At 38.8% G+C, this 144,179-nt stretch overlaps 3 protein-coding genes across 4 annotated transcripts; 2 read left to right on the plus strand and 1 right to left on the minus strand.

Annotated features, from left to right (window-relative positions):
• Window positions 1-5,006: 5,006 nt before the first annotated feature.
• LOC140231381 (E3 ubiquitin-protein ligase SMURF2-like) lies at window positions 5,007-75,538 on the minus strand. Its single transcript, XM_072311505.1, has 16 exons — window positions 75,411-75,538; window positions 62,087-62,125; window positions 45,465-45,573; window positions 31,066-31,199; window positions 29,669-29,849; window positions 14,626-14,709; window positions 13,750-14,093; window positions 12,958-13,204; window positions 12,053-12,203; window positions 11,204-11,422; window positions 10,271-10,449; window positions 9,198-9,335; window positions 8,179-8,299; window positions 6,926-7,127; window positions 5,831-5,915; window positions 5,007-5,150 (listed from the first exon to the last, which is right to left on the minus strand). Exons 1-16 carry the CDS (start codon window positions 75,460-75,462, stop codon window positions 5,051-5,053), a joined length of 2,385 nt encoding a protein of 794 aa, XP_072167606.1. The 5' UTR covers window positions 75,463-75,538; the 3' UTR covers window positions 5,007-5,050.
• An 8,280-nt stretch (window positions 75,539-83,818) lies between these two features.
• On the plus strand, window positions 83,819-113,695 carry LOC140231769 (sorting nexin-8-like). Of its 2 annotated transcripts, XM_072311921.1 has the most exons (13): window positions 83,819-83,840; window positions 84,026-84,150; window positions 97,395-97,527; window positions 97,929-98,122; window positions 99,061-99,178; window positions 100,632-100,753; window positions 102,570-102,650; window positions 104,322-104,442; window positions 104,943-105,115; window positions 105,852-105,920; window positions 109,016-109,168; window positions 110,792-110,941; window positions 112,728-113,695. In XM_072311921.1, the coding sequence occupies exons 1-13, from the start codon at window positions 83,819-83,821 to the stop codon at window positions 112,818-112,820; spliced, it is 1,554 nt and encodes a 517-aa protein (XP_072168022.1). In that variant the 3' UTR covers window positions 112,821-113,695. The 2 variants fall into 2 exon arrangements, with proteins under 2 accessions (XP_072168022.1, XP_072168023.1); XM_072311922.1 differs by lacking the exons at window positions 83,819-83,840; window positions 84,026-84,150 and adding an exon at window positions 94,574-94,681.
• A 22,264-nt stretch (window positions 113,696-135,959) lies between these two features.
• On the plus strand, window positions 135,960-140,825 carry LOC140232061 (uncharacterized). Its single transcript, XM_072312212.1, has 2 exons — window positions 135,960-136,374; window positions 139,727-140,825. The coding sequence occupies exons 1-2, from the start codon at window positions 135,960-135,962 to the stop codon at window positions 140,788-140,790; spliced, it is 1,479 nt and encodes a 492-aa protein (XP_072168313.1). The 3' UTR covers window positions 140,791-140,825.
• The last annotated feature ends 3,354 nt before the right edge of the window (window positions 140,826-144,179 follow it).

The raw sequence follows: 144,179 nt of genomic DNA on the forward strand, positions 1-144,179 counted from the left end.
TAATAGTCCTGTACATTAAAGGCACAATTCAGGACTGTCCATTTGTTCATGGTTTCCTTTTCTCATAGCAAGATAATTACTCTGCAGTATGAGAACAAGTAAATCTTCATGTTTGGAGCATACAGACATCATGGTTGCTGGGTCTTTAGTACAGCATGGTATTAAGAAAAATAATATATTAATCAATTAAATAAAAAACAGAACTGGTACAAGATAAAGGTTAGTGATAATGATTAGGTGTGCAAATCAATTATTCTTCAAATAGTACACATACAATAAATTTGTATGGAGATCTCTACATTAAACTCAGAAGAGATTTTAACATGTAAATCTTTTTTGAGTATTGAAACTGAAAGTGAGGCACATCTGATAATGCTGAAATCTGGTCTGAACTGAAATTTGACAATATAGGGATATAGCCAACTGCTTGAACACCCGCAAATCTCTTACCTGCACTGAGTTTTCATATCCAGAGATTGGAACTCATAGTTCATATGCCAAAGTTTACACATAAGCGGGTAAAATTTAAACATAATAGCTATAGCCCTGCTACTTGCTTTCCAGATGTGAATATATAAATATATGAGTAATGGGAAAAAAATTGTTTTCAATGTTTTTCAAACAAGTTCACTCACAACATGTTTGAATGCAGTATGTAAAGACTTCATTCTCTCCTATAGATCCATCACAAGTTACAGAGTATAGAAAAAAGAAGTCAACAGGTCTCTGAACATGAACATCATGTACACACAACATGTTTATACATCTTGCTCACTAAAAATAACAAATTTCAAGGAAACATATACTCACAACAGATATTGGTACATTGAAGTTAATACTGACAGAGCTGAAAAAATACTCTCAAAAACTAAACCCAAGTGGCAGTGAAGAGCACAAAATAATTTTTGTCCTTTTCGTTTTCATCCTTTTTTTTTTAGTTACAGAGTTCCACATAAAGGAACAAATTAATGTAAAGATTCTTTGTGATAATATTTATGTGTGATATCACTGTACAATACATTTTTAAAGATTTCAAATCTTACTCTACAAACACAGGTTAAATAAGAAACTACATCTGATTTCCCTCCATCCCAGCAATGTGGTTTCTCTAATTGTCAAACATACAATAATGTTCCTTTGGCAATATATTCAGATATGGGTGTGGGTGGGGTGAGATATGGGTGGGGTAGGGAGGAGAGGGTAGGGTTCTCTAGATATAAAAGATGGACTTCCAGAGAGAATGTGGGTCACATGCAAAACATCTGGTGTGTAATAGATTGTTTCTACAAGAACTGTAATTCAAATGCTGCGCCAAATAAGTGTATCACAAGTGAAACACTGAAAACAACAAAAAGCAAAAATCTGGCTACTTCTGAGAGGAAAAGTGCTGCACATGTACTTCACTGTACATAGATTTTTGTTTGATATTTTAACTTGTACAGTATCAAAAAACAACATTTCGAGGAGTGTGAAACAACAGTGCTAGTCAGTCACAACAGTGCTAATTCATATCAGACACTTCATCCTTTGTTGCATACACACACAGACACACAAACTCACAATAGGTACATTGTTGGAGTACCCTGTTGCTTTCTCCCATAGACTAACACTCCAAACAACGTCAATTTTAACCCCCACATTGCTGAATAAATAAAGTGAAATATAAGATGAATATCCCAATAACGAGCCTCTATCTTGTACATCCACCACTCAAACACCCATACACACACAGACAGTGTATGATGAAGCAAAAACTCTTTATAACTGCAAAACATCTGCACTTTATTGTGTGCAGCTGCAGTAAACAGTATTCCAGTTAGTCTCTAACCTCTTCAGCACACCTCAACATAGGCTTGATGGTCTGGAGAACAAAGGTACGTTAGATCACATGATCTGTCATGTGACCAGCTGCAGACTTACATTGTAGCTGTCCTAGACTGAGCAAGTATTTTGTTTGTTTGTGGAATTTTTAGGGCAATTAACCCATTGAAGACTAGTTCCGAGTATACTTGGGCACCTGTCTATGGGAAATGTGTGTTGCAGCAAAATCAGCCTGTCCTCAATGAACTTTGTGTTCCTTTGTTACAACAGGCTGACACAGGGAACCACGCTGCTATTTTTCTGCACCACTTCAGAGAGATTGCTCCAAACATCACAACTAATACACAAACTAAACTAAATCAAACATCCAGCAAACTTTTTCTGGTGACCTGTCTTCACAAAAGACTGAAAAATTTGCCAATTATTGATTTTATGAATATATCATTCTTATCAAGAAACATCAGGAACAATTACAAAGCACCACAATGACATGCTTCAAAAAAATCTAACAAACAAAAGTTACAAATGTCAAAATATTCTTAAACTATGGTAACATCAACATGAAAAAAAAAGAAAAAAAAGCCCGCTTTGAGGCTGGGTAGGGAGTTTTTGGTCAATTTCCCCTGGGCACTGCTCTGTTGCAGCTTAAGTTTTAGCACGGAGTTGAAATTCTAGTCCCTCTTCACTTGTCCTCCAAATTACACTCCAGCACTGAGTGACAATTTTCTGGGCTCCAATCTGATAGAGCGGGGCGGTCGAGTGATTTAGGCCCAAAATTTGAAGTCACTATCAAAGTCACGGGTCTCCCTGTGGTCACTGTCCAGTCACCACTAGGAGACTCGTTGGTCACCACGTGGCATTTTAAAATCATTCAGCCTCCCCTGGCACCGGCTTGATTGACCGCGACTTCTGTCTGGCCTCCAATGGTTATGTCAGGCGCTGTTCAGTACACTCCACGAGAGACAATTGCAAGACTTATGCACAAAATTCTCAAGTAGGCACCATTACTTTTTTTTTCCTTAGTTCGCAGTGAATGAAGAAGATGTGGAATCAATGGCATCTTTGACTTCTCTGATACAGAGCAAAAGTGTTGTATTGATGTCCAGGGGGCAGCCACATATATTAGCAGCTCACTCAATTTCTCCAAAAAGTCTGTGGGCAATGGTTCTCTCCCAGCAGTTCCTACGCAGGCTACAACTCCGTTGGATGCCGCCTTTCTTTGTGACCGTGGCATTTGACTTTGATTATCTAGACAAGAGGTAGTACAGATACTGAACTTGATTTTTTGAAATATATTGAATCATTATTCAGCCGAATTACCTCAACTAGTGTAGCTTGCGGTTTTCGGGACTACATGTCTGTGAATGGCTCAATTGTGACTTGCCACATTACGCTTGGTCTGCTATTCACTCATGATTGCAGTTGCTGTAAAAAGAGAAATTTTTCCAAGTGTGGAAATTTGGGGGCAATCAGAAACTAGCACGGAAATAAAAGCACGAAATACTTCTTGCTTGCCATATGTTCTAGTAATTAACGTCTTGATTCCACAGAATTAAAAACATGCAAAACTCACAAACCCTGCTGAGCGTGAAAAATTACTCATGCGGAAATATCTGCTTTTACAATAAAGGCGTGTATGATCAGACTTTAAACGAGGCCTGCAAGATGCCAAGGAGTAATGCCCATGACGTGTCTGTAGCCTTGGGTCAAGTGGTCACTCTGGAACTGTCAAACACATGATGACTGTGTATCTCACTGTCTTGAGACCCATCCTGATTACCACATGATCACTATACTCCTGACTGATGTACTCACTCCTAGCATCCACTGTCTAATGACATGTAAATCCCACAGGTTATATTTACAGACCAATCAAAGAACTCTTTGTCCTTTGATGACCTAATCTGAAAAGCAGTCCCTCGCTTGGGGCATCACCTCCAAATAAACTTATAAAAGAAATGCACCAAAATACATAGCTAATCTCATTCTATTTTTGCACTGGGTAAAACAATACCATATCAGCCAGAAGTTTGCTTTTAGTGTCGATGCTACACATGGTGTAGATAAGAGACTGGGTAGCTACATGCATCTCTTGTCTCTTTCAAGGCACACTGACCGACCCAGCATTAAAGTTGGCACTGCTGGATTATTTCAATGCTTACACAGATGGCATGATCTGAACGTCTGAATAAAGCCGATTTGTACAGAGAGCATGTCAAAAATAGTAGAAATACCAAAATCACATTGTCTGTTGATTCGGCAGTTGCTCCCAGCTGGTTCAGCATACAGCAAATCATGCATGATTACTGAACCTGTGCAAAAGATAGCACATGCACTATCTGCCCGCGATCTACTTTGATTGACAGTAAACTAGCTTTACATCGTCACTCATCACGCTATCCAACAGCTCCGTCTAGAATTCAGACTCTATGTGCCTTTAATGGCCACTGGGTAAAGCCATGGTCTCTGTGCACTGGGTAAAATCATGATCCTGTGCCGATTAACATTCATCCATGAACCTCACGAAAGAAAAAAAAAAACCAGAAAATAAATAGATTAAAGCAAATCAAAACTAAAATTCATACCAAATAATAACTCTCTCAGAAGAATATCTATTATCCAATCAGAAAAAAATCACTTCTCATAAAGTGAGCAGACCACTTGTCTGCTCATGAAATCTTTGTGTTTTTTCCTGAACAGTCATCCCTCAATTCCCACCAGATGCTGGTCAAAATAGGAAATATTGGATGCAAAAACATAACCCTTGCTTATTTCACCGTCTGAACACAACACGGTGGAGTCTTCTCCCCTTCACTCATGGAGGATCAATTCACACCAGAAAACTGCTCTCGACAGAGGAAGCACATCTGGTCTCAAAGAGAGAACAAGCTCTGGTAATCCACGTTAAGCAACACGTGTGAACTCTCCCTCTTTAAAACACGACTTAAACGGCGATCAAACCTGTCAGGAATACAAAATACAACCCACGACAGCATCAATGCAAAACAAAAAACACATGTCGTAAGAATTGTTCCGCTGTCTGATTAAGGAGCACTTCATTTTGTGTTGTTTGCCGTAGAGTTCAGTTTTTCACACGAGGTCGCACTTGCTTTCCTTGAGAACGCACCACTAGCGTGTTCTGTCCACACGTTTTCCCAGCACATGATGACATGCTATGAGGGCTCTCCCTTTAACGTTTCCCTTCGTGCCTGGATTTGAGGGCAAGCCATCACTCTCCGGTGAATCCACACGTCTCTTCCACCGCACACGTGAGCTTGTCCAGAAACTTGGAGTAGTTTTCATACGGTGGGATGTCCAAGCGATTGAAGCTGGGTAGGATACCAACAGGAAATTGGTCAGTAAAGCAAGCACTTGTGAAAATTGTGATAATATTAGGCATAGCATTGCTAAACTATCTTCAAATTCAGAATCAATCTGAATGAAGACACTGTTGGCATCAAGTTTTCAACATGCATTACTCAAGCTGGGTCTCTTTTCCTGTCGTATCACAAGTACAACCAATTCTATTACCTCACTAAAATTTGAATTCAACGCTGAGGCCACTCCATCTTTTATTAACAAAGTTTATATTTTATGGTCTTTTGTCATCAAACCCCCCAAAATGAAGTCAGGTCATTCCATTAAGGCAGTAAAAGGGCATCTAAAGTTTCATTACAGACGTGCCTCTTTACCCCATCTTGAAATTCTCATATCTATATTACCTTATGATCTGAGGCTACCATCTTCAACATGCAAAGTTAATAAGGGTAGTCTCACTGAGGCATGCTTACCACTGCATGAACCCGATTTCACAAAAATGTCAAAATAAACCAATAATTCCCAAAACTGAGGATCACCTAGGGATGAAAGAATTGAAAATGAGTCTGTGATATTCTCTTGTTCCCAAGGATACCAGACCTGTTCATCTTCTTTACTTCATCTGATGTGGGATTGTGCCCCTATTGGAATGTCCCCCCTTACTAGGTAGATGGTCAAACTGCAAACTTACCACGTGTGGGCCTTAGGGAGGAGGTCTGTGTTGGCGTCTATCAGGTGTATGGTGAAGAGTCTAGGACTCATGGCACCTGTTGAACCTGATAAAAAAGGGAAGAAATTGTCTGAGCGTCTGCCTAATACTGCATACATCCTATATTTCCTGAGGTTTTAATTTTCAGGAATTTCACAAGTTGGATACTATTTGCAAATTTACAAACATGCACAATTATTAACTCTGACCTTCACATGAATGTGATTTGCATGCCTCTTTCCATTGCTGCATTCCACAATCACAAATTTGACCACTCCTGAAATTGTCCGAAGTCCCCATTCACAAAAAATTAGACTCGCTAAATACGTGGCGTATACAGTATTCAATTGTGATGTAGAGTTCTTTACACACATTAAGAGAGCTAACTGTCCATACACAGATATCATAGAACACTGAAAGGGACATCAAAATATGCAAGATGGGTTGAGGTTAGAAGCGTTTGTATTGACTTCAACATCCTCTAGTTTCTGATTCTTTAGGAATCTAACAAAGAACAGATTTGTAAAAGTCATCCCTCAGAGCAACCAGAAATGTCTGTACTGTGGGAAATGTAGTTGTGAATAACCTTGTATTACTGTATACGCCGAATATTTCGCGAGGTTTTTATTTTCCCGAATTTCGCGAGTCAGGTGCTGTTCGCTAAATTAAAGACACGTGAAAATATTGACTCTGATCCCGAGGTAAATGTGACGTACGTGTGTACACTTCTCCCTTCAGTACACGACTCCACGATCGCGAATTCAACCACTAGCGAAATTGTCGGGAATTCTTGATTCACGTGATTCACGAAAATTTAGACTCGCGAAATATATGGCGTATACATTACTCCATGAACCTTTATTTCTCTGAATGTTTAAGAGGCATTTATCATGCCTGCAACTAATGCACATTGAAAACACTGGACTACTGATACTTCAATAACTTTTACAGCCTGTTGCAGACACCTCTCTAGACAATTAAAGTCTTAGATTTGTTTCTTGCTCTTTTAGACTGCAGTCATAAATATTAATTCTGAAAAAAGGGGGAAAGAAATATAAAATGGAGAAAGACATCTACCTTGTAGAGCCTTGAATCCCTCAAGAGGGACTTTGGATGTTCCTGTGACAAACTGGAGAAGCCGTGCCCTCTTTTCCTCATCAAAGGAATCCACTGCCTGCCAGAACCATTTGACAATGCTGGTATCAGGCGAGCAGTTCTTCAGTCTGGTGTTGGCCTTCCAGTCCTCAACATCAATCTTGCCAAGACCGTTGATGAGAAGCTGTGTGGCACAATGATAAAAAGGATTGAGCGATGAACGAGATATGAGAGAGAAATAAGGGAGAGAGTAGGGAGAGATGAGGGAGAGATGAGGTAGAGACGAGGGAGACATGAGAGATGGGAGAGATGAAGGACAGATGAGAGAGATGAAGGAGAGGAGGGAGAGAAGAAAGAGATATGAGAAGAGGTGAGAGAGATGAGTGAAAGATGAAGGAGCATGAAGAAGAGATGACGGAGAGATAAGGGAGAGATGAAGAGGAGATGAGGGAGAGATGAGGGAGAGATGAGGGAGAGATGAGGGAGGGATGTGGGAGAGATGTGGGAGAGATGAGGGAGAGATGAGGGAGAGATGAGGGAGAGATGAGGGAGAGATGAAGAGGAGATGGGGGAGAGATGAGGGAGAGATGAGGGAGAGATGAGGGAGAGATGAGGGAGAGATAAGGGAGAGATGAGGGAGAGATGAGGGAGAGATAAGGGAGAGATGAAGAGGAGATGGGGGAGAGATGAGGGAGAGATGAGGGAGAGATGAGGGAGAGATGAGGGAGAGATGAGGGAGAGATGAGGGAGAGATAAGGGAGAGATGAAGAGGAGATGGGGGAGAGATGAGGGAGAGATGAGGGAGAGATAAGGGAGAGATGAGGGAGAGATGAGGGAGAGATGAGGGAGAGATGAGGGAGAGATGAGGGAGAGATGAGGGAGAGATGAGGGAGAGATGAGGGAGAGATGAGGGAGAGATGAGGGAGAGATGTGGGAGAGATGAGGGAGAGAAGAAAGATATGAGAAGAGGTGAGAGAGAGAGAGAGAGATAGGAGAGAGATGAGGGAGAGATATGAGGGAGATGAAGGACAGATGAGGAGAGATGAGAGGAAGCGAAATCAGAGAAATACATGCATGGAGGGAACATTAGCTAATGCCATGATAATCGCACAAGTGCCAATTCTGTGTGGCATCTGCAATCTAAAAGACTTTCAGCCAATTTTGGGCAGAACTAGAGTGACAACAATTTGAAGATATTTAGCACATTATCTGCAAGACAGGCAAGAAAGGCTCACCTCTAGCTCCCTCTCATCAAAGGGCCTGAGCAGCCTGGGTGGGATGAGTTCATGGAAGCCCTTCTGCAGGGCCAGGAATTGGGGTTCAATCCCCCGCAGGAAACGCCACTGAACAAAGAGCCTGTGGGGAAGAAGAGAGAACATTGAATAACCCTTAATGCTATCACATTTATGATCAGACTTTCAACTGATGAGGACACTTATATCATATCAGATGGCAATGAATGGGATATCAGGAAATTTTGGCCCTAAAAAGTGCCATGAAAAAGTGACGCCATTAGGTTCAAGTCAAATATGACAAGATGGAGCCATGACTGCTTAGTTATAGGCACATGATGGGGAAGATGGATTAAAATGCCACAAATTTCATTACTTCTCTAAAATACAATGATCATAGGATTAGAAATATGTGACCATGTCTAGAGTGCTGGTGTACATTTGATGGGCAATGAATATGATGTTTTCTGTACATACAGCAATGCTAACACCAACACCAAACTTGAAATGAGAAATTTGATACTTCCTTTGGGATGGTATTCGCCACTTGGGGAAAAAAGATGTAAGTCACCAACAAACATAGCGGAGTTTGGTTCAGACGACATTCAATACTGGGCCCAACCACAGCTGATGGACATTCATCACTGTTTTGAGATCAACCTGCATACAGCACCCGACTTCAAGGGTGTATCGCTGGTGCTAGTGTTGAGATAGCACTAACACCAGCACTAGAACCAAGCTTGAAATCAAGTACGGTCTTTGTGGTCTTATTTTGCTCAGCTGGTGATATACTATAAAGCAAACATTTTCCCGACATGAAATCTTCGCAAATTGGAGCTGACAGCCTTTTCCATGGCATGAATTTTTTCTGCGAATTGCTAGTGGCATCCAATTCCTTATAATGTCGACAAAAACTTCGCATGCATTTTAATTTCACAAATCTTGGCTCTCGTGAAATTTGCAAAAATTAAAATGCATGTGAACATTTCTGGTTTTACAGTAAACACAGAGGGCAAACTCACTTGACGTATTTCCTCTTGTTCTCCTCTGTGACTGGGATGCTGATACCGTTGGGTTTGAGTTCATGTACCTGCATCTGTCCAAATGAGTTGTGTTCCACTGCAAAGGTGTTCTCTAGCACATCTGTGATGTCGTTCTCCCTGTATTAGTATGACAAAGCACACGAAATACACAATAGTATTGTGGAGTATGAGAAAACAGCATCTAGGCAGGCGAATTAGGATTGGCTAAAACTTGTAGACCTGTAAGGATGACAAACCTCTTCCATTGACAAATTTTGCATAACCACATATTTCAACTGAACTGAATGTGATCTTGCTCTTTCATTCTACAATAATTGAAATAAATGTAGATTCATGTTCCTCTATCACATTTTTGCAAAATCCATTTAACTCACAATATCAAGACTTTCTTTTTTCCTTCTCTGATGTCTTAGATGAAGTTTACTTTCAGCATTACTTTACCAATGCATGATCACAGCTGTGAACACAATGCACTGAGTTGGATACATTCACTACACTTGCTTCATTCTGCACACATATAATCATTCTGCTCCTAACACACTTTGAATTATTATTAACAGTTGTGCTGCATTGAATTGTTATCGATTGCCGGCCTCTGTATTTTTTTGAAGATCGCAACTGCTGATCTTAAATTTGAACAAATATGTTTGAAAAAAAAGGAAAGAAACCATTGGGACTGGTAGATCAGCAGTTGTATTTTTTAAAAATAACAAATGATGACAATTGATAATAACCTGTTACATCTCATCTCCCCCTCCCCCCCCCCCCCCCCCCCCTTGCATTAACCCATTGAGGACGGTTTGATTTTGCTACAACATGCACTTCCTATAGACACCTGAACGAGTATACTCGGGACTCATCCTCAACAGATTAATAATCTTATTCTGACATCAAAAGCTGCTTTAGCTAATAACCCTTAACACAGACTGCACACAAACGATATCCTCTGGATTCAAACCAAATAATGACCTCTCTAGCCCCTCTGTATGGGGCTTAAAGGCATATCAGACAGAATCAAGAAAGAATGTCGCCCTCTGTTGGCAGCTACTCACAGCATCCAGATAAGGCTGCGGTAGACCTCAGGGTCCACTGTCTCCATATCCTCTAGGCTGACCGGCTTGCCCAACAGCTGCTTGTAGAACGGCATGGTGAAGCCCCCGTCGATGTAGTGACCGTGGAAGATAGCCAGACCGATGACCCGTCCGACGAAGTGAAAGTAGGATAAGTGCTCCTGTGGGGGAGAGAGAGAGGAGAGAGGTGTTGAAAGAATGCAAACTGAAGACTTGTCACAGTCCTACCAAGCCAACTCATTCATTTCATACCCAACAAGGATTACATTTACATTATGGTATGGCGACATGAGTAGAAAAATTGCTAAATGAACTACTCAATGGACTGGATATGAAAGAAGAGGCTGCTATGTATCAATATTACACTGGTATGCACATCTGGAAGCAGCAAATTTTCCCTTGTCTCACTGATGAGTAAATGTAACATTAATCTAAAATCCATGCCCAAGTATAACAGTTAAAAGTAATGCTGCAAAGACTGTTCAAGAAGTCCATTAAGAACTGTAAAAGTGGAAATTTTTCATGTATTTGGTGCAACCAGAAACCAGCATGAAAAATAAAAGCACGCAAATATTTTTGCTTGCTATATGTTCCAGTAGTTTGTGTCTTGATTCCACGGAATTAAAAACACACGTCTAACCGGCTGAGAACGAAAAATTACTCACACAAAAATATCCAACTTTACAGTATCAGGATCTACAGAAGTGGAAGTGGGGCAAGTTCTCCTGTGGACATAGATTGCAAGAAAGTTGCTTGCCTGGAAACACACTGACCACAGGTCAACTAACGGATGACGTTTTCTGAGGATGAGTTCACATTCTCTGCGCAGGATGTTAAGTCAAGGGCATCAATTGTAATGTCAGGTCACCTTCACAAATAAAGAAAAGCTTGCTGCAGGTGGCCAATGATTCTTACCGGGTTGACGCCCGAGTCAGGGTTGATCTGAAGGGTGTAGATGTCATCCCTCGAGTACTGGAAGAGACCGTAGTAAGGGTTCAGCATCTCGTGGGAGAGGAGGTACAGCCACTCCCTGGTAATCCCCCCATAGTCCAGCCCCTCCTCTGACTTGAATTTGATGGCCAGTCTCTTTCTCAGGTCCTTGGGTTTTAGCTTCATGATCTGCCGGTAGGACTCCTGTTCAGCCCCATGGCAAAGAGAATCATGATAGGGCCATAGTATTAATAAAGGATCCACCGATATCAAACTTTTCACAGGAAACACACTATTATCATTAAATTATACCTTTCACAGGAAACTCACTATTATTATTCCAAAAGTCACAGGCGAGACGCAGTAAAGCAGGTTAACACAATCAAAACACGGAAACCAAAATATGTGTACGACAGTGTCCCTATAGGCAAGCTAACACTGCATGACTACTTGCAGAAACCAGTGGGAGGTTCTGAGCTAAAATTTGACCAGCACTCTTCAGATGCTCATACATACAGTATGTATGTTATCTTCAGAACAAAACTTTGTTTAACTTCAAAAGAAAAGGGCTACCGCCCTCACAGAGAAAATTTAGCAGAGTCATATCCCCAGGGCAAAAACACACTTCTGTCTTTTATAAATGGTATCATGGTTTCAATTAATCTGAATGTATACTGACAAATGGTTAGTTCGCATGACAAATCTGAAGCATCCAATGCACTCCAGCAATGGTCTGTATCAAATTATGGCTTGTGGTTAAACCAAATTTGAAACTTGTGGGCAAAAGTGATTGTCCTCAATCTTGCTTCTCTTGACCATCAATTCAATGCTCACCTCAAAGATGTTTTCCCTGGACACCTCTATCCTGCAGTGACCAGTCTGAGGCTGGACCGTGGCCAGTTCGGCATGCAGCAGCTTGATCTTCTGGACCAGGTCACGTTTGTACTTAGGGACTGGTGATGAGTCCATGCTATTGCCATTAACTCTGTGGGCCCCAAAAGAGAAATATGCATAATGATCATGTCATTCTGAAAGAAGCAAGTGCTGCATCTATCATTGGGGTGGACAGATAAAACCAAAGCAGTGACTGACTTTAAAACTGTATCACACTCTTGCTTTGAATTTAGCCATTCTTGGACTGAACTTCACATCTAGCCACAACAACTGCCATTGAATATTTGGGAGGGCTTTTCAGTAGAGAAAACAAACATAAGATAATAAGACTTATCAAACTTCCCACGTCCATTCAGACACTCAGTATCACGTGTCAGGCTCAATGGTTTGTACTCATTATTTTCTTGTAATATGATCGGGTTTATCACGACACAAATGATCTATTCTGTTCACACTACTTGAAGAATTTGACCTGAATCGAGAAGCTTTAAGAGGAACTCGAAACTGAATGGACGGAATCTCCCACTTAGATGAGAAAGTGGAATAAAAACATAATAATGGCTAAAAAAACTACTGGTAATTAAATAATATTTGTCTCTCACTTCCACATTACCATTTATACACAGCATAAATATATCAATTGGTTGTTATTATAGGTGACAAAGGAGATATATATAGCAACAAAAACATATAAAGTGGTACTTTAGCAGGATTGAGATATATATAGCAACAAAAACATATAAAGTGGTACTTTAGCAGGATTGAGAACTGTGAGGACTTTGAAAACCATGCTTCAAAGCTGAGATATCTTAGGTAAGGGAGCAGCACTGGGGTCTAGGACTTACTTTGAAATTGCCCTATTGATGATGTTGGCGTCTAGCCGTGGGTCAGTGAACTGCGTGGTCCTGTTGTTATGGTCCACAAAGTAGACGCGCCCCGTGGCTGTGTGGCGTATCTCCCAGCCAGCCGGCAGACCTCCAAGGTCGGCCTCATTGATGTGGAGGTCGCGGGGCATCCGAGGGTCGTGCCATGTGCTGACCCCTGTACTCGTGTCCAGGAAGTATACCTGGCCCTGTGCTGTGGTTCTTTGCTCTGAAAATATTAAAATATGAATGACAAATCCATCAAAAATATAAATAATAATATACTCATACGTCTACGCATTTGAAGATACATAACTGACTAAATGTACTGCCAATTGAATTGATCTCTGAAAATGTTATAATATGAATGACAACTCCATCAAAAATAATAATACACTCATACGTCTACGCATTTGAAAATACATAACTGACTTAATGTACTGTCAATTGAATTGATCTCTGAAAATGTTATAATATGGATGACAACTCCATCAAAAATATAAATACACTCATACGTCTACACATTTGAAGATACATAACTGACTTAATGTGCTGCCAAGTGAGGTTAATGTAAGATTGCACAGTATTAACATATAGCTCTATCCTGAGGCAAACTCCTTGATCAACTTTAATACGTTCAGAATAATGCACATTATTTGATCAGTTTTCATTTCACTTCTACTTCAATCCTTAAGGCAGTCCATGCTCCCAAACACATGTATAACACACTTTTATGGGGATGTAGGGAGAAATAAACAGTGCTGGTGGACCTACCGTAACCCTCAGGTAAGTCAATGACGCGGTGCAGGGTAGAGCGGTTCATATAGTTACGCATCCGAGAGGACTGCCGCCGGTAGTGCCTCTCTAAGGCCTGCAGCGCTTCTTCCCCGTACACGTCCCTCCGACTCGCTGCCCCGGACCGTCCCCTGGGACCTTCCTCACTACCACTGCTGTTACTAACCCCCTTTCCTCCCCCTCCCCCTTCACTGCTGGAGCTGGGTCGGCCCTGGTGGTGGTGATGGTGGTTGTGGTGGGATGCTGGGCGGTGGTGGTAGTGGTGACCGTTGGCGTGGGCCGACGTTCGTGACAACGGAGCTTGCGAGTACTCTGTGGCAGGTCTGATGAGTAAACAACAAAGTCCATAGTGATGAACACATTAACAGACTGCAGGTCTTCACCTAAATCTGTAGTTACAGCAAACCAATCTATAAAACTAGGAAACAAATTTTACAATTTCTTGAGAATTTTAGTTATCATATGCCACATCAGAGAATTTAATAAAAAAATCTAGATGTATGACACATAACACACCAATGAAAACTCCTGAGGTTTCATATAAACGAAAACTGACATATAAACATTCCATAATGAAAATGAAAACCAGATTTCCAGACAAGGGACTACATTAGGTACTACAATTGATAGGCAAATTAAAGACAGACACAAACCATAAGGACTAAAATACTCAGACCTGTCTACATGGGGCATGAAGAGAGCACATTACAGACGTGGAAGAAGACAACTAAATGTGAACTGCTTTGAAGAGATCAAGTTTAGAAGTCCTTCAAGATGTAAGTGGTCTCAACAGCCATGTCGTCTACAATGGGATGATATGCCTGTACTACTCGGAATCATTCATCTTCATCATACCTTGTTGGCCGATCCCACTGGGTGGTTCGTGTGAGGTGATTGACGTAGTAAACTCTCCCTGAGGTGGATGTTCGCTCTTCCCATCTGAATAATAGCACAGCAGGCAAAAGAAGGGGAACATTTTAAGCGATACACAGGAGCACTGAAATGATCAGGCATAAGAAACCGCAGTATATGCATAAGTCCACATAGGATAGAACACGACTTCAATAGAAAGTATAGCTAACTTACATAGACAATGAAGTACTTCAAACTGATTTTTATGTTAGTTTTGAAACCCTTCAGTCACAAGGCCCTGAATCTATGTTGCACATAAAGACACAAAAGCTCAAAAGTAGCATTTATATCATAAGAATAGAAGCAGTCATAAGAATAGAAGCATTCATAATTTATTTGTTTGTTTGTTTGTTTTTTTAACATAGAAGAGCCCTCACAATCACATCTTGTCTGAATGGACACTGATGACATTGATGAACACGTCTTGCCAGACTCTTTGTTCAATTTCCATCACTCCTCTTATCTCTATGGCTAGAATCATTTGTAAAATCATCAGATGATGTTCAGCTGCTCAGACTTCAGAACAAAACCAACATACTCATCAAAGTTGTTAAAAAGGAAGTGTTCTGAAACACAGTCTTTATCTACGGCTATTCACGAGGAAGACATGTACCTCCATATAGATATAGAATTAACATGTCATTCACTCAAACTTTCTGCCTTCTAAAGTTTGATGTTGTGCAAGTCAAATCAAACTCAGTGAATATCAGGATTAACCTCCCCTTTAAATTCAATGACCTCTTTGTTCATGCATGAACAGTTTACAGGAAATGCCATCTTGTGCCTAGAATGGTAACATTTTCCCACGGTGTTGCTGTCAACAATAAAGATGGCTGTACTACCACAGAAAACAAAAGCAATAAATCATGCTTCACAAATTGTGAAGATGGAGAGGCATGTTTGAAGACAATAGTGTTGTGAAAAATAAAAAAATTCAATGTTCTTTGAGACTATCAGTTGATTTCTGTAGCCTGCTCTTCCCTTTTCTAGGTAGGGGATATGGAGGGGGTGTATATTATACCATGTGGCAGTATTCTAAAATCACAATGCCGCTTTCATAATTGGCTCATCACATTAAACTTTTAACACAAGATTCACTTCCTCCTTTCAATGTGTCTGATAAATATCTTCCAGGTTTAAAACAGAAAGAAAACATAAAGTTGATTACAATGAATACAACTGCAGCTTCCCTGAAGGAACTACATGTATGTGAAATTTTCTCACGGTTCCACTTGATGTACATAAATACAGTATGACACATGCTTTAGAGTGAAACATACACACAGAAAAATATGTTCCATGTGTCTTCACAGTGAAATGACTGATGGTCCTTCTTAGGCAATACCCACATTAGAGGCATATTACCATTAAAAAAAAAAGCAATATTCACTTTCACTTTTTTTCTCTGTCATTCACAGACACTCCAAAGTAATCATTTCAAGGATTCTTTACACAAAGGTAACAGCGTACTGCATATGCCATCTATTTTGTGGGTATAATATTTGGCATTTAAGAACATGCGTGATAATTTTGTCAGAGGTTCTATTCATCATCAATTATATGAATAGAATGAGAAAGAAGTAAATGTATCATCGTTTCTTTCAGAGGAAAAATAGGATTTCCCATCCTGGAGATGATGGAGACACGGCATTTGCTCCTGTCTTATTTTCACCAACGACTAATAGGGTTAGGGTTGTGATATTGTGATCTTGTGATCATGTGGTGGTTGGTTTTAATCCATCTTTCACCTCTGTGAAACTGAATGTTTGATTCATACTTGTATCTATCCCTTTAACCAAATGATATTACTATTGGACATTCAGAAATGAATACATGGCTAGAAAACTTCAATGTTTAACTAAAGTACAGTGACCTCTAACTTTGAATCTATCACCACTATCATGCACAAGCAAAAATTGATTATCCTTCATTTTTTTTTTTTCATTATTTTTACCCTTCCAAACAAAATTCCATTACCACTGCACTGTGGCTATCCATCCTCACTTTCTTTCCAAGCATGACAGCAAATTTAACCATGAAAACAAATAATATATACAGCCAAGGGGGACAATTTTTGGTGTAAAATGCGGTAACATCTGACGACTGCCTAAGCCATGTAAGTTTTGCATATTGTGTGTCGACAAAGAGAGAAACCAATCAATAACTTCAGTAGTTTGCAGCAATTTGCCTAGAATGTCAGGCAAATTGTACCTTGATTTGATCGCTAAAACAAGTGTTTCCTGTCAAGCTAGCAAATGGAAAGAATGACGTTACAAATGAAGAGGGCGAGGGAGCCGAGTGGCACCATGAGACGGTCGGCAGTGACATCACCAGACGGTGGTGGTCACCGTGCCGTCATCTCGGTGCAACCACTTCAGGGAAGGCCGGCTCCATTTGGCACCAGCCGCTGTCTGATTATCCCTACTTCACACAGGCCAGGGTGAACACCCTTTCAGCTTGATCTCTAGCTAGCTAGCTAGCTAAGCCAGCTACACGGCACAGGGCTACCCACAGTCAGTTTTGCAGCCCACACGGTGGTGGCGCGGGCTCGCCGTAATCTCCCCACACTTGAACCGTGGGCGCCTCACGTCCCACCGGCGGTTAATGCCACTGTCCGTAGGTGTCTGCTACTTCGGCTGCAGGATTACTGCTGCTAATATGTCATAACATGTGTAGATGCCAACACAGGAGGAAGGCGACTTGTGCATCTACAACGCAGGAACCGGAATATTCTGGTTAGGGTTTGACAGAGAACTTGGGGGCCATGTGCTATAAGCACCTTACAGTATATAAGTGTATTTCATTCTATATCCTTTTTTTCTTCTTCTTCTTCTTCTTATGCCCACTGCAAAAATGTTAATAAACTGAATGCAAGAGGGTGTTAACTCATATTTGGAAGACATCTAGAACTCTCTCTTAAGTTTAAGATTGTGGTTCTGGAGAGATGCTGTTGCCACGATAGGCAAGGCAGAGGCAAATCAACAAAAAGAGAGCTGATAAATCATCCCAGATGGTATTGATAAAGGCAGGATGAATGAAGAGTGAAAAGGTTCTGAACTATTGTGGTAAAGTTACAGTAAAAGTGAATTGATTTACAAAGAAATAATTTGTATTGCATAAATAATGCAGTGTACATAGCAAAGGCCAAGTAGAATAAAAAAAAAAAAAACTAACATTAAAAATGAGCAATGACTTCTTGCTGCACTATACAATGTCAGTGTGGTGTGTCATGTCTCAGTGATTCTACTCATTCAGTGGTCTTTAATACATCCCTTGATAGTACGACGTATACACAGAACTGTGTCTCAGTACCATCTGGAGTTTTCTCACTACGCTACGACACTTCCCCGAATTTCGTCTGACGAGCACACACACACACACACACACACATACACACACACACACACACACACATACTCACACATACATGACATGAAGGTTTTCTTCCAGCGTTTTCTAGCCAGAGGCTAAGGCACCAATTCAATTTAGTGTGGCCTCAATTAGAGGCTACAGCTGTTGTTGACCTAGCAGAGCAGACAACATCTGAACATTACTGTAGCTGTCACTATTGTATGCAGGTTGATGCATACTGTGACTTCCACAACATCTCGACCTTCTTTTGACTCATTACTGAAAATAGTGACTGGTTTTAGTCCTCAGAGGGGCTACTAGCAGGGTCCAGAATTCGGACCTGCCATTGCTTATCATCAAACATTTTTGGTGAGCAAGTGTATTATTGGCCATATCATGAACTGATAAATATTGTTGGCCATCTAGCACTGGAGCTAGTTTTTCTTTAAGTTCATGCTGAGCATGGGGTGCCTACTGCAATGGAGAATGTGTGTTGTAGTCTTTCTAGGGTATCATTTCATAAGATCATATTGAGTAGTTCAGGTGAACACAGTCAGTACTTGGATAAGGATGAATGCCAAGAAGCAGACCACTCATTAATGTTTCAACAAGGGCAGAATATTCTGAGCTGTTCTTCCATCATAATAAACTTTGAATTCCTCTAAAAATGGTATGCTCTGTACTATTTCATAAGTGGTTTCTTGGTATCTCACAAAAAAGTTAAAAGCCCAATTCTCATCTCCATCTATACAATACAATCCCTTTGATGTTAAGAAAAAGCAAACATTAGAATGATGCTTCTAATATGATCAATAACATATTTTCTTATTCTATGCAATGCTGCAACCCAAATATTCGATCATTTGTATACTGCATGGAAATATGACTCGGGAGAGTAGCATGTAATAAAACTAGGCGATATAAGGTTGGGTGGGCACTGTGCAAATGAGGTGCAAAAACTCTCATTGACATGCTTTGTGCATAGTGGTGGGCTTGTTTGTGGTCCTCTGAAAAGGCTACCACTGATTCAAATTCTGGTTGACATGCGTTATTCTCAAAGTGCTCTGACTGACCTATAAAACAGATGACTTCTATTGTCTGAAATAAGTTTCAGCCGAAACCCGCATGGTTTAACATGATATATTTGCAGAAGTTATTCCCTTGACTTTGTTTAACCACTTCTTTCCTCCCTAATGTGAAGATCAAACCCTTTGCATGGACCATGATGTACAATGTATATTCCCTACCATGCCAGTCAACGTCTACCATGGTACTCCTGTATACAAAACTTAGATGGTCATTATTGCTTGATAAATTGGGAAGTCTACACAGCTTTCCCTAAAATGGGCAGTGATCTTACATGAAGAACTTCTTATGTAGTTTGAAGGAAAAATGTGCCACCAAGCCACTGTTGTGTACTTCAGAGTAGTTGGTATGAACTTTTGATGCATACTGGTATCTGCAGTATTGATCCATGCTACTCCTGTAAACATCTCTCTATACAGTCCTATATAATCGAGGGCTAAGAACCAGAAGGGCTTTATTGCAATATACAATAGACTGTATATATATCTTTTTTTCTTTCTTTTTTTTTTGGGGGGGGGGGGTGGAGGATATTGGTATCATATTACAAACCTTGATGTCCTCTACATTATGATATTAATTTTAAAAATATTCCTTTTCAGGAAAATGTTAAACATTATATCCACAAAGATGGTATTTCACCTTACATTTGGAACAATGCTTATAAATCTACCCACTTTTGATTAAAGAAACTTTTTACTTCGTGAAAATTGAATGTTTCGATACTCAAACCTTAGAACGCAATCTAGCGCCCTTCTGGTTCTCAGCTGATGATATCATCATACATCCTATGGCCTCTTGGGACTTGGCACTCATTTCACTGGACAAAGTAGGTCAGAGAGATCCACTTTTGGCAGATCTTTCATCAGTTTGAAAGCAGCGTCAACTCTCCTCATAACTGTGACTAATATTTAGACTCCGGGGGAGATTTGCTCACAGCCCATCTAAATTAAAGTTCTAATTGGCCAACCTGGATGACGGAGAAAGTTCGGGTGTGAACCACTGTAAAAGTTTACTAACTTCCAGTTAACATAAATGCTCTTCACCACAATATTCTCTAGATGGTTAAGTAATGGAAAAGTTAATGATCCCTTGGCAGTGTCATAGCTAGCAGTTAGTGCTAGCATAGTTAGTTTCAATAATCAAGACATTAAATCTCATGTATGACTGTTAGATTAAGATTTAATTTGGTTCCAGGAGGCACTGTAACCGTACAGACAGGCAACCACCCACTCATTATCCAGCAGTCTAGACAGCTATTACATCATCTACACATCTCCAATGACAGATATATGTGTTACTTTTGCATACTGTGTGTCAAACCTTATCTCTCTTAACTGATATGCATCAAAGTCCAGGTAATTGTCTCACCAGGAAAAAAAAATGTTAGGCTTTTTTCTTCATTTTCTTTTTCATCTTCTCTTTTGATGGAGTCAAAATTTGATCTGAATGGTACATGACCACTCAGACACCATACTGAATATGTTGAGGATACACATTGTTCATGTAGATATGTATTAAAACTATGAATATTTTGATTTTGTTAGAAAAAACAAAACAAATAAAGACATACACGATGAGCAATGAGTAAAACAGTAATGAGATGTCAGAAGCTTGTTCTGAAAGTAAACATCTGAAGCTTTCATGTAATTTCAATATATATATATGCAAGGTATACCTTTCTATGAACTGTAAATTTGGGTCTGAACAACCAAAGAGGTACCAGACGTTTTTCTTTCTTTCTGTGCAGCTTGCAAATATTCATACTACTCAATTGAAGCTATGTTAAAAAAATAACAACAACAAAGGCCTTTGCAAATGTGTTTTGATAGTGGGTATGTAAACATGTTTCCATCATGGGAAAGATTAGAACTGCAACTCATCAGCTGAGGAGCATCTCATCCTCTATGCAAGAGCATTTTGGATGAGATAAATATCGCAGCACTCAGCATTTATGTCCCGACTTTCTAAATGCCTAGTATTTGCAAGAGAATTGAGGTGTTGTATTCAGTCTTTAATAGTAAAATTTTTCACTAAAGAAGCATGAAAATGCACAGAGAATGATGTGTGTCAGCCCATGTTCGGGTAACAGAGATACAAATATGCGATTGCTGGATAACCGAGGTCACGCTGTACTTTCTCTCATAGCTCCTCGTCAGCATTGTGCTTGACAACATCTCAAAACACAATGACTGAAGCATATGGCAGGCTGGGACCCGAGGAGTGGGGTTGGAGACGAGCTTGTACGTTGGAAGGGGAAATATTACATCATTCGGCAGGGTGAGACTTTTGATTGAATTCTGAGAAAGAGTTCCGGCCGGACGGGATAAGGAGCTGTCTAGACAAGCTGACTTCTAGGCCACTGACTTAATCACTTAAGATGAACATGGGTGCATGGTAACTAAGATACATTATTTACTACTCCTGTGAATATGTTACCACATGGGGAGTATGGGAAGTACTGTCTTTGGTGGTACAGAAGGCAGGGGAACAAAGGTGACTGATGCTATTAAAATTATTTACTGCTTTGCGGTGGAGCCACATCAAGATCCTGATTACCATATACTGCCGCTTTATAATGAAACAAAAAAGGCATTTTCCTTTTCTTTATAAATGTGGAGAAGGCACTTACTATTAGTTGGTGACTTAAACAATAAGGAACTCCCCTCTGAAAAAGCTCTTACAGAGAAAACACTGAATTTGAGGAGTTGCTGGTTGGATTCATTATATTGTGTTCATCTTCCTACTAATGATCTAATAATGACCTTTAAAAAAAAACAAAAAAATTACATACGTATTGAAGCACAAAGCTTTTATACTAAGACAGAGCACATAAACTTGAAGCAAGAGACACTTCCTACTACACACAGAGACAGGAAACTCTTCGCAAATATGACTGAAACTAAAATCCCAGCAAATGAATCATTTGTGGATTCTGCCAGGCTCTCTGTCTCCACAAAGCTGGAGATCCTTCACTTATTTGGCAACAACAAGCAAACGATGGATTAAAAGTTATGAAGGAAGCTAATGACACTATGAAAGCAATATAACAACAGATGTAAACAGCAGGAAATATCATGACACTATGAAAACAATAAAAGCTGCACAAACTTTGCAATCGACCATCCCACAATTCAAGCAAATTACTTTCACAAAGACATAATACCTTCCTGGGTTTGAATATTTAAAGACAATTTTCAGTCTACATCGCAGTCACTAAAAACCAAGTGGTTAGTCAAGCTCAAGACCTGAATGTGTGGCTCCTTGTGGAATCCCACACAGACAAAACAAAATAAAGGTAAAAGTACAATACTGCCATATAACTAGCATGGATCGCTACAAGGTTGTAGATGAGAATTAATGATAATTAACAGGTTTATAATATCTTTACATGAGTGGAGCCAGAAAAGCTAGAACACAAATCTCATTGTGAACACTTTATCACGTGCTTCCGTGCTGCATGGATAGAGACAAATATACTCATGTCAAGCTAACATCGTAAATTTAAAAAACAGTGGAACTTCGCAATGAAAATGATAATGCCCTAATTAGAGATTAATAGTGCCACACAATAATTGTAGTGAAGTCAAATTAAGTAGTGAATGAACTCCTTAGTTATGATAGCACAGAAAAGGTCCTATTCTAGCCTCGACCAAAAACCAATACGATAGTGAGCTTATGAAATAAAACAAAACAAAACAAAAATACTCTCACAACATTTCCAACTACGATTTGAAATAAATTTTTACCAAACTACAGTTCATAAACCAGAGAGAAATCAAAGACATAGAGCTTAAAGATACAACTAGATAGATGAATACAGGAGATAAACTTTAGGAGGGGGTAACAATTAAGATACAAAAATCTTTACGATGTTTGATCTTAATCTCCTATTCTGCATTTGTAATAAGACCATGTTGTATAGGGCACTGTAACTTTAGCACCTTGGTAAAGTGGACATAGAGCATTACACATTACTTATTGTTACCATCAACACATAAACTTCAAATACGGATGGAATACGAATAGGGAAACAGACAAGGAGACAAATTGTACTAAGTTAGGGTGCTAGATCATCACACCCATTGGGCAAAACTAGAATATTTCTTAGAAATGACGAGGAAAGAGTGTTTTTATCATGTAACAGGCACAAAAATGAAAAATCCCTTAACATTGATATTAGACCCCGTTTACAGTGCGAGGCTCGGCCGCGGATCAGCCGCGGCCGAGCCCTCCTTCATTTCAGTGTAAACGCGCAAAAGGCCAAATGTGAGGCCAAAATTGGCCGCGCATTTGGCCACGCTCTGGAGGTGGTCTCGGCCGAGCCCGGCCTCTTCTGGGTGTAAACGCAAACTGGGCCAAATGTGCGGCCAATTTTAGTTTGGCTTCCAGACCCTCTGCCCGTACTATTTCGCTATTCACGATATTAACCCCCTCAACGTCGGAAACTAGTATAGTTTAAGGTGGTTTTGTCCTGCAAAGGATTTTTCCTTCGGCAAAGGCCTTTGCCCAAACGGCGACTTCGTCGCCACGGAATCCAGTTAGCAAAGGGTCTTGAAAACCAGGCTATACCAAATTGCGTTTGTTTACAAACAGAGCGCCACTACGACAAAATATTGAAAGGTTTGAATTAATAGCGCGGCCGAGCCCAGCAGTGTAAACGGACAAAATTGCAGGGCTTGGCCCCGCAATTGAGGCTGGGCTCGGTCGCAGCTCAGCCACGGCTTGGCCCAGCACCGCACTGTAAACGGGGTCTTTGATAACCAACTTAAATCTATCTTATATTTGCTGATTTCGCACTGTCTTAAACTTCTGTAGGTCCTTTCCCACTGTAGCCTGGATTATGGGGAATACCCTTCAGGGGGAAAAAAAAGAGAAAAAGTACATTCAACCCTTGAGACACTGTCTGACTTACAAGCACCCCCAGTAAAAGTGAATAACAATTTAGACTCTAATTGACCTTGACACATTGGCTGAGCAAATTCAGAGCATTACTAATGGACCTATTTTGTCACCGCAATCTAGGAAGTCAGCATTAAAGGTTGCACATCGTTCAGAGCATTCATCAGATTCAGACGCACAAGTCTTGCTATTAAAAAACATTTCACAAAAATGACACAATGCCGAAGTTGCCCTAGACATTCAGTGATTTCAATCTGGACAAGTGTACAATCTAGATGTAACTGTTCTTTAATATGCAAGGTAGAAGAAAATATATTTGGTATCAAATCTAGACACACTTTCTCCAACCACCCACTACACTGTATACCCACTGTGAGCCTCTCTATGAAATACAAACGTATGATCTTTGTGAATCAAGTCAGGCTGAAACAAGTAATAAAGGTAGTTGAAGGCTTGTCATACCCCTCTTTCACAGAGCTTTTTGCCCATTGGTTACTCGTTGAAAGCGAAGTCTTTTTGTGTGTGTGTTCAGGTCACTCTCAGGAGTGTATCATATCACAGTCCAATGAATATGATTTGTGTTGGTCGACTATAAGGTCAGTGCCAGATGCGTCGGGTATGATCCGACGAGGCAAGATTCTCTGATGAAGTAACTATATGCTCAGAGCTTAGTTCGCCATCGGACGCCATTACCAGTCGCAAGTCAAGTCAGTGTCAGACAAGCGCTGAGTCAGTCTGATGTATCAGATTTGTGTTATGCGGCTATCTGGCGTGTCCAGCTGACGTCCTATTACGGTCTGTTGAGTGTCCAATGAGTAACAGTCATCAGACAGGGTGACTTGGGTCCAGGTCCTACAACCTTTTTGGAAATGATATCACCCTTGGTGAGTCTCAGTACAAGTCTCAAGAGCTCATCAGCTAATATTTCATCAGAACCTACAGGAAAGCTGAAATTTTTGTATTTTGGGAATCAGGTGAGTTTCTGAAGGTCAGCGGAACAGGGGCATCAGGTATAAGAATGTATATAGCACTTTTCCATCTGCTTCACGCTAAAGCCAAGAATTTGTGCCACTGAAAAATTTTATTGTTCTAACATACAAGTACTTTTGGAAAAAAAAACAAACAAACATGTATTTGGAAGTTTCAAGCTGTACATGAGTTTTCTTAAAGCGACCAAACCAGTTGTACCATCTACACGTAATGCATGACTCTGATGTACATCATCACTTATGTTGTTGATCAAGTGCAGCGTGAATAAATTAAATATCTCACACTTGAACTTGAGGAGGCGGCGTGGTGTAATGGTTTCGACAGTCAAACCACAACCAGGGAGGTTGTGGGTTTGGAATCCAATCAAGGACTGTCATATTTGTCCTTCATCAAGACAATTAGCCCCCTCTACCCAGGAGTATAAATCGGCACCTGTTTGGAGAAGGGCAATTACTGGTAGATGATTTTTCCAGAGAGCCACGATAGGCAGTGAGGAACGAAACGTAACCCACAGATTGTGTCTTGCGGAGTATGAATGCTGTACTAAAAATTGTATAACTCAGGTAATCATCTACATCGTGCGCTTGGAAAACATCATAAATTGTTACGAAACTGTCAGTTATACAGAGCAGATATAAAGAAGCATGTTTACTCTTCAGTATCATCTGCATTATTTTGATGTTGGGTGTCAATACCAGCCTGTAATAACACCAATCCAAAGTGATACACTTTTGCGAAAGATTCATAACGCATTACCTCTTTAATATACTTGCTACTCAAAATAACATGCAAATAATCATAGTAACATTAATTAGCGTCATGATATCCCAGACTAATCTATCAGGTAACGTCGCCTCTGATAGCGAAGAGGCAGAAACCACACACATTTCTCTGGTTTAAGGCAGGATGCAAAGATGAGTAATAATTAACATGCTCTCTTGCATGCTATGCCAGAAAGTAAACCTCACCACACATGCTATTGCAATGCTACAGTTCAATGAAAGGCATGTGCATACTTTTTTTAATCACATCAAAAAATGTGTTTAATATCTACGTGTATAAGCCTATCTTTGTGAATGCATTTCACTCTATTAAATCTAAAGCCATCAACATTTGATAACACCTTTGAGAACCAAAGAAAGCCATTAAGTCTTAATACCAAATCATTTGGAAAATATGACAGTAAGGCAATTGTTCTTGGCCAAAACAAGCTATCATTGTGCCCAGTTTTGAGGCCAACATCCCTGGGTTACTTCCAACAATCACTAGTGACCCCAAAAAGGTCTGAAATATCCACAACTTCTCTACAGATGGATTTATACCTTGGTAGAACCTCACACCCTCACGTCTAAGAAATCTAATCCAATCAATGGCAGCAACAACTCGTGGAGGTGTTTGCTCATCACCCGACAAATTTTCTGCAGCTATATATGAATGACTGACACTCTGAAGGTCAATCAGGTCGCGCCTCGTCGTATCAGTGTCATGCTTCATTGAAGGGGAGCGATGATCTAACCGCTTGTACAAGCTACGATACAAAATTACCCTGGCAACAGGTGAAGAAACTTATTAACACCGGTGTTTTTCTTCTATATTGGTTCAAAGCTTGTAATCAATTTATCATCACGTCAATAACACTCTCAGTTAGGCAATTTTCCAAATGTTTTTTTTTTTTCCAGTTGGGCTAAAAAAAAAAGAAAATGTATGAACTTGGCTGATCACATACACCCTGCAAGTCCAGGCTCTTCTTATTTTGCTAAACCTCAAAGCAAATTTCTGATGGAACATTGAACTATCACAGGCCATAAGACACAGGGCTTTAGTCATGAAGTGTTGATAAAGAAAGCCGCAGTCATGTCACATCAAAGACTTGCAACACTTTGGAAAACAATATCTTAGAAGTCAGAAACATTACAGTACAAATATTTCTTGTAGTTCTGAGTACATAGCAATTTGTTGCTGTCAGAATTGTCAAATATTTATTCTTAGCTCTGTCATTTTTTTACTGTTGATTTCGGTTCACTTGTCACTCGCATTGTTGTTTTACTTGATTTAAGCTTTGCATGATCAATTTGAACAGAAACAAAAAGTATTCATCTTTCCTTTCTATGACAGAGAGAATTCATTTCAGATTATCATAAAACAGACATGAAAAAAACTCCTGATTTCTACTATAGATGTGCTGGTCTTGCATTTACTTTTAATGTCACAACATTCAAAAGCCTACATCTACACATGCAAAGATTGACTTTGAACGTTAAGCCTCGCAATGAATTTCATAAGAGAGAGGAAAAAAAAAGAAATATTTGAAATAGAAAATAACTCCATGGAGGTGTATACAAAGATCTATGTCAAACATCTTGACAGCACAGCTCGTATTTGGATACTTCTGCAATGCATGGCTTTTACATTGAGCTTGGCAAAAGCTAATGACTTATCCACTTGATGACCATTTGGTTCCCAATATCATGCATTCTCAGTAGAATCCAAGGCCATGTGCACCCAAGTGCACAGTCCGACACGTAAATTAAACATTCCTCGTCATCTCTGTACATACATGAGCAAACTCTCTCCATATGTACCCTTGATCAACAGTCCTATTTGACGGATACGGCGTCTCCGCCTGTCAAACACGTTTACCTGAAGACTCCATCATTGAATGCGAGGGAAAGGTGTGTTCCTGTAATCAGACAGTAAATTCCCGCTGTTCATTTTAAAGTGAACGAGGAGTGTTTAGTACGGGCTACACTGCAAAGCGTCTTCTCTGTTTTAATGACTTGTGCAAGATATTACCCATGTGATTTATGATGGTAGGGTGAGGGGATTGATGGTTGGGAGAGAGGTAGTGTGCTAAGATTATCTCCCATGCATTTCAAAGTGTAAACACATCATCTGCTCACATGATTGTTAATTATCCTGAGAATTCTCACGATTCAATGGCGTTTTTCCTCCTAATGAAGAGAGCAAGACATCATGAAACAGATTGTCCTAGGTAAACGCAATCTGAAATGATGATAACAACCGTCTGGACTGGCTTGTAAAAATTTCCAGGAAAGTCCAATGTCACTTGGATGTTATGTCAATAAATTTACAAACACACTTTCTCACAGAGTTTCTCATAAAGTGGCAAAGGTCTGGGGCTAAGTTGCAGTGTAACATGTTAGAAGGGGGAAAATTACTCCGAAAGAATGGGAGTTGCTTTTCTATGTAATATATGCCATGAAAACACAAATCACATAGAGCGCCGAACGTAAAATGTTCATGTATTATGATTTGATGGCTAACAATGCACTGTGTCACACAAACCCAAAAGCCAACAGCCACTTGCTATGAAATGGGACAAAAACTGGGTCTTGTGGTCTTGGTCACTAATATCAGGTCTGCTTGGGTTATTCTACTCCATATAGCACTACCAAATGTAGTGGTAGATACTTCATAAATGTTTTTAATCATCATGATGATCATTTTGAGGCTATTCATGCAGCAATGTGCTGTTGTGGCTAAGTGGTTAGAACACTGACTTTTAATCATAAGGTTCCTGGTTCAAGTCCCCAGCCTGCCGGTGGTTGTGCCCCTAGGCAAGCTCTATCCTCCACTGCCTGGGTCTTCTGAGGGGACTTGCAGCCATCAGGGCTGTGGTTACTTGCTTACAACCATTCAAGTGCTTCCTCAGTGGTCACATAAAACTAATCATTATTCAATATTTAAATAAAAATCAAAATCAAATGTTTTGGATCACAAGTCTGTCAATGCCGGCACACAAAGTGATGGCTCAATCCACGTCCATGCTCCCTCTTATGTCGATGAGGAAAGCGGCAGAGATTTCGGGAATCGAGGCAGAGGTTTTGGGCATTCTTTCACAATTTAACCCTTTAACCACCATGTAACTGCATATCACTCTCTGTGATGTGCAACTGGTCTAGAATATGCCCTACCTGCTCTCAAGAGCCAGTGTCAGCTAATACTTCAAGAGTCTTCTACTCACCATATAGCCATGCACATATCTGAGCACCAAAAGAGAGAGTACTGGTAGATACCTGACTCATTTAGGGACACTTCAGCCACGACTCCCTCATCAGCCATTGTTACAAGTGATGCATATATGCTAGTCTACAATGACTGTACTACTGTATGTCCCCAAAAAAATTACAACGTGAGCTCCGCAATGATATCTTTAGAAATAAAGAATCAATCTAAATACAAATTCAGGGTATGAAACTATAACTCATTGCCCACATCTCACAGAAAACCCCATTTGATTTGCTTCAGTGGTCAAAGAGAAATGAGGAATTTTGTAGAGGATGTCAGGAATCTCTTCCCTCCAAGTTTTGTCTATTGTATTCACACACAGAGCATCGAAGCGCTGAACTTGGAAGAATCAGACTCATGACATGCTTTACAACAATCCACATTTCTCTGTGACCGCTTTACCAAATTGAATGGGGTTTTCTGCAAAATAGAGCTAAGATGTCATATTTTAAGACCTTGAAGTAGCATTTAGACAGTTTAATCATATTGGGTGTTATCAATGCGAAAATCTGATTGTCATTTTTTGGGGGGACATACTGTACAGGCCCAGGTGTTTGAAATTGAACAGCTTCATTGGCCCAGGAAATCAAACAAGGACATGACACCCTCCAAAAAGTGTGAAGGTTCTTACCCGTCCGGTAACTCGTTGGGATCTGACGGGAGCATGGGAAGAGGGTTGATGTTGCGCGAGTCGACCACCGCCCCACTGGCGGAGGAGCCCACCCGGTCCCGCGACGTCAGGCTGATGACAATCTGGCCACGAATGTTGTCACCATCCTCTGGTTTGTGTTTGCATAGATCAAGTCTCTGGTCTGTGAATAAGAAAGATTACATATCAATAACACTCACTGTGTATGACCACAAGGCCGGTGACTCAAATTAACCTATACAGCAGCATTATATGCATCATCTTTGTTATCAAGTATTCTGATGATCACATATCCAAAAGCTAATAATTTTTGTCCTTCCCAATTTTGAAAGAGCCAATAAGTTAAAAGTTGGTTTTCTTTTTTTTTAAAAACCATTTCAGTTGCGCCTTCATATGCGCCTTCATATAGGTTTCATTCAAACTTCATTTCCAACAACTTTTGTTTGCCATTGCTATAGTGCACCATGCAATCAGATGAATAATAAATGGGATTTTAAACAGATTTTTTTTTTCTAGTACATTGAACAGATTATATATTCTTTCTGAATTACTAAGAAGGCACATTTTCTTGAAGAGACAGAAGCCAGCGCAAGTCTATGCTCAGTATGCTGTTTTACACAGCAGGTGACTCTGCTCCAGTCCTTTGTACAGGCTTTTCCTACACGATGTTGTTTGACACCAATGCAGAATTAATGACCCCCTCCTCTTTCACAGCCTACAACAATCATGACACAGTATATAGGCAGACAGGAAGCATGGAGACCCTTCACATCAAATATAGAAACTAAGTGACGTATGCATCCCTCTCATGACAAACTGGTTGCAGAATAAGTGCCAGCCCACTAGGTTTATCTGGTCAGACTTTTTCTTGGCACGCTTCAGGCATCACGCTAGCATCTCTTTGAGATAAACTTTTCTCTATGGATGGCATGCACAAGGGCTTCACCAATGAGCAGATGGAAAGAAATTGACCTGCTCTGGCTGTATTTCGGCACTCTTGCGAGAATAGAGTTAATAATAGTGATAATGCTCTTCTAATTCTGCATCACATGGCTAGAAAGGCTGCAAATTATTTCATAGTTAACCCATCTCTCCCTAGTCTAGATGACTTCAGCTTTAATCTAAAAGACAAGGGAAGGTAGCCATAATTTCTCGACAATGGTCGGAACTTTGCGCCCCTCCCAAAACATCCCCTCCCCTTCCTCGATCTTCAAGCCCTTTCAGAGCCCCCCCCCCCCCTTTTACCCCAAGCTCTAACCCACTCCCGATTGATTCCCCCCAGCGGGCTGGGTGAGCCGCAGCGGATGACGCCACGTATGCCATGCCAGTGGTTCCTGCCCCCGGATGGAGCAAGCAAGGCAGATGAGGGATTAACTTACATCCTGTGTCTTTGAGTCGCTGGATGGCGTGCGCCAGTATTTTGACGCAGCCCAGAAAGCCGGCACCCTGCTTCTTGTGGATCTTCCGGTGGTTCCACACGCTCAGCGTGATGCTGTCGTTCAGGCTGAGAAATCTGAAGCAGTGAAAACAAAGGATAAGAGAAACACATATCCGGAAACACTCATCTCTTGTCTACTTTGAATATATCAGCTCTCTTTGCAAATGATCCTCCTCCCTGTCACACCTATCAGAACATTGGATTAAATATGAAAATATCATTTGTAGAAACATTTACGTTTATTTATATATTGATTTGTTTGTTAGGAGTGCGTGTTGATATTGTGTAAGAGGAGAAAGAGAACTTGGATTTGATTCTTTGACACCTGCAGGCATCTTATCATTACTTGTGACATAATTCTTATCATAATTTGAGTAGTACTACATCATTCCATTCACTTTCACCTACAATAATTGAGCACTTTGACAACAAACCACTCATAAAATGATCTGGGAAAAAAAAAACAACAACAAGGAAGAAATGAAATAACAATCCATGGATTTGACAAATGTATGACCTGTTTATCAAAATGTATTGAGGTGAAATATTTACATGATCTACAGCCAAAAGAGTTCTTACAGTCCTAGTTTCATCTATGGGAAGTTACTATAGAGACAGATATTTTTGTGGCATGAAATTTGTGTGAATTGAAGCCAACGGCCTTTAGGGGAATGACATTTTTGTGCATTGTCACTGGCATTCAACGCATAGTGTAGACAAGAACTATGTGCATTTTAATTTGCGGATCTTGACTAGTCTGGTTTCTGCGATAGATAATACATCACGTTGCTTTATACGGTAGACCTATTGGCTGCAATTTCTTTACCCATTTGATAAATTCTGGATGTACATATTTCCTATCACACAGACCGATTTATTGGGCTAATGCACGCTAATGGCACATGGTTGACAAATTTGCCTCAGATTAAAAAATGACAGAGCCAGGTGGAGAGGCAGTGTAATAGAATTGTTGATGGACCACGCGGGTCAGGCATCGGTCACTTCACAATTGACCACATCCCATCCCTCCCGAGAGAAGACTCAACTCCTGACCGCCTCGCCTCACCTCTCCTCGCCTTGCACACAGACACCGAGAATCGAGAATTGATCGCCATCTCTCCTGCCGGCTAGCCAGCGGGGCACGCATGACGGTGAGGGTGTGAAATTGTTGGTGACACAGAGAGTGGTGGCAAGTTATGGAGGGCAAAGTGAGTTTTATGGGGCTAGCAAGTGGCGCTGCTAGATACATTACGGTGGCAGGCGGCTGGCCACAGAGATTGAAACAGAAATCTTTACAGCTTGCCAGAATGTCTAGTCTAGGGGGATAGCCTCGTACCAGACCTGTGTACCCCATACTCTTGGCATTGCCTATTCAGTTCAAAAGTTTAATATCAAATGCATAATTCTCTGCAGTCTCTATAGTATTTTTAACCTTGGTGGGCTCCACAAAGACTTCCCATGGGGCTGATTGTGGCCCCTTTTATGAGTTCTTAAATATACATTTCAGATTAGAGCAAACCTTTTAGAAAGCAGAGATCTATTGGTCAATAGCACAATCAGGGTATGCAATTGTGTAACAGGGCAAAAATGAAAAAACTTGGTGAAAATGCTTTTTTTGTTGTTTGTTGTAGCTGAGTGTTCAAATTTTCATTTCATGTAAAGAAAGAGTCAAAATTTTGCATTAAACTGCGCATAAATTAGCATTTAAATTAGGGGTGTCGAATTACATTGAAATGACTAATATATTGGAAAAATTCATTAAAAAAAAGGAGAATGCTTTTTTCATCTGATATTGCTGTTAGATATTCCTGATAAATATCCCTTTCATTCACCACCAGCACATAGCCATGACATATCACAAAATATGAATGAATTTCATATTTTCACTTCTCGAAATGGATGATCAATTTTGTAGGCATTATTTTGAATTCAAATAAAACCACTTTTACATATTTTATCATATTTCACTTTTGCCAAAGAGTGAAGAGGCGAAACTTTCAGGAATAGGTAACAGACATATAGTGGCCATTATTACAAATTTTTATGAAATTAGGGCTGGTACTTTGGAAGGTATTATATTTTTCATCTAAAAAATTATCTGTACAGTTTGACCTTGAATGTGCGCACAGTGTTTGGATCAATTCTCATATTTGTAAACACAGATAGAAGAATGAATGTGAGATTTATGATGACTTGAGTTGATATCCAAGCTGTGACACTCAAACAATGACATATTAAGCCAAAATACTATGTTTTTGCTTATGATATCTTTAGAAATTGAACAAGCATTGAAATATGAACACGGAACACTTATCATATGACCTTCATGCAGTATTACATGGGCGTGTATCGGTCTTATTTATGCTCAGCAATTTGTAAAAATATAAAAAAATAAGTTCCTATTGCTCAAATTTGCTAAAATTTTCACACAATAGATTTCTACATATGTACAATTCATGGTTAAAAAAACAAGGATATTCAATAAGGGGAAAAGATTCTTTAAAGTAGTCAAATCAGGATATACCTAACTGAAAGTACTGAAAAACGGCTGCACTTATTTTACTCAGCATTTGAAAATGGCTCAAAACTCAAAACTGGCTGAACATTTATTGGCAAACAGCACACCATATTGTAGTGTGTCTTCAGTACTTTCAGGAAAAGCGAAAAAATAAGCTGTTTCTCCATGTATAGCTGTACAGCATGGGTTAAAAGGTCACAATGTCACAAAAATAAGCCAGCATTACACTCCTACCAGGATGGGACTTCAGACCTTATAACTTTCTCCAGCTGAAAGAACCACTGTTTTTTATTGCATGCAAGCAATGCCAGGAAAAAATCCATTAATTTGATACCAAACACATAGGGGTAGACTTAAAATATGGACCTCAAATCTTGATTTTACGTAAGTTGTAAAACGCTTTTTTTGACGCATTACGTGGGTTTTGGGGGACTTTTTGGTAATTAATCTTTAATAATTAACAGTAAATGAGAAGAAATTAGCTATTGTCTTACCACATGTGATTACTGATGTCTTGGCATGCTGCATGTGAATTTTTAAGTCAGTTGGTGCATTCTTTTAGAAGTTACAATTTTTTAAAGTGAGAAAGTCATGATTGCATACCCTGATTGTGCTTATCACCTATTGTGAAAAGTTTAATTTCACTCAAAGTGAGAGCAGATGGGAAAACTATTCTTCCCCACATGCTTATTCATATCATACTATCATCCATCTTTTAATACAGCACACAAGACACACTGAAAGAAATAGTGTACAGTGTATATTTGTAGGTCTTTTAGATCCACCTTAAAAAATCTCTATCAAGTTTGCATACCGGTACGTAAAAAGAAGTGATGCCCTTTGTCAAAGCAATTCATTAATACCTGCAATTGAGCTCATAACTTCTCTACGGCACGGAGCATGGGTACAAAGGAGAGATTCTTCTTTCTTCTCCCTCTCTATGATACCTCCTTGGAGTAAACTACAAATCATAAACAATATACCGGTAGTCACACTGACAACCAAACACAAGATACACATGTAGTAATAGGTCGCTATGACATCACTGTAAAATATCTGTCCTGTCTGATACTTCCAATACCGATTCTTCCAATAAACATCAGCTCCGCTAGAAAGTGCATGTCTACCTTTAATCTTCAGTGAAAATCAGACAAATTCTAATCAACTTGATTCTTAAATTCTTATTTTGAAAAAAATTTGACAAACAATAACATTACATAATTTGATCACAGGACCATACATTGCAGTTTTGTAGGTGAAGATGATAAGAATAACTGTTAAGTCTATACACTGTCCAATGCATACACGATAACCTCTTTATTGCCCTCCTTAAATCTATTATATACCCTTATTTTCGCAGCATATAATATCCTTTATTTCCTCTTTGATTGGTTTAGTCATGTCTGAACCCAGTAATTTTTTTTTTTCTTTTTATCGGTCTCTTTTTATCTCCATCCCCACTCCCTCGATATAAGTTGTCTCTCCCACTTTCACACAAGATAATACAAGATGAAATATGACATTACTCTGGGCAATTTGTCCAGCTTTCCGCCGCCCGGGCACTTGGCCCAGACAGGCTAGCAAGAGTTTTCAGAGGCAGGGCACAGATTTTGCCACGCTTTCCTGTATTGATTTCTTAATGGCTCGACATGTCCTCTTACGCATCAATGCTAGCCACATAGGCATGCCCCCTGTCTAGACCATAGGCGAGGGCGCAAGCCCCTGGGTTAATTGGCCCTACAGACAGAGGGGACCCAGGACAAAACCACTCTTCCCTAGGTACCAGGACAGATTAGACCTCATCAAGGATAGCGGCCGAGCGGAGAAACCTAATTCTCACAAGATACTTTTTGAGAACATCATATGAAAACTTTTAGCAAAGTCCAGGACATTCATGTAATGAAAATGCACCTTTACTGCGTCACATTAAATGCTTTTTTTTACCTCAATCTTGAACCTCCATGGATGTGCAAGGTGTCTGTCTCTTACATTAGCTTCATACAGCTCTAAAGTCATCTTCCATGAGAATGTATGTGCCTATTCAACCCATGACACTATAAAGTGTACATGACTGACTCGCCAAAGGAGAGATTTTTACCCCTCCCTGAAATACTGCGGTCTCAGTATACATTGTAGCTGTATTGACTGTGCAGAGCACAGACTAGGAAGTAGGCCTCCATTCCTTACTCAATATACAACTTGCAGATTGAAGTTTCTAGGTTACAAATGATACAAGAGGGTACACTTGTACATTTAGGGCATACACAGTCTGCAATCATAGTCTATATGCCACACAATGGGACATACAATTGTAGTGTTTTTTCTTGGTCAAATGTTGGTAAGTTTCCGGTACTTCTTACATCTATGCTTGGAATGAACTGTACATACATGTATAACACTTGGAATGGACTGTATACAGATGTTGTACTTATGCTGCCATTTTTGTCATGGTTTTATTTTCATAAACTTTGCACATTTTTTATAATGAAATAAACAACTCACAAATATATTACCTACTGTAACACGAATGCACTCTATAGAGAGCACCAAAGTGTGATGTCATAGCTATTGAAACTGTTTCTAAACAGCTTTCCCTGGCTCAAGTGTTTAAATACTGACACCTGGTTTCACCCAAGCTAAAACAAGAGACTATTATATCATCACTTACGTGCTCTATTATTTCCAAGGAGGGAAATCACAAACTTTTCTCCTGACAAAATATAAACTTCTCATTCCATCAATGTGGTTCTCAAGCAAGAATTAAACCAACCATGATATTGTCAAAATTACAAGTCCCCTAATTTGGGAAATATCATTGTTGTGAGATGTATGGCTTATACACTGTACGGTATGCATTAGAGTGACAATGCTGAGCTTACATAGTAACAATTTGATATCACTCCGTGCATTCCTCCACCAGAATGAAGTGATTAAGCTTATGCTTCCCAAGACAGAATAATGTGCAGCAAAATTTGACAAAACAGCTTCAAATCATGCTGAAACATTCAAGAAATACTGGCATATAGAGAACAAAGAACTTCTTCACTGTCTGGCCAATGCATTAACCATACAAATAATGTGTACAGGAGACAAAAAAACAAAAAAAAAACAAAAAAAAAACAAATATACTGAGCTCTCTGCTAGTCTGTTGTATGTCTTACTACAAGGTTCAGTAATACATCAAAATTTATATTTCATCCATCCAATATTCCTTTTCTGACCTGCCTTCGATTTTACGCCTCCTTGTAATATATTCATCAATCATGGAAAATAATTATGCTGGACATAATGAAATCACAATACAAGTGTCATCCATGAATTATTACACTTGCTGAAAAGATATGGTCAATCTCAAAGCAAAACAAAACAAAACAAAAACAAGAAGCAATCTTGAAAGCTGTGCATCCATTGCCCCCCCCCCCCCCCACCACCACCTTATAAATTCACATATCTTTCCTCCTGCAATAGGCTATGATAACTGTTGGCATACAATTTGCAGCAACATTTTATGCTCCTGTTGCATTCCATGTGACTTCTTCTACCCCCTCTGTCTTCTCTCTTCCACTCATCTTACCCCTGGAGCCTCCACTCGCTGCCCCCTCCCTAATTAGTCTCACCCCAGACAGTATGCCCAGCCTCCTCATTTAGGCTTGGCTTAGTGGACAAGATTCCCCTTTTCCTGAATTGGTTCCTGAATGGCTCATCGCTGATAAACCCAATTTAGCATCTTTCTCATCTCTTTCTCTTCCTCTTTCTCTTCCTCTCTCTCCCTCTTTCTATCTAGAAATCAAAAAGAAAAAAAAAAAAAGCTAGAACTTTGAGCAGCTGGGCTGGAAAGTCGCGTTCACACGCAGCTCTTCCGAGACGTGCAACTAATTATGTCCCAACAAGATTGCGTCGACAATTAAAAAAACGGTCAGATTTGATTTTACGGCAGGCATCAAGACGTCTTTCATTTGGTCTGTCTGTCTGTATGTCTGTTTGTCTCCTCCATCTCTCTCTCTCTCTCTTTCTCTCATCTCCATTGTCACATCCTTAATGTGGAAGACCTGTGAAGACTGATAAATTCTGAATCTGTAAATGAACAGAACGACATCGGTCTGTTGTAGCACACCCCGCTTGCGCTGTCATTAATTACATTGCCAAGCTTCGCATCTGTGTGTGCGTGTGTGTGTGTTTGCATGCGTGTGTGCGTGCAGGATTGACTCCTGGGAAATCAATGGCTGGCGTAGTTTAAGGCATGCTCAACCCTCAAACAGATGGTCCTCCGAGCCGTAAAATCACCCACAGCAATCACAGAAATGCACGCGACCTGAATGTACATTTGTAAGAGATTAGCAATTACGGCATTTCCAATTACCTCCTGTTTGATTGCAAAAACTTTAAATCACCTGATGGCTGCCCATGGGGAAATTGCATGCAGGTTTCTTTCATGCATGGAATTTTCCCAGCTTAGACTATTTTCATCCATAACTGATCTCGCGAAGGAAAAAGCTGGTTAAAGACCTCTCCAACATCTTATGAAATGCTTCCATGAAACCAAATCGAGATAATCAAAATGGGAAAAAGCATACAACTATGCAAAGAATGACAATGATAAAAAATATAAACCAACATCTTACTGCACGATAGTAACCTTCAATACCATAAAACAAGAAATATTCCCGTGCATCTTAATCATGTGAATTTTGTGAGAGCCAAGATTCGTGAAATTATAATACACACTCAAGTCCTTGTCTATGGATTGAATGGCAGTGGGAATTTGCGAAAATTTCATGCCGATTAAATGTCTTGCTTTGCAGTATCACGCAGTGGTAGCAGTGACCAGTTACCGGTAGTTCACATGATTGAACGACTGTTGAATTGGCCAGGAGAACTACTGTACTCATGTACAATGAGCATTTCACATATCATTGCCCCACCTACTTGTATTTACTTTATACTGCTATTGTTCTTTTCGTATGAGGCAATCAGCAAGGTGACATCCAATACATTTAAAATATCAAACTTTGCCAACAAATTTGTAGGATTTCTTCAGTCAAACTTATCAAGCTCTGCCTGGAAGCACACTTGTTCAATTTCACTGTTGCACAGATTCAAGATTTCTCAGTTCACCTCTGCCACTGTTCTTGAGCTGTGTATTACATGACACTGCACTGCTCCCTTTGCATCTAAAGCCCTGTTTTAACAGACCTTACTGGGACGTCAGGACAATGTCCAGAGAACAAATTCCTCTAAAATCACAATAAAACCGAAGGAGAGAGTGAGGGGTACTGTTTTAACAGACGCACACCGAAAACCTTATTTTGGTAGATTTCTATGAAGAGGATGTCTCCACTGATGCGACTGCTACACCTACCGGTCAGCGCCACCTATTGTTCTACATTGTAGATTACGTACACAATCACTGATCTCAACTACAAAGAGATCAGTGGGTACAATCCATGCGCGTGATCGACGTGTGACATGTCAATCATTCCCTGTCTGCATTGTTGTGCCCGCTGGTTGAGAAAAGGACTGTTTCCGCAGTTGCATTTTAATAGAAGGGTTGTCAGGGTAATATCATGGTAATGTCAGGGTAATACTACAGTAGGCTAGAATATGACAAAAGTTAAGTTGTTCCTTGGCAATGTCTGAGCAACATCTTGCAGGGACCATTTTGATTATTAAATAGAGTGAAAAAAGATTACCCTGACGTTACCTGGATCTTGCCGTAGTAACTCTAGTTTGAAAGGCTCTGTTAAAGTGGGGCTTCACTTTGTGAATTTGGTACACTATAAATTTTCAGTTTCATTCTCCTTTAACAAGAGACTTACTTTTCACAGTATAGGATCTACAGTTTAAAGGGACATTCCAGATGATTTTCATAATTTCACATCATGTAGTACATAAATCGACAGCTCCGTGTATAAATTTGTGGAATTTATTGTGGTCCTTGAGCAGAGAAACCAATACTCTGAAAATCTTAAATAAATTACACTGAACAGTGTTGATGACATAGGAGCCTCACATACTTCAGAAATCCTCATTCTGCATTAATTTGCCCGCACATGTAACACCAGCTTCCAATATCAGATTTGATAAGATAAAATATGTCCATGGGCATGAACAAGGAAATAAATTTTATTAATTGATATTTGAAGTACCAGTAGATACAGTATATCAGATTTCCCTTGCATGCACATCAAAGGAAAAAGTCTGACTGCAAAAATAAAATACTATTACAGTAGTCTGCAACCACTTGTTCATCCTAGTATTAAAGAACAAAGACAAATTAACTCACTCTGAAAACACAGATGGTATGAGTAATGATATAGCACCTGCCAGCATACATTTCAGCAGATAGCATAATAGCTATTTAAAAGCAACACCAGAACTTTGCTCACCAGAAAAACTTCTTAATGTGATACACTTTTCCAGCCATCACCATCCAAAGACTTACCCGCCCCTAATTTCATTTATCTTCCAATATCAGCAACTTATAACTTCACACCCACTACCACAATACCGACTCAAATCATATTGCCCCATCATCGCTTTGTAGATGATACATTATATCTGAAGAATACATATAGGGCCTAACAGAGGGAAAGCTGTTCAAATGCAATCCATCTTTAAAACCCTCCTGAAAAGCGGGTCAACCATTTGATGCAAGCTGGTGCCAACGGTCCACTGATTAATCACACTCCGCTGCGTATTATGTGTGAACACACCCCCACTCCGTCTCGCAGCCCAGCCCTCTCTCCTCGTAAGGAAATCCAATAGGGAAATGCTGTTAGCCCACACTTCCTGTGCGGCCCGTTCAGACCCCGCGCTGACGTCTGGCCAGGAATCGTGTTCCGCAGCACCCCGCACATAAACATTCCGACCAGACGCTGAGATCTACATCTTCAAGCTTGACTAAAAAGGAGCCATGTCTGGAACTGACCCGTGGGATACCAGCTACTACACAAATTGTACACTAGTCACTCTCGTTTCTACCACAACCATTAGAGCTTCTACAATCTCTCCATGCTGCTAAATTTTTCTTTTCAAATACGTCATTCCGTTTGGCAGGCTAAAATGATGAATTATGATGAGAGTGATAATCGGGTTTTCTTTCTTAGTAAGAAAGGGCAAGTTTTGTCTCCCCTCCCTTTGCAGTCTAGAATGAAAGAAATAAAAGGGGTTCTATATGACCTGACAATATGCCGACTTCAAAACAAGTTTTATGACACAGACAATGGGGACAGCATGTCTTGAAATGTGAAACAAAATAGAGGTAAAATTCGAAGAAAATAAATTGGTAACAGATCTCCTTTATAGATGGTGTCAAATCTTGGTGCCTAAACTTTTGTATAACGGAAGCATGATGATGACATTAATCAAATGTATTTCTACGTTTGTTTGCTTGTTTTTTCACGTTCATTTCATTGCTCTGAGCCTCCACATAAGAACCAAAACCTACACTTCATATGAGAAGACATACATACCACAGGTCAGATGCAGAGATGCATCAAAACATGGGAAAAATGTTTTACACTTGTTACATTGCCACTTGTGTTGTCTTCTAACCAAGCTCATCCTGGACAAATGATGCCTTGACACTGGGAGAGAGTGTATGAAACAATGGCTGACAGTTTGAGACAACATGAGACAGAGAGAGACAATACAAAACAAGGCTTTCATACAGTGACAAAACCACAGGGGCTCTTTTTGCCATGCAGTCTTTGACACCAAAATGAAGGCAAAAGCCCAATGATACTCAACAACCAGGGATGTCATCTCCCTGCCACAACCAAAGGCATGCACCATCTGCAGAGGTTTATGGAATCATTTTGCTCAGTTTCAATACAAAGTTGCGGACTAAATTGCCATGGTGAGCAGTTTTGAGGCCCTCACGACTTTTATCTCATGCAACACAATCACCTCACTGACTTCTTGAGTGGGAATGTCAAATGCAGGAGATCACTTCCATGGGTGTCCATCTCCTGAAACTTTGAAAACCTCTAAACTATGACATGCAGGAACACAAACACACATAAAATGTCAAAGCACAGATACCAAAGAAGCATCATCTCTGTGAGCAAAAGTCCCTTATCATTTTATTCCACGCCACACAGAGCCATCGTGTATTTGTCGCGGGACACGAGTCCATCAGGCAAATTGCCCTCCCTCTCTCTCCCCCTGGTCGTCTCTCCCTTCAAGAGACTCTTGGCTGGAAGCATGGAGAAAAACAATCAATCATTTCACGGGGGCAGAGATAAGAAAAATGGAGGAAATGGATCTTCAATCAAAGATATGATCATCCCCTGCCCATGATATATATCAAGAAGAATGCTTTTCCAGCAGAGACAAAAGAGAGAATCATCCCTCCCATCCTTGCCCCCTTCCAAACACCCAGTCAATCAGTCTATGAGGGATTAGGAGTGTGGCAAGTCGTAAATAGCGCGCGGGCACTACTCCGCGGCGCAGTGTGTCTCCTGCGAGTCATCCACATCATGCGTTTTCACTCCGACGGGACCTCGTCTGGATTAGCACAATCCCAACCCGTTCAGCTCCCCACTGATGTTGTGATACAGCAAGTAGAGGATTTAGAACCCAACAAACTCACACTCTTTTCTTATATGCTTTGGGCCTCCTTTGCAGCTCCTTGTTTTTTCTAACATTAACAATTTGTACAAAGAGACACTTCTGACATAACACTCAGATTAACAGACATATTTTTATGTTGCCTTTTAATCCAAATAATGCCATGTCACCTCTAAGAATTCTCAGAGAAGAAAAGTCAACTCCTACGAAGTTGTTTTGAATGACAACAATGCAGTAACTTGAGCAAATTTTAAGAAAGAAATCACAGGAAATCAGAAAAATCAAAGAATATGGAGTTTAGTTGACGTTGATAGATCATCTTACAAATTATGGCATTCTTCAAGTTGCACAAAATGGACTTAAAGCAGAAAGAAAGCTTCAATTTAAACTTCACTCAAAAGAAAAACAGAAGCATTGCCTGTGACAAGAAAGTAAATTCATTTTTTTTTTTGTCTGAAGAAAATCTTTATTTTCAATTTCCCTCATTATTTTCATTTAGGTTTTAATTACAAAAGAGGGGAAACTTACATTACTGTTGAAAGAGCAACTTTTTAGTTATTATTGACTCACTGTCATTTAGACTTCCCACTACTATCCTCTTTTAATGCAACACTGCAGTATAAGCTTTGAACAGAATATGATATCCCGAGACCTTATTCCCATTATCAAAGTAAGAATGGTCACCCCTGATTCAATCTTTAAAAGAGGGCAATGTTCTTATGGTAGTCAAAAGATACCTGAGGGCAAGTTAATAGATTTTCAGCCTAGGTATCAAGGCAGTGTATCTTCTATTCCTCCTCATCATCTTTGCAGGTGCTCCAGCATTGGGCAGACCATATTGCGAACACAAGAATGCCACGAAATCAGTCTTCCACCACCATGGGTCTGCACACTTGTGCATCATTGCAGCCCCATTGACCTTGGTTACCAAGGCAACAGCATCACCTGAGACTACCTCATATGTTAACATTGGCATGGCATTACATGTACATGTATGTAAACATGGAAAGTTGCAGCATGAAAACGAACAGAGAATGCTGCTCTACCAGTCTTCTGAACTGTTTTCAAATCAATCCTTGGTGGTGGCAGTGTTGTTTGTCATTTTTTTTTCCACTAGGAATTGGGCCACAGCCATTCACAGAGTCATACTTAGATATCTTTGATTTCAAGAGGTCAGATTTGCACAGAGAGAAGAAAGGTTATCCGACAGCTGATTCTCTTCTGAAAGGAATGTTGTCAGAATACAAAAGTAGCCCTCAGCCGGGCAAATAATGGCCAATGCACCCAGCCATGGCACAGAACAATTGTTGTTGATACAATTTGTACATAGGGATGCATTTGAATAATTAAAACGTTTGCTGAAGGAATGCAAGGCCAGGGAAAGAATGATGTTGCGAGTGAACTACTGAGACTTTAACTGCATTTCACAAATACGGTCCAAGGTCCGCCCCTGTCTGCACAGCTCTGGACTGCACCAAAGCTGTTGTCACTGAGCGGAGTCACTACCCTAATCCAAATTACCCTGCTTTAGGCTACAAGGACCTGCTGACTTGTTCAGTCTCACAAGTCTGTTTGGCACCAGACAGCTAATTCCTGCTCATATCTTCAAGGGGTCAGTGGTATGAAGTCTGCTCAGTGCCAGGAAAGATTATCTCAAGCCATTCTTGTGTTGCTAAGTTTCCAGAGGGAAAATTGGGAAAATTAAGCTTCACTGACCCAACCACACTCACAGGAAACATGCTATGGCATATTCCAGTCATTTTAAATAACCTAAAATGGGACCTTCGAACATTTCATTTGTTCTTATCCATTTTTTTAAAGACTCAGGACACACAAGTGGATGATAGTGCTTATGACTATTAATGAGTTTTCAGATAGAAAGTCATTTTTTTTTTTCATTACTTTATATCAAGTACAAATTGCCACACAAAATAATCATGGCAACAAGGAAACTTTTCATGATGAAACCTACCAGGTCATTTGAGTCAAATTTATGCTCTGGAATTGCATCTGACAACAGTAAACTACATTTACTCTCATCGATCTCTTAACTTCATATCTTGCTTACTACCAAACTCCATTAAAAACTTGCTTGACAACACAAAAACAAGCAAAGAAACACAAATGCTTCACAAAAAATAAATGAAAAGACCTCAACATCTGGCCTGGAAACTCGAGTCATTAGGTCATGCACAAATGGTGTGTGCACGCAGTTACAGCTGCATTATGCTCACACAATGTACAGACATATTGTCAATATAAAGCAGCTGCAGTTTAGTCCTATCGCGACGCAATTAAAACAGAAACCAATAATTAATCAAATCATGTGGGGCTTACTAAAATGAGTAAAATGAGAGAATATCAACTTCAATTGTATATCCCCACTGGCTTGACTTCTGTTAAAATACTTTGGGTGGTACTTTTATGCTGATACCAAGCAAATGGAAGGCTAAGATACTAAAGGTATAGGGCCTAATGTTGAACAGCCAACATATCTGAATACCTTTTCAATGCAGACTGGGTGAACGAGGACCCACAAGTAATTGAATCTCTAAAAACCTCTCCTCTTTGTTCCATGACAAGTAAAATCACAGGGTTTCATGACAGTCTATCCCCCTGTTCAGACAAAAGCTAGTTTAAATCCAAACTCAACAAAGAAACGATGTAAAATGAATCATCGTACAGCCGACAGACTGTTCAGACGCTAATCTCGACCGTTCTGGAAAACGTCGCATAGATGTGCAGTTTCCCAATGCGCATGCTGTTATGGTAAAGACAGCGATAGGATCACCTAGTCCTTTCATGCACACTCCCATTCTGCCCCGCCACGTTATACCGTTCTATGGTCGCCATACGTTCAGACGCATAATGGACATGATGGAATGCTGATTCGTTATCGAGTTCTAGTTCGAAACGATGCTCTGTCGTTTCGCTTTATATTGTTTTGTTATACCTCGTTTCATTTAATAGTCAGCATTCAGATGTATACATTCATCATATAGCTATACCATTTTGGTATAGCTATACCGTTCTAGTATACATTTTTTTGCGTCTGAACACCCTGTAAGTCCATTGTTGCATAACCATCATATCACCTGCAGAAAAGAAAGACCCATAAAATTCTCTAGCTCTGAGTATCTAGCAACCAAAGGAGTAGAGGAAAAGTAGTGTACCCTTGGTACCTTCAGATACAGACTGGAAGTACAGTGTTAAACCACAGTTTCACCACTGACTTCGGACCGTCCACTTACAGATCGTAGTGCTGGTTCCACTTGGGGTCCAGGGTGCTCTTGCAGAAATCTGTGGAGTGACACTGTCCTGAGCCGTCCACCACCACTTTGGCGAAGGGGTCTGGCAATCCTGCAGTGAAGAAGAACAGAACAGAGATAGACAGAAAGAAAAAAATATATTATAGATGAGCACAGGGAATGTAGATCATACATTGATGTTACTGACCAGTAGGCCTATATTATAGGATGTTTTCGAAGAGCCCAACTTAGGACTGATTGGAGTGTCATATGGCACTTAAGGTCACTCATTATTTTGCAACAAATTTTTAAACTAGTATAAAAGGGAGTTTAAAAGAAATATTTAACTAAAGATAAAAAAAGAAAAAGAAAGATATATGGTGTTATAGGTGACAGATTTGATGGCATTTATAAACAAGGAAAAGTAGAAATTACGCGGTGCGTAATATATGTCCCCGCCGGAAGTAGCATTTTGTAGCAAAATGTGCAATATAGGTAAAAAATCAAGGTCAAAGGTCAAAGAAGTCAAAGGTCAAAATTCTGTGTAAAAGTTTTGAAGCCCTCACCTAGTGCCATCACATAAAGCAAACGGAATCAAAATCGGGTTAGAAATGGCGAAGGAGTAGCATTTTATAGCCAATGTACAATACAGGTCAAAAATCAAGGTCAAAGGTCAAAGAAGGCCAAGGTCAAAATTCTGTGTAAAGTTTTGAAGCCCTCACCTAGTGCCATCACATAAAGCAAACGGAATCAAAATCGGGTTAGAAACGGCGAAGGAGTAGCATTTTGTAGCCAATGTACAATACAGGTCAAAAATCAAGGTCAAAGGTCAAAGAAGGCAAAGGTCAAAATTCTGTGTAGAAGTTTTGAAGCCCTCACCTAGTGCCATCACATAAAGAAACGGAATCGAAATCGGGTTAGAAATGGCGAAGGAGTAGCATTTTGTAGCAAATTGTACAATATAGGTCAAAAATCAAGGTCAAAGGTCAAAGAAGGCAAAGGTCAAAATTCTGTGTAGGAGTTTTGAAGCCCTCACCTAGTGCCATCACATAAAGCAAACGGAATCGAAATCGGGTTAGAAATGGCGAAGGAGTAGCATGTTGTAGCAAAATGTACAATATAGGTCAAAAATCAAGGTCAAAGGTCAAACAAGGCAAAGGTCAAAATTCTGTGTAGAAGTTTTGAAGCCCTCACCTAGTGCCATCACATAAAGCAAACTGAATCGAAATCGGGTTAGAAATGGCGAAGGAGTAGCATTTTGTAGCAAAATGTACAATATAGGTCAAAAATCAAGGTCAAAGGTCAAAGAAGTCAAAGGTCAAAATTCTGTGTAGAAGTTTTGAAGCCCTCACCTAGTGCCATCATATAAAGCAAACGGAATCAAAATCGGGTTAGAAATGGCGAAGGAGTAGCATTTTGTAGCAAAATGTACAATATAGGTCAAAGGTCAAGGTCAAAGGTCACGACTGAAATTCTGTGTAGAAGTTTTAAAGCTCCCATGTAGTGCTATCATATAAAGCAAACAGAATCAAAATTGGCTCATAAATGACAGAGAAGTAGCAAATTGAAGATTTTGATCACACACGGACGCACACACGGACGCACGGACGGACACACGGACGGACGCACGGACGGACGGACGGACGGACGGACACACGGACACACACACGTACGGAGCCCGTTTCATAGTCCCCTGCTCGAACTCGTTTGGCGGGGACAATAATGTAATGCATACAGACATGATGTTTCTAAATGACGTATTACAGCTCTACACATCATAAACAAGTGTCCTTATTGCAAAATTTGGTTTGTTTCTCTATCTCTCTCTCTCCCACCTTTCCCACCACTTCTCTCTCTCTCTCTCTCTCTCTCTTGTAATTTCCTCTCCCAAACTGTAAAGAATGTGTAGTTACTGTAGATTATTAATGTCCTGATGGTGTTTGTTTATCATGCGCACTCGTTACTTGATGATGTAGATAACGAGTGTGAACGAAGCAGGTACTCGAAACCAGGGGAAGTTTGGCTCCACAGGTCTCAGTGTACCCAGTCTCACTCGTAGTGTGCCAGTGACCTCCATGTGTTGCCACACATATGTATCCCTGATACACAAACATCAGACTGTCTGGGTATTTGGGCTCATTAAAGTTACACTTCCAGCATTGCTATTTTGTTTGTGAAAATTAAGGTAAACTGTATCTTAATGCATTCTCCCGCAAATACTTTTGTTCTCAACTAGTAAAAAGTAATCCATTTCCCCGGAACACTTTTTCCAGAATGAGCAAGAATCTGCAGTACAAGAGTTTTAACACCAATTTTCAGATCACATTTGCATGATCTGGGGGTTATATAATATTCTTTACCCTTCTTTCACACTTAATTTCTCTTGGAAAATGTTCCTAGATTTCAACTTGTCCATAGTAACAGGTAAGATCACTGCATTCCACATCAATATCTGTTCAAAGCTACAGGAATGGGCTTATATCTTTCTTAATAACCTACAAAGAACTACTACAAAATAAGACCTTGTTTTGCTGCGAAGAGAGAGATACATATTTTTTGTATTTGAGACTCTTTATCATGGATCAAAAGAACTTATTCACCATTAACTGCTGCTCTCATCACGGCTTGGATTATGCTTTATAGATGATTACTTCATCATTGGCAACTGGTTAGAGAGATCTATTTGGCTACATCCGGGTGCCCCTTTAATATCATCAACCATCCAGGCGACCGGCTCCATTGAAAGAGAAAGACATGCATTCGGAAGTGTTTCCTTATTCTTGGAGCCAGCAAGCGTCCATATTTCTCTCATATCTCCCTCTTCATTTCCTTCCTACCCTACACCAGATATTTGATAGCCTGCAAACAAGACTTTTTATTTTTTGAGTATTGGCTTTCTGAGAGAATACTGCTCTCAAATTGTGTTCTTCAATCTTAAAATTTCAAAACTAGTTATGCAGGAATATGCAACAATGAAGTTGGTTTTTTTTTTTTCTATCACTGCAGCTTGAAATGACTACTTTTCCATCATCTGAAACAAATATTGAATCATCATGCTTAAACAACAATAGAATATGTTTTAAAGACACCTAACCCCCAGAGAGAGATAATGTGAATGGAAGAGATACAAGGAACAATCTCTAAATACTTGTGCTCTTACAAACCACAGACATGACATAACAAAGGGAAAGCTGTGGAATCCATGTGATATTAAAAGCAACATACTGATAGCTACCACCACTTTGAAAATCAATAAGGCAATTAACAAGTTGCCCTTCAGTATATGGAACAGCCTTCGTCGCATGGATGTGACCATCATGATGTGTATGTGTAAAAGCCATCGTGTCATTAAATATGGAATGTAAAACCTGTTCCCTTTTCTCTCAAGCAAAACATTTTCAGTTGATTGATGGCTTCAAGCATATTAATTAGGGTATTCATCACTAATTCTAAATGGAAAATGTTGGAATATCATTTAGATTGTTGACTACTAGTATCTTCCTTCCCATGCACCAATTCCTTTGCATTTCTGTCAATGCAATGTATTTATTAGAATATGGGACATCAAATAGATACCAAACAACATGAATTAGATACCAAACAAATAAAGCCAATTTATGTTTGAAAATTCTACTGTTCTATGGATGAACTACCCCGACTGTTTTGTAATCCCTCTTGAATGAAAAATGAAAATTAAATGAATATCGATAAATTGTATTCCATGTATGTTCATGCATGCACATAAACATATGTGCCTGCTGTATAATTGCATGTCACATCACAGCAAAATATTCATCTGATGTCAAATGAAACTGTTTTTATTGCTACCCTCCTCTTTTCATGAATTCACAATTTCCACATCTCATTACACATTCTGCATGGTGCAAAGGAAACACAATTTATTCAACACATCCTGTGAATGTACAATGTCAGTCTCACCCCAACAGCATCTGCTTTGTCTTCAATAAACACACACCAACACACACACACACACATTCACATACACCAAAAGAGCCTCACATACACCAAAAGGGGACAACAGAACAATTGCAGACGCAATACGCGTCAGTGTCTGAGAACTCGACAACGAACAATAAGAATCCTCGGCTGGAGCCGTTCGGTTTTGTGTGATTGGCTCTTGTTTGTCATGTTTCAAATAATGAAATATATAAGAAAAAAATTTTGATTCATTAGCTCCCTGTCATCCTCTGTGTTTATACCAGCGACGACCTCAAAACAAGAGCGGCTCCAGCGTCACATGACTCACAACTCGGCATGACTGCACACAGACAACACGCCAGCATAGCGGGGATTGCAGGCCGGCAGACGAGAGGAAATATGAAGAATTTCCCTGCTCTCTGAATCGTACAATTTGTATAAACGCTTGTGCCGACCCTTCAGATTCTACCATCAACCCGGAATTACTTTCATAATCAGCTGCATCTCCTCTACTGGCCAAGAAGTTGTCACCCATAAAGGTTCACGAATTTAATAAATCAGGAACAAAAAAAATTAAGATGGAACATTTGGCAAGGCTCTGTGTACAGTGATGTGTGTGTGTGTGTGTGTGTGTGTATTTGTGTCTGTGTTTGTGAGTGTATGTCTTGGGTATGGATTTTTATATTAGATCAAATATGATCTATACTTCTTCTTCTTTTTATTTGCTGTGCCACTTTCATTCTGTTTGTTACAATGAAAAATGAAATATATCACTCAATTGTTACTTTTGCTAATTTTTATTTCCAAGTGCAGAAATGTTACTGAATTATTTTTATGACACTGTACGGTAATACCAATTTGAATTGCTGTTTGGGGTATTATTTGAATGGAAGCTAATAAATATTACTGAAAAAATGTCCATATTTCTTAACAGAATAAACTAGAAATGTCGCTACAGCGACTGGTTATACCCCCGCCGAACAAAATTTCATAAGCTTTGGTGAAAACAGCATTTCATTTACTAAGCTTTGGTCAAAAAACTGAGGAAGTAGTTACATCCGCAAGATCTTTCCTTGATCTTCTGCCATTGATATGCCGTTACCATGGCAACATACTTTCGGGTACTGTCGAAAAATGCGTCTTGCACATCTACAACCAAAGGCACACATCTGTACCAAGTTTCATGGAAATTGGGCAAAAACTGAGGAAGTAGTTTGCAACACAAAATTTTCCATCATTTTGGCTCATAATATGTGAGCTGTTACCATGGCAACATACTTTTTGTCACTGTCAAGAAATGTGTCATGCTGACCTATATCCTAAGACAAAAATTCAATATGAATTCCATGAGAATTGGGAGAACACTGATGAAGCAGTTTTGCCATGAATCATTTTGCCCTATATTTTACCAATAACATGCCGTTACCATGGCAACGCACTTTTTGCCACTGCGGAAATATGTGTCTTGCACATTAACATATTCAGATGAACATCTGTACCTAATTTCATAAAAATTGATCAAAAACTGTGGGAGGAGTTCGCGACGCAAGATTTGTACCCATTTTTGCCCATAATATGCCGTTACCATGGCAACGTACTTTTGCGTACTGTCAAAAAATACGTCTTGCACATCTACAACCCAAGGCACACACATCTGTGCCAAGTTTTATGGGAATCGGTTGAAAACTGAGGAAGTAGTTCGCGACGCAAGATTTGCAACGGACCAACCGCCCGACCGACCGCCCGACCGCCCGACCGTCCGCTGATTCCTATATACCCCCTTCAAACTTCGTTTGGCGGGGGTATAATTAAAAACAATCACTTGCAAACTCCCTGGCAGTTTGTATATCACTTGCGAACTGAAAGTTGGCTGTCATGCACCTTACATATAGGCATCACTTCCGACTTCAAGCAAAAAGAACTTGATGCCCTGTGTCAATATTGTCTATGACATAATTTTGTGTAGTATGATCTCAGCTGACACTGTCCAATTACATACAAACTAATATACAATGATAATGAAATGGAAATTATGCAATGACTAATAAAGCAAAAAAAAAAGTCAAATAATCCGGTAAAAGATGATAAAAATGAGGGAGTAAATTTGCAAATGATGACAACAAAGAAAAAGATACAGAAATTTTACCACACATGCATAGGTATGTGTAAAAAGAAGGAATTACACAACAGTGTGAGACATCAAAACCAATCCTCTAATGACTGGTCATTGGCTTAAAAACAAACAAACAAACAAACACAGAATACCTCTAGGAACAATCCTTGGTCAGTACCAAACCTATCTAGCTACAAATATATTTAGCATGCATTATCAAGATGTCAAAGTTCATCATCACATAAACTTTATACTAAAATTAAGCTCACTTGTAACTGAGGGCATGTCTCTTCTAAAATGTGTATAAAATTGAAAATTTGTGACAAATACATGAAATATGTGTGGCACTTGAAATGAAACATTATCATTCACCCATCAATCAATGTTTGTTTGATGCAAAGACAGCTTTACATTATGATATTACTTTCGAAATTATATCAGTCTGAGAAAAAGGTCCAGAACACTGTAGCCTTCTTGATTTAAGAGCAAGGTCACACTGATTTCTAAAGTAGCCTCTGAATTTAAATGCATCATTTTTCTCATGATGGGAGCCCTGCTATGGCTTTCTGAGAGCAGCATGTGGTTTCACATTAACAAATCTTTGAAAACTCTGTTGAATGATTAATATGAATGATTAATATGGATTAACAGAATATGACAGAAAATAATTTGCAATGGATAATCTATCAGAAGGGAATTCCACTGCTCTGTAGCCTAGGCACAGCCACAGGTTTCAGAACGTTTGAAAAGGCCTTTTGCAACAGGTAACTAACCCTCCCCTCTAACATTGCCACACTCTATTGAAAAAGATTATCATAAAACACATAACCATGAGGTCGAGGTTAAGAGTTCAACAAAAACTGCACAAAGACCTTCATGTTCTAATTGAAGACTTGGTACACTAATCTTTCTCACCAGATATATTCCCACATGCACATATCCCAACAGGCAACTTCTAGAGCATATAGTCTTCAACAGGCTTTTGTGGTTGAAGCCATGTAACATTACACATCAAACCAACACACTGGTAAACCACTGTCTAACACCTCCCCAAGTGAACAACCAGTCAACACCAGTATGTGTCATCCGTGCCCCCGAAATTCTGCGTCTCTAAAAAAGAAACTCTGCAGGTTTACATCGGAGGTCTGGATATTTACATCCTGCACTGCAAACAGAAAAGATGCAAAGAAGTTTTGTTTATGCCCTCATGCTAATCTAGGCTGCTTTCTGTTGGATGTCTGCCATAGCAAAGTGGCGGCAGGGCATGACGACAGCTGTGCCGTTCTCTCTCTCTTCCCGTCTGACCGGGTCTTCCCCTTCAGCTCTCCCGCTCCAGCGTCTCCCTCTATTCCTGCTCTCAGAAGTCTGCAAGCCGCAAGATGTCTTAATTCAACCTTTTCTTTGCCAAATCAATCCGATAGATTAGAGCCAATAACCCTCTTCTAACCACCCCCTCCCCCTAGCACACACTTTCTCCCTTATCATTCCCCCAACTTTGTTGCTAAATTGGAGTCTCACCAAACAATGTCAGTCCCAATACAAAGATACTGTCTGGTTTTTCCTCACCGAAGAAAACAACAAAATGAATATTGTGGGTAGAGAGCGAGAGCAAGCGACAATCTGCCCTCATTGAAAGACCAGACCTGTCTGACAGGGGGAGGAAGGGTGGAGCCGACTCGCTCCAAGGAGATCCCTTTTGTGGCGGAGAGCGCAGAAGTCGGAGACATGGAAGGGATGATAAAGGGAACGGGAACAGTAGAGAAAGTTACAGAGGGAGAAACGAGTTGGTAAATAGCTTGGTGGGGCGATTGCAGTTGATTCCGTGAGTCAGGAAGAACTAATGAGAGTGGGAGACAGGTGGATAATCTGATTTTAGGGCAAATTCCGAAAAAACGGCTAATCATGGATGATATCTCCGTCTGATCTACAGAAATCACAAAGGCATAGATGTCTCTCTATCTCGCTGCAGTCTAAGACGGGGTGAGTGTGGAATATTGGCAATGTCAAATGGATTAGGCATTGCTCACTGAAGTACTTGTTGCGCACTCATCTCATATGTCCTCGTTCGAGAACCAGACAGGAGATGGCTAGAGACCCATTTAAAGACACTCAGTCGGGAGGGTACATGGACATATTTCAGCCGCGGGTGCCGCCACGTAAACTCGCTTCCGAAGTTACTATGAAGCGAAATTTGTGTGTGCGCAAGACATTCCTGCTGCAATGTATCGCGCTATAGTATCTCGATTCCTCGCTTGAGCGCTGAGCTCAGCTGAGATGTGTACGTACTGTACATGTGAATTGCGATCGCAATATCGCCGGCCGTAGTTATAGCGCCTGAGCGGCCTTTACTATATACATATACGCACCTTCTATAGTAGCCTCCTCTCATCATCACATCGTCGATCGTCGTCACTCGTCAACTACTTGTATACTCATCAGATCAGATCAGACTAGAGTACAGACCACAATCAGTTGACAATAGATACATGTGTGCAGGTAAATGTGAGGATGGCCATCATGGATGACACATTGTCATGGGTTGCGGACATGACCGCAGAGCTGTCTATTTTGAACATGGACGATTGGGTCGGAGACCATGACATTGTATCATGTACTTGCTCAGGCGTCGCGGCTGTGCCCGTGCAGGCCAACGGCCACAGTTGCACTGCACAGCGTACCTGTGGCTGTGGTAAAAGGGGGCCCTGCGATAGCGTCATACGTTTGCAGTCTTTTGAGTTGGATGGCTGTTTGATCTCCATTGTGAAGTTTCATTACTAAACCAAAGGCTAAGCCGAACTGAAGCAGTACTTGATTTTTATTGCAAACAGTACACGCACACCACACACATTGATATTGACATCCCGATGACTTTATATCGACTTTGCATGTTACGATCCGGCCGAACGTATCACAGCTGACATGGGATATGCAGCAGATCATTGCACAATGATCAAAACAACCTGCCATATGCATTGCAACTTGCTATATATATGAAGCTTAGAGTTTTAATATTTCTTCATTAAACCATATTCATACATCTAAATATCTAATAATGTAATATATAAATAATCTATAATATTGTTATAGGATATTTCCAGAAATTTTAAAATATTATTGCTTAGATTGCTGAAATTGGCACCACAGTGCAAATAAACAGAGACTGGAGCCTGGTACGTACGTACACACACAGCTCTCTCTGTTGTGTCATGACCAGAGCCCGTAGGAGAGATTTTCATGCGCATGGCTGTTATGCAGTTTTGTGCGTGCACCCATTCCGCCCCATTCGGTAGGTATTCGGGCGTCCATGTTGAAATTAGGGTGGACGGCTCGCACGGCTCTTGTAGTCTAGCTGGGTGTTCGCTGGTGCGTTGCGTAGCGTCATGTTCGGCACTCGGTACGTACGGGGGGGGGGGGGGGTACGGTAACGGGAGGAGCAGCGTGTCGTGCTTTTCTACTGAGCTGCAAATCGCTTGGGATAATTAAGTGTCTTTAAGAAACTGCATACAGCTCACTTTTCTGACTGAACATCCTGACAAGGGCTTGAACTTTCTAAAGAGCATGTACCCATTCATTTCACTTGTCTAAGAGTAAGTCTTAAGTTTTCCTTCACATGCAAACAAGCCGGAGTTTTGCACCCTGTACAGTTACTGTTCAATAGAGAGCTGGCTGATCAATTGACCTTTTTAAAATGTTCAATTCACCCTTGCTGATGTGGGCAATCTGCACTATAAGCGCAGAAAGAAAAGGGGCCTTATTGTGTAAATCATACCTCAGACGATCCATTGTGTGTTGTCTGCACATGTTAACTTAAAACAAAAACCAATCCACAAAATGATTTCTGATGATTTCTCTAAACTATCCTACCCTGAATCAATCTTTAAAAATTTGTATGCTTATTATAATCTGAAACACAAAGATAGTTCGTGACAGTCAATTACGAGTGGAACCCAAGTGAATTATATAAATGTTTACGAAATGTATCCTACGGAAAACATTGCTCAGGGACAAAGCCAGCACATCACTTGAGTTTCTAGAAGGTAAAGTGTTCTAGAAGTGACTGCCTTCATGTGAGTTGACTGCCTTCAATATGTGACACTGACCATGCTCTTTGATGCACTCACACATTGCACCTGCTTTAAATGACAAAATAATGCTAAAATGTGTTTTGCATAGCCCATTGTACCAATTGCCAGAGCCAGAATGAAAGTGAGAACACAGACATATTTTAGCAACCCACCGAACAAATGTACTAACATGTTGTATTCAAACTTCATTAAACAATACGTCTATGAAAGGGTAATATTTGGTAAATGTGTAAGAAATATTGAATGTGAGCACTGCATATTTATGTACATTGTCAGACTTTCTAAGGCTGCTAGGATTCATGTCCAGCAAGACCCATGCACATGCTTTGTAAATCTTTCTCACAAGTACGATGTTTCACACCAATTAATTGCTTGCCAAGGACCACAACTCATTGCTAGACTGATTGAAATACACATCCACCTGAGGCATTTCATAGTTTATTCCCATGCTGTTGAAATGAAGTGGGTTTTCCAAGAGCTTTATGAAGTTGTCAACTTTATATAAAGAGTTGAAATAACACCCTGCAAACCCACTTGCTTTCTCTGAGCAACCTGACCTTATTGTTGAAGTAGTTAATATACATTTTGTGTGTGTGTACATGTACATTATCTAACTGCCTCTCAACTGCATTGTCCCTTGCCTGCACTACATGCTGAAAGGCACTATGTACCATTTGAAGATGAAACAAAAACCCAGCATTAATGCTTCAAAATAATTCTAAAATGTGAGTTAAGAATAGAAACAACCAACGTAAACAAAAAAAAAAAGTTAATCACTATTAATATACAAAATGTGAACAATAAATTGATTCTAGAGTAAACCATCTACAGTTATGGTTTATTGAGAAAAAAAAAGTAATATCTCCTTATATTCTAGGCTTTATTGCAAAATCTCTACATGGCAGAATGATTTGTGATACAACTGACCTTCACCTGTACACCATGCATCAAACGTGATAACTCAAACATTTTTTTAGATCACTGCTCCCAATAGTAAACAATACCTTTAAGAGGGAAATTTGCTGTTATTTTGCTAAACTAAGAAAGTTTCACTTTTTCTTTTTTTGGTTGTTGTTGTTGTTGAAAAGTGTGTATGGGGGAGGAGAAGTTACAGTGATACATTTGAAAGGGATATTATGTCTTGCAGATGTAAATTTAATGACGCTGAGCCCAGTTTGACTTCTCAATGCCAAGCTGTGAAGCGGGTGAACCTTCATGAGAAGATTTCCATGTCGGTTGGAGTCCACTAGCCATCTATGGGATAGAGCCTACACATCAAGCTACTCACAATGAGAACAGTATACTGCAACTGCGGTTCCTTACAACAAAATACGGACACATCACAGATGCTCGTGTCATGACCTTGTCAAATGGTGTATAAACTGTTATTTTGCTAACTCGTAATCATCATCAGGATTAAAATTCAGCCAGAAATGAAAGACACTGTCATTCTGTGATCATGCTCTCAAGACTGATCCCCAAGTAAGCTTGCTAACAAGGTTTGTTCGCGTGCATGTATTTTTTTAAGCAGTATCATAGCAAAAATGACTACCTAGTTTATATTTTGCTAAGTTATGTTGCCACCAAACTTATGTACCCCAAACTCCATACATTTATTTGGCCGATGCAATGTGGTTGTACTGTATGTTTCTTGACAGCAGGCATTTGCAAAGAAAGGAACAAATGCTACAATGTACAAGTTTGTACCTCTGGTAGCATAAATTTTGAAAGATTGATGAGGTATTTTTATGAACGTGCTATACAAATTAAAAATCTTTAAAACATCACAGGTCATGTCTTTGCTCAAAATTAAAACATGCCAACTGTATGCGATAGCTGTGCTTCAAACTCATCCCGATGCACTGCATCATGTATTATATCTGTCACAAATTTGCATTACACATGTCACACACAGACAATCAAAGACCTTCATAAGTGACAGTGCAGATGTACATTTGTATTAAACAAATATAATCATGTGTTACATGTCCAGACATTTCTTCAGCTAGCCCAGTGGACGCCCTGCCAGAGCTGTTCTATGATTTCCTCATAAAATTCATGATTAATGGACCGGCCCCTGGCTGACATAGTAGTGCCTTCATCAGGAGATACAGCACATGTAAAATGAACTTGTCATCTCGACTGCTAAACCTGTTCATACTACCCTTCACTTTGCACAAAAACCAAGAAATTTCTTTGGTGCAGTTTTCTTGAAACAGAACATGTCCTGTGAAGAAAGTCACTTGAAAAACAGTTGCACTACATTGCAGCATACTGTAGGCTCACTGACAGTTTATTTAAAAACAAAAAACACACAAATAAGGACAATGTAAGTGTATTAATCCCCAATGAACAAAGTGTCAAATACATCAGACTTTGAAAAGATGATACATACTGATCATTCCATCATAAAATTCAGATCTGCTGCTTACAAAATAACAAAATAAGAGAATACTAGCCCTTGTGATTTAAATACAGAATCTCACTTCAAAGGATACTATTCCTCATTAGGCCTATGATAAAACACTGTGTCAATATAAATCCATTCAAAGAGAGTGTTACTGCAAGGACAGGTAATGTTTACAATACAAAGTCAGTTGATAATTAAAAGCTTACTCTTTTTGAATAGTCATGCACATTTCTTTCAATGTTCTAAATTTCAGATGGTGATCCTGAGGGGCTTAAAACATAATAGGGCAGTTTCCTATCGAGTGAATTGTGGCACTCTGCCAAAGAGAGTGCCTTATGTCCAAGTGAAAGCCCTTGTACAGTTAATTACAAAGGTTGGAGGGAATCAATGTAGGTCCTACCAGAAGTTTTATGTCAGATGTTCTCAATCATGTGAGAAAGTGAAACTAAAGCACAATCACATTCCCTTTCACAGTAAAAACAGGAGTGTATAAAGGTACAAACACATACCATGTATGCACAAATGTATGGGCATAATGTTATCACATTTCATTGTTAAAAAGCAAAAAATCGTATTGCTACATTGGTCAAAATCAACTGATATTAGCATTTTGCCTACTGTAGTTGATTTCTTTCTTCACATCATTGAGATTATAATGTTTCACAACAAATTTAGCCATGATATTTCAGATCATAAATGGGCAATCCTGTGAATAGCTACGAGGGACAGAAAAAACTCAAGAATGTTGCACTGGTGGTCGCTATGACGCTATAGTACCATTTGAAAAGATTCTATTTCTATGTGTCATAGCAGCGCCAAGTTGTGCATGCACATGCACAAGCACATGCACACGCACACACACAGGCACAGACACACACACACACACACACACAGTGTGGGTGAATGCATGAAGACACCCTTGGGGACATTTTGTTTTTTTAAATAGAGAATATTAAAAGTTTAAAATTCTGGGAGACCTTATCTGCTCTGGTGCAGACAGTTCAAGTTGCAGCCGGGAGACTGGCCGTGCCCAGAAGCCAGGCTGCCTGTCTTGGCTCAGCCACTCGTAATGATCAATCAACTTCCTGTCTACCCAGGGGCAGAAAGAGAGAGTTTTTCAGGCAATTGCAAAGAGCCCACTATCCAGTGTATGACTTCACAAAGCTGCTTTTAACACCCCGCCCCATCACACACACACACACACACACACACACACACACACACACACACACACATACATATTCAAACACACATACAGCTGCTTGTTTGCTTGTTATCTCACTTTTAATGGTCACAAGCAGGACAAGCATATGTGTAACATAACCCACAATTTTAAAGCAACACTACATTTACAAAGTGTAACCACAAGAAGAGATACATGCATTTTGTCACTTAATATGTTGTTTGCTTTTTTTTTTTTAAAAAAAGAAGTAGGCCTACAGAATAAGAGACAGAGGTCTCCAGTTACAATAAGCCTGAAATGCTGACAAACATTTAGCAGCAAAAACAATGAATATACTTGTGTTTGTGCATTCTTAATGTCACATCTTTTAGAAATCCAATTTACTTTTATTCATTATTATTATATGGAGTGCAAGCACCAGTTTATACCTGTTCAGTTGTTGCTATAGGTACATCATCATCATTTTCATCACGTTTATCACTGTTACTGTGTCTACCAGTTGCAACTTAATGTGACCAAAGTATTTATGCAAGGAATTCTGTACAAGAATGAATGTTTGGGAAAATGTTTTCATCTTTTCAGAGTGCTACTCAACTGGAAAGAAAATAGCCTCCTGTTCTACCCAATATCTCTGAACATAAAAGAAGACAATTACAAGAAGCTTCTGAATGTAGGCCTTACAGTACATGTCCCAGGTACATGCCATCTTTTATTTCGCCACACGCAGTGCTGCAGACTGTGGCTGGTTTCAAGCATGATGCTATGCAGGTTTTTGACGTGGAGGGTGTCATGTGACCTACATTCCCCTGCTCTAGCTTTCTTTTTCTCACTTTATTTTCCTTCTTCTTTTCAAGCAGTTGTTGATAGTTATCCAGGCTGCAGACTGAAAACAGGACATTTGTAAAGCGTCAGCCTGAGCCACGGGCCTCGTAAATCTCAGCCCTTGTGCCGCGCAGTGAAAGAGCCGACTGTAGCTCAGTCATGAACCCACTATGCACAGAGTTCCTCCCGCTGGGTTCCTATCCATCTAGGGGAGCATTACCCTCTCCTAGACCCTCTCTCAGTCCTGTAGGGCTCCTGCATCACTGCTTGGCAAGCTCTGGATCCTGATCAGAGGAGACATTATTACCTCCTTGAGGATCAGTTCAATGACAGGAAGGTCCAGGAAATCATGGGCAGTGATGCAATGGCCACTGCTTCCTCAAGCAAGTTTTAAGAATTGTTCCAGTTTCCACGTGGCTCTTCCAATTCAGAAAGCTACAATAATTTTTGCAACATCAAACAATAATATTACAAGATGATGCTGGCCTATTACACATCATACCAGATACTGTGGGTTAAGAATAATTTTTCCTTTTTTTCAGTCATACAAGTAAGGATGAGATGGTTTAGAAATACAGAGAAGTATGTATCTAATCAGAGTAATCATCCTTCTAGAGTCATTCAATCATACACATCATGGAAACACTATGGTGATGAGGACAAGGTATAACAGATTCCTAAAGAAGAGAGTCTGAGTTCAAAACTTGCAAATCATAAATTAAGATACCGTGTCTGTTTGCAGTCATAAAATCATTTCACATCATAGGTGCTGAAACACTATTCACTGGTAATCTACTGCTGTATCCCCCCACAACACAGCCCTGCCTATTCTTGTTACCAGGGAGCTTGCTGGCTCTGGAATTCAAGGGGAAAAACCCATGGGTCTCTTCCTGGAATCTCCATCTTACACTGCGCATCCAGAGCAAGCAATGACCCGGACCTCTCGACATCCTGTAAACCAGTACATACACTGTACTGTGCAAGTTTAGGAATAACGATTTCACTGGAAATACCATTCAACATGTTTATGTACCTTGGGAAGAACAATTAGCCAAGGTAACGAGTCAGACATCCAAACAATGTAGGTTCTGGATGTCTTGTCTACCATCGAGACTATTACTAGCTTGAATTTTTATGTACTTCCTTTAAAAAATAGGCAAATACAAATAATGACATAAACACAGGTCATACATTGTACATGTACAATAAGTCTTTCCTGAATGTACAGTGAAGGACCACCATTCACATTAAACTAATGAATGGGACCTTTGTGCTTTCTCAAAGGCAGAATAAAGGACAGAATACATTTCTTGAATGCACTGAAACATGAGACATCAAAGTCATGTTACAATATACAGTACCTCTTTCTATTAAAGACCCAACATATTTCATTCATGAGGGTTCCTGCCATTAATGAAGGTTGCGACCATGCACACTGCATGTTTTGACACATTTTGATCTTTCTCAGCATGAACGACTCTGCAAAGGACATTTTGGCCTACACTGTACATAGGCTGAGGTAAAGTTTATGCATCACAGCTAAAATGCATTATTCCATTATCACATTTTTGCCATAACAAGCATGAAGAAGAAACATTTGCACACAAGTTCAAGCAAAGGATAGGTAGAACACATACATACATGTACAGACTCTGAAGGGCCAAGGGTTCAGTTACCCATACCTCTGGGTTTGCCCAATATTTACTCTTCTTTCACAGGCTATTGTAGCTGCTAGCATTATTCCACCACCCAAGGAAATTATCTCTAGCAACGCAGGAGTCAGTTTACCCCAGACAGGTGCTATTTGCTCAGCAAAGAGCAGTGGTACATGATAGAAGAGTCAAACAAATATCCCGAATTTGGTGCACTTGTCAACCATCCTGAGCTTGTCTGGCATTACGAAGCCCATACAAACACACCTACCACTCCATCTGTATAGCACTACACATACCTTCATTTGTTAAAACACACCAGCCTATAGCAACCTCTTTTCTAATTGGTGTTTTGTTTGCATGAATATGCAGCAATGTATGGATAATAACTCACACGGCAGTAATAGAGATTTATACTTACGAAAGAAATCCTTCTTGCAGATGTTTTTAGCACACAGGACTGCAAAATGAAAGAGAAAAGAGATGACACTACATTAAAAATAAATCACATCATTTGAATCATGCCAAATACCAACAAATTCATAGTTCATATCTTTGCATGGAACATTAGTTTTAAAGGAACAGAGAAACAGAATAATGAACATACTGTTATTAAAGATGCTGCAAAGTATCCACAGGGATATCAACCTCTTTTCACTTCTACCAAACCAACCATACAACACTGTCATTACAGTGTAGTTCAGTCAAACATGGCACCTACATTCGTACCTACAAATGTTATTACATTTTTATTATATAATGCATGATACAATCCTTCAAGTGTAAGTGCGAACATATAAGAAGAAGAGAAACTGAGAGAAACTAAGCAGGAGACCAAGGCATATATTTTTCCCTCATCAACATTGTGTAAATGCTTGCAAACATTGACTGCAGTACAAGTATGCACAAGCACAGGTTGAAAAGTTCGTCTGAATTTAAAACAACCATGGCCAAGTTCAATATTTCAAGATGGATAACACACAGCTACTATTGTAGGCCCAGCAAGTGTACGTTGACAATGTACACTAGTTTGCAAAACACTGCGACATTCCACCCTCTAAACCTGCTTTTACTATACTATTCCCATCTTCAGGTAGTTATGTGTTACTCCATCAACACTCTGGCTATGGTCTCTGCATCACAATAGGTCTAATTACTGTAGTGAGTGAAGTGGAAGCCAAGTGAAGGCATACAATGTACATGTCATGTTTGTAATCTACAGGGGAGGGATGATACTCTTTCACTTGTAAACAATGGAAGTGCAAGTAACCCCTCTCCTCTATCTATCCAGGATATCCTTTACATGGACACCTGTGCCAATAGAGCCTCAGCCTGGCACATAACCACTGCACACATACAGGGGTCATCTGGAATTCAAGGTAACATCCTTGACCTGCCATGACCCCTTCTCCTCATTTCACTTTCAAGTCTCTGGAGTCTGCTGTCTCTTCTCCTTACATCCACTGTTGGTTGCTGCACACCACAAACCACATTGATATGCATGCCTGTCAAGGCAGGCTGTCTACCATGTTAAAGGGAGGTTGTTCTGTTTATTAGACATTGTTAAATATGGTCATACTTCATGAATATATCATAGAAACATGCACACACACACACAGGCTGAAAAAAAAAGGGTAAAAATCAGACATATTATCAAAGCAAAAGTTTAGGCCTACTATCTGATGATCTTAAAAGAGGCCTTATTGAACTGACATGCTGCCGCACTTGAACATGATGCCTAACATCACACTCACATGAAACAGATATGAACTATTAAACCAGCTTACTATTGTATTCAATGCAACTATTTGTGACCTTAACAGAGAATATTCTCCACAGAGATACAGCTGTATTTCTATATCCTGATTACTGTTATCCAGAAGCAACTGACCTGTAAATATTTGAGCAGAATCACTGAAATGTTTGAAAAATTATTATCATATGACCAACTGCAAAGTTTCCAGTGGGCACTTCAAAAGAGTCATCTCAGTTTAAGTGACCATACTGCAATTGTGCAAAACAGTCATCATTTGTTCTGTGAAATTACTATCAAGTTACAAACACTGACTACTGTACTTTGGCTATAGGCCTACATCATGTACAAACATGTAGGTCAGTCAGGTGAGCCATATTTAAGGCATAAAGGTTGACATTGTGCATAACATTTAGTGAAGGAAAGACAGGTCTCGCTACAAATCTGATCTCCGAGAAAACAAAACAAAACAAAACAAAACACGCCTGGCTCTATTCTCTGTCAGAGGGCAAGTTCCACAGTGGAGTACAGTAATAGCCTTTAAGAATGCGGAGAACAATGAATATTGTGTTCTTTGCGCAGTTCACTAAAGGCAGTAGCAACTGCTGCCTTGCCTGCAACTGCTGAGATCACATTCAAGCTAGAATGCACACAGCTGGCAGCCACCCAGCCAGCTAGATCCCCTTCCACAATCAATGCCAGGTGACTCCTGCAAGTGTTTGGGGTCAACCAATTCACAGCCTTCTGGAAGCCTAAAAGGTCTTGACTGGCTGCACACAATTTCATCAAGTTTAGCAATTTTAATCAGTTTTTCCTATTTAAAAAGAGAGGGAAATGGGTGGATCCTGGTATTAAAAAAAAATGATTGGCATAGATGCAATATACTAGGACTTGAAATTAATTTGTGAACTTTTCAATGAGCTGTTAGCTGTAATTCTCTAATTAGTGATAGTTTAGAGCAAGTGGATACACACACTGATGCTGTCTACATATACATTAAATAATCAAATCTCAAGCTAGTGAGGTGTATATATATATACAGTATATATAAAATACAAAATGTACACTTATATCCACTTAATCAAGCTCCCCAACATACGCATTTCCCTCTTGGCCAAAATATGGCATACAACAACATCTTTGTCTTCTACTAGTCAGTGCGCACAAACTCCACAAGAAGTTACTTTGTACAACTGTAAACTACTACAATGTAGTTCTTGGCAGTTATGAAAACTAAACTGCACACAGCCTCATCTGCACAGTGCAGGCCTGGGTTTTGTGTCGGCCTAATACGCTCCTAGTGGTGGACCCTGACACCCAACAGCTGCAAAGAGGACAGTGGGGAGGCCTGACATTAAGACCCCGTTTACAGTGCGAGGCGAGGCCGTGGCCGAGCCGCGGCCGAGCCCTCCTTCATTTCAGTGTAAACGCGCAAAAGGCCAAATGCGAGGCCAAAATTGGCCGCGTATTTGGCCACGCTCTGGAGGTGGTCTCGGCCGCGGCTGAGCCTGGCCTCTTCTTGGTGTAAACGCAAACTGGGCCAAATGCGCGGCCAATTTTAGTCTGGCTTCCAGACCCTCTGCCCGTACTATTTCGCTATTCACGATATTAACCCCCTCAACGTCGAAAACTAGTATAGTTTAAGGTGGTTTTGTCCTGCAAAGGATTTTTCCTTCGGCAAAGGCCTTTGCCCGAACGGCGACTTTGTCGCCAGGGAATCCAATTGGCAAAGGGTCTGAAAATCAGGCTATACCAAATTGCGTTTGTTTACAAGCAGAGCGCCACTACAACAAAATATTGAAAGGTTTGAATTAAAAGCGCGGCCGAGCCCGGCAGTGTAAACGGACAAAATTGCGGGGCTCGGCCCAGCCCCGCACTGTAAACGGGGTCTCAGTTAAAGACAGAAGGTTGTGAAAGGCACATTCTGTGATACACTGGGCACAAACCCAAAACCTGTGACTTATCTGTGACTGAATTTTTTGGTGGTTGCATACAACTCTGTGTGTACAGAAATAGTGTAAAAGCTTGGGGTAAATGCTTTACCATGCACTTTGCATATGATTAGACTGAAGGTCTCAAGAATCAATACAACTGAAAAGATATAAAATTGAAGAAAAAAAAAAAACATGATTGTATACATCTGTTAATAATTTTCTTTTTCTAAGTGAAATAACTAAAGCATTACCTGAAGTTCTTTCATCACACAGAACACAGTTTGTGATGTCAGAGCAAAACTTCCTCTTTCTACAATATGTATGGTGTCCACTGCCTTCAAATGGTTTTAGAAGCCACCATGATAATCCTTTCATAAGAGACTTCAAGAATACAATGTCTGTACATAATTCATATAACAGATAGTTTTATAAGAAGTATAGATTCTAAAGTTCTTTACAAAACACCTATACGTGTAGATACTTTTCTACTGGTTTGTCGTGGTACATGTGGTACACCAAGTGGTACCCTGGGGTACCGTCATACCACAGGGTACTGGGTTGTATTGCGCCATTTCGTATTCATCAGGATGTACAGACATTTACGCGCTGCCATTATGGGGGTCAAAATTTTAACAGACTGCGATAATGATCTCAATGCCAATTCAGCCCTACTTAATTCAGTGTTATGAAGTTTTTGACCGTACTGTAAGTGGATATTTTCGCATGACTACTTTTTCGTGCTCAGCTGGGTAAGAAGAGTTTCACATGTTTTCAATTCTGCGGAATCAAGACATCACGTAATGGCAAGCAAAAATATTTGTGTGCTTTATTTCTGGGCTAGTTTCTGGTTGCGCGAAATGTGCGTAAATTTGTACTCTGCAAAAATTTCCACTTTCACAGTACATAATGACATATATGTACATGTACATTGATGAGGACTGGCATTTTTCTTATAGCTACTGCAGGAATGACCAAAAAAGAAAAAAAAAATTCATGAACTTATGAATTTGCATAACGGCATGATTTGAACCATTATTTTTTTTTTCTGAACCCAATCATTATACCCTTAATGATACCTTCTTTCATACAACTGTGAAAGCGTACCCATTATCACACTGGCATAAAAATTTGCAATTAATTAGCGGGATTAGAATGAGCCAATTTGGTACCTCAATGAGCCATGTTTTTTCCAGTTTTACCATGAACATCTCATTATGAGGTTGCAAAACTAACTACAATGTACAGAGGAAACAGAACCAGAACATGACTTCAAACCTCTTTTCCTCATTCAACATTAAAAACTTCATCATTTCTAATAATTGTATATTCTATGGAAAGATCTTTACATTGGTATCAGTCTGCTGCCAGTGAGTTTTTATACTTTCCAAAATCTCAACTTGGTCTTGTTTTTGTCATACTACACAAGACTGTACACGTGCGCATCTCTCCCAAATAGACAGTAATGAAAAAATATGAGCAATCAAGAATAAATAACCCTTTCTTCTTTTTTGGAGGGAAATGGGATGAAAGGGGGGGGGGATACATCATCGGCAAGACAAGATTCTTTGTTATGATTCATTATTTCTCTCGACTGGAAGATTTGCTGAGGAGTAGAAGGCTGCTCCGTGTATCAAAAGATCAAACAGAATTGCGGCCAATGACAGGAGTCATTTGACGAGGTGCCGCTGAGGCTGGTCTGCAGATGAGTCTAATTGCTATGACAATGGAGTGATATTGACTAAATTGGGCAGACGAATCAAAGCGATGGGCGACGGGAGATTATCCGCCAGCCTGGATTCCGGCTCCCGATGCAAATATGATGACAAAAGCACTTAGGTCTGGTAGTAACTTTCAACTTGGCACACGGATTCGACGATATCCATTTGGAAAATGATCTTGCCGAAAGAGAAAAAAGGTGTACTTTTTTTGAAATAGGCAAAGGAGTTCAACTCAACAATGTATGTGAACTGAGGTAACCTTAATGACATGTGGTTGATACTGAGATTTTCATGAAATATACCCATGTATGCACTGCAATACATCCTGTACTATAAAGTGTACTCTTATGAAATTCCTGTTACAGGTCGTGCTTTTTTAAATATAAAAAAATAGAGAAATCAATAACATATCATTCTAAAAATCTGCAAACTAGATATCAACAAATTTCAATTTGATATTATGTACTACTAGAACAGCACATTTGTAATCATTAGCATTAATTATCATGCCTACTTTAAATACACAATGTATGTGTTTTTCCATCAAAAAGCTCTCCTGCACGTATAATGCGCTGCACCATGAAAGGGATTTATGCTCCAGCACATTTTAAAAGATGTGGGCATCTCCTCTTTGCCAGACATTTCTTATTTTGTTTGTATTTGTTCTGATACCATGCCAAGGAGTTTGGTACAGTAGGAAAAGCTTTCAATTTTTTAAGTTTTACATATTTAGCTTTCACATCTCATACAGACATCAACATGATTTTCCTATTTTATGTATCTCTCCACAGTCCAATAATCCTATGCAGCAAAATCCGATGCTACAGTGTACTGAACAACTAGACAGGCAGAAGCTGCAAGCAAGCAGCCATCTGCTGGTCACGCTCTAATAGTCAGTCCACAGCCAAAGCTGTGAGAACCAGGACAGTCCAGGCATACACTCACTATCAAGAGCAAAGATGGGAGAAGAATGGAGTGGACCAGAGCTAAAAGGAGCAAGGGAGAACAAAAGATGCAAGTTTGGAAAGAGATGGGCATTAAAGAAGAAAAGCTTCTTATTTAGCGGAGCTCCACACAAAGCTGTCAGCTGCTTTCAAGCACACATCATAAAAGGGCAGCATTCAGAACAGTCCAGATAAAACAGATAATCCTGGACAATTAACACTCGTGCTCTTTAGAGGCTAAATAGGAGCTTGATCTTCTGAAGCAATTTAATACCATCCATCTTTTGCATGTATGGACATGTACCTAAACATGAATCCTTTCATCTAAAGTAGACCCATAAAATCGATTTGCACTGCATGTGTTGCCACAAGTCAATGTAGGTGCTCAGAATGCAAAATTCCAGCATGTCCCTTGATCAGAGGCAGAAATATTGCCGCAGCAATTGAAACACAGTGGTAAATCAATTATTAGGATGCCTACGTGTTAGGTCACATTACAAGCAATGCCATAGGACCAACCACACAGTTGGCTCGCAGCTCTGGATCTTGCAAAATGATTTAGACTCTTGCAAGTGGAGGACGAAGCACTGTCATGCTCATTGTAGTGGGGGGACCATCACTTCCGTATTCCAGCCTCCCCAATGTCATTTTTGCATTATCATGAGGCCAAAATCTATATCATTGTTATCATTACCTTCCAAAAGGCACCACTTCTAAAATATTTCTGTTGTGTTATGATGAAACTATAGCAGGTGTATGTGGCCATGGCCAACTGGTATGCCTCCTTACATCACATTATTTTATTTACTCTCCCAACAGGCCTACAGTACATCTTGACAATATGAGACAGTTTTATAAGATTTTGTCAAAAATGGCCGCCTAACACATTTTCTGAAACAACACGCTGAACTATTTCTAAAGATGGCTGCTAGCCTTTTTTTATCATTCTTTCTTTTTTCTTTTTTTTTTTTTTTTTGAAAGGGCCTAACAGTGAAAAAAAAGTCGATGTGGGAGTCTAAAATATACAATTTAAGTGATCTTTTCCTCTTTTAAAAAAGAAATCAAAAAAATCAAAATTTTTTGAAGGCTACTACATTTTTAAGTTTTTCTCCAATTTAAGGAAAAACAAAAACAAAATGCCATCCATTTTACGAAGCATTTCTGGAGGGAAGAAGTTACAACACACAGTATAAACATTGTATACAAATATCAAAAGAAATATTGTTAATAACTAGAAATCTATGTGTTGTAGCCAGTTGCCCCCGTTTCTGTAAAAAAAGAAAGAAAAAAAAAGGGCTTGGACAAACTTTTGTTCATATCTGGCTTTGCTTTTGATAGAAATACATGCCAATGACATATTACAATGTAGCATGACTTTGATTTCTGTAACTTTAGATAATGACAAAGAAGTAAAACATGGCATTTGAGAATGGAATTGAGTATTTAATACAATAATTTCTTGTTCAACTTATTAAGTGCTTGAGTGTTCTGTTGAACTACATTGCTCTACCTAATACAATGATCCACCAAGTGACTGATGTATTATAACAGGGAATCAACCCCAGCAAAAGAGTATTCAAATGGTGTCCTTCAGTGGAGTCGTTCCAAGGCATTTTTGAGATGAAAATAGTTGTGACATCCAAGATACAAAATGTTCATGAGTGGTGTACAACAGTGGACACAAAGCTCTCGGTTGGTGGTACCCTTCACGACCATTTGACCTCACATCGAGTGCACGCTAAATATAAATGCTGGTAAAATAATACGAAATGCTGGTAAAATAATACGAAATGCTGGCATACAAAATTGTGAAACACATATTACATTTGTATACTGCATCATACACAGGCAAGAATGTACAGAGCTCTGTCTGATTTTCCAAGAGGCTCCCTGAAAACTTCACTATTTTCTTCAAATGCCTCGGCAAAAGTGGATTACAAAAGTCTCCCTCGTTTGGGATTCAGTAGGGTCTATTGCAATGCATGCTGAAGAATGTTGTGAAGAATCTCTCTGACTATTCTTCTCATGGGCCTATTATGCACAAAAATATTCATCACTATTAATGAATTTATGCAACTGTTTCAGTCAAATGCTTTGCATACAAAAACATTTCAAACATGCTTTCCTGCTTTGATCTCATCATCACTGCAGATGGGCAGCCTGGGTAAAAACAAGATGATGCTTTGAGAAATCAAAAACTACAGTACATGTGCAGAAGATAATAACTCTACTACATGTAAATCAAGAAAAATACGTAAATTGTACGTGCATTTGTTGTGTATGTTTGGAAATCACCACTTGAGAATTTTCATTCGTGAAATGCATGTACACATGTACTGTACTTTACATGAGAAAACAAATATTTTGGCAGGTTGATTGTGATTTGTAATCTACTTTTTCCCATTTTTCAGACATTATTTTGGAGTACACATGGACATTAACGGTAGACAACATGTATGTTTCACCATTAAGCAAGGTTTCATGCATGTTCAAAAGTGTCCACTTCAGTAATTATCAATTTTGTAAAACAAATTTTCTTGTGTTTCCCAGTGTGCTGCTTCCCATCATTGTTTATTCAAAGGCAGTTTAGTAAGAAAGGCACCTCAGCCAAATAAGACGAAATTTAGAGAAATGGTTCTTTTGTCAGTGACGATGCACGATTATGCAATCATCATTGTCCAAACATCTGAACTTATTCATTAAGATGCACTACGTGTAATCAGGTGGAGGTGGTGATGATGGGAGTAAAGAAAGACCTTCATTTTCAGTGAATGTGTATAGTAGGTACATGCTCTTAACATTCCTGATATTAATGTGTGAATGTTGACATGCCTCGATGCACAGGGTCATTAACCATGGCATACTGTAAAATAAGAAAGTTTTTGTGTGCATTTTCAATTTTGTGAATTTCATGAGAGCCAAGATTCACAAAATTAAAATGCACTCAAAAGTTCTTGTCTACACTCACTATACATGACATGCATTGAATGCAATAGGCAATTCGTGAAAATTTCATCCTGAGGAAAAGGCTGTCGGGCTCTAATTCACAAAAATTTCATAACGCAATCTACCACAATCTTAAGGACAAGCAATGTCTTGACAAAGCATGCGAATGTGTACTGTGCGTGCTACCGCGCAATTTTATTCATTTTATTATGACCTTAAACTGACACTTATTGATATTTTTGTGAACACTACAGACATCTATTATCAAACATTTCAGCTTCTCAACAATGTCATTGTGAGTGAACTACGGCCATCAAAAAAAAATTATTGCTACAAACGCTGCCAGATGTTTGCAAGATCGCACACTACTATTTCCAAGTCGCTTACTCCCCAGTCGCTGCGTTGTGCTGGGCCACATAAGGGCAGCCCACTGCATCAGGGTCGTACACAAGTTCATACAGATGTATATGCGTGTGCAATTTGTGGAATCTTATGCTCTTAATGCCAGTCTCAATACAGTATTCATCGCATAATCGGGACAGGTTGGGAGTACACTTAGCAAACACGGCCCCTTTAAGCGGGGTGCCCGATTTCGCGATGAGCACTCACCATACACTAACGGCATACGACATGTACATTATGTAGTGCACACACACACACACACACATGCATACTGACGTACTGTACATGTACATGAATACACAACCACGCTACCCCTTGGCGCGACCCTCTAGCTGTCCCTGCATTCTCGCAATGATGTAGTGTAATCGCAACCGGGTTCTTCTTCTGTCACCTCTCTTTGAACACAAAATATGTGGATTAAAAGCTAGCACTTTCTTAAACATTCGTAGAATTCTTGGACACGTAGGGCGTTCTGTACAATATCCACAACCATGGGAAATGATTACCCAGAACTGATGTGGGAACGTCAATGAAGAGTCCTTCAATCATTCAATCATCACGGCTTGATTGTTTACTTGCCGCGATCACTGTATTGTATATGTGTTGTAGCGATCTAGCTCGCCATATATACACATGTACAGAAAAGCGAAGGCGGGCAGCGAGCTGAAATGTACGTGTACTGGATGGACGGAGGTCAAAACACACCAGTCCATAGCTTGCTTTGTAAGTTTGATGTAAACGACAACTGATAGGGAATCTTTGAAATATTGTTGTGGTATTTTGGTAGATTTTTTGTGTAAAATATCAACAAAATCAAAGATCGCTTGAAGAAAAATTGTCCCGTTTATCAGAGGTCCCCGCCCGATTATCCAGTGAAAATAACATGCATTGGAAATGTTTCTGGGAAGCGTATGTCATTTAAGCGAGGTTCCCGATTAAATTATCAGATGCACGATTACCGGCGATGAATACTGTACGATTGTGAAATATTGTCGAATGGCATCTAAAACGTTCATTAATTGTGGAATGTCAGACAAACTCAGCAATTTTTTCTGCAAAGTCTTTGGAAGGGAAATTGCTAAAATGTATGTTCTCTTGAGTAGTTAAAAGATACTTGGGAGTGTGGTCGCCATGCCACTCAGCAAATTGAATTTACACCAGAGTTTAAGCTGATGTCATATAAACGCCAACCCTGTATAAATACACTGTATATACTTAGCGGCACGAGGAACGCATCGCTTGCCCTCAGTTTCTCAGGCTTCATGACGTCATAGGGTCTATTGGTAGGTCCCTAGGCAATTGTGCACTTTACAGCCCTCTATTGTCGGTACCTCATTCCCCGTACGCCAAGGTGATATCCCATGAACCACAACGCACTGAGCTCTGCCGAGCTTCTTTTGCTGTATGGAACGCCGTTTGACAAGTGATAAGGTCACTAAAAGCCCGCCTCACTCACTGCGCTCCTAGCTGCGTAGAGCTGACACATCGAACACTGTGCCATCGTGATATTGCATGCTTTTGCTCTCTGCTGCAGGATTATTGAGCTTTACATTTATAATGTTGCATCGCAGAAAATTGCCATTATCATGGCACAAAGTGAGAGAAATTTGGCAGGAAGTCTGTGATACAATGGCTTCCATTTTTTAACATCCTAGCTAGCCACAACAGATACGTGAATATTTTTATGCCTGTTCATCCATCCCGACCCATCATAAATTGCGTCAATCATCCATGTGGCTGGCGAGGCTTGTGTGTGTGTGTGTGTGTGTGTGTGTGTGTGTGTGTAGTGGCTGCCCGTAAATCGGTAATTACATTATGTATACACAGCCCTGTCGTCGCTGTACACAGTGGGTGCTTCGCACAGTATCTGGTCGAGCCGATCGGGCGAGTAAATTCGGTAACTGTGTAGACGATCATAAACAATAACACTAACAGACTGACAAATTGGGATAAGATTTTGAGGATTTTTTTTTTCATTATTTCACAGAATAATTTCATCAAGGCAGTGGACATAATGTCCTCTGCAGTAGGTTAATTATTGATCACCTGGCCCTGCTTCAGACAATAATCCAGCGTTCATTCATTTTAAAATCACAAATGATGAAGGACGAAAGTTTACCACTGGTTGCGTTCCGTTGTATGCCAATATGGAATACACACAGCACCGGGTCTGTTTGTCTCTTCTTAATCACGCCGCACAGGGAAGGGCATTAGAGCAACCATGTGGCGTACCGTAAGTGCTTTCATTATGCACACACACGTTGACACATACACACACTGCATCCCAATGCGAAATCTCACATACATGCACACAGACAACAGTACAGTACGGAACACATGCTGTCGAACCCGCAGTGTTTCATAGGTACTCGAATTGGCACGCACTGCTCGATTAGGGTAAAATCTTGCACCGATTATACGGCCATGACGTGCAAAATTGCCGGTCCCTAATTGCGCGATTTCTGGACACATCTGAAAATACAAAGGCAGTAATTTCATTATTATATTGACTGCCAAATCTAACGTAGTTTGCAATGTCAATTTAATGGTACTGTTGCAAAGCTGAAACATGTCAGGATATGTATCGCTACACTCACGCAATACGTTACATTTCTGTAACCTAGTAATTAATATCGCCCAATAGTCTATCTAACGACTTCCTAACATTAAGTGTCATTGTCACTACGGTAATGATAGAGGTAATGTCTGGTCAAAGCAAACAGTAGTAACAAATAGAGTAAAATATCCCGTTTGCGGCAGTTTAAGCATTGTTAAGGGTTTTTCCAATTTGTAAACAAATCAGGCAAATTATTTTCAACCATTTCATATATCAAAGACAAGATTATTCATTAACGCAATTGTTTTCATTTAAGAAATTTACCATTGACCAACGCAGTTTTCATGATTTACCAGGGCAAAACCCGGCACAATTTTCGCCGATAAGGGCGATATGCGACGTAGTATTTCTGCTTGCGGCACGATGTACAATCCCTATGCAATACGCGCGTGCTCCGCGATCTGTAGCTGAACGCCTTCACATGTCTCGCGAACATTGCGTAAGCGCCAATTCCCATTGCGAAAGCACGTGAAAATAGCGTGCGCACATGCATTGGCCGCAAACAAGATCGCAATTCTGGCGGTGTTATTGATGTCTTTCTCGCGTTTTTCTCATTTTTTTCGATGGTAACATCCACTTTCCGAAAAAAATGGCGGCCCACATCGGCTCGCGAAAGTTCTATTTTACGTGAGGATATGTTTTCAAAATCCATAAACATCGAGAAAACAACAAAAAATCCAGTTTCTTGGACCATTGTTTCTTAACTGTTATGTTAAGAAGTACCGAAAATTTCATTTTGGATGCGATATGTTGTCATTTACGTGAGAAAATTTCACTTTCGTCAGAGATCGTGCCCATTTTATCGGTTGGTTTTTGTTGATTGCTAGTGTGTTAGTATATGTGTAGTGTGCATGTGACATTGCAATGCCGTGTTTAGCTGTATATTACCGTGTATGTTGTACCTGCCGCGAACGGCTGCACGGCCGCTTACTAACGCAGTTACTCTAGTATGGGGATGGGCCTGGGGCATGACCCCAAAAACACCAAAAATCCCAACCCTTATGTTTTCTCATTTAAAATTTTACTCAATCTTCTAGTCTTACCAACATGCAATTTCGAAATTTGAGAATACCGTACAATAATGCAGCACTCCAAAATTACACTACAAATTAGTGGTAGATCTAGGCCCTATAGGCACCCCTATAGCAATATAGATATACCAGACAGGAGTCCACAACCTCCTGGGTAGGGTTAGGTGTCTTCTACACAAAACAATAGCAAAATTCCTCTTTGCTTTGCACTGCACTGCTGCACCGCACGACGCGACGAAGCGTTGGTGAAGGTTGTACCCAGCGCAGTGCGCTGTATACTACCAAGAGAAGAATGGTGCCACAACGAGGTATCACTATCAGTAAAGCATTATAAACGGCTTATTCTCATACAGAAATGAGAAGAAAGCAAACACTCCCCCCATCAGATAGTTACTATTACCTGTAAGCCGCAGCTTCATTGGCCCTTCACGCCGAACCGATGGATTTGGCATGATGAATCCGTGTTTTTCAGATGTCAAGTAACCATAGATCGGCGATCGGCATTTAGCGCTGACATTCCCCAGTTCCAAGCCGCTGGTTGCAATATGTACGTGTTTTGTACTCGTTACAATGTACACACACACAGTGCATGCAGTGACGGTCACAGTGACTGTTTTGGTATGGTTTTAGTGAAGGTGGAGAAGCGTACGTGCGTTCGTCCGTACAGCAAGCCGCGCCGGTATGTGGAGTGTGTAGTGTATACAAATGCGCGATGTTGATGCATGTATGGTACACGAGAAACCCTCCCAAGCCAGCTGATTGAATGCATTCGCTAGTATGTACAGCAGGGTAGGCGATAACCTTGCGGTGTGTAAAGTGGCGTCTGATTACGAGTCGCGCGCGCGAGCGTTCATGCGCGCGCTGAGGGAGACGAAGCTGAAGCTGGTTGCATGCTGCGTTCGTCCTTCGGTTGCCGATACTGACATGTACTACACAAAAGTGACGTCCGAAAGCACTTCTTGACCAATCAATTCATTTGCTGACCCCGAAACCCTTCACAAGGTCATCGACAGATGCTGGACGTTCTTTCAACAATGAAGTACACTTCATTATTATGCTCATTCATGGCGCAGTGTTTTATTTTTTTTTATAATACTATATAGTATACTGAATTGATAATAATACACGACTGAACGAATAAATAGATAAAATATTAATAATGAAATATATAATGGATGGGTTTATCCATACTATATAATTTTCCTTCTGCCAGATGTCGGATGTCTATACCTATGTATCCACTGAAAGAGAGGAAGAGAAGGAGAGGGAAAGAGTAACAGGTTTTCGAGATGAAGTCAATTGAGACATATCTCTGAAGTATGTAAAAATTCATTTTATCATTTGTTTAATATTGCACATATTCGGAAGCATTTGACACGGGAAAGTACTGAAAAAATCATCCATGCGTTTGTTACAAGCAGATTGGATTATTGTAACAGTTTATTTTATGGATTACCTGATAATCAGTTAGGTAAACTACAAAGGGTGCAAAATGCATGTGCTAGATTAGTTTGTAATTCTCCTCGTTTTTCGCATTGTCGTCCATTACTACGTGCATTACATTGGCTGCCTGTAAAGCAGAGAATCATATTTAAAACTCTGCTAATTGTATATAGAGCCATTCATGGTACAGCACCAGTGTACATACAGGAACCTGTAGAGTTAAAAACATCATTTCAAACATTTTATCATCCTCGAAGTTCACGGGATCAAACATTATTGAAATATCCATCGGGGAAATCAAAAGTTACTCTTGGTGACAGGGCATTTTTGTACGCTGCACCAAAATTATGGAATAATCTCCCTTTGTTTGTAAGACAAGCAGTCACAATTAATGAGTTTAAGGCCAGGTTAAAAAGTCATCTCTTGAAGTAGTGTATTTTCTGTTTGAATTTCTTGTATGCATGTCATTTTGTAATGCGAAGTAGAGTATATCATTATAGTAGCCGAGCGATATAAATGTCCTTTTATTATTATTATTATTATTATTATTATTATTATTATTATTATTATTATTATTATTATTATTATTATTATTATTATTATTATTATTATTATTATTATCATTATTATTAATTGATTAATGCACATTATCAAAGCCAAAATTGTATAGGTGATGTAATCTCACAAGACGAGTTGTGTACCCTAGGTACTCTCATAGCATCATTCACCGTGTGCTGAATCATAGTTATAATCGATATCACTATGATTATATTCATTATAATTGTTGTGCATGGTTATCATTGTAGTTGTAATTATTATCATTGTTAATATTATAGTTGTTACCATTACAAATACAATTATCATTTGAATCAAAATTTCCATCATCACCAATCATTGCTACCGGGTAGTGATTTAAACTTTCATTTGGCATAAAAGGACCGTATTAACATATACTCAGAACTCAGTGAACATTCACTTGTTATAAAAAGAAGAAAAAAAAAACAGCTTTCGATCACACTGGCTTGTACATAATTGAATTCTGTGTGAGTATGAGAAAGACCAGTCCATTCGAGAAAATTTGAGAGAAAAAAAAATACAGCAAAACTAATACATGTAATATCCTGATATTTGTAAATGTTCATCACTGGGAATGATATGAATACAAATCAAAATGAAAACAGTCAATTGAATGATTATCTAATTTTTCATCATCTCGCAAGAGGTTTTGGCCTTGATGTCCAATGTACGAGTATCGCTCTTCTCAGAGCCGTTTGTTATAGCGCCCTCGTATGGTAGCATACGAGTATTGATCACACTCTCTCGGTCTTGCATAGTTACTATGACTTCATTTTAGCAGTCTTTGCCCGCAAGGGAGAAAATGTAATGTTTACAGAGACTCCAACCCCAAGCACCTTCTGATCTGGAGATTCTCCCGCCCGAAACCCCTAGCAAACGGGAGACTCTAAGTTGATGCGTGCGAAGCGCGAAGTTCCTAGGGTTCTAGATGCTCTCTGCCTGGTGCTATCTAAGGCTTATTTTTTCAACATACGATAGAAATCCTTTCCAAGGGGAGACAAAGAGCCAGGGCGGGAAAAATTAAATCTCAAGCGGGAGAACGGGATATTTTGCAAAAATGGGTTTTCGGCGGGAGATCTCCCGTCGAAAACGGGAGAGTTGGAGTCTCTATGTTTAGCAATATATGAAGCATTCGACTTTTATCATGTTTAGGTTTCCAAGCTAAAATCTACTTATTTTGTTTCAGTTATGACAGATACAATGAGATATTTTGTGTGATTAATGCATATTTTTTGGAGCAAGGATCCAGAAAAATCTGTACAGAAAAGAAAACAAGAAGGAGAAGAAGAAGAAAATTTATACAACTTATAAATTACAAGATCATCATAAGAAACGCTCGAATTTTGTAAAGAAATTGTTACACATTAACTACGCCTTATGTACCTACATCAAACTTCCAGGCAGTGCTCGTGATCTTTTTTAAGTTCTTTTTTTTTTCTAATAACCCTGTATGTTACGCCAAAGAGGGTCCTCCTCCAAGCAGAAGACCTACACCTCGGCTCAGCGGATCCGCCTTTTACACAGCTCTCCTTTACGGCACTGTTACAAAGCTACGTATAGCGCCCTCTTCTGATTCTACACAGCGTTAACTATTTTAATTTTGTTATTGGGTTATCCATGTGCAGCAAGTTCCTTAAGGTGTGCATGTTTAGTTACTTTATCATGGAAATAGGCCGATAATGAAATCACCTTAACAATGATATTTCAGATGTTCCACCACTGAATTCATCAAGTGCAAGAAAAAGAAAATTATAATGTTTTAAATCTTTTGGTGGCGTCCCCCAAGTTTTTTTCCTCGATCCCAAATGTCCTGACATGATAGCGGACACATCAGCAGCATAAAAGATTTGCAAGTTTATAACTAAAAATGATATGGGAGGTAAATGTTTAATGGTAAAGCTTTTCAACAGTGAGCTCTTTTGCTAATCATTGCAATTTCAATTGCTTTTATACTGTGCATGCGCATTCTTTGTTTAGGATCAATGGAAACGTATTAATAACATTGCGACTTGTTCACTCGAAAATATTGACATATTATCGTGAATTACCAAACATCCAAACTTCATATATTGCATCTTGAATACTTTGCATTACATTGTCATCTTAATTGACATTTGCAAATAGCGCGGAAATGTATCACGTATAATATTATTTGCCTATATGGTATATCAAAACAAAACGCATTGTCGTACACTATTTTCTTTTTCTTTTTTATCTAAAAAGCAGACAGTTTCCTTTCCGACAGTGAACAGCTATTAATTATAATGCAAGCATGCAATTTTGTTGAACTACAGGCAAATACTAAGTGCAATGTGATAGGCAGTCAAACCTGTCTATGGCGGTCATCCAAGGGAGACGTAAAAAAAGTGGCCGTTATAGACAAGTGGCAGCTTTAACATAACTATTTCTTTCGGGGGAATTGTTTTTAGTAGCCGTATATTGCAGGTAACCGCTACATACAGGTGGCCGCTGGGGCAGATTTGACTGTAGTTATCATAAAACAACGCTTTTCATTACCGTTTGTGTGTGTGTGTGGGGGGGGGGGGAGGGGGGGGGGGGCAAGGGCAATAGTAATGGAAAGGGGTTCGTCAATCCGAACATGATCAAGGTTCGCTATTCCGAAGGTTGGTTTATCCGAAAATGAAATAGGGTTCGTATTTCCGAAGGTTCGTCAATCGAAAAACCAAATAAAGTTTGCTATTCCAAAGGTTTATTAATCCGGAGTTTCTTTAATCCGAAAATGAACTATAACATGGTTGTAAGGTGGGGGGGGGGGGGTCATCGTTTCTATCTAGTAGTTGAGGTTCTGAAGGGGCTGATCCATCATGATGATCCATCACACTAATCGTCTTGGTGTGTGTGTGTGTGTGTTTGCCTTTGAGTCACCTCTTGGTGTGTGTGTGTGTGTGTTTGCCTTTGAGTCACCTCTTACATTTATTGTTTATATCATGCGGGTTCACCCTGATGATGATATAACGAAGAGGGAGAAAGGATGCCATACGGAGGAGGAGGAGGAGGAGGAGGAGGAGGAGGAGGAGGAGGTGAAAATGCTCCATTTGTCATCAATAACATTACAGATTATGATTTTATTCCAGTTTCGTCTATAAGTATCTGTATCGAGTGTGTTTGTGTATGTTTTAACTTTATACATGTCTGTGGTGTATGTATGCCGGTGTGAGTGTGCAAGTGCGTGTTTTCCTTGAGTAATATCCTACCATATTTTGTAATTGCAACACTTTATTTTGTCCCGAAATGAGGTTCATTTCATTTTCGGAGTCACGAACCTTCGGAAATACCAACCTTGCATTTCGTTTTCGTATTAACGAACCTTTGAAATAACGAACCCTTATCCATTCTCAGATTAATAAACCTGCGGGATAATAAAGCTTATTTCATTTTCGGATTATTAAACCATCGGGATAACGCACTTTATTTCATTTTCGGATTAACGAACCTTTCGCAATAACGAGCCTCCGGAATAACGAACCTTCAGAATAACAAACCTTCGGAATAACGAATTGCAATTAAAGCCAAACGCACACTAAACGACTCACGACCTTACGACTGACAGGCTTTGGATCCGAAATAAATCATAATAGCCTCAGAATAAACACTGCTTGTTGGGGTCATCCCACTATAGACCGACACCCTCGAGTCATACAGCCCACGAGTTCGACATTAAAAACAGGACCATGAGTCATACACCTCACGAGTCATATACAGCCCATGAGTTCGACACTATAGGTAAAGACAGCCCACGAGTTCTTAATGTGTCGGTTTCGTGGGCCTTGTTAGCCTAGTGTCGAATTAATGCTAATGGGCTGTACGACTCGTAAGCTGTATAACTCATGGGCTGTATGACTTGTGAGCTGTATGACTCGTGGGCAGTGTATGACTCGTGGGTGTCGGTCTCGTGACGTGCACCCCGCTTGTTTATTTCAGATTCAAAGTCTGTCAGTCGTTATAGTCGTGAGTCGTATAGTGTGCGGCGGGCTTAAGTGTAATCGAGTTTATTATGAATTCGAAAGTCAAATCGACACTGCAGACAAAGACTATAAATGAAATTATTGAAAACTATATGGCTCAAAATCAGAACACACGAAAGGAAAAGGCAAACAATCATAATATAGTATTATAACAAGGGGAGCAAAACCCTCAACAACAAAAACAACAACAAACCAAACAAACAAAAGAATGCAGACAACAGTATAAGATATCTGTGGCAATAATAGACGTGTGTGCATGTCATTATTTGCTGTGTATTGTGACATAATGTGTGTATGTGTGTATATAATGTGCGTGTTCTGAGTGTGTATGTGTATATGTGTATCTGTACAAGTGTTTCTGATTGTGCATTTTGTGCTCTTGTCTTGCTTGATGTGGGCAATGCATTTTTTTTTTTTATTTTTGCTCTCACACATGGATATTTATCATTATAGAATGCCATACGGTACAAATCAAAGTGTTACAATGATAATTCTAAAAGTCAATTTGGAACATATATATATATATAATATGTCGTGTCACGGAACAATTATATTATAATAGACTGAGCAATTTTCTGAAACGCCTGCAAATGATCTATTTTGAGCAGCAAACGTGGCAAATTGTTCATTATTATAGTTCTCCGTATATCCTTGCATGATCGAAAACGTATATTAGTAATATTATTTTCTTTAAAGGTATAAGTCATAGATCTCCTTTCGTGTAAGCATAGAAATATAATCCACTGTCGAATAATTGACACCTATTACAACCAAGTAAACCCCGAATGAGTAATCCATATTTTTTTACGTTTCACTTCAGATCACGTATGTCAGCGTATACTACTATACTACTACTACTACTACTACTACTACTACTACTACTACTACTACTACTACTACTACTACTACTACTACTACTACTACCCAGGAGCGGATCCAGGAGTTTTGTAGAGGGGGGAGGGGCGCAACTAATATTTCTGGTGCCACTTCCGGGTTTCATTTCATTTTTTCTTTTTATTTCTTTTGTTTTCAATGAAAAATAAAGGGGGGGGGGGCGTGCGCCGCTTGCGCCCCCGGCTCTGGATCCGCCACTGCTTTACCGGTATACAGTGTACTATTACTACTACTACTACTTGCACTACGCCTACTACAACTACAACTTACGAGGCTACTAGTAGGCCTACTATACCACTACTAATACATGGCTATATACCTTGTGACCACTTAAATGCAGTTGCATGGCTGACGGAACTGGGGGGGGGGGGGTGGTGGCAATTTTTGTGCACCATACAAAGGAATACATAAGGTGTCATCACTTTGCCCCCCCCCACTTTAAAAAAAAAAACAAAAAACGGAAGTGCGTAAGTGGCACTAAAAAAGATATAGATCGAGATCTTGAAGTGCGAGCGTGATAACGTTACTTTTTACTTTATTTTATTATTATTGGTATTATATATCTATATATATATATATATATATATATATATATATATATATACATACATACATATACATTATTATTATTATTTTTTTTTTTTTGTTGTTGCTTGCTTGCTTGCTTGCTTGTTAGCCCATGAAACCGGGAAGTGCCCCCGGCCCCCCACTTTTGAAAACGCTCCGCCGGTCCTGAGTTGTTCTTCTCCCTCGACTTTATAATCAATGATGGTTGCAGTAAATATGCTATTGGCCACAATATAGTAACGATGATGATAAATGATCTCCTATTTCAGGAGTGCATTGACAGGTAGGCACCTAGGCCTAATTGATTTTCATATTCTACACAAAACTTGTCCAAATTGCACTCCACCCCCGGTCCGTTTATTGTTACCTAGGCATCATTCTGTCGTATCATACTTGAATAAAAAGGAAATTAGAAAACAAATTTGATGATTTCTCCATATCACATGCGTATACTCAATCCCCTCTCTGACGATTCAAATTTCATACAACTCTTGTGCAGAGATGCTGTAAAAGTGTAAATTTTCGCGGTGTTGAAATTTTCGCGTATTTCGCGCAACTAGATACTAGCGCGAAAATAAAAGCACGCGAATATTTTGCTTGCCATATGTTCCGGTACTAGTATTTGATGTCTTGATTCCGCGGAACTAAAAACACGCGAAACTCTTCTTACCCGGCCGAGCGCGAAGAATTACTTCGTACTTAGTCGAACGAAAATATCCACTTTTACAGAAGTGGTCCTCACTGCAAGTAAACACACTACCGGTACTATACATGATGGTCATTAAGTAAGTTCCTTGAACAATGTCCTATTGATAGCGCAGAACAAAAACAAAACAAGACAAAACAAAACAAAACAAAACAAAACAAAACAAAACAAAACAAAACAAAACAAAACAAAACAAAACAAAACAAAATAAAAAACTTCCATCCTTCAAAACTGAAGATTGGATGCCTAGTTCAGGGCCTAGGGGCTCACTCGTTAATGCCACGCAATGATAATGTTTTGAAAGTCATAAAGTCATACACTCATTTCGGGTAGAAAAGTAGGCGTTGTCGATGGGCCTGCGAATCGGTGCATCCGCCCACCGTAAAGGTGTACGGAAATGTCAGTGACCTCATTTGTGTTTACAATGATTTTGGAACAAATTATTGAAAGATATTTTTGCATAATATTGATTTTAATAAACAAATAAATAAAATAACTACATTAGTTTTCAAATATTATTCTATTTTTCGAATGGCTCAAATATTTTGTAAATGATGATATTTGAAATGGGAATGCGCCCAATTCTAAGATCGCTAGCTGTATACAGTTGCCAATTTCATTGGTGTGAATGCAAACATGGCGGACGAGTTGAGTTTTGGTAAGTATTGCACATGATTTTGTAGGTATACAGGTCCATGAAAGGCATGCTTTTCAGCCGAACACGAAATTACTAATGCTGTTTCGTGAATTATATCTGTACAAATTTTCGAATTTTGCGACCCACGTAAGGTGTAAGTTAGATTCTATGCTGATTTTAGCATGTTACTCCGTTTGATTTTTCAGGTTCCGTTCCCCCGTACTATCGTGAAGTGTATGATATCGTTTGCCCGGAACAAGATCGCATAGACCGCGATTTATTCGTCAAGATTCTCATCAAGTCAAGCTTGCCCAAGCAGACACTTAGTACGGTAAGATTTGAAATTGAGACTTCCCAATATTCCATGAATGAATTTCAGTAAATGTGTAGCAGCTCAACTTTTCCCTGCTTCTTTCTCCTCCACAATCTCCTTTTCTCCGCTCCGACCTCTGATCTCCGTCTTCCACACATGCACTCTCTCTCTCTCTCTGTGGGTGTGACCCTCTCCGCTGTTTAGTTTTTCCCTCGACAAGTTTCCTTATCAGGTAATTATGTAGACAAACTCTCCTATGATTACTCGCGAGCCTCCGCTCCGCTCGCTGGTGTGTTTATCCAATATCCTCAATGTTATTGATGACGGATACAATTCCTATAGATCCTAGTAGACTCTAACGTTAATAATATTGAAAGCCACTCGGCGTAATATTCTCTCTCGTGGCCGATCCCAGACACCGCTTGATAAGCACACCACTTCTGAGGCGGCCGCCGTATAATGGGTAAAGATAAGGCTGCCGATCGATAATATCCGAACACAGTAGACCACTGTCAAAAGTGACAAGTGATCTGTAACTTTCTTTAACCCCATTGGCATTGTTTCACCGCCTACCGGAGATGTGAGTCATCTCCCTGCTGAGATTGTGTATAAATAGTGATTGCTGAATATTGTAAAAGAGTTACTCGCACCACGACTCGTCCATGTGATACCTCTTCGAATAAAAGCTGCAATACCTCATGTACTTCTTGCGTACCCCGAGTCTGATTTCTCTACAACCTTAATTATATTTAAGTGAGTAGGTGTGACTGTGGATCTGCATATAATTGCATCTGCAATACGAACAGTACAACACAAACACACACATCATCTAACCTCACTAAACATGTTTATCATATGATTCTAAATATTGAGGGCATTATAGCGAAATAGGTCCCCACTCCATTCACCGACCGCCATTCATTTCGTCATAGCCGGGTTCTGTCAACCTCCATAGACTTTGCACATAGTGAGGATGGGGAGGATACACAAATTGGAAATATATTGTATTGAAACAATCTGCAAGACCTCGCCCTGGATGCTGGAAGACAGCGTCCATAGAGAATCTGAAGTCAAGTGAAGACGATGATGATGATGGGCTGCATTCAGCTCGGCCAGTCTGGTCATTAAAGAATTTAGAATAGAAAAAAAAAGTAAGACTAAAATAAAAGAGCGAGAGGCGCCGCCTCTAGTGTACTTTTGCACCTGTTTGTCAAATGATTTCCAAACATACATGTACATGAACTCACCCTAGATTCTAGTTATTTAGCTCACTCGTCAGTAACCTAAAATAGGTGTCTTGACGTCTAAGTTACTTGTTAAGTTTTAACACTTTTGTAAGTGTCGGAAAATCATTGGAAAATCTCGATCACTTTAATCTCTCCTCTGTGCACAAGCACAGTATGAATTAGACAGAAAGATCCGTCTGTCCGGAGGAGTCTTTTGCATTTTTGGCGTTATTGCTCTCCTCCGTAGACAGACGGAAGGTATTAGTACCCATCGCTGTGTGGATGTTCTTAACCACTGTCTCTGTGGAAAATTGGGTGAGGTACCTCACCCTTCTCGATTGCGTCTTATTCACGGCCCTACGTCAGCAAATTTAAGCTTGTATAGCAAAATCAACATTTCAAGAATGCACTACACTCACCAGATTAATGAATAATCCAACATTTTGGTAGAATTTTCAATGTAAAACACACATCAACCAGCCCGTCGCGTCGTCACGTTCAAACTGCAGAAACATACAGTATGAATCCGTTAGCCAATCACATGCGAGGTACACACTTTAGTTTCTACGTGTTTTTTTACTAAAAAAGTACCTCGCATGTGATTGGCTTACAGATTCAAAATGGCAACTTACAGCTAGTGAACGGCGATGTTGCGATATGGATAAAATTTCTGCGTTATAACCTAGTTACTGTGAGTATTTCGATTGCACAATGTGAGAATATATACCCAAAATATTGCTGCATAATGTGTCATGCCATGCCAAACTTGTTTGAATGTAAAAAAGCTGTCTGAAATTTGGTTTATCGTAACGTTTGATCTGTGCGTGACTGCTCCACACAGGAGCCAGAATCATTGACTTCGGTCTGTATAAGGAGGGGATCCGTGAAGCCAGACGCAGTCTCCACGGAACATTCCCCGACGACCCATACAGACCGATCTTTCGGTCAAAGTACGAATATGTTCATCGATCATTTTGTCTGAATGTTGCCACACAGTGGTTTTTATATGGTCAGGGCCGGCGGAGCGTTTTCAAAAGTGGGGGGCCCACTTCTGGGTTTCATGAGCTAACAAGCAAAAAAAAATAAATAAATAAATAGATAAATAAATAAAAAAAAAATAAGGCCTTCACCTCTGGTGGCACTTCTGGGTTTCTTCAGCTGACAATCAAAAAAAAAAAAAAAAAGGTCTTCAGCTCATCTTTCTCCTTCCACACCGCGCTCACACTTCAAGGTTTCTATCTATTTCTTTCTAGTGCACTTACGCACTTCTCTGGGGTAAGAAAAGTGGGGGTCCCAAAGTGGTGACACCTTATGTATTCCTTTGTATGGTGCAAAAAATGTAGGGGGTGTCTTTGAAAGGCTAAAATTTGTTTTTCTCTTTTCCCCAGCAAAGTCCTCAGCTTCAAAGCGGTTGAACGCATGCATGGGCGTGTGCTGCCACCTATATCTTTCTCCTTCTTTTCTATCTTTCCATTTTTCATTTTCAGGGAATCTATTCTTAAATTTCCCTTTACTTCCTATTAATCATTTCTTTGTGGTTTTCCTCTTGTCTACCTTTCTCAATTTCCTATTCTATTTGCTGTAAAAGTGGAAATTTTCGCGGTGTTGAAATTTTTGCGCATTTCACACAACCCGAAACTAGCGCGAAAATAAAAGCACACAAATATTTTTGCTGGCCATCTGTTCTAGTAGTTGATGTCTTGATTCGGCGGAATTAAAAACACGCGAAGCTCTTCTTACCCCGCGAAAAATTAGTCGCGCGAAAATATTCACTTTTACAGTAACTGTACTTCCTGCCTAACTGTTTTTTGTTTCCTTCATGGGTTGTTTTTCCCTCCAACTACAAGGGTCTTCCTTTCTATCCTGTCCTATATCTTTTTCTTATGTGTCATGTTTATGAATCCTTTCATTTAGTATTTCCTTTTCTACCTGTATAATACTTTCTTTCCATCCTACTCATCTTTGCTTTCATCTAGTCTTGCTTCATCTCTCATTCTATTCTACCTAGTGCTTTTTTTGTTTTCAATCTATATTTTTTCTTTGCTTTCCTCTTTTGTTTTCAAACATATCGATCTCTCCCTTGCTTTCCTTTATAATGCAAGTTTCTCTTTTTTCTTTCCTTCCATTATCTTTTTAAGTGTTTTCTCTATCTTGTAAACCCGTTAACTTTTTCCAGGTTTGATTTTTTAATATCTTTTCTTTCATTTCCTTTTCCCCCTTTTCCTAGCCTTTCCCCTTATATTCTTTCACCCTTGTCTTATAACAACATTTTTCACAATCTTCTTTCATTTACATGTTTTTAGTTTTTGTCAATCTTTTATTTTTCTTTCTTTTTTCATTCACACACACACACACACACACACGCACACACACACACACACATCACGAACAACCCCAATCCTCAATCAGTCGCTACTACGACTAGGTACAAGCTGAGAGAAAAGCGGGGAAAAAAAAGTACATTGTATTATCTTTTCAAAGACACCATAGGAGAACTCATCCTGATCGCTATGAGATAGCTATGTTCAGATCAAATGCAGCACTTGCTGCTATGCTGCCGTGAATGTGTTTTGTACACTGTGCTGCTGCGCTGTCTGTTCCTGTGCAACGAAGTTATCGCAGAGCGAGTAGCTGTGATCAACATATTCCGAGAAGTGTAAAAGTGTCAAAATGTCGAAAATTCCATTTCTACTGAACTTGAATCTCGCTCAGATGCAAATATTCAAGGCTGTTGGATATTTAGAGTGAGTTTCTGCTTGTTTGGAGATCAATTGACAAACAGGTGCGAAAGTATGCTAGCGCCAAGCAAGACTTACATGAATTAAGATTTACCTCATATTCATAAACTTTGTATGGTTGGAATGTTTGGGAGTGAGAAAAGTAATCATGGGGTTTAACTTGTTAGGGGCCACACACAGTTTTGACCTCAAAATGACTCTAACAAGTTAACAGTTAATTGATATTTTGGTTAACAGAATTGTATGTATTGTGCATATTCTCACATGAATTGTCATCTGTATAGGCCTCATAATGGCTGCTGATGTCATTGCAATGCAACTTTGGCCATAAATAATGAAATTGTAAATACCACTTCTGGATTCGCTCACTACTAAAGTACTATTACTAATGGCACCACCCGTGCCAAGGTTTGACTGTGCGCAAAAGCATGTAGGTTTCTAAACTTTTAGTAGGAGGTCAAATTTTTGACATGTTGTGGTGGAATCATGGGTGGCTGGTGGTACTCATCGGCCGGTCGCACGATCTCGAGTATGCGCTTCTGCCTGGCGGAGAAGCATATTCTGCTGAAATTAGCCCACAAGTTTGTAATTAATTGTCAGGGTATGCAAGCAAATATAGTCCTTATTTGTGTATGTCTTAACCCGTTGAGGACGGTTTGATTTTGCTACAACATGCATTTCCCATAGACACCTGCCCGAGTATACTGGGGACTCGTCCTCAACGGGTTAATAGTGTTGTGCGTGTGTGTGTGTATGTGTGTGTGCATGCATGTGTGTTTGGTGGGGAAGTGGTTAAGAGGTTTTATAGAATCCAAACTACGGCAATGTAGTCTAGGTTTCTAGCATAGGGGTAGGGAGGACAAGTACTTTATAGTTTTAACACCAGCAGATAAACTTTTGAATTTGTTCTTGGTGGGCAATAAAATCTGATGTTCCTGTAAAAATAGAAAGTTACTGGTAGCATGTATCACTGGCCTTTCTGACAGTGACAGCTGCAAGGTGAATGATGATTACACTTTGAGTCATTTTGAAGATTAATTCCCGCCATGCCTTGTCAGTTACTGCCACAGGAGCTTCATGGATATAATATTTCCTACCCTGTATTATTTTAATGTCTTGTATACAGGTAATTTCTTTTTCATTTAATGAGCATGACTTGGCTCTTCAAGGGTAACATTGAATAAGGCAATTTGATCATTACAGTAATGTCCAGTATTAAAATGTTAGTTGATTATTTTTAGCTGTTCTGAGTTGCAGTGTTGTATCACTCAGATCGAAGTCAGAAAATTGAGCCCATTATGATTCTCAATTAGAGCTCCTATAGGCCCCGCACTAGGACATCATCCATCCGCTTTGAAGGAGAAAGGAACTCTAGAACTTGATTATAGAGGCATATGGCCATTTTTACAATCAGTGGTGTAAAATGCAGTATTGGCACTAATAGGTGTATAACTTTCTTATACACTGACAGATATGCATTATTTTTTCTCATAAACTTACCACCCACAGTGTCTACCTTGGGTACCTTAATGAACTTTCCTCTCTTTTTCTTTCAGATGTGGCAGGCACTTACATGCTTGAAATCCAACACTTTTGGTGTACTCACTCTGACATAGTATTTTTGTCAGAGCTAGCATATTAAATTGTTTATTCCTTTTCATTATTTTTGTTGCTGTTGTGATAGACAGGTATCCAACTTTAAGAACTATTATGTTTACCAGGTTCTGCTTTGTCTTCTTTAAATACTGAAATTGTCCAAACTTTATGTTTCGGAGGTGACATTTTCCGTTAACAATTAACCCCTCTTTTGAGTTAGCTCTTGTTCACAATTATAAAATTCAACTTTGCTAATTTCCATCAAAACAGAATAGTAATCAATCTGACTTAACTTTGATCTAAAGATTATATAATTCAAATAACTTATCATTTTTTGGTGAGCGTTTATAAATTTATGTAACTTTTCCGTTAACATTTCTGTCACCTCCGAGACAACAGATTTATGTATTTATTTTTTTTATTCTTGACATCAGTTATACATTACATTTGCAAAAATGTAACATATCCCCTCACATTATCTCTGAAGGAAGGTAGTAGAAATATAGCCTGTTGTTTTCATTTCGGAGCAATTTACAATTTTCCGTTAACACTTGTCACCTCCGAAACAATTGTCACCTCCGAAACAACAGGCATATTATATTTGATAATTTCTCGAAGACAAAGCAATTTTGTTTGATTCTGTCCAATTGACAGGAATCTCTTTTGGATGACAATAGTAATATGGCAACAGGAAGTGAGAATTTTCTAGGGATTAATAAAAGATTCAATAAAAACTAAAAATTACTGTTTCGGAGGTGACAAAACACTGTTAACAAGATTTTTTGTTCATTTCTGTTGAAGAGAAACCATATCATGTACACCAATGGTTTCATTTATTTTAGTAACATAAGTCTCAAAGTGGAGAAATCAACTACCACACTCTCACTCTTTTTTTTATTACTAGACTGTACGTTTTAGGGCAAATTTACATTTTTTCACTTTTTTTAACAATGAGAATGCACAAAATACACCCATCTGTTGTATATATAATATTGTAATCAAGATCATTTCTCCTGCTTTAGTTAAGTAAACATATAGATGCTTTCATATTAGAAGCTTGATTTCCAACAAGCAATTTAGTTGTGAAGATTTACCAATCACAGCTTTCCTTGTACGTTGCTTTTTCTTGTGTTTCGGAGGTGACATTGTTTGTTAACACCATATTGTTATGTGATAGTGAAAGGCAAGACTTCAGTTCCTTTTCACTATCTATTAACATTTTCTAATACATTTAATATCTACAAAATCTTCACAACAGAAGTGACTTTTGTGTACATAGCTCACCAGAATTCCCTTGATACCAAAGTAATACATGTGGCAGTTCATGCATGCCATAGTCCACAATCTTTAAAAAAAAAGAATGTAAAAAAAAATCATCAAATAATCAAACTCCACAAAAAGGCCACATGCCTATAGCTGGTGCACAACTTGTTCTTGAATTCATAGTTGTTGTTTTTCCATGTACAATGTGGTAATCATAAACAAAATTATGTGATTTTTTTTTATATGACAATAATTATTACATTTTCCAAGTTGAACCAACTGTTTATGACATTGTATTTTTTAAGATTATTGAAGTTATGTGACAACTAAAGTGAACAGAGGAACAAGTCCCCAGGACTGGAAAGGGAAAGATAAAAAAAAAAAAAACAAGATTTGTAGTTCTATTTCAGTACTTTTGATGAGGTGTTTACCTTGTTTTGTCATTATGTTTTATCTTAGAATTTGGCTTTAAGTACTGGAATTTCAAGGAAAAGAAAATAGTTTCTTAAAGGACAAGTCCACTTTCATATACATGTGGATTGAGTGAATGCAAATGTTCAACAGTAAAACATATCATTGAAAGTTTGGGGGAAATTGGACAATCCATTCAAAAGTTATGGGTTTTTTAAGTATCTGTGCAATCACTGCTGGATGAGAAGACTACGACAGTGTATGATGTCACATGCATACAACGATATAAGGAAAATATAAGTGAATTTCACAAAATTTTACTTTTTGAAAAAAGTGCACATTTCTTCAACTTGCTTCTGATGTATTTTAGGGCAATATTATTCACCCTGCCTTCCAAAAGGGAGAAGTCATGTGTTCTTTTGTTATGCAAGAAAAGTGAAAATACAGAATGTTGAATTTTCTTGATACTTTCTCTACATCCTTGTACACATGTGACATCACAAGCTATGAAGTCTTCTCATTCAGCTTTGACTGAGCAGAAACTTTAAAACTCCATAACTCTGGAACGGATTGCCTTACTTTCCTCAAACTCTCACTGATGTGTTTCACTAATATCGCTATATTTACTCAACCCTCATGTCTATTGAGGTGAACTTGTCCTTTTCCAGTTTCGGTCCCTTATAGGTTTATTTGAGACCAGTTTGTGTCCGGGACCTTCTGTGAAGTTGATGGGGAAAATTACTGAACAAAAACAAATTTTCCCCTCGAGTTCACAGAAAAGCATTATGCTGCTCTCTTCAGCTGGGAAACACAAACTGTTGTCTTAACCAAACTGTAAAAACCTGTTAAAGATTAGTATGAATTACAATCTCAAACAAGATATGAGCTGGTATCCATTATCATGAAAGAGAAAAACCAAACAAAATAACAAGTAAGAACTGAAAGAAAGAGCTTATATTTGAAAATTAAAGCCATGAGGAAAGACATGAATGTTCACTAAATAGTTAACACCTGAGAAGTTGGGTTGTCTCTGTGTTGTGTCACCTCAAAAACAATAAAATGTTTTTTCTTATCATATACTTTTTACTCTCAAAAGTGACTGTTAAATATGCATTATTTGCAGGTAATTTTCAATCAATTCAATATGATATGTAAAATATATTTTAGTAATGTCAACAGTTTAAATGAATCTGGTGTATAGAAAATTCATCCCAGATGAACCAAACACCTTTCACCAGTATTATAACATTTGTATGGTGGCTATCAAGGATGATGAAGAATTCATGAACATCCTTGAATTAATCTATTTATAAAACTATGTGCAAACAAAAATGTACACAAGTCAAATAAGAATTTTTGCTTTTGGTATTCATACCGTATGTCCCCGCCAAAGAAATTACAGTGGTACCCTCCGCAACAATAACTTTAAAGATAGTGAATCAATCTAAAATACAATGTAAGGGATTTAAACTATAACTCATTGCCCACGCCTTACAGAAAACCCTATTCAATTTGCTTCAGAGGTCAAAGAGAATTGAGGATTTTTGTAGAGCATGTGAGGAATCCCTTCCCTCCAAGTTCTGCATGTGTTTACACATTAATATGCAGTTCCAAGAGCATCCAAGTGCTGAACTTGGAAGAATCAGACTCCTGACATCCTTTATAACAATCCACATTTCTTTGAGATCACTTAACCAAATTGACTGGGGCTTTCTGCAAAATAGAGCTAAGATGTTATAATTTAAGACCCCAAAGTAGAATTTAGTTGATTTAATCATATTGGGTGCTATCAATGCAAAAGTCTAATTGTAAATTTTTTGGGGGGGACATACTATATGAATACATGAACACAATGTTAACATTGAAAGTCACCTCCGAAACAAAGTTATTCTTCCCTGGTGTTGTGGAATAAAATATTCTGAGAGTAAAGAAACATTACTGAAATGATCTTACACCCTCATTTCAATTTAAGGTAGAAAATGGAATGCCATGTTTCTTCAGGTTACAATATCTAGCTTATGTCCATCATATTCTTACTGTAAATTAATATTTTAACACAATGTTAACATTGAATGTCACCTCCGAAACGAAGTGATTCTTCCATGGTGTTGTGGAATAAAATGTTCAGAGAGCAAAGAAACATTACTAAAATGATCTCACACCCTCATCTCAAGTTAAGGTAGAAAATGGAATGCCATGTTTCTTCAGATTACAATATTTAGCTTACATCCTTCGTCCAAATGGAAGGCAAACTACCGGTACCCATGCTAATTAATGAAGTGTAAAAAAACACTTGTTCTGTGTGGTTTATCTGCTTGAAACAGGAGTTGATTTCTTGTTCTCGAGTTATAATTATTAAAAACATTGATAAAAGGAAGAAGTGTTTGTGTTATTGTCACTTATTCTCAAAATAAGTGAGTGTTAATATTAATGTCACCTCCGAAACATCCTAATATGTTAACTGTCACCTCCGAAACATCCATGTGTGAAAAATCCAAGTTTTAAAGAAATGATTGGAATTTCATTTAACCTACATAGGAAGGTAGCCCTTCTTAAAGACTTGTTATAGTAAGAGTTTGACCTGGCCTGCCCTCCAATAAATAGTTAAAATCTTAAAAATTACTTGTCAATTGGTATTTTTTAGCAAAAATTTATAAATCTCATGTATTTTTTTTTAATTCACTTTATATTCAACCCCCAAATAGTTTTGATTCACAAACTATATATTGTTGTTAACCATATAAACTTTGCATGGTGAAGTTTGACAACAGAATTTTGTCAATATGGTGCAATTCATGAAAGCAAAATTTTGCTTAAATTTACTTCAGGTGCCAGGGTTTTCCTTAAATTACACCAATAACCCTTCATCTTTAAGGTCTGAAATGTTATTTTTTCAAAAATTTGAATACTTTCAAACAGGAATCAAACAGAATAATGACAAAATATTTTGTTTGAAATTTTGACCCTCCGAGTACAAAAGTTACACCACTGATCGTAAAAAAGGCCATATATCATATTATACAGTACATTAATCTGTATTCACATTACCGATAGGTATGTGATTGATATTCATCAACCAACAAATGTCCAGGTGACTCAAATTTTGATTCATATATGATAAGCGTAATTCTAGCTTTTCAAGCAACAGTGTTTACAATATCTAATGTACATGCGTGCTAGTAAGTGTGCTAGTAATGATGGCTGAGATGAGTGAGAAGGGACTTTGCAGAAATGTGTTAGTGAGCAGTGAGTAATTTTCATACCAGCGTACTTATAATGGCTGGTAGAGATCTGGCTCTGTCAGAGCTGAAGGAAGTGAGTAATTTTGTAGACTGCCGACATCTTGTAAGTGTTCCAGTATGTATTGCACCTTATTACCGAATTGCTGCACAGTGGTCTGTAGATGATGTACAAACCTGAGACATGTACTAGGTGTTTATAAAAGAAAAAAAAAAAACAAACAAACAAACAAACTATATCAGATAACACTGACATTGATATGAGTATGATAGCTAAATAGTGTACAATTTTGTTGGGGGTAATTTAAAATGAATGCATAAACCAGTTCCATTAAGTTAGGGTTCAGATTGTGCTCTATTTTAAACCTTATGTACAAAACTTTATCATTGCATTTGGGGTCATAATATGTGTGGGAGTGTAATGGTCCTGCGACAGTGGCAAGGGTTTAAATGTTTTATGTTATTCAGGAGGAATTCCACTATCACAGCTAGTCCTTATTCATCCTGAAATGAAGTGTGTACAAGGAAACATGTGCTTACTTTTTTCATGTGCATGCATTTTACCCTTTACCGTGAATTCAGACTAGCAGTGCCCAGGGCAATCCATAATGAATTATTAATATTTAAGCATTCATGTGCCTTGGAGCCAAAGACCGGAAGCCTAGTCACCAGAGCTCTGAACAGGTGGTATTCATATCCATTGTTAAGGGTCATTGTAAGCACATACTCACATGTATCACATCATTCGTTCCTGTGTAAAGTTCAAATTTTGTACAGAGGGTTAAAAATAGAGCAAAATCTGAAATTTGAAATCTGAAGTGTGAATATCAAGTGAATGGCATCACTCTTTGTTAAGAATTGAAGGTGAAATTGGACGGTGTCATTGTCATCATGAGTGAACTTAATGAAAATTTATGTTCGCTCAAAAGCTTGAGAAAATGTTCACTCATTGCCATTAAATTTACATGCTTCATGACATAAAGTCTGTCACATTCTATTCACACTGAAGTTACCACTGTGTGGTACATGCATCAGTATTTTATGAACATATCAGACTTGCATGGTGATGCACAGCCTGACATTTGTTGATTACTACAGCTGTATATATAATTTAAGTGTTCTGTTGCTTTATGAAGTGATACAACTGTCTATACCTTGTCCGTGAGAGAGCAGTTATGCAACACAAAATATGACATCAGTATGGCTTCAGCCAAAGTGCGTCATCAAATGAATGTGCCGTAGGGTTTCTTCATTGATGATTACATACTGTAGATGTCTGGCCACTAAAGGAAAATTAGTAGAGATTGTACTAATCCCTCTAAGCCCTGTAATGCCACCATGGCCTTCCTGTTGGACCGAGGCCCATGGTAACACCTGAGTGGGCTTGCTAAGTAACTATGTTTGTCAGTCAAGTTTGGAGGAAATGACTGAATGCTGATGGAAATGCTTTACAAGTTATAGCAAAGTGTATGGGCACATACAGGGTTATGCCAGCTAACATGATCTTACAGAACATAACCACAGTAGTAAGTGAGACCTGTAATATTATACAGACATCAGGGTTGTCCGCCAAGTGATGACAAATTTAGTGAATTGAAGTATGATATGAACAGAACAAAGTGCTTATTACATCACAACTTTATTTTCTCGTTGCTGTCCATCGAACAAAGCTTGCCTTATGAAACAACTGAATGAACTTGTACAGTCTGAAGGTATTGCTAATATTAATGTGTATCTCAGTGTTGCGAATGCTCTTTTGAATACAAATATTAAGTAGAGTTGCACTGTGCTAGCCTCTGTAGCTAGATAGGGAGGTCAGGGAATAGGATATGTGGCAACGGTTTCAGGAAGCACATTACAGGAAGTGAAGGACATTGTACAGTGGTTTACCACAGCATCAGACTCTGGTTCATTGAGATCAAAATAAACAAAATCACACCAAACAAACAATAATGACATCCTCATGGTTGATTATGATGAATTAATCTCAGTTTATTCAAATAATGTGCAGTTTGCTTTTAGCAGGGCATCAAACTTCTGGTTGCCATAAGATGTTTATCAATTCATAATAACTCGTGTGTTTTGATATGGCCAGGTCTGATTCCTATGAATTTGAATTGAACAGAACTATAAAAATGATCCCTACCAAAATTTAAGCTATTTCTATACATTTACACCACAGTGTATTCCACAGTTTCAGTTTATGCTAGCAGTTTACAGGAATGGACATCTTGCCAGACATGTATTAAGCATGTTCAACTTTTTTCAAAAGCTTTTTCTTTTTTTTTTCTTGCACAAGATTCAATACATTTTCTATTTCCTTCTCCGTTAGAGCAGTTTTGAATCTCTAAAGATGTGCTTTACAGCTGTCATTCTGCCAATACAAATTGACTCAATTTTAAGTTAAAGACTAATCTATGTGCAAATCTAATTTACTGTAAGAAATAAAGAGAATTACATTTTACAAGTAAACACAACATAAACAGGATTAAATAAGGTACATGATACAGTAAACAACTACAGCAATTAAGTTTCACATTCTTCCAATGAAATAGTGATGTCATGCTTACAATGAAACAGTGATGTGTGTCACAACTGCATGGAATACGTATTAGATGAGGCTGGGTTGTCAAAACCTTAAAACTTCCCGGTGGTTGTGCCAGAAAATCAGAAAAAAAAAAGTAATTTATTTGCCCAATGATTTGGCAGCTGCAATTCTTCCTGATTAAGAGCAATTTCCATCACCATGTTTTATGCCCTTGTTTGTTTCCTCTCGGTGCGTCTTGCAGATATGGGATGCCGTAGACAGCAAACAGGGTTACATCTCAAGAGGAGGCCTTTACAAAGCTCTTGCCCTCACAGCCTTGGCCCAGCAAGGGAAGACACCCAATGTCAAACTCTTGGAGAACTTCTCCGGTCAAGGTACTCTACCTTCCTCATCTCAATCCAATTGAGTCATTGCCTTAGTGTAAATTGTAGCCTAAAACATGATAAAGATGAATGTAATGATATTGATTATGATATCATGTAGTAATACATGTAATTTATTTCATTGCAATTAGGGAAATGTTTGTTATTGTATTTATCAGTACTATCCAAGTCATAAAGAAGGTAAACTTTTTAAAGAACTGAGTGTTGTTTGTGTGTGTTTGTTTTTGTGTGTGTTTGTTTCTTACAAATAAGCAAATGTGCATTTCATGAGCAGATCCAGAAAGCATTTTTTTCTTGTTTTTATTTTATTTTTGTTTTTGTTTTTATGATAAGCTCACACAATACTTGAGACAAAATTTGAATTTGTTGTTGGAAATGTGTGCTCAATCCAGAACTGCCCAAGCCGTCCCTTGGTGACCTCACCGATTTGAAGACCCTCAGTCAGCAATTTAGGAGAGAGCGGGCCCCCAACATCCTCAACTACAATTATGAAGAGCTGTGTGCCATGGATGAGGTCAAAGTGGAACTCATCCCAGAGAAGAAGGGTCTGCTCCTCAAACATGTGGAGTATGAGGTCACAAGTAGAGTAAGTGCTCCAATTTTTAACTTCTCAACTTCAAAAACTTTGCATTCCGTTCTTTCTTTGCTTTTGGGTGGAGGGAGGTGATTGTGGACTGCATTTATTCAATAGAAAATTAACAATTTGTGTTTTTTTTTCTTTACTCTCATCTTTCAAAGGATTAAAATTTCTGTTGAATTTTTAGCTAGAAAATGTCTGTGAAGGTAATATGTCATGTCCAGTAGCAACCAGGAAGCAAGGTTGTTAACAAGTCACTTGGTTGTCCATGAGCATTAAACTGTGCCTAATTTAAAGAAACAGAAACTGTGATGCTTACATAGTTTCCCATCCTTTACTACTCTCTTTGTGTGCTTTGTTTTTAGAACCCCAAGTAGCATGTTTTTGCTTCTGCTATAAATGTATTATATATGGATCATAAAATAACCGTTTACTTAATCTGCTAAATAGCAGGACATCAAAAACTTATAGTCAGGTTACCATAGAGCTATTAATAGAAATCTTATCACATTGAGTCTAGAAGGAGGAAACGAAAGACAGACCCTCCAAGTAGATATGTTGCTTGTATTAATGAATTGTGGAGAAACAGACATAAATCTGTGGACATCGTTATGTGGAATCATTTTAAATGTTTGCTCGATGTGCTAAATGTCATGGCATCAGAAAATTACGGTCAGGTTACCATTTGGTAAAAGATGAAATTGAAAACAAACCAGAGAGGTCACACTTAAGAATAAATGGTAGAGAAACAGACAGATGTACAACAATATAAATCGATGGACATCATGATGTGGGATAGCCCTTCTTCCTTTAGTAGTTTCAAATAGAATTTTGTCATCTTGAATTGTTTCCTGCAAATCTCCTTGTATCTGACTTTGGGTCCATGATGTACCAGAAGTGTAGATTCTAACCCTGACCGGCACATGTATCTTGTGTCAACTTTTCAGATGTACAAAACAACGGTATTCCGGCGGTACAGTGACTTCGCAGCAGTCAGCGAAATGTTAATCAACTGCTACCCGTACAGAATGGTGCCCCGTCTTCCTCCCAAAAAGATGATTGGAGGTTAGTAAATGATTTATTTCAAGCAAATGCCACTGGGAATAATTTCCCTGGCATCGCAAAGCAGTTTCCTATGCATTCTTAAATGACAGCCATACAAAATGTCATTTGTGTAGCAGTTCATTACATAGAGTGGTATACCATAATGTTCAAAATTTGTCCATCAGCTAAAATTGCTATTCCATTTGGAGAAGGGAAATTTATCCCATGTCTTGCTATGAGTGTATGATAAAGAATATTACTTGATTTGACATATATACCATCGGGAGAGTTATGAGTTGATGACTCTAGTACCTCATCTACTTTCATAATTGATTGTGATCCACATCAGTCCTTAATGGCATTGTTTGTTATTCTGAGAGAGGTGGTGTTCGTATTTCTGAACAGATTATGATGAACGCTTTCAATATTCCTTTTTTTCTGAACAGGGAGTAGAGTTAAAAAGTTTACACTTGTAGATTGTAGATGATAGAGTCGGAGGGCCTCCCAGGCCCCCCCCCCCCTCAAGATCTCAGCCATCGACCGCGACAAAAACTGGCACATACATTGCCTGTGACATAATCTAAAATACTCTGATGTTGATTTTTCGTAAAATTATTATTTATGCTAAATTATGCTAATTTATGCATAAAGATGCATGAAATCAGACTATTTGGTATAATCACTAAATAAAGTTCAAAACAGGCACATTTTCTGTGTGAATATTCTTTTTAGTGTCCTTAGCAAATGTAAGAGAAAAAAATGTGCCATCAGAAAAATTTCTTGAGTATTTTATTATTTTTTGAATTCTTATGTGTTTCCGTGTTTTTTCGACTTCATGTTTTCCATTGTTTTTTTCGATGACATTTTTCCGCAACATTGTTCCGAGCATGAAAATATGTTATTAATTGATTTTAATCAGTGAAACCCCAAAATAATCATGCTTTTATGAAATTTGCCTGTAAGCACAGTTTGCATTGAAATTGTATATGAATTCATGTTTTTGAGCAATTTTTAGTCTGACACGCATGTACATATCTATGCATAACTTCGGAACCATGCACCCAGGCATTGCAAATTTGGTGTCAAAAAATGCGGGAGACTTGAAAGAAAAAAGTCTTGAAATATCGCGGCGATAGCTTTTTGCGTTGGCAATATCCCCCGCGAAACGTCGAAGGGGGGGCCTCTGACCCCCCGGCTTAGTTAGGGTTAATACCCAATTTAGCTTTTGTTCCTTTAACTTGCTCATACACCTTTTGATTTCAGAGCTAGTTCCCACGTACTGTAAAACGAGTGTTCGCGTGCATTTTAATTTTGTGAATTTTGCAAGAGCCAAAATTCGCGATATTAAAATACATGTGAAAGTTCTTGTCTACACTATATGCATTGAATGTTAGAAGCAACTAGCCAAAATTTCATACCGCAAAAATATTGTGTTTTACAGTAAGTTATTATGAATATTTTCTTGTTCGCACAGCAAATCGCGAGTTCATCGAACAGCGGAGAAGAGCTCTGGTGCGATTCCTGACCCTGGTAGTGAGACACCCCACATTCCACCGCAGCGAGATTGTTCGCTACTTCCTGACCTTCACAGGATCAGTAAGTGATTCACATGAGAAGATAACATAGACAGACATAAAGAAAATTAGCTGACTTTAATGTATCTCAATACATAACCCATTGTTTTTATTCTTGATGAAATTTTGCAACTGATTGACAAATTGCCCTTCATTGATGTAAATAGGCACCAATTATTCAATATTTCTAGTAGCCGTGATAAAAGAAGAATCATGGAGATACATAATCAAGTTGGACTAAAACCCATGAGTATGTATGCCCAGGATTTATTTATTTTTTTTAATCGTGGCCATTACCAGTACTAAAACACTGAGTAATTGGTGTTTATTTATGTAGATGAACGACAATTTTGTCTAACTGTGGCAATTTAAACACAACTCAGTGCAACAGTTCATTAGTATAAAGTTTGTGGAGTTTGATTTATTACTCTGTGAATGTACATGGCTATAAATGATTTGCGATCGCTCTTCGTCCGGCGTCCGTTGTGCGTCGTGCGTCGTCCGTCGTGCGTAAACTTTTTACATTTTCATCTTCTTCTTGAGAACCCCATGACCGATTTTCACCAAACTTGGCAGGTAGCATCCCTAGGGGGATAGGATCTCAATTTGTTCAAATGGGCACCATGGCCCACCTGGGGGGGCCCCAGGGGGGCCCAAACGCCCTAAAATTAAGGAATCTTTAAAAATCTTCTTCTCTAGAACCAGAAGTGATAGGGCTTAGTTAATACTATGAGTTAGTACATTGATGACTGTAGTTTCAAGTTTGTTCATGGGGGAATCAGGGGTGCCCCCCTTGGGACCCAGGGGAGAGGGGTGGGGAGGTGTCCTAATGGGGCCTAAATTGTACATTTTCATCTTCACTTTGAGATCCCCATGTCTGATTTTCACCAAACTTGATAGGTAGCATCCCTAGGGGGATAGGATCTCAATTTGTTCAAATGGGCACCATGGCCCACCTAGGGGGCCCCCAGGGGGGCCCAAACCTCCTTAGATTAAGGAATTTTTAAAAATCCTCTCTAGAACCAGAAGTGATAGGGCTTATAATGCTATGAGTTAGTACATTGATGACTGTAGTTTCAAGTTTGTTCATGGGATTGGCAGAATCAGGGTTGCCCCTCCCCCCCCCCCCCCCCCCCCCTTGGGACCCAGGAGAAGGGATGGGGAGAAGTCCTACAGTTGTAATGGGGCCTGAATAGTACATGTTCATCTTCTTGAAAACCTCATGATGAATTTTGACCAAACTTAGCAGGTAGCATCCCTAGGGGGATAGAATCTCAATTCCTTCAAATGGGCACCATGTCCCTCTTGGTGGCCCCTAGGGCCCCCCCCCCCCCCACATTAAGAAATATTAAAATCTTCTACTCTAGAACCAGAAATGATAAAGCAAAGTTAATACCATAAGTTTACAAGTACATTGATGACTTTACCAGGGCTGCCTGCCCCCCCCCCCACCCTGGAGTTGGGGGGGGGGGGGAGATCCATATATTATGATTATGCAGACCTAAGTTTCCAATGTTCTCAGGTAAGAGTGTGCAAGAATGCATGAGAGGTAAAATTGCGATACTCAGGTGAGCGCGTGACCCCCGGATCTCTTGTTACATTTATGTTCACTTCTCAATGACAGGTAGTGTGCATTGATGATTTATGTGTAGTTTTGAGGATACAGTTTAATATGCTTTGCTCAAGCCCTTTTCAAAACCAGTGCACCAGTGAATGTAATGGGCTATTGTGATCAGACGTCTGAAACCATGACGTAATTGTTCGCAGGGTATCATCTGACATCATCTTTTTTTGATCTGAGTAATTCTATCTAACAATGCTGCTGATTATTTTTGCAGGACATGCAGCACAGAATAAAGGAACAATTCAGAGGTATACCGGATGAGTTTGTCACAAGTAAATTAGCAGCCCAAGCAAAGGTACGTCATCTTCAGTTTGAACACCAGGCTTGATGTTAGAAAATTACTTTGATATTACACAGTTGTGTGTTATTGCAGAATAGTAACAAGCTCAAATACTCGTATGTTGTGCTATGGTTGATTTTTTTTTTCTTCTTTTTTTTTTCTGTCAATTGTTACCCGCTGTACAAATGTATTTGCAAGATTGCAACTGCTGATCTACATTTTAACAAACATGTTAAGAATCAGCCACACCACACCTTCACCCCTCTGCATTGATACAGTGCACTCTCATTATAACAAACACGGTTACAACGAAATTCCCGTTACAACGAAGTAAAAATTCAGGCAGCAACATTATCTACTCTGTGTATTTTTATTGTTTATTTGTTCATTTATAATGAAATTTCGATATAACAAAAGAAAACTGCCGGTCCCGAGGACTTCGTCATAATGGGAGTCCACTGTAATCTCTTTCTTTCATTCAGCAAGCCTTGCCCACCTTGGACTACTTAACATAACAACATAACATTTGATGTATCCAAATGAAATTTGGCATAAACTGTATGAGTGGGCAGAGCTGTGCCAATCTACTTGGGAGCACACATGCTTAAGGTCAAAGGTCACAGGTCCAGGGCAAATTCTAAAATTTTACTTATTTCCCCTATATCTCTGTAATGTCTGGAGGTATTTTCATGAAACTTAGTTTATGAATGTATTACCAGGTAAGGATTCGACAGGGAAAAATTGTGGTCCATAGAGTCAAAGGTCAAGTGAAGATGCTAAAATTTCACATTTCCTTCATATCTCGGAAATGGTTAAAACCGTATCTTCATGAAACTTTATATGTATGTATTGCCTGACAATGATATATCTTGGGAAGTTTTGGTTCATGAAGTCAAAATTCAAGCTAGAATGCTAAAATTACACGACTTATTGGGGAAATTACACTATTTCTTTCAAACATTGGAAGTGATTCTATGTATGAATTCAATCAAGAATGGATTGTGCAAACATGCATTACCACACAATGATTCTGTTGGGGAAAGCATTGGGTCATGGAGTCAAATGTGTAGTGAAAATGCTAAAATTTCACTATCCGTTTTCTCCATACGTTGAAAATGGTTCAATGTATTATCAGGAATTGGTGTGTATTATTACCCAATAGTGATTATTTGCCAATCATGTGAAACATATTTCATATTAGAAAGATGTACTGTAAACCTATTTGGAGAATGATGTGATGTAGTGGAGGCATTCCAGTCACCATAGAAACATTTCTTGTTTCTTTCTTTATGTGTTGGTAAGACTTCAGTGTACTGTAAAACGAGGAATGTTCGCGTGCATTTTAATTTCGCGAATTTCGCGAGCACAAAGATTTGCGAAATTAAAATTCACGCGAAAGTTCTTGCCTACACTATATGCATTGAATGCCAGTGGCAGTTCGCGAAAATGTCATGCCGCAAAAAAGGCCGTCGGCTCCAATTCGCGAGAATTCATGCCGCGAATATATCATGTTTTACAGTATTTCACGTAATGAATGATGGGAAAACAAGTTTAGCACCTTACCTAAAACATGAGAATGCCAGAATGAGGCTAGAAAAAAAAAAAAGTGAAATAGTAGGAAGCATTTGATGTGAGGATGTTCCCAATGGATGTGTTAGATGTGCCTGCTTTCGTTTCACACCATAGGATCTGGTCCCCATGGACACTCAAATTCAATTTGGGAATAGCAAAGAGCAGATCAAGAACCTCTTCTACAGCATGAGTCTTGTCAAGGGCTATGTGGACCAAATGTCGCTAAGAGCAGCAGGTAAGCATACACCATGAAGTCTGAGTTTTGATCTGTTAATGTAGCAAGTCATGGGGGTGGGAATCTGCTCCAGAAATTAGTATTTTGTCATCACGTCATGTTCACCTGTGTATTTAATGCATATTATATATAGGAAAAAGATAAGATACAAGTGGATAAATTCATGAGATTTTTGCAAAATCAGAAGTTAGCATTTTGTTATCACATTTTCACCTCTGCATTTACTGTATATCTTATATAGGAGGAGGATAATATAGAACTGGGTAAATTCATGAAATCCTAAATTTGCAAAATCACATAGAATTTTTCAAAACATACTATTTTGGAGAGAAATGCAAACTTCAATCTTCTTAAATGTGTTGTCAATTTAAGAATAAGCCAGCAGCATGTTTGTAGTAATAATAATATTGACGATGATAACAGCACAAAAGCAGCCAATGTAGAGCTGTTGTGATTTTCAATATTATCACTGCTAAAAATCTTCTTAAACTTCCTACAAGGGAATGCAAGTGATATGCTGGCTTTCGCCAAGGAGCTGAGTAGCCTTGGAGGGGAATCCCAGCCAGCTTCGGCCTGGGCCATGGGCCACAACGACTCCTGGCCCAACATCAAGACGGGGCTCAAATCGGTGGCTGTGGAGTTTGCTGCCCTCTCAGAGAAGTGCATGACTCAGGTTTGTAAGGCTCTTGTTTTCTCTGCCAGCGTTTTCTTATTTCCAGTGCATGTTTCCGCATCATATATTTCACTGTAATTACTAGTGGACCAAGATGGTCAGCCTGAAAGAGTAACAGTCTAAATAAACTTTACAATAGTAGTAGCTTGCTGTAGATAACCATGCCAACATAATGAATGCACACTTACTGATAAACTTGGCCTACACCTATAATTGTACCTAAAAATCGTAGCATTTCATTGTACTTGTATGTAGATGTGTTCTGAAACGGAGAGAGAAGAGAGATAGAGAGAGGGGGAGAAAAATTGCGCTAGGGATAATGCACTATACATATGAATTAATTTAGCATTTGAGAATTGCTTGGTGCTTGTTTTCACAATCACACTAGTAATGTGTGGTCAATTCATTGGATCAAAGTACATTGCAACACAATCTAGAGTTGAAACACTCAAAACAGGTCCTGTCAATAGTATGTATTCAGTATATTGTCCCCATGAAAATTCCCTTTCTACATACATGCCTGTTAGTGTTCAGATTCATTAGTGGGAGGCGATCTGTTTCAAGCTGGCTTATTGAGAAGAGTTGTGTCAAGCAAACTGTAAATGAAGTCAGACATGAAATAGGGATGTTGTGGAATGTCGAAATATCCCTCGATATCAGTTTCTATTTCTTATAGCATATTGCACCGTTTTGATGAAGTTTCGTTTTTGTTGCTGCTTTTCTTTAACTATATTAGGGAAGGAGATTAGCTGATGATGTGTCTGAGAAATTCTGGCTATTCTTGGATCTTCTTCAAGCATACAAGGTACTTTGGATTATGTTACACCTTTTTATAGAACAGGTCGAGAAAATCATGCAATCTCATTGGTCGACAGCCATGCATCAGTTTTACTGGCAGCTTGTTTGATGTCAAATAAACATTGTAATCACTGGCAATAGACACTGTAAACATGCTGTCTTGCACTTATAGCAAAAATGTTCACCCACTAAGCAAGGTTTGGCTAGCCAGCATCCGGTATGTGTTTCATGCATCTAGTAATTACTGTTACATGGTTTGCATCTATTGCAAACCAAAAGAATATGCATCCAGTAAGTTTGCCGAGTGTGGGTAATTGCTGAAAGAATTATTAAAAGAATGGATTTCTGGCAGGAATTTGTCCATGGTTCGTAAAACAAATGATGCACAACTTTTTTGTGCATCAGAAGGAACAATGTGCTTGCAATAACTGTTGAATCTAGTCTAAAACCTACTCAACTTGGCTGCACTTCCATGGGGTTAAGTGATTCCATTGTTACCTTGTGCACACAATTCCTACTGACGTACTCAGACCCATGCATCATTTGTGCACTGTGCTGGGGCTATGGACAGTGTGTATAGGTGTATGGCATTTTATAAAGCACAGAAAAGTTTAAATGCTCCTCGGGTGTTGTGTGCACCAGTAAATGCATTGCTAGTTTTGATGTGGTATTTAAAAACATATCATTCATCATGATGCTTCCCCCGTTTTGTTCCAGTGCAGTTGATTGTTACTCGCAAAATTATTTCACATTTATTGTCCCCGCCGAACGAGTTCGAGCAGGGGACTATGAAACGGGCTCCGTACGTGTGTGTGTCTGTGCGTCCGTCCGTCCGTCCGTCCGTCCGTCCGTCCGTGCATCCGTGCGTCTGTCCGTGCTAACGAGAGTATGTTTGTGTGGCTAGGAGAACAATAGTGCACAATAGATGGCCTTTATTCCGTCAGGCTTGTGTGGCTAAAATTTTTGCTTGTGTGTCTATTTTAACAAAAGGGAGAACAAAGGGGTAGACGCACAAGTATATCACCGTAAGGTCGTCCGTGTGTGCGTCCGTGTGTGATCAAAATGTTCAATTTGCTACTTCTCTGTCATTTATGAGCCAATTTTGATTCTGTTTGCTTTATATGATAGCACTACATGAGAGCTTTAAAACTTCTACACAGAATTTCAGTTGTGACCTTTGACCTTGACCTTTGACCTATATTGTACATTTTGCTACAAAATGCTACTCCTTCGCCATTTCTAACCCGATTTCGATTCCGTTTGCTTTATGTGATGGCACTAGGTGAGGGCTTCAAAACTTCTACACAGAATTTTGACCTTTGACTTCTTTGACCTTTGACCTTGATTTTTGACCTATATTGTACATTTTGCTACAAAATGCTACTCCTTCGCCATTTCAAACCCGATTTCGATTCCGTTTGCTTTATATGATGGCACTAGTTGAGGGCTTCAAAACTTCTACACAGAATTTTGACCTTTGACTTCTTTGACCTTTGACCTTGATTTTTGACCTATATTGTGCATTTTGCTACAAAATGCTACTCCTTCGCCATTTCTAACCCGATTTCGATTCCGTTTGCTTTATGTGATAGCACTAGGTGAGGGCTTCAAAACTACTACACAGAACTTTGACCTTTGACCTTGATTTTTTACCTATATTGCACATTTTGTTACAAAATGCTACTTCCGGCGGGGACATATATTACGCACCGCGTAATTTCTACTTTTCCTTGTTCAATTTTGCCTGTAATCTTCCTGGGGGTATGGACTCATTGTGATCATAACTTCACCAAATACTGTTTACCCCAAATATTTCGCATGGTGTTTATTTTCGTGAATTTCGCGAGTCAGGTGCTATTCGCGAAATTGAAGACACGCGAAAATATTGACTTTGATCCCAATATGAATGTGACGTACACATGTGACCCGCTACAACAAAAGGATCCTAAAGTCGCTGACGGGCGAGCCAAGCATGGCCCAGAAAAATGCTATTTTCTAGCCTTTCCTTTGATCATTTAGCTTCGAAATTTCGGCAGATGATAGAAGATACATTAGACTACAAAATTATGTAAAAACAGAAATCTGAACATTTTGACAGATTTTGGTGATCTGACTTCAAACTCGATTTTCTCGGCTCACCCGTCCACGACTTTAGGATCCTTTTGTTGTAGCGGGTCACATATACATTTGATGACATAAATGGTATCCCTGGGTACCAAATAAAAATCAGCCATTTTGTTGAATTATTTATTTTTTTTAAAAGGTTGTACCCTGGGTGCCAAAAAGAGGAAATTATTTTGGTGCTGGAGCTAGCGCGCGCTAGCCACTGCACTGCACTGCACTAAAGCACAGTCACGCTATTGGTATCGCAGCTTCCATGCCCGCATAGTATAACATGCAGTGGCATGGGAATGCCTATGTACACGCACACACAGTGCATGCATTTCTCTGAGGCTGTCCTCAAGTTGACGTGAGGTGGCGCTACACAACGTGGTACCCCGGGATACAACGGTACCTCGGGGTAACGTGTGATGCATCATTTCTCCATTTAGTACACGACTCCACGATTGCGAATTTAACCACTCGCGAAAATTGCTGGGAAGTCCAGATTTGCAAAAAATTTAGACTCGCTAAATAATATATGGTATATTCAGTAGATGTTCCCAGTATGAATAAATATGACCAATGTTTTAATCTTTATTGTTCACCATGACAAATAATTTGGTTGCTAGTCATTCATGTGATGAGAATTTGACAGATAATGACAAAGCTAAACTAGCTAAACTAGCATGTTTTACCATATTTACTATGCTTCAGTATGTTTCACCATATTTACTATACTTCATGTTCATTGAAACAAGGAAAGTGAGCTTTTGAAATTAAAGATCCATGATTTTCAGAAATTTTATGAAGCAGGCTTTGCACATACCGTTTCTCCAATTCTAAACCAAGATATGTTTATTGTATTCTGAATGTTTGTGTGTGTGTGTGTGTGTGTGTGTGTGTGTTTGAGTGTATAAGAATGTATTTGGTCTGCAGAAGTTGACTACCCTGAGATATTGGTTCGAATGTCGACTTGTCCCATTTTCCCCTCATCCCCAGGATCTGTGTGAGAGGCATGAGAAAGGAGTCCTACGAGACCACCAGAATGCTCTCCAGAAGATGGCTGCCATCAAGAAGAAGAAGATGTCTGCTACGATCAGGGGCGGAGAGTACGTCAGCGAGGTGGAGCAGCTGGAGTCTAGGATCATTGAGGTATGCAGGAGATTATCTCTTTCATGTCAAGCAATCCCCATTTCCTGGCATTTGATGTTGTTGAAATCACAGTTTTAAAGTCCTAAAATGTCACACATAATCATATCATTAATCATCAACCTTGCATATGCTCAGCAATTCTGCCTTACTTTGATGAATGACAGATGAGCTTTTATTATGTAAAAGAACAAATGTATCAGTCACTTACACTGTGCTAGTGTATTGTCATGTCTGGACTTACTGTAAAACATGATATCGTCTGTTGAGAATGAGAAGGGCGTTAAGTGGTCTTGAACACTATGGGTTTAGTGGCAACTTAACGCCCTTATCATTCTCAACAGACGATATATTCGCAGCATGAAATTTTCGCAAATTGGAGCAGATGACAGTTTTTCACGGCATGAAATTTTCGCAAATTGCCACTGGCATTCAATGCATGTAGTGTAGACAAGAACTTTTGTGTGCATTTTAATTTTGCGAATCTTGGCTCTCACGAAATTTGCGAAATTAAAATGCATGCGAACAATCCTCGTTTTACAGTAGATCTCTCAGTAGAATGAATGTTGCATACAAGCAGAAAATGCTAAATCCAATCTAAAAACCTGAATTAGATTTGGATTTCAGTATCTATTTTGCATTATGAACTGTAAAATGCAGATGTGATTATGTAAGTGCCATTTTAATATCTTTGGAAGTGAGGATAATCCACCATCTAGCATGCCAGATTCATAGTCTAGTATCAATGACTTTCAGACTTCTGGATAGCGATACCACTTCAGTTTCTAGAAATATGTGTCAATCACTTGGCATACTGTAAAAGTGGTTTCTTTTGCGGTGGTTTTATTTTAGCGCTTTTCGGGCTTTGAGGTTGAACCGTGAATTTAATATCACACGAAAATATTTTGAACTCGCCACTTGTTACAATGCCATTAGGCACATGCACACATGAAGTTTCCGCGCATTGAGTGTATTGATGGTCAACACACACACAGCGATACCGTGCAATGTAGGTACAAGCATGTTATAAAGTACTCGAGTTCAGGTAAGCCTGCATTTAATTTTAATTTCTATTTAATAAATCAAAGAATAATTGGATTATTGTTTGGGTTTTCATGTGCAAAATAAAACAGTTTTTGCCGACTGTGAAGTCACAGATTTTGCCAACCGCGAATTCAAACACACGCGAAAAAGTCGGCTCCGATGAAAACCACGAAAGTATCTGTATGCGAAAGAAACCACTTTTACAGTACCTACTTTTTGAGAGTCATGCTCAGTCTCTCTCCTTACAGAGTATCCTAAGTTGGTTTAGATTTCTTTGAAAATGCCCATAGTACCCAAATCACATAAGTCTGATCAATGCAGCCTGCATATTATACTGAATAAAGATGATGGATAATATTTTTTTTAGGACGGTTGATGGGGTAGAAAAGGAAATTTGCTAGTCTACTTGATAATTGTGAGTGTGCCCCAGCTTGATCGTCTCACCAGTATTTTTATTCATTCTTGGTCTTCTCAATGGAGATTGGGACATTTCTTAGTTTGATTCCAAACTGTGGTCCGTTGACAATCTGTAATTAAACAGAGGGCATAAAAACACTGTTTTCCCTCATTTGTCTCTGGCAGCAAGAGAGTCAGATCATGACGATGGAGAACAGGAACTTCTTCTCGCTACACTGCCTTCAGATGGAGACCCAGCTCATCCACGCCAACATCCCCCTCATCGCCAACGTCATGCAGACCTTTGCCGAGGCCGAGGTCAACAGCCACAAAGAGGTGAGTTCAACAAAGTTTGAACTCGGAGGTTGCTCTCTTTTCATCCGTTCATCCCATGATTTGTCCACCCACACTGGAGGCTTTGCCCTCATGCAAAGTTCAGCTCAATATATCAAAATCAAAATCCATTTGACATTGATATCTTGCAATCTTGTGTGTGTGTGTGTGTGTGTGTGTGTGTGTGTCTGTGTGTGTGTTCTTCATCCATGCTTGCTCTTCAGTTTCTGATGTAATAACATGGACTTAGTACATCTAAATCTAGATAAATGAAAAACAAGCAGGGATGCCAGCAGCACTGGAGTAATTTGAAGAGATTTGATTATGATTTGTGCCATTTTGCTGCCTCTCTTTCTAATTTTGCTGCTAAGAATCACTTTGTCACTTCGAACAGACCATTCTGTGTCATTGCGGCATTATTACATATCTGCTCAGACCATGCATCTCACAGATGAGTTTGACAATATTTCAAGGTATCATCACACATGATTTTATTATTTTTTTTTGATATACACCATTTCTTAAAGGACAAGTCCACTTTCGTATACATGTGTGGATTGAGTCAATGCAGCAATATTAGTAGAACACATCAGTGAAAGTTTGGGAAAAATCAGACCATCCGGTCAAAAGTTATGAATTTTTAAAGTATCTGTGCAGTCACTGCTGGATGAAAAGACTACTACAGTGTATGATGTCACATGCATAGAACGATGTAAGGAAAATATAAAGAGAATTTCACAAAATTTCACTTTTTGAAAAAAGGTGCACATTTCCTTGACATGTCACTGACATTATGTTAAGGTTAATATTATTGCCCCTGCCTTCTGAAAGAGGGACGTCAAGTGCTCCATATTATTACAGGAGAAAACTGAAAATGTGTTGAATTTTCTTTATAGTTTCTTTATATCGTTGTACACATGTGACATCACTAGCTGTAGTAGTCTTCTCATCCAGCCGTGACTGAGCAGAAATTTCAAAAATTCATAACTTTTGAACAGATGGTCCAATTTTCCCCAAACTTTCACTGATGTATTCTACTAATATTGCTGCATTCACTCAATCCACATGCCTATGAAGGTGGACTTGTCCTTTAAAGAATCAGATGAAAAAGTAGAGTTTGTGTGAACCCATTTTGTTGTTGTTGAAAGGGTGCACTGTCTAGGATCATTGATCTGCATAATATTTGATTAAATTGCTTGTTGCCTAGACATTCTGCTCATGCCACTTCACTCTTGTGTGATCTTTATATTTTTGTTAGCTTACACGCAACATCAGATATTAGTGGTCTGTGAAACTTCACAAATCGTCTGAATGCTTAAGACACGTATTTGATCTTAATGACCTACTCTAAAGTACTTATACTCTAGAACTAAGGCGACTTAAAATGATTTCAAACATAACCAAGGAAAAAGAAGAAAACATTTTCTCTGTTGCTGATCAATTGATAGAAGTCTTGAAATTAGAAGACTTCTATCTTTATTGAAGTCTTTTTTAATCAATTTAGAGTGCCATGAATTTGTATGGGCTCTTGAGTTATCATTCTGTTCAGCATTATTTCTTTCTGTTTTCTTTACAAATTTTGAGCAAGAAAGCACCGTATATCTACATAAAATTGAAAGCTTAAACAATTATTATTCATTCTAGCTTCTACAAGCATTTTCCACAATTGTGCCAAATTACCATTGCCGTGCAGCCGCAGACCCACCATCTATATCACCTGTATCTGATCAATGCCATTGATGCCGATCATTGTGTCGTGTCCATCATCTCTGTTCTATCACGTTCACAGCTACATCAGGTTTGGCAGGACAATCTAGAAAAGGTCTTGAAGCACATGTCGCCATCATCGTCCAACTCATCCTCGACCGCCGCAACGTTATGATAATTCACCCCACCACCGCATCTCTCTCTCTCCCTGTGAAAAAAAAAAGAAAAAAAAATCCAGGCAAAAGCAAGAAGAGAAAAAGATGAATGAAGAGAGATTGAAGAATGAATGAAAGAAATGGAAAATGAAATGGATGAGCCATGCATGAAGCAAACTGGAGTAGCAGTGATGAGATGGGATGCAAGGTTGATGGCTTGGTGCCACCAGGTGTTGATAATGATGTTCTTGTATCGCTCGGTGTGTGAATTAAAGAAAGGAGTCATTTTCAGTCACCTATTTTTTTTTTTTTTTTTTTAACTAATATTTGTTCTCAATTTTCTGAGAGGCACACTGCATGCATAGAATGATCCAGTATGATTTGACGTGATCGTAAATCCACAAATCATTGTTGTATCCATCCCTTACGTGGGAGTGAAAAGGTGAGTGCCCCTCCAACAGGGGAATTTTTTCGTGATGCCATCGTCGCGAGGGTGATCGTAAACATAAATGAAATAATTTCGTAGGACATTCTGAAAATGCTGGATTAGGTTTCAGGATTTTAAATAGCAAAGGTTATGTTGCTGTTGATAATACCATTGTTGCTTCTCAACCCTCCTGACATCATTAATCAAGGTATACATCTTGTGACATTTCTACAGCACATTTGGACTTTACATGATTCTGAAACAGTCATTTCGATCAGAACACAGATTTAATCAACAAGATACGGAGACGTACTGAGTGCTTGCCACCACTGTGTTTCAATGTGGACTAGTACAGTGGAAGTTGCCAAATGAGTAACATTACTTGCCCTTTTAGTACTCCACCATCTGATACAATCCAGATTCTCTTTTTGTTTTTTTGTTTTTTCCAGATTATATTACCTTCCAGTCTGAACCCCAAACAGAGAGTCTACCTACCACAAGTAGAATTATGTCTTTCATGGAAGAGTATTAGTAAATATTCAACATTTTTTTATTTTGTTTTTTGGTGTGTTTTTTTTTTTTCCATTTTCATACTTAAATTAGAAATATTGCTTTTAACCCAAATTTGAAGTCTCCAATATTTGACAGGTTACTTTCATTAGAGAGTAAACACTTGTATTGGTCCGTACTTATTCTTTCTTTCTTTCTTTATTTATTTATTTTTATTTTATTTTATGTTATTTATTTATAGTTTTTTTCTTCGGTCACTTTGGCATCTCTGAGCTCCATTGGTCTGATGCTGGATCTTGTTTAATTGTAACAAGTTTTGCCCCATGCCAAGAATAAAGTGTGGGCAGCATGTTATACTTATAAGATATATTCTATATATATATAAGATATAGAACAAGTTTCCATGCAATGATTTCTTGTTAGCAAATGCTCTACTAGGGCTTGGAAGTTTTCATCAAACCTTGAGTGTATGAGAAGGAGTTTACTGTCTGTTAGAAAATGGAGAGGAATCCATATTTGAGAGTTATGGGAGGCTGTTATGGTAGATTGTTCACGATGAATTTGCCATTTTCTTAAATTATACTTTTATATACATCTTGTACTGCCAAAGATGTACATTAAGAGAATTTGTTGAATTTTCAAACCTCATGCCTTTGCTGAATTCTGTTTCCCTGTGTGTAGCAACCTTAGGAGAACAGAACGCGGAAAACCATGCATTCCCTCTGCCGTTGGGAGTATATGTTTTGGCCTGTTTGTGTCTGTGTAAGTTTGTCTCTGCTTTTTGATAGAGTTTATTGCTGATTAGAAGAAGATCTGAGAGTAGCCTAAGGGAGTACTTGATAAGGATATTGGTGATGAGCCAGAATAGTGTCTGCATCCAATATATATTTTTTCTTCTTCTTCTTAAGGGGATCATTCTGCTTTGGCAGAGGTGTGAGCCTCTGAGAGTACTGCAAGTAGTAAAATTAAAATCCTGGCATTTGAATGATGTGGTAGTGTTAGGCATAGATGGAGCTGAGTGTGGTAATTTTGTACATGCACAGTGAAAAGTGACCTTGTGCACATCGGATGCAAATTTAGGTGATTTTAATGCTGTATTTTCTTGGGATACCCAACATGCAAGTTCACACCCTACAAATTACCGGTAGTCTGCGTCTTGGATAGAATCTGCCACTGTAAAGCAATTTGACACACTTCTTATACTCCTTTAAGTAACCCTCTTGGCTCGGACCAGGAGCAGACCAGGAGCACACCAAGTCGAAAATTTTGAGTTTATGAATAGGTGGGGGCCAAAGTGGCCCGCGCCAGGTGCGGACTATTTTGGTGCTGCTGCACCTAGCACCAGGCGCGGACCAGGCGCGGGCCTGGCGCTGATCGAAGAGTTTATGAACGGGCCAAAATTCCTTTCACGGTCAAAGGTCACAGCTCAGCTCATAAGCCCGCGGCAGGCACATCAAATATCGTGCAAAAATGCACTTCTGCTCTGTCCTTGACGTGTTCAGTTACCATGGCAGTTATTCCTTACACTACCAAGTTTATTAATGGGTCATTGCTCTGCTATAGTTACTGAACGCAATTTTTACTGCTTGGCGCGGGCTAATTTAGCTCGGACCAGGAGCGGGCCAAAAATGCATGAGTTACTGAAAGCGGTATAAGTTTCTTCAAATTATGTTCCTCATAAGGTACAGTTCAGGAGAAATGTAGCTTTGGACTTCGATTGAAACTTAACTATGATTTACTGTGTGGAGGCTGTTGGGTAGATGATGAAACACACCAAAGTGCATTTCAGTGGAATATTTGTCCAAAATGTGACATGTCCCCATGAGCTGAAGTAGATTACAATCAGGCTCAGTATTCTGAGAGCCTATCGAAGGAAGGCTGAGGAAGTCATCCTGCCGTTAGTTCTGTCTTTGTAAGGTAGCCAAGTTGGGAAGAATTAATGAGGTTAATAGCCGTCCGTAAATACTTCAGTCATATTCTGTGTTTAGGAAGTGAATGCTTAGAAAGTGAAAAAAAAAATGTTTAGCACATGCACTTCCAAATTCATCATCACTGAATTTTACAAAGCATTGCCTTGTCCATCATTAGCCACTACACTTCAGTGAATGTTGCTAAGCCACTTATGCCAGCAAGAGATACAAGCATCCAAGAAATGCCAGCACTCTGTAGTTACCTCATAAATGTCCACCAAGTCAAATCATTGTAGATATACCAGTACACACACTCACATCATATCTCTCTCTCTCTCTCTCTCACACACACACACACACACACTCACACACACACACACACACCAAATATGCCTAAAAATTATATTACCACACTTAAGTACATGGAAGAGGAGTGGATAATAGATCATTAAATTCTGAAGCATCATGTTTTTAGAATCAACTGACTGAAATGGGAAGTTGTACATGCATTTATTCTCATCAGTAAAAATGAAACAGCACACTTAGCTTCCCTTTTTTTCTTCTATTTTTTTTTTCCCAATGTAATGTAGAGTGATATTATAAACACTGCCAGGGATCTGTGCTATAGAAAGCAGAAAGTTCCTTGTTTGTGTGAAGTTAAAGCTGAAGTGTACATTTACTTAAACAATTTATTTTTACTTTATTTCCGGATGTGGCAACCAGCTACAATTTCACAAGATTATTTTATTCTATCAAATGATTTGTCAGATGTAGACTTCCTCTAAACCTCAATATGTTTGGCCATCTTTAGTGTATTGGTCACAATACTAGGTTTGCTGCAGACAACCACATAGGTTGGTGGGTGCATTGCTCAACATCTCGCCTTTGACTTCCCCCTGGCGTTAAGCCAAGTTGTGAATCCTTTACCTTGCACAAACCTTGCTAATATCTGTCCAGTGTAGACACAACCATTGACCCAATTTTGCAATCCATGTTTCACAACCATTTTCTTTTTTTGTATGTCAAAAGGACAATCATTCTTGAATTCAATGTCTACCTCATCTTACTGAGAACTGTGCTGAGTGGACCATATCCTGCTTGTTGCAATGGAGATCTAAGAAAAAAAAACAACACTTCCACGAAAACAAAAACAAAACCCTGCACCATCAGAGTTTTTCAAAACAGCCAGACGGCTTCCAATAGGAATAAAAAGACAAAAGTAAGAACCACTTCACTGACCTTTGGATCACAGATCCACGTACGTCTTTTCTCAATGCCAGTGCTTGTGATGATACCTGCGAGTCTAGGGAATCTTTTCGGAATATTGTGATATACAATTGTATAAACACAGTGTTGCGTGATTGGCAAAGTTGAGTTACCAAGGGATAGAGTTGTCCAGGTACTCAAATTGTGTTTGAACACAGTTTTTTATGATGATGCAGTTGTCCTTTGTTGTGCTCATTACGTGTTCGCATCAACAGGGTGAAAATGTTGTGCCTTACTTCTTTTCATGAAAGCTACACCAGAGCAAATGTCCCTCCACCCTTTTATTTCTAATCATCAACCAGTGTCAAGCTGTGTTGAATAGCAAAGGGTGCTTTTTATTTTATAGATTGAGAAAGTCGTACTGTTTGTGGATGCATGTTGACTTGGTGAACTGACATTTTATATTCCATAAATTTTGCCAATCAGGACTTGTAAGACAGTTGTGCGAGTTGTTTAATTTGTGACCAAGAAAACAACAGGGGTGAGATAAAAAAAAATAAAAAATACCGGTTTCCGTAATCAAGAGGGAAATTGTGCAACTTTCCATTTTGAAGACAGGAGACAAAATGCATTACATTTTTGCCACTGGAAGGTAAAACTTTGGCATATTCTTAATTTTGTGAGTATCAGTTGAGACACAGAATTTGCGAGAAAGAAACCACTGCAAAACATGTTTTGTATACAGTAGTTCTGTCATACACGTGTATTTCACATTCATTAAAATACTTGAAAATAAGTCACATATCAACAATTTTTATTACATCCATGCCACTAGAGGCAGACATTAATGTTACACCATGACCTGTCAATCCTTGTAAATGGTGGATACAGACAATATTATCACACTCCAGATTTATCAAAAGCGTAAAAGTCATCGAGAATAGAGACTGGAAATTTCCTCATCGTATGAAGAAAGTCGCCTCCAAGCTGAGAACAATACACAAAGTGTGTCTTCAGTTGTGGAAGACTGCACACCCAGGAAAAGCAAACACAAAATACTGCACCACCTACATCCTTGGCAAGGCAACTTATTTTGAGAGTGACTTCATGTCGTTGCTACAGCAGTGGAGGAAGTATTAGAAATGAAATGCCAGCCCAATTCACATGCAAAGATTAAGACAATAATTGATATGAGAGTTCAAGTGAAGCAAACATATATGAGAGTTTTCTGGTATGTATTACAATTATTGCATCTCATTTTGTGACACAAATCACATGCACATACCATGTGAGATTCGGTTCGTGGTCTAAATTCATTAAACTGTGGTAACGTGCACTACAGTTGTTTTTTAATCTTCATTATTATGAACTGTTTATATAAGCCACAAATGCTATTTATATGTGGAAGTTTATGCAATGAGATGGTAGAAATCGATAAATGAAAAGAAAAATATCTTGTGAAATGTTTATTTTTTCACTCATACACATTTAGTATTACATTTACCATTGTATGTGCATATGCCATTTAAATGCCGCATATGTTTAGTTAAATGATGGCACACCGCTGGAAAATGATGGCACACCGCTGGAAAATGTTTCTTATATCAAATTTCTGGGAATAACAGTTGATAATAAGCTTTCATGGAAATTTCATATTGATAGTATATGTAAGATTATTTCTCGAAACATCGGTATAATCAACAAGATTAAATTTTGTCTTCCTTTGTCGTCCCTGCTTACATTATATTCATCCCTCATATTGCCTTATTTAAATTACGGTATTCTTGTATGGGGAAATACATATCAAACTCTTTTGGATAAATTACTTCTGCTACAAAAGAAGTCACTGCGCATTATATGTCACACTGCATATTTGTCTCATACTGATCCGTTATTTTTTGAAAATAAAATATTTAAAATTAAAGATTTGTATTTGTTTAATTTAGGACAATTCATGTATAATTACAATAAAAATAATCTTCCATATATATTTGAATCAATGTTTTCAAAAAATCAATCTGTTCATAATTATCCTACAAGGCAATCGAACGAATTTCATTTACCATTTTTTAGGACCTTGCTGGCTCAGCAAACCTTCATCTACGAGGGACCTAAGTATTGGAACTCACTTCCCAACGACATAATAACAGCACAAACTTTGAATTCTTTTAAAAACAAATTAAAATTTTTTCTGTTGAAATCTTATGATATACAACCAAATTAGGTTCGGTTTCATTCTCTCAATCAAGTCGTTTGTTTGTTTGTTTGTTTGTTTTTACAAGTATTAAGTTATCACACAGAAATCATCTTTTAAGGAAAACAATCTGTCTAACATAAGTTTACCTCAGATATTTCTTTTAGTGTACCAGTAACAGTGAGTCTATTCTCTTTCTCTTTTTTTATATCCGTTCCTATGCATTCATACCGGCATATGCACCCAATCAATCGCAATTTCAAACCAGAGAGCGTTGTTTTGTTTTGTTATTGCATTTTCATAATATAGTACAGTATGCTTGTGTCCACGATGGCGCGTGTTGTACCATAGTCTCATTTCCCCCTTTTTTTTTTTTTTTTTTTTTTTTTTTTTTTTCTTCTTCTTCTTTTTTTCCCCTTCCCAAGTTAATTTCATGTCAGTTGACATTGGTTTCTTTGACTTTGTGTACGTATTTTTAGAGGGTCCCATACCCTACAAGCTTTGCTTTTTAAGTGGGACCCTCCATTTCCATTCTAATCTTTGTATTAGGTATATACCTTAGAAACGAAATTCTGTTGTTACTCGTCACCACTTGTACGTTTTCTTTGAAATTGTTATAAATTTGTTCTGTAAATGTATATATTTTTTCTGTTTATTCAATGGAAATGGAAATAAATTGAATTGAATTGAATTGAATTGTGAGTAAGTAGTATGTACTAAAATTCTGGTGTGCAGAAATGTGTATACATCGCGATAGATATGTAGAAAACTTCCTCATTAGAAAGCACAGGGGTATTGAATGCAAACACCTTACATTGATGTTGCATCTTGCAATATTATTGTAGACTGAGACTTACTCAATACCTTCATAAGAGCCATATGCCTGTCTTACTGTCCGTTTGATTGTGTTGAGCCAACAAATGAATGCCTGTTTGTGCGCAATGTCATCCTAATTGTTGATTTTCTTGGCACCAGCATGCTCTGTCAGGCTGTCTAGACCACATTTCCCTATTTTAATCTTAGTTTAGGGTTACTTCACTCCATATCATACAGTTCCTAGATACTCTCCTTTGGTTATGCTTGCACTGATGCTTACATACGTCAAAACGTATTGTATTCTTAGGCTGGTTTCATTTCTTGTTTCCACCTTTTTAAAACATATATTAATTGGAGGGGTCCACATCATGTACAAGTGTACTTTTCCTACATACAAAGAAGGTTTGCAATGGTATCTGTAATTGTTTCTTTGCCTTTAGCATGTGTTGAATCATTTGTTGAAGTTTCTGTGTTTGTTCTGTTACCATGCCATAGATGGTTCAGTTTGAAATGTGATCTTTGATTAGTCTTCAATCTAAGGCTCACTGGGAAACAGAATATATTTTTGTCCTTTTGTTGAAGATCAAAACTACATGTCATCATGTGGCTGTAGTTTAGGTACTTCTCAATGTCACAAAGGAAGGTCTATCCCTTTCTCGATAATTCCCCTTGATATTGGTTTGCCAAGGTATGAGGTATAAAGGGTAGGGATTGGATTTGCCATCTTGTTTGATCATATACTGAATGCTTATCCCAAGTACTGTAATGCTCTGATAAGAGCTGTGAATCATAGCATTTGTGAAGAGCTTTTTTTAAAACGAGCAGAGATATGAAAACTGCAATCCTAATTGTCAGAACAACAGTTATTTCAATGTTGAAGGACATCTAAAGATGCCTCCATACTGTAGAAATGTCTCTTTTGTAAACCTTCCTTAACAGTAGATAGCAAAGTGCTACATATTGTATACCTACATCCGAGTCATGCTGTAGGGCCCTTTCATTATTTTTGCACTATACATGCATGTTATGATGATTCATCTTGATTTCACACATGGTTACTTTTTTTTTGTTGGTCATAATGCAGATAGGATTTTTAAAATTTTGTCATTAGTTTGTGTGCACACAAATGTGTTATATCCCCACTATTTTGATTTCCAGTTTCATATCTCTTGTTGAGAAACACTGACAACTAAGCTTTTCAAAGTGTCTCCTGAAGAATTCATCTCAGCTTATGTTTTAAAGGCATAATTTACCATTTGCAGATGAAACAGAATTCCAGCATTAGTGCTTTAAAATAGTTCTAAAATGTGAGTTAGGGATAGAAACAACCACCGTAAAAATTTGAATCTGTGTAATCGATGTTAAGCATTGTCAAATACACAAAATGTGAACAATAGTTATAATAGGAATGCTTCTAGACTAAACCGTCTACAGTTATGGTTTATTGAGAAAAATGCTAATATCTCCTCATATTTTAGTCTTTATTGCGAAAATTTTATATGGTAGGCTGTTTTGTGATACAACAGATCTACACATATGTATCAAAGATGATATCTTGAAAATTTTTGAAATCACTGCTCCCAAAGGTAAACTGGACCTTTAAGTGAACACACTGTCATGTGGACTTGAGGTAATTGTCATGAAATACATATACCTTTTGACCAAGAGCTGATTCCTATGCCAAGTGACGTGTACATCCCATAATGCCGTAGATTAAGTCATGGATTTATTTAAGCAAGCTCTCGTTCTCTCTCAAACTGAAATCAGTATGCATCAGTGTGGAACTGTTCGTTGTTTCTTCCCTTTATTATTTTTTTTTCTAAATGTCTTTCCACCTCTGGGTAACATATACAGTGGACAAGGGAAAAAAGGCAATCTAGATAATAGAGCCAGCAAAGAAAAATTGATGGTTAACAATGGTTGTATACCTACTTACTGATGCATTCTTTATGGACTTTTGCTGAAATTATCTTCCACATAATGCTGTGTGGGCTGAGATGATGCTGTTACATTATGGCTGAAACCCTGACTGTGGGAAATTCAAACTCTTTGTCTATTCTTTGATATACTGAGATATTTTCACCCCAGAGTTGTACAGGCTTGTTCCTTGTGTTAGAAGTTTGTTCTAGATGCTTGAAACAGATGGGTTTATTTTCCAAAGACATCAAAAAAGCTCTGAAACATTTTTTTTTTTTTTTGTCTGAAGAAAATGAAAATCCTTCTTGTGTTTTTCAACTTGTGCAATGGAACCTGTAAGTTGCACCTTTCTTCTTTTCTCTTTAAACAACTGCTTGCTAACCCTTTCTTTGCCAGGGACTTTGAGCAGTGTGTACAATGCTCTGGGGTTTTCTGCGCCGATCGGCACTTGACACACAATGGGTTAACCCTTTCTGTGCTTTGGGTGCTGATTTGCACATGTGATCAGAAGATCATGTGATTATGTGATCAAAATGATTTCAGGTCACTTTGTCAAATAGAACATTCTGTCTTGTAGAAAGGGACCAACTTTGCCATGTAAGGGGCCTAAAAAACGGGGCCCCAAAAGGGCAGGGCTCAAAAACGCAGGGCCCCATAGGGCGGGGCTCATGCAAAGACAGGAGGATGGAGGCTGAAATTCCTTGTGATGAGGTTCCCTCCAGCCATTACCTAGCCTTTTGCAAAGGCAGCTCACTAGAATTTCAGCACACACACGGCACGCAACCGGCGAGCTGAGGGTCCCATCTGATCGCTGTGTGCGCGCTAGTCCACCACCTACCATATGTGAGTCCATTGTGAGCTGTCTTTGCAAAAGGCTAGCCATTACCCTGCTGCATCCCTCCTGTAGGTTGGATGTCCATGTAGACATAACTCTGGGTATTCACAGGGAAGATATATTTGTCGCTCCACATCGTATGTCCCTGAACTTCTGACTGTGGCCACAGAAACTGAGTGATCTGGACACATCGGGTGGGTTAGTGTCATCTGAGACTGATACTTTATATGTGAGGGCTTGGTTTGGTGCATGCAGGTTATGTAGAGAAATACTAGGTTGGAAACAGTTCTTTGTTCAGCTTTAATTTCTCTTCATGTTGTTGGGGTTTTTTTATGTTACATGATGTCATATTTGCTTTTTTTATAGTGTAAGATTTGTATGATTTGATACTCTTGCCAGTAAAGCAAAAGAATATTATGTGATCATGACTGGCAATAGCTGCCATATCATATCATGGACTGCTTGAGCTAAGTAATGTAATCTATCAATTTGATATGTTGTGCTGAATCAGCGTATTTACCTAAGAGAGAAGATAACAAAAGCAAAAATTCATCACATTGTGTAACATATACCATTTCACCCCAACCCTGTCAATTACATGCAATTGATCAAATCATCATGAATGGTGTGTACAAAGCTTGGCCATTATATATATAGAACATGATGCAGAATATTACTTGTGGTGATGCTGATATAAAAGTTGTTATGGTTGTTTTGTCTATTTTTCTTTCTTGTTTGATAATTTGTCATAGTATGACACACCAGGCAAGGTGATCAACTCTGGTAATCTTTATAGTTTTCTTTGTTATGCCCAAGTGAAGATAAACTGACACACTTTCAGAGTGACTTTCAGAATGAAAATGCTATTCTGAAAGGTCAGGAGACCTTTCAGCAATAGCAAAAACAACATGGACATGCCAAAATACTCCTGAAGCGTGTTAGTCAAGTAAACAGTGGATGAGTGGGTATACAAATAATTCATGTCAGGGAGGGCATTAATGAGAATTACTCACCTAAGGTACCTTTTGAACATGCCCAAAGGAACAGCTGAGGTCGTTACTATACTAATGCCCAAACAAAATGATGTGTCTTAATTGTTTTATAAAATGATGAAGCAGGTCCTTATTGGCTATAGTATTTCAACTGTAGACATTTTAAATCCTGCGGCTGCTATTTTTACAAGTAAATAAAAGTGATGAAATCTAGCCCACTTACCATCATGGTGTGAAAGTGCTAATGACCGGCATTATACTCTCCTAATGACTGGTCATTAGCAAATTATGAGTTAGGCAGTATAAATGCCTGGTCACATGTACGTTCTCAACCAATCATTTTATCAACCCAAAATGACAACAAATATTTGACTTTCATCTTTCTCAAAGAGAGCTCACTTTCGCGATGGTTTGGAACTAAATGTTATAGCCATTAGACCAATAGTGTGCACCTAATAAAAAACAATTTAAAAAGCACTTCACAAATACAGCAGGAAGAGGTCAGTAATTACAATAAAAATCTCTGTCTGGTAATGGTAATGCGGTTGGAGATAGAAAGTCTAGACTTTGGGGAATTTCCATATCCGAATTAATCAGAAGCAGTCCCGATAAATGAAACTACACATACCATTATTTATATGGCAGTTAAAGTAAGTGCTCATCTACTCAAAGGCTTCCTCTAGTGGCCATTAAAGTGTAATTTTACCTCAAGCTCTTTGTCTATAAAACCAGTCCTCTGTGGAAACCAATTATAAGTCCGTAGCATCCATCAATCTGTCAATTATCATGGCAGGATTGTGTTGCAGTGATTTTATGTTTTTGATGCTGGAGGTAGAGAAATATATTTGGTATTTACATCCTTCAAAGTTATTTCAAGTCTGTGATGTTCGAACCGTTTCCCCAAGAGTTTCGTTTCGTTGAATTGTGTCACAGACAGCCTATAAATTTGTCCATAATGTAGTTTATGCATGATTTGTATTTCACTGACAATTTTTGCAATCATCCCTCTGAAGTTGTGTCTTTATTATGTTTGAATTGTATTTTACAGAAAGCCTTCATCGATTCATTTCTCCTTACCAATATGAAACCTTCAGTTTCATATGCTTGAAATGCATATAACAGACAGCCTTTTCTTTTTATCTCTACCAAGTTGTATACTTCAAATTGCATGTTTTTTTTAACTCAATTTCACAGCCTTTTCATTCAATGCCTCCCTATCTCATTATATTTTCATATTTTATTTTCTTCAACTTCATACACTTTTCTTTTGATCTTCGTGTAGAAAGTTGATCACCAGTCATGTAGTCTTGCAATGAAAGTTATGCTATGTCCTCACTGATATGAATTGTATAGTGTCATGTAAATAGTGTATTTCTAAAAAATACAGATGTTTTATTGACTACTTTTGTATTTGATTGTTGTAATGATGCATATTTCCTGAGACTCTGTCACTTGTCAATATCAGACAATTTCCAACAGCATTGTAAATCAGGGGTTGCCTGTGCCCTTATGTGTATGGCAAAAGCTGTGTACAGAGTAAGCTTGTGAAATACTCATAGAGATTATTATTTCAATAAAAATAACCACACAAAATTCAACAAAATGTGTTGTTGACCTTGTTCAGAGATTCTGTGATTTCTTGTCATTAGATGTAAGCCATGTTATGTGCTGCATGCCTTGAAATTTGTTGGTTCATTGTTGTTTAAGAACTATCAAAGTTAATGAGAGAAAAGAACGATCAACCTGTTAACTCGTGATTACAAACTAGATATGTGAGATTTGAATTAATTCAAAATTCAGTTATCTTTGCGCCCTTAATGGCTTTGTTATACCCGAAACAGAGTTATATACAGCTTTGATTAGTCTGAACGGTTTACATTGGTTGGTATAATGACATGAAGAATCAAATTCCTTGAGGCGATCAAAACTGCCTTAAAGCTGGCACTCGAATTCCGTGATATTAGTATTAATACGTCCACAATTTTAGAGAAAATATTTGTAAATTGTTGCTAGCATAGTTTGTACTCAAAAGTACTCGTTTACGAGCAAACGCAACTTATGATGTGAAACAAAAAGGAATTTAACCTTGCTATTAGCTTGGACATAAAACAACAGTGATTAGTTGAAAACAGCATGCAGCTTCGTGAATCTGTTCACTTTTGGTTACTTGGAAACTAAACTATCAAAGTTACTGAGACGAAAAAACAATATACCATCAGAGTTAATGAGACGAAAAAACAATATACCATCAAAGTTAATGAGACGAAAAAACAATATACCTGTCCCTGTACATTTAAAACAATCAATACCAATAAAAGACCGCATTGCATAACTAGATAACATGTCAGATTTAATTTCATTGACAGTCATTCATGTTTTGAGCTCTTAATGGCTTTGTTAAAACATCTTATGATTTGAAACAAAGAAGAACAATCTTGCTATTATGGCTTGTACTAAGAATAACTCTTTAATAGGAGCGATCGCAATGTTATGAAACAAAAAGTAATCAACTTATACCCAAACAATAGTGATTATGTGGAGAACGAGAAGAGAACATCACATTTTATTTGCCACACTAATAATAAATGTCAGAAAAATATCGGGGTGTTTTTTCCGAAGTTTAATGACTGTAACCTGATAACAAACATAATTTCCGATTTATACGACGTCAGCTAGGTCAATATTGTGACATTTTTAGATACTTTCGGCCGCCTGTAACTTTACACCGATTTGCCCATCCACAGTAATCACGCGAGGTTTGTTATTCAATTCGACAACTGGCAATTGTTTTTAAAGTGAACATTCAAAGAAAATTACCATTTGGCACAAATTTATGTACTGTGTTTATGCTAGAATCTTGGAAAGGATAGAAATGTAGGACTTTTGCTCAGTCCACAACCGGGAATGCAACAAGAGCAAAGAGAAAATCCATACGATATCTGTGGTAAAATGCATGCACTTCGATTCGGGAAAATTCGGCGAAGTTTTTTACTGACGTCATAAAAGGACCAATCTAACAGCAGCAGACGACGTGCCACAGCTGAAACACAATTAAATAAGTGCATTCTTGCTACTGAAGAAGAGATTAAAATACTTGGAATTACGCTAAGTTTGATATTCTTCGAAAGAAAAGGTGGTACAGAACGCTACTAAATCAGTACACAGTTTACCAGAAAGCAATCTGTTCAGTATAACGAATATTACAAAATGTGTGCCCCCTTATAAAGTTAATGAATGATCAGTACAAGTAATTACTGCGTATTCCTTTTATTCATTAAAAAGAGGGAAAACTGGCAATGGTGCCTATAAGATCCTCGATAACCAGCTACAGTCACCGTAAGATTACCATGTACTAGATTAGCATTTGAATGTAACTATGTGTGTCATGAGAACTGTATCATGATTTGGTCGACTTTGTACAAATTACCTGTAGTTTCAGTATCTCTGTGCAACTGTTTCGACTCAAGAGAGCTCACTGTGATAGGAACTGAATATATTTATAGAAGCAATAATTCAAATGACAATATTGTGTCCTCTTCACTTTATACGAGTCTATATCTTGTCAGGAAGCATTGTCAAATTGCCAGCAAAGTGCGATTTTATTGTACGTGTCATTTTCGTGACATACACACAGCAAATGTGTGTGCGTGCGCTGTCAGTCTGCAAACTTAATGGGGACTACAATACATAACGGAATGTGATACATTCCACAGCGCAGTCATTGAGCAACATTGTAAGTTTTCCTTACATGGATTATGGAATGACGGTGTGAAACGACAAGTTACTGGCAGCAACATTAGGAGAAGTGCATAACAATTAATTGCGAGCGAGCGGAGCGAGCGAGCTTGAAAATTTTGACATTTTACAGTCCAAAAACTGCCGTTTGTAGATATATTTTTGGAATTTAAGGGGGGGGGGGTGCACCGGGCGCAACTGCTGGTAATTACTGGCAGCAACATCAGGAGAATGGCATAACGATTAAATGCGAGCGAGCGAAACGAGCGAGCTTGAAAATTTTGACATTTTAGAGTAAAAAAACTGCCGCTTGTATCTATATTTTTTCAATTGGAAATTAAGGGGGGGGGGGGGGGGGAGGCGCACCGGGCGCAACTGCTGGCAATCACTGGCAGCAACATCAGGAGAAGTGCATAACGATTAAATGCGAGCGAGCGAGCTTGAAAATTTTGACATTTTACTGTCCAAAAACTGCCGTTTGTAGCTTATTTTTCCGCTTTGGAAATTAAGAAGGGGGGCGCCCGGTGCGCCTCCCCCCCCCCCCCCCCCCCCCCGCCGATCCGCCACTGGTAGTCAAGGGTGTCGGTTCATGTTCATGATTGGGGGAGGTATGACCAGCGAGGGGGCGTCGAAGTGACCAAGCGGGGGAAAGATGTCCAAAATCTGCACTTTAGAGCATCCCCTATAATTGTTTGTGTTTGTGTGCACGTGTTTTATACACATGGAAAAGTCAGGAAATAGCCCAGGTCAAGTTTTATCATTGGCAATGCAAGGCATGTTAATATAGACTAGTGTGTAAAGCAACACTGCAAAATCAATGATCTAGCTTTGATATAACGAAGCGTAATGTACAAAGGTGTACATTCTACATCACATTGCGCAAAATTGCAGCGACTCTTTTTGCCGTTCGGATGTTCTGAGTGCACCGCGCACATCCTGCTTGTATTCAGAATGCCAACCAGGAATCAAGCTGAATCACAATCTTTTGTCGGCTCCGGGCTTTTTGAAGAATGTTTCACACTATATACCTCTTTAGTTATGGTTAAAAGAAATCTTCGAAAAATATCTTATTTCTTGATCACCCTTTCATGTCGATTTTTTTTTCTTTTACCAGCGGATTGGGGGGGGGGGGGGGGGGCACGTGCCCCCACCCCGTGCCCACCCGTAGTTACGCCACTGGAAGTATGTGAACATGAGAGTTATCTGTTATATGGGTCATGTGTGAGTGAGCAGAGCGAAATAAAAACAAAATGGTAAACTTATTTTTTGTGGAGTGTGTGAAGCATTCTGTTTCCACATGATGAATGTTTAGATAAGTGCCGTAGTTTTTTATTATCTATTGTTTGGCACCCTGCCTCATGCCATATTAACTGTACATGATTTTAATTTCTTGCTATACACTCAACCCCACCGTAAAACAGAATATGACAAGTGTGATGGCTAACAAGATGGATGCTTGTAACAATAGTAGCATATACTCGATCATAAACCAGAAACAAAATTTCTCATAAAGACCCCCGAATATGACTCTTGCGACTTTTGAAAAGTAACCATTTTGTCTCTAATGTGTGCTCACTCATGCATAACTGAACAGATTATTCTCATCTCCTCACAAAAATGGTGTGTTGCTTGAAGGTTTGCATGGTGACGTGAATGAGGGTGAAAGGTTTGCGGTAACACCATGTTACACATGGTTACTGCAAACCTCTCTCCCACACAAAAGTTATATTCAGTAAGTACCCCCGCCAAATAAATTATTGTGCTCAAAACATTTTCGATATAAAGTAACTCTATTTTGATTGATGGGGTGGCGGAACTTTTTGTCGTGTGTCGTTTCCTTCGTGTACTTTTAAATTCCTTTGTTATTTGTAACGCAGATCTTACAATGTTGGGAGTCTTCCCTGCCAAAGGCTTCGGCACTGACTTCATCTTTGTCCCAGCGAGCAGCTAGCGGCACGTCCTCCCCATCAAGCCCGACCAGTCCGATGTCAGGCGGTGGTCGACCAATCTTCCCCACCAGTTCCTCCTCGTCATCGACGGCATCATCGACACTCAGTCCCAAAAGTCCGAGCAGTGCTCAGCCAAAGTTTGTGTTTTAATTTGACCGTGCCATCGTCAGTCTTATCAGGAACTATCTCGTTCAATCTTCCCATGTAATAACATTATGGTAAATGACTATAAGATAGAACATTTTTTTGTTTGTTTTCGCACTTTCCAACTTTAACTCTTTCTGTTCCAGGATTTTTTGACAATATGCACAACGCCATGGGGTTTCCTGAGACAATTATTAAGCACACGAATGGCTAGAGTCAAGTTTACTCTTGCCAATCCTTCTGCCCGTTGTCTGTTACCGTAATGTCTCAGTGGCACACAATGCTACGACAAACATCAGAAATATTAGATCATTCCACTGCTCTGATCTTTTGTTGGACACCTTTTCCTTTGCTACGACATCAATATACCCAGCAATAACCCAATAAACCTCATTGAGATCACCTATTATCAGGCCAATTAACTATCACTGCCGTGTTAAAACTAAACACACATTCGGAAATGAAAGTAGTTTATAGACTGTTCGAAAATGAAAGCGCGAAGCCAGAAATAAGGATAAAGACCTTGAAAACGAACACATACATGACCGACTAAAAATCGTTGTGTGCATGTCTTGTCACAGTCATCATAATAGGCGAGCTTTCCTTTTCTTATTTCTGAAAGAAGCTCAAGATGTAGGTAACATACCATCTGGAAATACGAAGTGATGAGGTATAAAATAGAAGATTCTCATAAGTGAAGTAAGTGAAATTGATGAATTCTTCTGCATACAATGTGACAAATTCCTGAAAAGTGAGTTCAGGTGACCTTTTTTTTCCCTTCCTCCTCCTGTTTTCATTTTTAGTACTGAATTATTGTTATTTACAATATCATTATCATCATTATAATCATTCGAGGGTTTAATTTTAGTGACACGTGATGAAAAGAGAAATGGGATGATTATGACTGGCAGTCATCCATTATGACGTCATATTTATCGTAAATAATAATTTATGTATCAACTCTTGCAAGCGTGTGTTTGCTTTACTTCTTTTCCTACGGTGCCACAAAATATTTGGAGCTTTAAGAAATGCTGAAAGCTATTAAAAACCTCGTCATTGTTGTGACTTGTAAACTTTATCCCAGGGAAAATATGGCCATATAAGGGCATTACAATGTAGTTGTTTAGTAAAACTGGAATCTCGTGATTACAGTTATATCTAACAGAGGTACGGGACCAAATACAACGTTCATTTTTATCATTTCCAAAGAAAGAATAATCTGAAAGTGCAGCAGCCACGCAATTTATTATCTCACTTCGATGTATCAAAAGTTGTCGATATCAGAAAACGCTTGTAGGAACATGAAAGCAGTTGGGCGGGAAGTCTTTTCCCGATGGATGATGGGATATTGCGGTAAAGACAAAACGATACTTTCGATTTAGTTCACGCAGAGCTAAAAATAAAGCGCGAGTATCCGTGGAAGACCTGCTACAGTGGCGCTCTCTTTACCATACACGTCATCCCTCTTCATCACTGATTTTTTTTATTTGTTTTTCTTTTAACCTGCAATTTCTCATTTTAACATCATCGCGTTATTGAGCAATACAGACACAATGTACTTCACTCAACAATTCAGGCGCACATCACTGCACTCAGATTTAATTCTGATTAAGATTTCTAAGGACGCTTTTAAGAGAGACGATGTCTTTTCTTCGAAGATGACAGCTACTCCGATTATGGTGTACTGACAAGTGCAATTTGTAAAGATGATGTTCTTTACAGCATAACCCTCACTGCGAGCATGCTTACTTCGATTTATGTGTCACTATGCAAAAGCTTTGCAGATTCTATACATAGTCTATTACAAGTTACGAGTATACTTACTTTGACCCCAATGCTTGCCCGATGATAAGTTAGTCTTGGTCTGACACTGCTCTGGCGCTGCTCGAAAGCCCGATTTTCAGTTAAATTAAATGTGTGAAGAAGCAGGTGCAATAATAACCAAGTAAAGCTATACCAGTCATCCAGGCCAGAAATGTATCTTCAACACATGATTATGAAGCGGTATTTGAGTCAAACGTTTGACTTGAATAGTGTATCTTGTCGGAGGTGGTTATACGGAAAAAATAATGTATTGTATATACATTAGTTCTACTCGTCTTTTTTTTTTTTGTCTATAGATTTCTATTTGTATTCAATTCCTACCATGTGAGTTCCTCAATCGAAAAAGTTCCCATAGTTGAATATAAATGTGCAGAAGGGATATCAAGATAATGTTTTAAAGGGAGAGATAAACCCCAAGAACAATGTGGATTGAGTGAAAGCAGCAACTTTAGTAGAACACATCAGTGAAAGTTTGAAGAAAATCGGACAATCGATGCAAAAGTTATGAATTTTTAAAGTTTTGGTGTTGGAACCGCTGGATGAGGAGACTACTAGAGGTTATGACGTATGAGCGGACAAAAATACCAAGACAAGAAAATATAAAGAAAATACTACAAAAATCCATTTTTCATGAAAATTACAAATTCCATCAACTTGATATTGACATATGTTAAGGGTAGCAATTATTCCCCCTGCTTTCAGAAAGCGGTTGGTCCACTGCTCTTTCATAATTCTAGAAAAGTGAATTTTTGTTGAATTTCCTTTATATTTTCTTTGTATTGTTGTCCACTCATACGTCATATCCTCTAGTAGTCTCCTAATCCAGCGGTTCCATCACCAAAACTTTAAAAATTCATAACTTTTGCATCGATTGTCCGATTTTCCTCAAACTTTCACTGATGACAAGTGTGTTCTACTAATGTTGCTGCTTTCACTCAATCCACATTGCTCTTTGGGTTTACCTTCCCTTTAATGAGTGTGTGCAAGGTATACACTCGTATAGTCATTGGATGAATTCCGCCAGTTGTAAATAGGACAAAACAAGCGAATGAGGTAAGTCAGCTTGTCAGAAATATTAGGACTGAATTATGACTGATGTCTGCATTAACATGTATAATCGAGAGTAATCAATTAGTTACCATTCCTCGAAGTGCGATTAAAAAAGAAACATTAACTATATAATTATAAACAATCGCATCAAAAAATGATCAGGGCTTGCACCGTTATGACCTTGCATGTGTCTGCGTCTTCTGTGTCTTGATACGACCAAAGGGAGTTGATGTGACAAAACACTTTTGTAGCGATGACAGCCCTTCAAACTTAATGATAGAAACCTGAAACCTGTCACGCTGGAGTAGACATTGCTCCCGTCAAAATGATTAATGCAGTGATCGAAGACTTGAGCAATAATAACGCAATACCTGCCATCACAAGTTTAGGTTGGGTTCCCTTCATTAAAAACAAAGGCGGACAAACAAAATAAACGGTTTTGCTGTTTTGCTATTTGGCAATATTCGCAAGAAATTCATCCCGCGTCAACAACACGTTCAGTTATCAAAAGAAAAAAGAAACATAATCCACTAACATCTTCGTTTTTCATTATTTTTTTTTTTTTTTTTGGGGGGGGGGGGTTGTGGTATAGCTATGGAGTCGAGATTTACAGTATATACCACAGATCAAGAATGTTGTGCTCTCTCATATCTCGTCTACTAATTCATTTTCTCTTACAGTCACATCATCGAGTAAATAGACGCCTATTAACGTTGTTTCTATACAGACAATTTATTTTCGAGAATAAAGTGGCTAGACTTTTTTTTTTTTTTTAAATACGCATTAGTCAACTTTGGATGTATTTTTTATATCATGTATATAGCTTCGAAATTTGAGCTGGAATACGAAATGACATACATGTAGTAGATATAATGAGAGGAAAGCACTTAGGAAATCATGTCATAACGTAAACAGGACACTGAAGGACTGGAATGAATAAAAACTATTTGTGTAAAACGCACTACAATGTGAAATGAAAGATGGTTTGAAAACAAGTAATAACATCAAGTTAAGGAATTGGAGAGAAACTCATTTTCGACCAAATAGTACAATAAGAACCAGTCCATACACCCTTAGTGCAGATGAACTAAAATCTCCATAAATGACAGTCGTTGTATCACTGAAGAACCCTCCTTACTTCACACGAAACTGAACATGAAAGGAAACCAATACCTCATAAGCAATGGTAAGATAATGGTAAGGAATCTATATAAAAAATTTCTGTACTTGATATGTGGCTGAAGGAAGAGAAATTAAAGCGATGTATACTGTATACTCTAACGTGTTATTTTGTAGACATTGCTGACGATAGAAATCATCGTCATTACATATATTCGTGGACCAACAAGTGTCTTGAACAATGTTGAATAAAGAGCGAAATTAAAATTCTCTGCCCGAGTCTGTCTGAATTGGAGTATTTTAATGTGTCAACCTAGTTTGAAGAATCAGTTGGTATAGAGTACTATTGCTGAACTCCAATGAAAGCCAATGATTCGCTTCTTGTGTATGTATGTATGTGTGTGTGTGTGTGTGTGTGTGTGCGCGTGTGTGTGTGTGCATGTGCATATGTGGGTGGTGAATTTACATCTTAAAGGGGAAATCCAGTCCCAAAATAAGTTGGTCTGATAAAGAAGAGTAAATTCTTACGAGTTCAATGGTAAAAAGCTGACTGAAATCTAATGGAAAATAAGGAAGTTTTGCTAATTTCTGCAAACAGTTCTTGTACAGTGGATATGGATATGCAAATGAGTGAGCTGACCATGTCATAACCTCACAATTTCCATTGATCGTGTACAAAAAAAAAAAAAAAAATTGATGGAAATTCAATATTTCTGTCATTGAAGTCTGAAACATGATTTTATTCCTAGTTTGATAACTTCAGAACACTGATCAGTAAGATATACTAGTATCAGGATTTGAGCCTCAGGCATAATTGCGTTTGAATGAAAAAGTGGAAATTTCACAATTTTATATACAAACTATAGTTGTGAGGGTATGATTATGCTGACGTTGTCATTTGTATATTCACATTGACCGTTCAAGAACTGTTTCCTCAAAAATTACCGAAACTTCAATTAGCTTCATTATTTTTCACCCGATTTTCGATCAAAATTTTACCGCTGAACTCGTAATATTTTACTCTCTTTCTTATCAGACTAACTTATATTTGGACAGGATTTCCCCTTTAACACATACCGAATGCTTACTGTCGTGCCAATCTAGGGTCCATGGAAAGAGCAAGCCGCCTTTTGATGACGTAATAGACGCTCCCTTTTTCAAGTATTGCATACGACTTGCATACGTATCGTGATGTGCACGTGCGCACAAGCAAACTCACACGCTCATACTCACGCACACACACGAATCTCTCTCTCTCTCTTATATGTATGTATGTATATATATACATGTATATGCATGTGTGTATGTGTGTGTGTGTGTGGAGTATTTCAGTGATTCGTTGGAATTGAATCGAATTATGATTTGGTGTATGTGGCCACAGATCAAGCAAGCACGGGATCGACGGACTATAGCCATGATGATAAAGTCCATATAGGCCTACCAGCGGTCTTATCCAATGAGAGTATGTAATTAGCCACGGGCGAATACTTTTACTGCATGGCTATAACTTCAAATTGAGAAAACTGGTAAATGACGCGTAATGTTGGAGTGTGAAAGGAAACAAGGTTACGCTGACATCCAGTATAAAAAAGCTTGTTTAATTTTAGGTGTTATGAAACCATTGTTGTTACCAAAAGACCGAGATCGCAGGAACATATTGATTGAACAGGTTCTAACAACATGGGAGTAAAAAAAAAAAAAAAAAAAAGTAGGAAACGTAACACGAGAACCACGTAGGCTGCGTGGTACTGTCAGAAAAAAAAAAAAGATATCACATTTACGATATACATTACCAGTAAGAATAAGCGTATGCGTGATTGTTCTAACATTCTGTTTCAATATTGTTACAATATTGAAGATATCATAGAGCTCGGCAACACAAGCTAACATTAAGTAGACAAAGAAAAAGCGTGTATGTAAGTAAAGTACGTGTAAGTGGAAGAAACAGTTCAGTGTTTGGGCAGAGTAGCTGGTAGTACAAGGTGAACATGGCCAAATATCTCGAAAACACCCAGTGAGTCCGTGAAGATTACACACGCAGTTACAGGTAACCTACTATACGAAGGAGAAGAATAAGAGTGCGCAAGATATTATTATGTCAAGTGGTTCGCGCAGAGTTTCTCTTCCATAGCATATTCATTGTCTACGTAATTATTTTTCTCAGTTTCTGTCAGAGACATGTGATCGTTTGTTACGTGACCACAACCAATTGTCATACCTACCACACTGAGGTAGAGTCGCTTCGTGTTCATTTTCGCGAGCGCATCAAACTGTTGCCAATTTGACAGTATAGCAGGACAGATCATCACACACGACACAACTGTAAGACAACCTTGTATCTGGGGCCTGTCTTATAAAGACTTGTGATAGAAATCAATCACAAGTTTTTTGTGTGCTGCAATGCAAGTTGCGATTGATTTGGAGACTTGTGATTGATTTGAAGGCTTTATAAGACGGGGCCATTTTTTTTTACAACACGTTGTTATCTTTTGTGAAGTGAAGGAAGTGGTTCGATCACAGCCAAAACAATCATGTCTTTTCCAGAAATGCTGGAATATATTCACATGTTAGAAGATGACACAGGGCCTAACGAAGAATGTTCTTTGCTTGAGGAAGGCTTGCTTCCATTCTACGGGACAAGTTCTGATAAAGCGACAAAGTCCGTCGGTCCAACAAGGTCGTCGATAAATGACCGTTCCTTCGACGACGACGTTCCAAGAAAATGGCCTCCAGCCATCCGCGTCGTACTTTGTGCCCTCGGACTTTGGTTTTCCGGCCAACCATCCACGACACCGTCAACGACCACCTTGTCGAGAAAACATCTCGATGTGTCAACCGAGAACGACACGGTGACGAATAATGGGGTGACAAGGTCGTCGTTCTTGAAGTCTGATGACCAGTACGGATCAGTCACAAACAGCGCTGCGCCACTAAGAAGCAAAGCTGGTAAGATCCGATGAATATTTGAATAAAGGAAACACCAATCTCGGAGGCCCATGTTGAATGAGGTTGGGGAGTATGTTTTAAACAAATCACAGTTTATTAAGGCACCCATTTCAGTGTATAATAAAATGAATTCTATAATGAGTGGTTCAGCAAAACGAAATACAGAGAACAAGTGCATAAATATCTATTCACTCTTCTATTAATCCCATCGCTTGTTGCTGACAGAAAATTACTAAGTGAGCCTGAATGTGCTTTGCTTATAGGTTGTCTTATTTCTCAAAATATGACCGTTATTTCAGTGACACAATGAATGGTAATACTTGTAAAGCACCCGCGTTTGAACATATCCAGATTTGAGATGGTTTTGATTAGGACTAAAATTGTGTAAGTCTCAAGAAAAGAGAGTGTTTGTTCTTAGAATGATTATATAACAAGAAGTAAAATTGAAGGCAATAAGGCCGAGCGATAGGCATTAATCGCAAAATAAGATTCTTCACATGAAGACTTATTTGCTACCCCCCCCCGAAAAAATATGAATTATGATGACATCTATCAGAAATGATGGGTATGGAATTACTCTACAAAAGTGGACATTTCCGCGGAGTGAAATTTTCGCGCATTTCGCGCAACCAGAAACTAGCGCGAAAATAAAAGCACGTGAATATTTTTGCTTGCAATATGTTCCTGTGGTTGATGTCTTGATTCCGCGGAATTAAAACACGCAACACTCATCTTACCCGGCGGAGCTCGAAAATTTACTCGCGCGAAAATATTCACTTTTACAGCGACTGTCTATATCATTCTGAAGAAGCCATTGATGCCACGCGGACTCGTATTGTTTGTAATTTTGAGTTTTCGTGACCATTAATGGGTGAGCGGGATGTTAATATATGGAAAGGCCGGCTCATTTTACCCTTTATCGAGATGTGATGTATCCGATAAGTGGTATTTAGCCGAGATTGCCTAAGGAGGGATCCCTCCAGAGAGTCCTCTGGGCGGATGAAGGATGCGGCGAGCAGGAATAGAAACACCTTATATGAGTCCGCCACATGGGAGCCATATATGGATCGATGCACTGGTATGGTCCCTTTGTAGTTTGTTGAGTACCCCGGATATCAGACAAAATGGTGGAAAGTGAAAGGAGTTATCCGAAGCTCCTTTTTCAATCCCCCTTTTCCCATTTGGGTTTTTACATCATTCATGCATGATCATGACATGTGTGCTACAAAGATCCAGGCACATTTAAAGCTTTTATTCAAAATGAATGAAATCTTGCGTCGAGTTGTTGTTTTTTTCTTCCATTGCAACTGATTGAGATATATATATATATATATATATATATATATATATATATATATATATTATGTATGTATAAATATATATGATATATATGTTTATATATATATACATATATATATATATATATATATATATATATATATATATATATATATTCAGTGCGAGAAGAAGAGCATTCGTGGACGTAGCTAGATATCAACGTTTATTGCCGAGCTTTCGGTCTCGTTAGGAACTTCATCAGGGCTGTAATGATACAAAAATGACTCACTCGTATGGCTACACTTGTAACAATATAAATCTAACTAGCGAGAGTCTATTAATGACTATGTCATCAATAAATCCGTAATTATATAACAGAATACAATAATAATAATATACATAATTAACTTCATATTATTGAATACATTTCATATCAAACTTGTGTTATTAATTGAAAATAAGGTGTATAACAAAAACGAATGCTCTTCTTCTCGCACTGAATATAAATAATGAAGGAGCTACACTGGTGCTGTAGAATATAATGGTCGAGACCCCTTCTCGCACTCTCTCTCTCTCTCTCTCTCTCTCTCTCTATATATATATATATATATATGTTTGTATACACATGTGCATATATATAGATATATGTATGTATATAATGTACATATCATATAATTATAATATGCATGTATGCATATTAATATTGTTCATAGCTTGATTATTGTTATTCATACCATATTAACATTTATCTTGTAGTTGATAAAGAAAATCATTGGCAATTAAACAAAACAGTCAATCGTATCTTATGCATCATACGTGTAAAGAAAGGGTGATGTTCCTTATTCCGAAGGTTCGTTATTCTCAAATACACAAATTTCTTATACATCTAGATGTTTGTTAAGGTAAAAATGAAAAAGGGTTCGTTAATCCGAACATTTTGTGGCGTTATTCATAAGGTTCGTTTATCCTAAAATGAAATAAGGCTCATTATTCCGAAGATTTGTCGAACCGAAAATGTAAAGAAGCGTGAATAACAGTCCATTTGCACAAGTGTCCTGTATATCTGTAGTTCATTATGCTCCAAAACATCACCAGAACAACCTATCAATCAGAACAGTAAATATAATGATGATAATAACTGTTGCAATTTGTATTGCGCCAGATCCATTGAATGATATGCTTACGGCGCACTCGAAGATGAAAGGATAAAGATAAGATAAAGAAATGGTAAAGTTTTTCATGAAAGAAATTACTTTTCAACTCATTCTTACAGGAAATCAAAGCCTAATAAATGTGGATTGAGCAAAAACAACAATGTTAGTAGGCCTATAGGGCTTGTCAGTGAAAGTTTGAGGAAATCGGACATTCCGTTCAAAAGTTATGAATTTTTGAACTTTCAGTGCCGTCATTGCTGGAAAAGGAGATAACTACAGTTCGTGATATTATTTTGGACAATAAAAAGAAAAAATATAGGAAAAACTCCATGAAATTTCAATTTTCATGAAATCACCATCACATTATTTTTATCGACTTGTTACTGACATATAGCATAGGCCTGGTAGAAGTAGTAGTAGTAGTAGTAGTAGTAGTAGTAGTAGTGATAGTAGTAGTAGTAGTAGTATAGTAGTGATAGTAGTAGTAGTAGTAGTAGAAGTAGTAGTTCCCACTGTTTCTGAAAGACACAGTTTATAAAGTGCTCTTTCATTATTCTAGAAAAAAGAAATTGTGTTTAATTTTCTTTATTTCTTTATACTGACTATTGTCATTAATGACGTCATGAGGTGTAGCACAGTCTCTTTATTCAGCAATGACTGCACTAAAACTTCAATTATTTGTAACTTTTGTGTCCGAGTGTCCGATTTTCCTCAAACTTTCACTGATGTGTTGTACTAATATTACTGCTTTCACTCAATCCATATTGATTCTTTCTTTTTAAATGACCCTGTCGATGTCACATTTCTTGTAATGTGGTAACAACATTGCGAGAAACGCAGTGTCATACTAATACTGTTGTATACTGAAAAACTCCTCCTTTTCAATATTTTTTTCTCTGTTTCTCTCTTCTTTCATCCAGGTCTATGGTCTGATATTTTGGCATTCGCTTATCTATTTCTGACGTGTGGACTGTTGGGATATGACATGTTCTCGTACTTTCAAGCATTCTGGGGATTAAAGAGTGACCTGCTGCATCTTGTGTCCTACTTAACATTTCTGTTCCAGGTTACGGCCATTCCAGTTTGGTGCCTCTATGCTCGCATCCGATACCGCAAGGTTAATCATGGAACCACACGGTGCTACCCGATGAACCAGGCTTATGTTGCGCGCCGCGTACTCATGCTCAGCAAGTGTCGATCGGGCAAGAAAGCTCTCTCATGCCTTCGCCTTGCCTTGTTTATGTTTTGGCCTTTATTTAACGCCACTCTTCGTTTAATCTACGACTACGTGTATCAAAAGTGTGTGTTTCCTGTCTACCAAAAAGAGCTCGGCCACTGGGCTGCGGTATTGGGCTACTTATTTTATGGCTCGTTTTGTTATCTCATCTACCTGGAACGTGTCTCGTTTGAAGCGGAAATCCTGTATCTAACCCGGTTTGCCAAAACTCAGGCGCCAGAGCAAAATGTTCGCAATGTGCGCGCAAAAATTCGGCAATTTTACGAGCACTATGACCTACTACGCGAACAGATCGATGCTTGGATGGCCTTCACGATGGTGGTCGCTACTTGGGGCTTGACCGCTCACGTCACTTGGAACTATTTGATTTACACCTACCTCGACAACAATAAACCACATAGCAAAGCGCTCATAGAAAACATTCGTTTTCTCAACATTCTCGTCAGCTGTCAGAAGATCATGTTCTTTGTGCTACCCTGGGTTGCATTGGGAGGACTCAACCTGGAACACGTATGGCGAAATCTGAAAGTCACCATCGTCAAATATCGCGACTCACGGTTTGAGAGTTTCTGGATGATCGTCCACCGCTATGTCGTCGACATCAACGCTGGATGGCATCGAGAGATAATGCCAACTCTCATATTCAGCGCTATTGGGTTCTATCTTGGCTTAAAACTAGGGAAAGGGGATCAGCATACAAACTTCTGGGACGGACCCATACCACAGTGCGCGAACATGACTACATAGTAGTACGGTCCCCAAGTAGGACCACTCTTCAGGACCAGGACTTGAAACGAGCTCTTCGCCGTCAAAGCACGATATAGCAGTGATTACAGAAGTTTAACTGTCAACAAATGTATAAAACTGTAACATTGTAGATGTCTTAGATAAAGAGGAGAACATGCAAGTGCCTTTTGGACAATTACAATTAAAACATACAAATTGACGCTTGTTCGAGACTGATTAGATTTCGTATGTAATTGAAATACTTTCATCTGTGCTTGTGAGGCATGATACCAGTGATTAAAGATGTTTTACTGTCAACAAATGCATAAAACTGCGACATCGTAGATGTCTTAGATAAAGCATGGACCTACTACACATGGACATTCATCATTTCATTGATTAATGCATGCCTCTGTCTACGTCAAAGGTGTCACAAAAGCATTTTGAACATTCTTGCCTGCTGTGATCTTATGATATCCGCCGCCGGCAACCTGGGCAAAACACAACGCAGCTTTGAAAAATCTATTGACCAAAATGCGCAGAATATAACAACAGTCTTAAATCAAGGAAAATGCATGTGCAGTTGTGGTATGTATTGGTATATCACCGCTCAGACATTTTCATTAGCGAAATGCAGGTCCTTTTAAAGAGATAGCTAAGTTTTTAGCTAATATTGATCATGACTTGTTATCTCATTTTCCACCTTTTCCGCACATTTTTCCAGAGTAAAAACAGATAGCAAGGGAAGAGGATATGTCTATCTTACTATTAGGCAAAGTCATATATGTGAGCGCTCGCGAGCGAATCGGCAATTTCCAATCCAATGAAACGAGATCAGTCATGTTCTGAGGTTTGCTGCTTCTCATCATTGGCGTTTATTCAAGGGCGTTTCAGTCTGAAAAGGCGCATCAGCCAAATAAGACCAGAATAAAGCCAACAATTCTTTTGTTAGTGACGATGCATGGTTATGCAATCATCATTTTTGAGACGCCTGTATGTACTCATTGAGATGCGCATAGTCAGGTGGCGGCGGATCTCGTACTTCAAAGTGGTATTTTTAGGTTTCGTTGAAAGTCCATTCGTTAGTAGGTCCATGGATAAAGAGGAGAAAAAGGAAGTGCCCTATGGATTATAACAAACAATATACACAAATTGACAATTATTCGATGACAATAAGTAGATTTCGCATGTAATTGAATATTTTTATCTGTTGTTTGTGATCACATAGTTATACATTACATAGAAACGATAAGAAAATAAGAAAAATGCACTAAATGCTAATCAAGTAGCTTTCACTCACTTAAAAATCTGCGGTAAAGATAAGTCATGTATTTGAAACAGTATGTGCGTTCGTAAAGCGTGAATAAAAACATTTTTGTAAAGGCGTCAGAACTTATGCTCCAGTCACATAAACATCCCGGATCACCCCGGACCACCCCGGATCTGATCCGGGGAGAGATCCGTGTTGACGCCGGGAGGCCAACACGGCAACTTTTGGAGGTCAAAAACATCCCGCGTCATCCGGGGATTGCCGTGTTGGCAGAGCAATCCGGGGTGGTCCGTGTGGCTGCCGTGTAGCTGCCGTGTTGATCCGTGTAGATGCCGTGTTTTTCCGTGTAGACGCCGCGCTCTTCCGGCCTTATCCGTGTAGCTGCCGTGTTGATACCGTGTGTACAGTCATACCAAAATCCCGGATCTCCCCGGATATCCCCGGACGTCCCCGGATCACCGTGTAGATCCTTGAGCATCCGTGTTTATATGTGACTGGGGCATTACCTTTATCTATTTTGGGTTTTGTGGGGGGGGGGGGGGTGGCAAAAATAAAAAAAGGTACTATGATATAATGGCCAATGGCATGTACAAAATGCTGTACATTACAACGTTCATAATTATGTGTACGATACTGTACATAACAATGTTCACAATAATTTGTACGATGGGTGTCAAAAGTCACTACAACGACATAGCTAAATATTCCAACGGGGGGGGGGGGGGGGCGGAAATATTAACCCTCCTTAAATGATGAGTCCTACAAATTTGTGTGCCATAGAGCACTTTATTTTCAAATTGTAACAATTTTTTCAAATACCAGTAATACTAACCTGAAAAGTTTCACAATGTTCAAAAAGTAACATAAAAAAATAACATCTAACGAAAACAAAGACCAACTATGTGTCAAGTGTTATTGGAAAAATGGCAGAGAGAGGGCCTCACCTGGGGTTGAGGTGAGGCATTGATGCAATTCGGGTGTCGATACCAAACCAAATCGACAGAATTGTACATAATGTAGAAACACAATAACGGATGAAACATAATAAACCAAGTTATGTAATGATGTGGATTAGCAACACCTTTGTAAATAGGCATCTATACACATAATGTTGCCAAGATTTTAAGAAAACGGAAATTGAGTAAAGGTTATTTTCAAGAGCAAATGGAGTTTGAGAGCGCTGAAACTGTGCACTGATCACCTAATAAACAAAAAAGCATAAGGCCCATAATAATCATATTATTGGCTATTGTGTGTCTTCGACGAAAGTACAGCAGAAATCGGAGGGCGGAGGGATCGATGCTGGAGATATACACTTTTTGTTCGAGGGACCCATATTAAAAGTGTGTTTTAAGGTTAACTTGAGTGACGGAACAGTGGCGGGACGGCCTCATTTTTGCCACCCTTGGTGGTATCAAGTGACAGATTGTGTCTTGCTTAAATCTTTGTGTGTTTTGAGTGCTGATTGGCACAGAAAATCCTACATAGCTGTTCGTATCCCCTGGCATGGAAAGGGTCAAGCAGAAAAAGGTGTTTCTCTATTGAATGATTGGTACATATCGTGTCGTTCTAATTTGGCGTGACAAATTGGGGACCTTTACGGAGTCTCACAAAGAACAGAGTAACTTTACTAAGAATGGGCACAGACCAAAAAGAAAAGTACACAAACTCAGAAAATTAAGAATTTTTAGCATCATCTTCAAACTCTTTGGGGCAATATGATCGACATTCTGAAGGGTTATTGCCAGATTTGGATTTACCTCACCTAGATACACCACTCATTGAAGATTCAATGAAAATGTATGTAGATACTATACATCAGTCATATCAGTACGGTAATCTACCGGCTGTGCTCGTTCAACCAGTCCGATTTAACGGACGGTCTCCAAATTGTTCATTCTTTTACGTGATATCAAGGAGTACAGAGGTTTCATTGATTTTCTTTCGTGAAAGGGAATTGTCAGAATTGTATCGACTTAGACAACTGATATACGTGTATTGTCTGACGAAATATAATGTTTTCATGAGTCAACGCATGAAATAGTCATTGATTGTATACACGTCATGATTGTATATTTATTAGTATCACATGTATATGAAATAGATGATTGAAACACGGCAATAGCCTCCGAATGTATCT

Source organism: Diadema setosum, chromosome 8 (assembly GCF_964275005.1).
Source record: "Diadema setosum chromosome 8, eeDiaSeto1, whole genome shotgun sequence".
Lineage (NCBI taxonomy): Eukaryota > Metazoa > Echinodermata > Echinoidea > Diadematoida > Diadematidae > Diadema > Diadema setosum.

Coding starts and splice junctions, on each gene's coding strand:
- LOC140231381 (XM_072311505.1), bottom strand. CDS start 75,462: ATGCCAAATCCATCGGTTCGGCGTGAAGGGCCAATGAAGCTGCGGCTT. Junction 62,126..75,410: donor AATGAAGCTGCGGCTTACAG/GTAATAGTAACT, acceptor TTCATTTTGCAG/TCCTGTGTGCTAAAAACATC. Junction 7,128..8,178: donor TTGATGAGAGGGAGCTAGAG/GTGAGCCTTTCT, acceptor TGTGCCACACAG/CTTCTCATCAACGGTCTTGG.
- LOC140231769 (XM_072311921.1), top strand. CDS start 83,819: ATGGCGGACGAGTTGAGTTTTG. Junction 97,528..97,928: donor GGAGAACTTCTCCGGTCAAG/GTACTCTACCTT, acceptor TGCTCAATCCAG/AACTGCCCAAGCCGTCCCTT. Junction 104,443..104,942: donor AATGTCGCTAAGAGCAGCAG/GTAAGCATACAC, acceptor ACTTCCTACAAG/GGAATGCAAGTGATATGCTG.
- LOC140232061 (XM_072312212.1), top strand. CDS start 135,960: ATGTCTTTTCCAGAAATGCTGGAATATATTCACATGTTAGAAGATGAC. Junction 136,375..139,726: donor GCCACTAAGAAGCAAAGCTG/GTAAGATCCGAT, acceptor TCTTTCATCCAG/GTCTATGGTCTGATATTTTG.